The sequence below is a fragment of the Helianthus annuus genome, chromosome 4 (genome assembly GCF_002127325.2).
Source record: "Helianthus annuus cultivar XRQ/B chromosome 4, HanXRQr2.0-SUNRISE, whole genome shotgun sequence".
In the NCBI taxonomy this organism is placed as follows: Eukaryota; Viridiplantae; Streptophyta; class Magnoliopsida; order Asterales; family Asteraceae; genus Helianthus; species Helianthus annuus.
This window is the reverse complement of record NC_035436.2, coordinates 29,338,819-29,482,997: the sequence shown is the minus strand read 5'-3', so window position 1 is coordinate 29,482,997 and position 144,179 is coordinate 29,338,819. Positions and strand designations below refer to the sequence as shown.

General features: G+C 39.2%; 1 protein-coding gene, 1 long non-coding RNA gene and 1 other non-coding gene across 3 annotated transcripts; 2 read left to right on the top strand and 1 right to left on the bottom strand.

The window, feature by feature from the left end:
• Positions 1-48,556: 48,556 nt before the first annotated feature.
• LOC118491913 lies at positions 48,557-48,662 on the bottom strand. Its single transcript, XR_004892358.1, has one exon. It is a non-coding gene; the product is annotated as a small nucleolar RNA R71 (small nucleolar RNA).
• A 37,292-nt stretch (positions 48,663-85,954) lies between these two features.
• LOC110934479 lies at positions 85,955-120,686 on the top strand. The gene is made up of 3 exons (XR_002588376.2): positions 85,955-86,088; positions 119,953-120,010; positions 120,481-120,686. It is a non-coding gene; the product is annotated as an uncharacterized LOC110934479 (long non-coding RNA).
• A 2,389-nt stretch (positions 120,687-123,075) lies between these two features.
• On the top strand, positions 123,076-126,872 carry LOC110933112 (probable LRR receptor-like serine/threonine-protein kinase At3g47570). The gene is made up of 3 exons (XM_022176351.2): positions 123,076-125,448; positions 125,502-126,443; positions 126,517-126,872. Exons 1-3 carry the CDS (start codon positions 123,141-123,143, stop codon positions 126,870-126,872), a joined length of 3,606 nt encoding a protein of 1,201 aa, XP_022032043.1. The 5' UTR covers positions 123,076-123,140.
• The last annotated feature ends 17,307 nt before the right edge of the window (positions 126,873-144,179 follow it).

Below are 144,179 nucleotides of genomic sequence, written 5' to 3'. Positions count from 1 at the left end.
AAATCCATCACGGATCATCAAGAACTGACCATTTCGAATGAATCGCGGACTAAGTATCATCATCCGAAATCATCCGAAATGATTCGACTTACGCGTCTTGGATACATCCGAAATCATTCGAAATCATCCATTTCGGATAGCCCGAAATGATTCGAAATTAGTCATTTCGGAAGAATCCAAGACATGATTCATCCGAAATCATGAATGTTCATAAAATTTGGCAATTAATGTGAACTAAAATTTGGCTATTAAATAATTGGTTTTGTAATTACTTTGTTAATTAATCAGAATCAGATAATGTTTTACAAAACCAATATGGCTTAACTTGAATGAGTTTTAATGTATTATTTCTGGCCAAAGTTGACTTGATACATCTGCTTATTGTTCAAGTATTACTAAAGCTATGTTAAGTGTGCATCCTAAACATGAATGTCTTAATATCTGGCCAAAGCTGATTTAATTCCTTCATAGATGGCATACTCAACAAGTGCATAACTAAAGTGAGTGTCTCAATTTCTGGCCAAAGCTGATTTGTTACAACCACTTTGCACATATGCTTAAATGATTACACTTCTCGCCAAAGCTGATTTCTCTTCGTTTAAGTAGAATTTTTTAACTAAGTCTATTATTTAGATGTTAGTAATAGACAATATCACAACTTCATAATGTAAAATGGTCATTATTTATGCCTGCCTTAGTTTAATATGCCCTTAGATCACATTAGAATTTCTTTCTTAGAATCATAACTTGCTCATCTTATTTCCACTATCAGCACCAAATCAGGGGATTCCACCTTTGGCTGGTGATAACTTTGCTGCATGGAAGGATGCTCTCATGCTTACGCTTGGGCTGCTGGATTTTGATTATGCTCTAAGAGAGAATAAGCCAGCGGACCTTACCACTCAAAGTACTGCTGCTGAGCAGATAGTTCATGAAAAATGGACTAGGTGTAACCGCATGTCTCTCATGTTCATGAAGCAGTCCATCAGTAATGCAATCAGGGGAGCATTTCCTGATTCTGAAGATGCTAAAACCTACTTGGAACATGTGGAGGCGCAGTTTAAAGGGATGTCTAAAGCACACGCTAGTAACCTTATCCTCAAGCTGGTGACAACTAAGTATGATGGGAGGAACGACATTCGCGAGCACATCTTGATGATGAATGACATGGCCAATAAGCTGAAGGGGCTGGAAATGGAGATCAGTGATGGTTTCCTTGTTCATTTCATCATCGCTTCGCTTCCTTCATCCTTTGAAGCATTCAAGATCAATTACAACACTCAGAAGGACAAATGGACGATGAGTGAGCTGGTTGCTATGTGCGTACAGGAGGAAGAGTGTACGAGGATGGATCGCACTACTGATGTTGCTAACTTCACCACCTCCAACACTAAGAAGAGGAAGAACAATCATCAGAGGAAGGATGCTTCTAAAGTCCAAAGGCCCAATCCTAATACAAGTGCACCTTCCAGCTCTAAGAACTCCTTAGGCAGAATCTGCTGGAAGTTCTGTGAAAAGGCAGGACATATGCAGAAGGAATACCCTGACTTTACGGTGTGGCTGGCTAAGAAAGGTAACGATTATTTTATGATACTTGAGTTCTATAATTTAAGTGTTCCTGCTAATTCTTGGTGGTTTGATTCTGGTTCTATGGTTCATGTTACCAATTCAACTCAGGGATTCCTTTCAATCCGGAAGCGGGAAAGAAACCAAAGAACGCTTAAGGTTGGGGATGACTGAGAATTAGAAGTGAAGGCCATTGGAACATTACAATTAGTTATGAAAACTGGTTTATGTATTAAACTTTATGATACCTTATATGTTCCTGAGGTAACTCGGAACCTTGTATCAGGACCAAAGTTAGCCATGGACGGTTTTATTGTTTCCCATGGTCATTGCAAACTCCCTATCCTCTATGAAACTGTTCTTTATGGTACTGGTATTCTGGATGGTGGTCTCTATAGATTAGAACTAGATGATGGCTTTTCCAAATCTTTGTTGTCATATAACATTAATGAATCACTCACAAAGATGAAAGAGAAACGAGACTTAGAAACTTCATCCATGTTGTGGCATCAACGTTTAGGCCACATTTCAAAAGAACGATTAAATCGTCTTGTAAAGGATGAAGTCTTACCTCCTCTCGATTTCTCTAATTTAGGAACATATGCCAAATGTCTTAAAGGTAAAATGACATTAGCGAATAAGAAAGGTGCCACTAGGAGCCCTAATTTATTAGAACTCATTCACACTGACATTAGTGGTCCCTACCAAGTTGCTGCATAACAGGACATACTTCATTCATCATTTTCATTGATGATTATTCTCGTTGCATGTACTTGTATCTTATTAAGGAGAAATCTGAATCTCTAACAACTTTTAAAGATTATAAGGCTGAAGTTGAAAAGCAATTAGATCGTCAGATTAAAGTTGTGAGATCAGATAGAGGCGGTGAATATTATGGAAGACATACTGTTAGGATCTGAGGCTGTCATGATTGTGTTTGTTTGCATAAAATGAATAATTAGAATATATGAAATGATATAAGTGCAGCGGAAATGAGTAGCAAACTTTTTAAACACAATCAAAGGAGAATATAGTTTGATAAACTTTTTCATAGAGTCAAAAGATTATAAAAGCAAATGATTACAGTGCAAGCTTACAATCTAAACTCCCCCTCAGCCTGATACTCCAGAGTTGGTTGCACAAGATGAAATGATGAATTGAGGAGAAGAACTCACTCAAGACGATCAAGTATAACAGTACAGAGTACTGTCATATTTATAGGCAAACCAAACTACTGATGTACCTCAGCTGACGTCACCATGATAGTGACATCTAACGACCTACCAAACTATAAACACTGACCTATACAAACTACTGATGTCTAAACAACTGATTGATAATACAACACAAAACAAGTCTAACACTGTTCACGTTCCACTGTTGTAGCCTAAGCACTGATTACTTGAACATCAGTGCTTTCTTCAAAAGGTGATCAGTCTTTGAATGAGCAGTGCTTGAATCTTCAGCAGTACTTATGAGACAGCAGTAGATAGAGCTCAGTGTTTGTCTTCAGCAGTCTTTAGATGATCATCAGAGTTGTGTTCATCAGTTGTTGTAGTTGAGCAGTATTTAAGATCCATCAGCTGTTAGATTACCACTGTCAAGGGGAGAGTTTGGTGTAAACATCTGCTTATTGTGAATCCACTGTTGTGATCAGGTTTTGGCTTTATATTATCTGTTCCTCTGATAGGGTTCAATCCCAACAATCTCCCCCTGGAACAGATAATGCCAAAACCTGTCTTTATTCAGGATCTTTATTTTTCATCAGAAGTTCCTTTGCTTTTCTTTTAAATTCTTTTTCAAATTCTTTGGAACTTGAATCATCCTCATCCCTGCACAGTGAAAGCTCAAGGAGATCTTGTAGATCTTCAACACTTAGGCCTAGTGCTTGATTCCTTGATATATGCCTCACTTCTCCATTGGTTCTGATCAGAGTCAATACATGGGTTTTTTTTTATTAGAGAGCCACTTTAGTATTTTAAAACCAAATGGGTTTCTTGGGAGAGGTTTATTTACTGATGAACTTGGAGTGATTGGCCTAGAGAAGAAGTGAAAAGCAGTATCATGAGCTACAGACACTCGTATAAATGCTTGTTTAATAATCTCATTTGCTGCAGCTATGTCTGCTTCAACTTCTTTGTCAGACAGCTCACTGTTTGTGACACCTGCTGATGACTTTTGGCTCACTACTTTGACCCTTTTGGCAAGGTCTTGTAGTTTTGCTAATATTTCTTTATCTGAGGCTATTTTCTTCATAGCTTCTTCAATCTGATCAGCTTCTTTGTTCTTTTCTTCTCTAGCAGATAACATTTCTTTCTTTTCTTTTCTCAATTTTGTGACAAAAGCTTCTGCTGTGCTGATCTGTGTTTCAAAGATTTTGACTTGCTCCTGTAGCTTTTTGTAGTCAGACTTTTTAGGAGTGTTAGAGGCTTTCAACCTCTGCTTCTCAAGTCTTTCATAAGCTTCATCAATTTGCTGCTTCTACCATTTTGCTATGGCATCCGTAGTATCTACCTTTCCATCCACCAACTCCTGCTTCTTTCTTTTATGCTCGGATATAAGATCAGCTATTAATTTGCTGTATTTGTTCCAATTTGGAGCTGTCTTTTTCTTCCGTGGATCAAGTTTAATCTTTTCAATTCTGTTAGCTTCAAGCTTCAATGCAATGATTGGCCAGTCTTTGAATTCTGTTTCTTCAGCAGGATAGAACTTTTCTTTCATTATGTATGCAAGATATTCCTTTCTCAATTCCTTTCGTTGTTCTGCTTCAGGGAATAAACTTGACACCTATTTGTTTGACTTTGTTGAGTAGGAATTCCCTTCTTTCCAGAATGGCTTCATCACCTTGATCCTTGCATTCAACTTTGGCTCTTATCCTTGCTTGTCTTGCTTTTGTTTCAAGATACTCATTCATGTTTTCTGGAATTATGAAATCTATGAGAGAAGGAAATTTCCTTTTTGTAGGATCATCTACAGTGTAAAACTGTTTCATCTCATTTTTCACAGCTTCTAATTCCAATGGATACTTAGCCGCAACAGGATCATTGATGTGCGTGTAGTGTAATATATTTTTAATGTATAATTAAGCCCTTTTTACACCTTTAGCCAAGTTTTAAATTTATAAAACACGATATTTACTAACACTAAACACACATATGGGCAAGTGCACCCATCGTGGACGTAGTATAGTGTTGGTAAGATATCGAGGTCGTCCAAGGACACAAGAGCTTTTAGTACTGGTTTATCCTCAACGTCTAATCAAATCAAAAAGTTAGAAAAGGTTTTTTTTAAACTAAGAAAATAAAAGCTAACTAAATGCTGAAAAATAAAAATAAAATAAAAACAGATAGACAAGATGAATCACTTGGATCCGACTCGTGTATTAGTATAACCTTTGATTATTTTCGCACTTTTGCACTTGTTTAAGAGATTATCTTAGTTATTGTAGCAGGCCCCTCTTTTGAAGGCGACGTTACCCTCAACCCAGTAGTTTGAGTCAGCAAGGATACAATCCTAAAGGGTTGGATTATTGGAAGATAATGAATTAAGTTATTAATGCAAATTATGGTAGGCCCTGCTTTTGGCGGTGACGTTACCCTTGGCTAAGTAGTCTGAGTCAGCAGGGATACAGTCCTAAATAGCCGGGTTATAGTATTAATAGTAGTTAACTTATGAGGGGGTCAACGAGTTTGGATCCCCGCCATCCAATACCTATGGGCATTGAAGGAGATCCTACTAAATTTGACCCAGGTCCCTTGCAGGACCTCTAAACGCTGAACAAGGGCAAGACCCTTACCAAACCGTTCCCTTAACCCCCGACCAGGTAGCCAACATACCTCCATATAGACCGTGGAGATATGAATGGTGAAAAATCTTTTATTTTATATAGACAGTAAAATAATGCCAAGACACCACGGATAAACGATAAGGAAAGATCACCTTCAACATAAGCAACTAGTTATTAAAGTCATTAATACAAAACCAAATAAAAAGTGCAAAAGATGAAAAATAAAAACTATTATACTAAACACTTGTCTTCACCAAGTGATGTAAGAGACTTAGGCAAACATGGCCTTGATTGTCAAGAACTCTTACGATCAATCTTGGATCCCGAGACGACTCACACACTCTACGATGGACAATGGATGATGGTGGTGGATGATGGTGTTATGGTGGTGGTGGGTGGTGGATGAAGTGTGAGAGAGGTGGTGTGTCAAGGGATGAGTTGGAAAGAAACCAAGCACTCCTATTTATAGGCTGAACAGAAGGCTGGGCACGGCCCCGTGTCCGCTGAACACGCCCCCGTGCCTGTCTGACACTCTCTCTCTTCATTAATTGTAATTCAAAATTACAATTAATTCGCCTGCTGTACTTTCGCCACGCCCCCGTGCTCACTGGACACGGCCCCGTGGTGGGAAATAGAAGCTTCTATAGATTTGTCTTTTCTGCTGCTTCTTGGGCACGGCTCCATGCTCGCTGAGCACGGGGCGTGTTCAGTCTTCTGTTTTCTCTTCTCTGCTTGGGAGGATGCCGTTGAGGGGTCGGGCAATCTACTTTTGTTCCTTTTCTTGTATTTATGTTAGAATTAGTTGTCTTTTTGCTTCTTTTGTGAATTTGAGCTCATTTCATTCTGAAAATACAAAAGGAAGACAAAAACACTCTTTTTCCAACATTAGTACTTAAAAAACAAAAAAAATGAAAAATTTTGAAAAAAATTTGGGGTGTTTAGCGGTTCCAATAGAGTTTTGTGTAAGGCTTGTTGTTAGGACTTGCAAAATTTCGAGGTGTTAGCTTCCCCCCCACACTTAAATTACACATTGTCCTCAATGTGTCCCAAAAATAAATTTTTAGGTTGATTGGATGTGAAATGTGGTGTTAAAAAGCAAAGATTTATGTTACTGGCAGTCTGGACACGGCCCCGTGTTCAGGTGCCAGTAACGAAAATTGAAGAAATGAGACAGAAGCCTGGAAACGGGGGCGTGTCTGGTGAACACGACCCGTGTCCAGTTACCTGAACTGGACATTTTTCTGCAGGGCGTTCAGCATGGGGCCGTGTTGGTTGAGCACGGCCCGTGTTGAACCTTCTGTAATGGAGAAATTTGTGTCGGGTTGCCTTGTTCTTGTGCATAGGGCCATTTTTCTCGTTCCCTTTATCATCCTTTACCACCGTGAGTGTGTTTTATTTATTATAAACCATCAAACTTTTAAAACCCATCATTTCGTTGCAACCATAGAGAGACATTACATAAAACTAAACATGAAAACAAGGAAATATTAAACCATGGAGTTCTAGCCGTATACTTTATTTTAATTAGCAAAATTTCCAAGAAGCTACTAATGTGTGTAAAATGCAACATATAAATTACATCAAATAAGGCATCAAACTAACCCTTTTTAAGTACTAATGTTGGAAAAAGAGTGTTTTTGTCTTCCTTTTGTATTTTCAGGATGAAATGAGCTCAAATTCACAAAAGAAGCAAAAAAAGACAGCTAATTCTAACATAAATACAAGAAAAGGAACAAAAGTATACTACCCGAACTCTCAACGGCATCCTCCCAAGCAAAGAAGAGAAAACAGAAGCCTGAACACGCCCCATGCTCAGCCAGCACGGGACTGTGCCTAAGAAGCAGCAGAAAAGACAAACCTGTAGAAGCTTGTATTACCCAACACGGGGCCGTGTCAAGTGAGCACGGGGGCGTGGCGAAAGTACAACATGCGCATTAATTGTAATTGCGAATTACAATTAATGAAGAGAGAGAGTGTCAGACGGGCACGGGGGCGTGTCCAGCGGACACGGGGCCGTGCCCAGCCTTCTGTTCAGCCTATAAATAGGAGTGCTTGGTTTCATTCCAACTCATCCCTTGGCACACCACCTCTCTCACACTTCATCCACCACCCACCACCACCATAACACCATCATCCACCACCATCATCCATTGTCCATCGTAGAGTGTGTGAGTCGTCTCGGGATCCAAGATTGATCGTAAGAGTTCTTGACAATCAAGGCCATGTTTGCCTAAGTCTCTTACATCACTTGGTGAAGACAAGTGTTTAGTATAATACTTTTTATTTTTAATCTTTTGCACTTTTTATTTGGTTTTGTATTAATGACTTTAATAACTAGTTGCTTATGTTGAAGGTGATCTTTCCTTATCGTTTGTCCGTGGTGTCTTGGCATTATTTTACTGTCTATATAAAATAAAAGATTTTCACCATTCATATCTCCACGGTCTATATGGAGGTATGTTGGCTACCTGGTCGGGGGTTAAGGGAACGGTTTGGTAAGGGTCTTGCCCTTGTTCAGAGTTTAGAGGTCCTACAAGGGACCTGGGTCAAATTTAGTAGGATCTCCTTCAATGCCCATAGGTATTGGATGGCGGGGATCCAAACTCTTTGACCCCCTCATAAGTTAACTACTATTAATACTATAACCCGGCTATTTAGGACTGTATCCCTGCTGACTCAGACTACTTAGCCGAGGGTAACGTCACCGCCAAAAGCGGGGCCTACCACAATTTGCATTAATAACTTAATTCATTATCTTCCAATAATCCAACCCTTTAGGATTGTATCGTTGCTGACTCAAACTACTGGGTTGAGGGTAACGTCTCCTTCAAAAGAGGGGCCTACTACAATAACTAAGATAATCTCTTAAACAAGTGCAAAAGTGCGAAAATAATCAAAGGTTATACTAATACACGAGTCGGATCCAAGTGATTCATCTTGTCTATCTGTTTTTATTTTATTTTAATTTTTCCGCATTTAGTTAGCTTTTATTTTCTTAGTTTTAAAAAAAACCTTTTCTAACTTTTTGATTTGATTAGACGTTGAGGATAAACCGGTACTAAAAGCTCTTGTGTCCTTGGACGACCTCGGTATCTTACCAACACTATACTACGTCCACGATGGGTGCACTTGCCCATATGTGTGTTTAGTGTTAGTAAATATCGTGTTTTATAAATTTAAAACTTGGCTAAAAGTGTAAAAGGGCTTAAAAATATACATAAAAAATATAACACACTTCACGCACATCACTACTAATCTTGGTTAGATAAGGCTTTTAGAACTCCTTCTTCCGGGTGTGGCTTTCCTCACATGTCGGCGAGCCACTCCTCCACCTCCCTTGGAAGGAGAAAAGAGGGCTCATTGGCATTAGTTTGAGGAGTTTCGATTTCCGCTGGGATCTCTTGTTGGTGTTCCACAGGAGGTTCCGCTGGAAAGTCTTCCCACACGGTTGGGTTGTTAATCCCGAGTGCCAAGTTCCAATCCTGTTGTGGAAGGACTGGTTCCATCGGGGGTGCTACAAGAATATTTAACCTCTGGTGCAAGAGGTTAATTTCTTGGAAGCTGCTTTCGAGTCCCACCGTAAGATCGTTAATACGGTCAATTAGGACCTCCTCTACTGACGTCATTTCGTCGAGAGCCTCGCTCAATGCTATCACATAGTGCACAAGCGTAGCTTCAACGGAGGGCCTCCTACCTCTTCTGCTGTTTGATGAATGCACGGATGATGTTTCGTTGTTTTCGACATTCTACGAAAAATAAACTGAAAAGTAATTTATTTAACGAAACAGTATCTGGACACGGCCCCGTGCTCATTGAGCACGGCCCCGTGTTCACCTTTCTGCATAATTTTGAAGCAAGGAAACTTGAAATTTTAAGTTATTTTCTGAACTTATGGGGTCTTTTTAAACATTAATTACTTAAAACAATGTTACATAACATATTTTTACCAAGATTCCTTGAACAAAACTCATTGCTTCCTACCACAAAGTTTGAAGAATTCAAACTTTTAATGGTAGTTCTTTGAGAAAGATGGAGAAGAAGGAAATGGCTAGAAGAGGAAAGAACAAGATGGGTTGTTGGAACCTTCTTTTAGACTTACCTAGGATAGTTTGAGAGAAGATTCCTTCAAATCTCTGTCCCAAGTTGGTCCAAATGTGCAGAATTCTTGGCTGCATTTATAGAAAATGACAGCATCCTGGACACGGCCCCGTGTTCGTTGGACACGGCCCCGTGTGCAGGAGGAGTTCTGACATAGTTTGTCCGTATTCTGACGTACTGATCAGAAGGGAATCTTTTGGTGAACACGGGGGCGTGTTGGCTGGACACGACCCCGTGTCGAGGGACTATTTTATGAAGTTGTCAAGTTTTTTTAAGGAACTTACCCGTATCGGGCGGCTCTTGATTGGTTGGAACAACCCCAAAGTGCCTAAGATACCTTAATTGCCCTAGACTAAGGCGAGAACGCAAGAGGTTGTCGGTGAGGGTAATTCCTATTTTCATTCTAGGTGGACAAGTCCAACCCTTTCCCGGGCTCTCGTTAAAGAAGGTGTATGCCGAATCGCTTAGGTCTATGTATGCACCGAACGAAGTCGATGGAGAGTCCTTCACGGCACAATCGGCACAGGGACGACTATCGTCCAAGTCTTTTCTAGGTATGAAGGTATTTTCGGAAGCAACGAGGTTGTCGGAATGCGGTTCCAACATTTCTTCATGGTCATCATCTTGGGGTGGATCGATAAAATCCTTCCTAAGTTCTTTTGACCAATTTAGAATTAGCTCTTCTAGTTGAAATAACTCGTCAAGGAGCATTTCCCCTAGAATATCTGGCTGGGCGCATTCGAGGGAGAGATAGTGCTTATTTTTACTTTCGCCCCTCTTAAGGTTATAAGGAATTGGTGGGTCTATATAGTGGGGCCTATAATTTAGAAAGTAACATTTTAGTTCTTCATGTTCGCCTCCACATAATTGACACCACATACCATAAGAGTGCCGAAAGTAAAAAGAATTACCATCACTCATGTTTATGTCAGAAGTTACCAACCGTCGGGATCTAACGGTTCTGTTTTCAGTAAGAGAATCTTGGGCACAGGGGCGTGTTGAGTGAGCACGGCCCCGTGTTCAGCTTACTGTCTGACTTAAAACCGGATTGCCAGTTCCAATGATTGAGCACGGGGGCGTGTTCAGCGGGCACGGCCCGTGCTGAGCTCTGCAGAAGCTGAAAAACTAAGAAAATCCTAAAAAATTAAAAAGAAAAATAAAAATATGATTAAGCCGTTGATTCCTAACTTTCTTAAAATCCTCGTGTCCCTGGCAACGGCGCCAAAAACTTGATGTGCGTGTAGTGTAATATATTTTTAATGTATAATTAAGCCCTTTTTACACCTTTAGCCAAGTTTTAAATTTATAAAACATGATATTTACTAACACTAAACACACACATGGGCAAGTGCACCCATCGTGGACGTAGTATAGTGTTGGTAAGATACCGAGGTCGTCCAAGGACACAAGAGCTTTTAGTACCGGCTTATCCTCAACGTCTAATCAAATAAAAAAGTTAGAAAAGGTTATAAACTAAGAAAATAAAAACTAACTAAATGCTGAAAAATAAAAATAAAATAAAAACAGATAGACAAGATGAATCACTTGGATCCGACTCGTGTATTAGTATAACCTTTGATTATTTTCGCACTTTTGCACTTGTTTAAGAGATTATCTTAGTTATTGTAGCAGGCCCCTCTTTTGAAGGCAACGTTACCCTCAACCCAGTAGTTTGAGTCAGCAAGGATACAATCCTAAAGGGTTGGATTATTGGAAGATAATGAATTAAGTTATTAATGCAAATTATGGTAGGCCCCGCTTTTGGCGGTGACGTTACCCTTGGCTAAGTAGTCTGAGTCAGCAGGGATACAGTCCTAAATAACCGGGTTATAGTATTAATAGTAGTTAACTTATGAGGGGGTCAAAGAGTTTGGATCCCCGCCATCCAATACCTATGGGCATTGAAGGAGATCCTACTAAATTTGACCCAGGTCCCTTGCAGGACCTCTAAACGCTGAACAATGGCAAGACCCTTACCAAACCGTTCCCTTAACCCCCGACCAGGTAGCCAACATACCTCCATATAGACCGTGGAGATATGAATGGTGAAAATCTTTTATTTTATATAGACAGTAAAATAATGCCAAAACACCACGGACAAACGACAAGGAAAGATCACCTTCATCATAAGCAACTAGTTATTAAAGTCATTAATACAAAACAAAAAAAAAAGTGCAAAAGATTAAAAATAAAAAGTATTATACTAAACACTTGTCTTCACCAAGTGATGTAAGAGACTTAGGCAAACATGGCCTTGATTGTCAAGAACTCTTACTATCAATCTTGGATCCCGAGACGACTCACACGCTCTACGATGGATAATGGATGATGGTGGTGGATGATGGTGTTATGGTGGTGGTGGGTGGTGGATGAAGTGTGAGAGAGGTGGTTTGCCAAGGGATGAGTTGAAATGAAACCAAGCACTCCTATTTATAGGCTGAACAGAAGGCTAGGCACGGCCCCATGTCCGCTGGACACGCCCCCGTGCCCGTCTGACACTCTCTCTCTTCATTAATTGTAATTCGCAATTACAATTAATGCGCCTGCTGTACTTTTGCCACGCCCCCGTGCTCACTGGACACAGCCCCGTGGTGGGCAATAGAAGCTTCTGTAGATTTGTCTTTTCTGCTGCTTCTTAGGCACGACCCCGTGCTCGCTGAGCAAGGGGCGTGTTCAGTCGTCTGTTTTCTCTTCTCTGCTTGGGAGGATGCCGTTGAGGGGTCGGGCAATTTATTTGATGTAATTTATATGTTGTATTTTACACACATCAATCATACTTTTCATCAGTAGCCTGTGTTGTTTCTCTTTTTTTTTGAGAAGCATTGAAGGTTGTGCTGTTGGAATGATGAGATCAGTGGTGGATGTTTGACCAACAGTGGTTGAAACAACTGGTGTTTCATCCACTGTTATCATTACAACTGCTGATATGTCAGCAGATGTCTTCTGCTTTTAAGCAGGGGATGGAGAATGTGAAATAATATTTGATGGTGGTGATGGTGGTGGTGACTCATCATCAGGAATGAAAACGCTTCTCCTTTTTAATGTAGGATAGGCTGATGATGTTTTGGGTGGATCAGTGGTTTGAGATTGGATAGCAGTGGTTTGTGATTGTGATTGACTAACAGTGGTTGAAACAACTGGTGTTTCAATCACTGTTGTCATTATAGCAGATGTTGTAACATCTGCTGTCTTCTGCTTTATGGCAGGAGGCAGTGGTGGTATGATTGTAGATGATGATGGTGGTGGAACAGTGGTTGCAGTGGTGTGTGATAAAGTGGTGTGTGTTGGAGGTGTGTGTGTTGATGATATCGCAGCTGTTTGGCTACTGACAGTAATTTTTGTAACTACTGGTGTATCAGCTGTTTGAGTTGAAGTTTTTGAGGTTTTGGATTCCTCTGGTTCAATGTACAGCCCATCTTCGATACCTTTCTTTCTCAACTTGATTTTCTCCCCCTTTTTGGCATTATCTGCCAGGGGTATATCCATGAAGAAGATAGTAGATGGACCTTTTTCACTTTGAGCAGTCTTTTGTATGCTAGCCTTTATAGCCTTGATATCTGCTTGAGTGTCTTTGAACCTTGATTCCACCATGTTGGTCAGCATGGGTTGAAATATATTCCAAAGCATGGGTTGAAATATATTCCAAAGCTCATTTGCAGCAAATGCTTTTTAGCAGCCATTTGTTGCTGTTTTTCAAGCATGGGTTGAAATATATTCCAAAGCTCATTTGCAGCAAATGCTTGTGGAGCAGATGCTTGAGCAGGAGGAGCAGTTGATTCGGCTATTTGAGATTTTAACAGCTGCTGCACCATATCTTTTATCTCTGCAACTGAAGATTCCAGGTTTTCAACTCTGGCTGTCAATTCATTATATTTTGAATCATCACCTGAATTAACAGGATCATCTGAATCCCCACCAGCAGTGGTTGTATCAATGTGTGACTTAGGAACTGTGGCCCAAAAGTCATCCATTGATGCCCCTTGTTCTTGGTACTGGGGACTTCTTTCTTCAGCACTCGATAAACCTTTGATGTTACCAGTGGTTAAATTTAACTCACTGGTGGTTACCGATGTTGCCATGGAAGAAATTGCCTTCAAGGGAGTCTTAGTAATGTAACAACTGTCCAACTGAAGATCTGTTGATCCATCAGTTGTAGTTGCTGCTCCACTTGAACTACCACCGAGAGTTACTTGTAACTCAGGGGGTGTAACCTCCTCAGCTGTTGCTGGGGTAGCAGAGGTATGAGCATCAGACCCAGTCACTTGTGGAGGTATACTCTCAGTAATGGGTGATAGAGAGGAACTGGTTTGTGTCTGTGCCATATCAACTGCATGCAACAGGGGTATTATTGATTGTGGCAATATGATTGGTGAGGGTATGGGTGTTGAAAGAGACATGTCTTTGGGATCAGGACTGTGGAAGATGGATCCGAGTGGGTCCAGAGCTTCATATTGTGGTGTCCCTGTGCTTACAACCTGATCCTTTTGTGAGGATGCATGAGGAGTTTTAGGCTGGGGTTGAGATCTTTCTTCCAACTGCTGTGAGGATGTAGCAGCAGTGGTTACTTGTGACGTTTGTGTTGTCACTGGCATTAACTCTGGGATCTCATCTTCCAGAGTTGCCTTTGGTGTGGGTTTGGTGGGTTTTCTGGATATTTTATTTTTGGTCCTTTTAGTGGTGGCAGGTGTGGGTTTCAAAACAGTGGGTGTGCTGCTTTGATCACCTGGAGCAGTGGGCTCAACAGAGGTTGCCTGAGGATCAGTGGCAGTTTCTAAAACCTGCTCAGGCTTTTTTGTTTTTAATTTTATTGGTGCCATCATTCTTGAAAATGTTTCAATTGTTAAGCAATTTATTTTGAAAGAGACACCTTGTTTGGGCAAATCTGCTTCTTTCTCTACGAATTTTTGTTCAAAATAGTAGCTTAGAAATCTTGGAAAGAGCAGAAATGCCTTATTATCAACGTTCTTTACCAAATCATCAAATATTTCCTGAGAGTAATTATAGTTTTTATCGTTTAAAATTGCATACCCCAGGCATTGGATTTTTGTTGGTATCTCATTAAAAGACGTTGTTTTATTAGAAACACACATGAGTAGTGTGTGGAATAAAAATCTGGGTGCAGAAGGGAAGTAACCCTTTTGTAGGGTATCCCTGTTTGGTTGTTCTGCATAGCCCATGTTCATGAAATCCTTTTTCAACTCGTCTTTAGTAAATGAGGTTTTTCCTTTCAAATCATCGAGTTTAAAGATTTCAGAGATGGATTTTGGAGAGATTTGTACCTTCTTACCCTGTATCGAGGAGTTGATGGCGGCGATGATGTCTCCTTGTTTTTCAAGGGTGTCATTTTGTTCCTGGTCCATGGATAGGGTTTAATCCCAACACATACTGATATTATTTGTTCCTCTGATAGGGTTTAATCCCAATACATACTGATATGGGTCAAGCTCCTGGTCCATTTTATGAGTTTGGTAAGGGCCAAGGGATTGTGAACCAATACACCATGCCTGGTACACCTCAGCAGAACGGTGTCGCTGAAAGAAGAAACCGTACCCTTATGAACATGGTGCACAATATGCTAGCCAACACTAATTTACCATTATTCCTCTTGACTGAAGCGTTAAAAGCAGCTGTTCATATACTCAATAGAGTTCCTTCTAAGTCTGTCCCTAAAACTCCTTATGAACTTTGGACAGGAAGGAAACCGAGTCTTAAATATATGAAAGTATGGGGCTGCATTGCTGAAGCAAAACTTTACAATCCTTTCCTAAGGAAACTTGACCCTAAAACAATTACCTGTTTCATTATCGGGTATCCTGATAATTCTAAGGGTTATCGTTTCTATTGTCCTTCCCATGTCACCCGTATTGTTGAAACCAAGCGCGTCGCGTTCCTGTAGGATTTCAAGGTCAGTGGGAGCAGTACCAACCCTTACGAAGAATTGCAAGAAGTACAAGATGCGGGGGGGGGGGACTCGTCTCTTACCATTACTCCGATTACTCCTCTTGTACCCAATGCAACTACTGCACCTGAAGCTACTGCACTAACTCCAAATTCATCTCTACAATCAGAACCTATTATACCTCATGACGAAGGCACATCAAACGCTCAAAACCAAGACAACTCTGAACCCGATAACCCACTCAGGAGGTCATCTAGGCAAAGAAGGCCTACTAATTGGGATGATTATGTTACCTACCTGACTGAAATGGATCCCGGAAAGCTCAATGATCCTATCTCTTACAATGAAGCCATTAGCAGTGATAAGTCTTCTGAATGGAATAAAGCAATGATTGATGAGCTTGAATCCATGAAGAAAAATGACGTTTGGGATTTGGTAGAATTACCCAACGGTGTCAAACCAGTAGGATGTAAATGGGTGTTCAAAACAAAACTGGATCCGAATGGGAACGTTGAACATTACAAAGCGAGATTGGTTGCAAAGGGCTACACTCAGAAAGAGGGAATTGATTATCAAGAGACGTTTTCACCTGTCTCTCGTAAAGATTCATTAAGGATCGTCATGGCCCTAGTAGCTCATTTTGATTTAGAGTTACATCATATGGACGTTAAAACCGCTTTCCTTAACGAAGACTTGGAAGAAGATGTTTAGATGAAACAACCTGAAGGCTTTAAACCTGAAGGTCAGGAGCATCTAGTCTGTAAGTTGAAGAAATCGATTTACGGGTTAAAACAAGCATCACGTCAGTGGTACCTCAAGTTTGATGAAGTCATGAAGAAACAAGGTTTTATGAAGAATCAAGTGGATCAATGCACCTACCCCAAGATGAGTGGGAGCAACTTTACTATACTTGTCCTTTACGTAGATGATATTCTATTGGCAAGTAATAGTTTAGACATGTTGCATGAGTCGAAGCGGTTACTCTCGCATAACTTCGACATGAAGGATCTCGGAGATGCTTCTTACATCATTGGCATCGAAATCCACCGAGATAGACACAAAGGGATCTTAGGATTGTCCCAAAGGGCTTACATAGATCGTGTCCTTACACGTTACAACATGCAACAGTGCAAACCTTCTGTCGCTCCAGTAGTTAAAGGAGATGTTTTCGGTTCATTCCAGTGTCCGACAACAGAGGTTGAAAAGGAGTAATGAGCCAGATACCTTATGCGTCATTAGTCGGGAGCTTGATGTATGCTCAAGTCTGTACTCACCCAGATATCGCTTATATTGCTGGAATGCTAGGCCGTTATTTGACTAATCCTGGCCTAGATCACTGGAAAGCAGCTAAAAAGGTACTTCGATATCTACAAAGGACGAAAGACTATAAACTGACTTATAGAAGAAGTGATCATTTAGAAGTGGTGAGCTATTCTGATTCTGACTTTGCCAAATGCAAAGATGATAAGAAATCCACTTCGGGCTATATCTTTATGTTAGCAGGCGGCCCTATCTCATGGAAGAGTCATAAACAACAGTTGACCAAAACTTTCACAATGATGGCATAGTACATTGCTGATTATAACGCAACCTGTCATGGAATGTTTCTTAGAAATTTGATCATTGGACTCAAAATCGTTAATTCCATTTCTAGACCATTGAAGCTTTATTGTGATAATTCAGCTGTCGTTAGTTTCTCGAACAGTAACAGTTCGACTGGAGCTGGTTTATATCTCGATACAATATATATGTTCGTACGTGAACGAGTTGAGGAAAATAATCTTTGTATCGAGTATATTAGTACTAAAGATATGCTTGCGGATCCGATGACTAAAGGTCTCCCTCCTAAGGTTTACGAAGAACATGTTCAGAATATGGGATTTAGTAAAGACCTTATTTGAGCATATTATACTAGCTTATGTTTTATGTTAATGAAATTTCCTCAGTTTTATTTTGTATGTCTCTTAGAATATGTCCAACCGGTATAATGGTGTATAGACAAATAAAGATACAAATCAAACAAAGGGCTTATGCGTATTTTGATCATAACGATTAGGTTTTAAATTAAGGCTATAGTATGACTAATGGGGGTCCTGAGTCGCATAATGATTCAACGGCTGTATTTCTCTGCTATAGTACTTGTTTAAGGCTAAAATGAGTGTTAACTCCTAATCAGGCTTATCTAATACTCATGGTAAATGATTACTCGGCTAAGTGGGAGAATGTAAGATTAAATATATTATGGTTTAATATTTAATCATATAGCCATTATAATCATTTACATAATATAGATCAAAATATATAATAACCTATTAAATAATTATTTGGTAATTGTTGATGGACTATATTACCCTTATTAACTAATTAAGTTTCCTCCTGGGTGCTTATATAAGGAGAATTATATGGAGGTCATTAGGTTACACACTCAATAAGACAACCTAATCATAACATCATCATCATCGACCTCCCTCTCCCATAACCGATTCCCTTGTCGGTTTTCTTAGTCACCATCATCAGTCAGTACCCTAAGGAGGAACCAGATCACACTGACACATATGTCGAACACGATGGGATCATCTCTGACTGGATTCTCCACTGCACTGTCTGCTGTAACAGGTTTGTTTTAATGTTTTCCCTCATGTATAAACAGAACTGACCCAAAAGGACGACAATACATATGGATTGGTCTTTGCTTTATTTTCTTTTGAAGTTTAGAGATTTTAGTAAATTGGAACTTTGTCTCGTGGAAAAAAGATGGAATGTTTAGACAACTAGTTTTTTACTATCGTCGCGTTGCGGCGAACTTCTTTTGTTGTTTAGTCTGTGTTTACATTACGAGTGCGTTGCGTATGGAATCCGCTGACCGAAAAACACTAAAAAATAACTAAAAGAAAATCAACAAAAAAATTTGTATGGTAATAATGTTGTTTGTATGAAACCTGAGGTTAGAGATGAGCAAATGATATTGGGTACCGAATTTCCCGAACCGAAAGATCTTAAGTACCAATTCGGTACGACTTTTGGCGGTCCCGGTACCGGTTCGGTACTGTTTTTTACCTTCATATACCGGTACCGTAACTGGTATTTTCGGTACAGTGCCAATTCGGTATTTGTTGGCATCGAGCTCATCCCTACCCTTGAAACATAAAAAAAGAAATTAGTAAAAGTTGAAGAAAATCAACAAAAAAAGTTGCACGATACCGTTGTTACTAGGACACCCGTGATCATGGATGAGTAAATGATACCGGGTAGCAATACCGAATTTCCCGAACTAAAAGATTTTCAAAATCAATTTGATACCGACTTTTGATGTTTTATGTACTAGGATTGTGTTGGTTTTTATGTTCATGTATCGCTAACCGTACTGGTATTTTCGATACCAATACCGTTGACACAAGAAGATAATAAAAATTATTAAAAAAACTATATATATCAAAACACTGTTCAAAACTTTGAGAATTTAATTTAAATAAATATATAGGAGAATATGGTGATATAATGATTGTTTTTGCTGAATGTAATGTAGCAGGTGAATTTGGTATGATAAAGTTATGATTTTTTACTAAAGTAGAAGACTTTTAGATGAAAATTAAAGTAATAAAAAGTTAGAAGTTATTTTTTAGTGGGTTAGAAAGCAAAGGTCTGGTTAAAATCAATGGGAAAACTTCAAAATTGAGTGAAGTTCATTAATTTCTTTTAGAAAATTTTGTTAATTGGTTTTGATTTTCTAGAAATGTAAACATAATCAAATGCCTTGTATATCAAACGGTGATGGGGTTACAGTGATGGTTGTTGATGGTGGTGGTGGTTGTTCGTGGTTGAATGTTTCGGTTGTTAGTAGTGGTGGTAGGGAAAAGTATGGAGAAAGGGATAGAGGGGTTTTTATATGTATTTATATTAATATATTCTTGTTTTATTTATTTTAATATTTTTACATTAATGGGTAAAAAGACTAAACTACCCTTGTGTGATCTAATTTAACTGAAAAATAAATTGGGTTAGTGCTAAAGGACATAATGTGAAATATTTAAAAATATTAAGTACAAAATTTGTCAATTTTAAAGATAAAGGACACCGCCTGAAATTTAATATATAGATAAAGGACAAAACTTATAATTCAATCTTTTCTATATAGCATGTGTTTTCTCGACCTGATTCTTGGTCACATAACTAGGTGGCGGCATCACTTCCAGGAAGCCTATGTTGTAAGTATGTAACCATTCGGTTTTTTATTCTTGATTCTAAACAAATGCTTGTCGCATAAATAGTGGTGTAGGGTTATGATTTCAGCCTGACAAAACAACAAAAAGTGATTACGTTTGTTGAATGATGATAATTTATTTTATTGCACATGATCATCACTCCAGATCACGGATTTTGAGTTAGCGATTCAAACCTACTATCTTTCTTCATGTCACTTATCTTATTGTTCATCTCGTCTTCAAATCAATGTAGAAAAATGTAATAATGTCATATTTCACGAGTCACTTGTTATTTTCAAATCTCATATCCTTTTCTAAGTGTACTCAATACTTCTTGTGAAAGCTTTTCTTAACGCATACATGGCCACAACATAAAATAAACTCTTTATATTGATGAAAATAAAGTGATATAGTTTATTTTTTTAATATTAAAAAGGGTATATAATCCACACCTACCATGGTTAACCAAGTGAATTTAAGTAACATAGTTGATAGCAATGTTGTAGATGGCGTTAGGCGCTAGTCGTGCGGTGAGGTACCGCATAGAGATTAATTGGAATGAACTTTTAATGTATAAATTCAAATGAATGTAAGTAATACATCGTTGCCACCTTTTCGTTAAGCCAAATCGGTAAATAAAATCAAGGAATAATCTATCAAAGACGAGAGTGTGAAAATTATGTGTGTTTGCCTACGCCCTACAAATAGGCGAGGTGACACACAGGCATAGATTTTTTGTTTACCGGCTAATCTTACCCTCTAAGACTATCTCCAATAGGCCCTTGGGGACCAAGCCCTTAGAGGCCCTTCGATGCCCTTACCATTGGAACACATCCATCCTTTAAGGCCCTTAGGTGAGATGCCTTTGCACAAGGACATGTGTTTTGAGAATTTCCGTTACTTTTGACAAAATATCAGAAATTTATTCATCATTTAGTTTGTAAAGTTTAAAGTTTTAAATTCTCTTCTTAGAGCCTGTAATTATACCGTCATGGCTTTCGAGTCACCTTGATACTCAGTTTGAGACAAGCTCTATGTGCTTCATACTATTACAACTACAACCCTTGAAAACACTATCATGAACAATGTCTTAAATGATTGCACAATGCACATACTTATTTTCGTTCTCGCTTATACGAGGTTGGTCTCCCTCCGTATTATCGAAGCTCACTTCAGAAACTTCCCACAACTCTTGAGAATGCAACAAGGTTCGTATTATACTCCGTTTGCCACTTTGAAAGCAAACAGTGCCATCAGGGATTAAATCCATAAAGATTAAAGTTTAGGAACTAAATCAATCATTTGCCCCAACCACAAGTGCCAATGTGCCATCAGTGTAATGTACTTTAAGATACATAAAATTTAAAAGTAATCAGTTTATTATAACAAACTAGAATTACCACCCGTCGCAATGCAGCGGGAAATTCATTAGCTATAATGTTTCATACATAACCGCGAGCCTATGTAAAACATAGAAAATCATAACTAAGTCGATCTCTGAAAGGCAAATGTTTCTTACATGATCCGCGCGTTGCAATGGACCTATCAAACAGGGAAAGATAGACCCGCTACCACGAGCTATCAAACAGGAAAAAATAGACGAAGAAAAGCTAAACCCCACACGCACGTTGCGGCGTGTAACTCAGAAAATTTAAAACGAAACGTTAAACTAAAAATTTATGAAAGATGAAAAGTATAAGGAACCAAAGTTGAAAGTAAAAAAATGTTGGGGTTAAACTCCAAAAGATAAAAAGTTTTGGGTTGAAAGTAAAAAAAAATCAAACGGGTTAAATTGCAAAGATGAAAACTTTTGAATTGGAAGTAAAAAATCTAATTAATCAAAGGGGTTAAATTAACAAATATTATAAATTAAACTTAAATTGCCAGAGGTTAAAACCTAAGAGTTACAAAGGAAAAAAACCAATTTTCTTTTGAAAAACTCTCAAAGCTAAGGGTACAACAACCATAAGCACAAATATGTTGCATATTTATAGTTTGGGTTATTAGATTTTATCAACTATTGGCCGCTGGCACCCTCAATTATCAGTTTGACGCTCGCGACCCCCAACTTAACACCTATTGTGTTTTGTCACAAAGTCGTTAACTGATCACTAACTTTTGATCTCGTTACTATACTTTTGGGGTGTCCTAAGATCCCTAAAACCTTCCTAAGACTCCTATGACACCCCCAAAAGTATAGTAACATGATCAAAAGTTAGTGATCAGTTAACGACTTTGTGACAGAACACTCTAAGTGTTAAGTTGGGGGTGACAGATGTCAAAGTGATATTTAAGGGTGGCAGTGGCCAGTAGCCAATAGTTAGGGGTGATAAAATCTAATAACCCTTATAGTTTTTAATGTAACTAGAATTGATTCCCCGCGTTGTGGGGATTGTGTTTTTAACGTGATTTATGCATACTGATTTTTTTAATTGCGCACAAAACGTATTATATTTCCTGTAAACTAAATTGAATCTATACCAATACGTACATAGAAATAAGCATGACTCATTTTCGGGAAAAATATTACATTGAAACGTAAACCAACTTGAATTCATACCAATAGGTAAATAGAAATAAGCACGTAAAGCTTTAGGGGGTCAAAATGTCATTACGTCGAAACATAAACGAACTTAAATTTATACTAACACGTACATAAACGTCAGAACGTAGACTAACCGAAAACATCAATAAAAATAGGCACAAAAACTTATTATATTTGATACGACTCATGAGACGAAAGTAACTCGAGTTTATACAGTCTAATGAAAACATATTATATTTGATCAAACTCATTTCCAAACAAAATCTACATCAAAAGGTACACCAACTGAATGCGTCCAAAAAATAAGCACGAAAACGTATTACATTTGATGCGATTCAGTTTTGAAAAAATAACTAACATCGAAACGGAAATCAATTTGAATTTCTACCGACCAATACATAAATTTAAGCACGTAAAACTCGAGAGGGGTCACAATGACATTTTATAAAAAAAATAAAAAATAAGAAAAGATGGTTAAGTAGCTTAGTAACCATCCTTTTATTTAGATAATAATAAGACTATGCGTAGTGGAAGACACTCCACCTTTGGGTGTTTTGTGTCATATGGTAGTCCCGTTAGCAATGGAGCATTATGGGGCGTTTTTTCTAAAATGGGTGCAGTGGGGATGTAGGCATTATGTTAAAAGAGGTATAATAGGTTTTAAATAAAAAAACCATTAAAAATTGTTATTGGCCAAACAAAAAGGGATGCACAGTCATTGGCCAATTCAAAATGAACATGGCGTGGAAAAAACAACGCCAAAGCAATTTTTTTTTGAGAAAAACGCCCATGGGGGCGGTTTGGGGGCATGGATGGGCGTGGTTTTGGCATAAAACGCCCAGATATTTCCCCAATACGAGTGGTCTAAGTTGCTTTTAGGCGTTTTTAGCCTTTACCATATGGACGAAAAGCTAATGTGGTAATTATCGGCCACCTTTTTAATGTTTTTGGCCTTACCATTGTGGATGCTATAAGTATTTTCAAATGAAACTGGTGTTGTTCTTCGCATGTTGCGATGGTGTCACACCCATATTTCCGTTGGGCTCGGAAGGGTCTAGTCGTGTCGGCTGGATACCTGTTACAATCACAAGTTAATTTAATAATAATGTAGCGGAAGTTTTAGGAGTAAAAATAATCATTTATAACATTCAAAGTGTTTAATATTCAAATACAAGATTGTTCAAATTGTTCAAATAAAACCTACAGGTGGATCGAGATGAAAAGAAGCTTAGACATCATAGGCCTTAAGCTAGGAGTTGCAAATTCCATTGCTTTTATCATAGCCGACCCGGATTCCCAGCCTAACAGTCAAGGTTCGGTACCCGCAGTTTAGTCTTTTGAAAATACGACAGCTTTCGCTGCTTTCGCTGCTTTCGCTGCTTTCGCTGCTTTCGCTGCTTTCGCTGCTTTCGCTGCTTTCGCTGCTTTCGCTGCTTTCGCTGGTAAATACTAACTGACTCATTTTAAAAATCGTTTTTCGAAAATGATTTTAATACTTAGAGAAACCGCGTAGGCAACCATTTAATATTTCTTGTGATTTATCCTTGTCACCAGATTTACATATTTGTCAAATGATGGGAACCATATATCAAAGCCGGTCATTTTCAGTGCTATATTGTTTAAGGTACACACCAAAGTTGAATAAAACGTGTCTTACAGTCAGTATGCCTACCCTCGCACGTTATTCTGTATGGCGATATTAGTCTATGAGTCGGGACTCCTGGACACGGTACCAATAACCCCCAATCATGTCAGTTATTAAATAATATGGATTAACCCGAGTTCTTACATTTATGGGTTATCATAGGCGACCCATTTATGTAATACCGCTCCAAGTGGCATATTTGCCATACCCCAAGTTTAAAAACAAAATAAGTTAAGAGTATTTACCTTTTAGGTAGCTTCCAACCATTACCAGTTTTCAAATATAGTAAAAGCCGTATAGACTAAGAACTAAACTCAAGTCCAATTATCTGGGGGGTTCTATAGTCTGGAATTAACAGATTTAGCTATCTGTTAAAATATATACGGGTCATAGGTTAGTTCCTTTGACACGACCCGTTACGTAAGAATAAGATTAATCGCTAGATTAAGCGTAAACTGATTTGAATGTGGTGTATACCTATCCGAGTATAAGGACTCATTGGATAATGATATTTTAGACCAACATTCTTGTTTCGTGGTCTTATAAAAGATTAATGGTGCTTAAGAGAGACCCCATTCGCACATGATCTAATCTTTCATTCCATAGATATACCATACCTTTGAGATATGTATTTCCCCCAAGAGTTATAAAACCGAAGACATTTAAGAGAAAAAGGGACATGAAATCACAGAGTCTTTGTGCCTCGCACAATTGAGAATGGGCCTAGCCCATTTGAGTCTATAAGCAGGACCAAGCCGTCCCCTTATATGTATGCAGGACAACCTAGTCCCGTTGTAACTAGTACAATCCCGTCACTAGTCATGAAACTCATGCATGTTTTGAATACACACGTGTGTTTTGTAAAACCAATATATTTAGCATAAACCTTTCAATAACCATTTGAGTTAGTTGGAATTCGTTTGCAACATGGGTTAGAAATATGAATTTTCATTCATCGAAATATTGTGTACTTTTGCAAAACTTGCATTTCTTTCCACCCCCGAAAACATTTATAAAAATGTAAAACTATAAAAAGTGGGAGTTATGAACTAGCTTAACATGATTCCATATTGTCGTTCTAAGAATGTGAACTCGCTAGCAAGCAACTGTAGCATTCCTATTAAGGAATAACTTATAAGTTTCTAAATATGACGTAGCTAAACTACGCGTCAACGAGCTCTACCGAATCGTTAACCATATGATTCTATGAAAGCGTTATTATCTTTATTTGAAATACCCATCTATGGTTGTTTGATTCTATTTTTTTTATCGGGATAAATACTAAGTCTCGGAAACGACTTAGTTTTCGCGTGATTTAGAATAATATATATATATATAGTAGGGTTCGCACGGAAAGTGTGTTTTTCCTAGAAAGTCTAGGAAGCGATCTGGTCCATCCGATTGGTGTGTTTAAGGGTTGAGATTAAATCAATGACAATCTTGTAATATTTGAGTTTAATTAATTGATTGTTTTAAATGAGTAGGGGCAATTTTGTCAATGGCCGTGTTTTAAATCAATTAGATAACCGCTCAGTTCCGAAATTCAAGCGATTTTCTCTCTCTCTCTCTCCAAACCCATCTTGGAAACCCCAATCCCTACCAAAAATTACTACAATCATGGAAGAATATAACTTTAGGAACGATGGAGAGCACCGGATCAAATTAAAACACTTCTCCAAGCTCCACCATCTCCGAGTTCATCATCACCATTCAAATATTGTTCTTATCATCTCCGTTTCCTTGACGATGTGTTTTAACAACAAGCAAATTAATACAGTTGTGTTTTAGCAGCAAGCAGATTCATACAGTTGTGGTTTAGCATCCAGAATCATAAAGATGTGTTTTAACAGCAACCAGATTCATACAGTTGTGTTTTAGCATTCAGATTCATACAGATGTGTTTTAACAAATCAAACTACGTCAAAAGGATATCTGTTATTATGTCTCAAATATAGAGAAAACAAAGCCCTATATATAGAGTTGCTAATTACAATTAGATACCCTCTACAATAATAAGTTTGTCTAATATAATAAGAACATAGTCTAACATTCCCCCGCAAGTTAGGGCGGGGAACGACCTGCAACTTGGATCGTAGAAACTCAAGTATTTGTGATTACAAGGGCTTCATAAAGATATCAGCGATTTGGTCATCAGTTGAGATGAATTTGATATCTAGTTCTCCTTGAGTAACTTGTTCGCGAACAAAATGATAATCAACTTCAACGTGCTTCGTACGTGCATGAAAAACCGGATTGGCAGAAAGGTAGGTTGCACCAAGATTGTCACACCGGAGTGTGGGTGCCTTGCTATCCAAACCGAGTTCACGAAGGAGAGACTTTAACCAAATCAGTTCTGCAACAGTATCAGCTATTGCCTTGTATTCGGATTCTGTTGAAGATCGAGAGACAGTTCGTTGTTTTTTTGCAGACCAAGAGATGAGATTGGATCCCAAGTAGATACCATATCCCCCCGTGGATCGACGATCGATCGGGCAACCAGCCCAGTCAGAATCTGAAAAAGCAGTAAGAGTAGAAGTCCAATTAGCGTTAGAGAAAGCTTGCAGCTGATAACCCGTGTTGTGATGAAACAATAAACCATAGTTGACCGTGCCTTTTAGATAACGTAAAATTCGTTTCACAGCAGCCCAAGGATTCTCTCTAGGAGCATGCATAAACTGACAAACTTTGTTAACGGCAAAGGCTATATTGGGACGAGACAAAGTGGCATATTGAAGAGCCCCGACAGTCTGTCTGTATCGGGAAGGATCATCAAGCAGAGGACTATCATCAGGTAACAACACTTGAGAAGTAGCCATAGGAGAGGAAACGGGTTTACAATCTGCAAGACCAGCACGCTGAAGAATGTCAAGCACATATGTCCGTTGAGAAAGAACCAGATCCGAACGGTGATGAATAACCTCAATTCCTAAAAAATAATGTAGCTGACCCATATCCGTCAGAGCAAAGAGAGAGTTAAGACGCTCAACAATGCTGGTGATAGCGCCCTGATTATTGCGAGTGATTATAATGTCATCAACATACACAAGCAGATAAACAAGCGTGCCCGATGAGTTGAGAATAAACAGCGATGGGTCAGTTTTGGACCCATAAAAGCCCAGTTGACGAAGAGCAGTAGATAGCTTAGTAAACCATGCACGGGGGGCTTGTTTGAGCCCATACAAAGATTTGTTCAATAAACACACATAATCAGGCCTGGTAGGGTCAACAAAACCAGGGGGTTGGCGCTTGTAAACTGTTTCCTTAAGATCACCATGTAAGAAAGCGGTTTGAATATCCAGTTGTCTCAAAGACCATTTGTTTGTGACTGCCAAAGATAAGACAGTTCTAATAGTAGCGGGTTTGATAACTGGGCTGAAGGTCTCGTTATAATCAACACCATGCTGTTGATGAAAGCCCTTTGCAACAAGACGGGCCTTGTACCTGCTAAGATTGCCATCCTGATCTGTTTTTAACCTGTAAACCCACTTACAATCAACAACGTTAGTATTGGGTACAGGAGGCACTAGTGTCCACGTCCCATTTTCTCACGGACCTCGGTCCCGGTTTAACCCGGTTCAAGAGCCGCGAGACAGGAAACCTGCGGTATCTAATTTAGGCAACAACGGAAGTCTTTAAATACATGATCTTTTAATACTGAAAATGCCCGTTTAATATATTACATAAGGTTTAGGGATAAAATCCCATAATTTACAATAAAGTGATTTCACCGGGAAATCTTTATTTCTCAAAACATGTTTCTTTATTTATTCACATTGAGCCACTTCTCTGAGCTTGTAGTGCTTCACAGTACTTTTCTTGGATCACAACAGATCACCTGAAACATGTTTGAAAAAAGGTTTTGTCAGCGGGGAAATACTGAGTGAATCATTCATTTTACTGAAAACAATATGGTTGTTATAATTTACAGTATTAAGCACAATTACAATGTTTCCGATATCAAGCCAACTACCCACGGTACTTTACCACTCGACCCATTGGCCCACCTGTCCAATGGTGTCTGTGATTATGGTCATATCACCCATTGGCTGCCCCAATAGTGACGATTATCAAGTAATGTATACAAAACCCCACATACCGGCTGTAACTTGGTGATTTACAAAGACTTAATCCCTGTAATTATAACCTTGAAAAATAATTTCGAGTTTTGTAAAATAATTGATAAAAAGAGAATGACTCACATTGCAGATTTAACGAGCAAGATATAAGCCTACTGATTAGCTTTGATTAACCTAATTTAACACAATGCACACACAAACGGGTTAGTAACTAATACAGCAGTTACGACAATTCACGAGATTAAACCCTCACAACGACTAGCATGGTGCAATACTTAATAATTCAACGGATTCACGATGAATAACAGAGCGTAGTCCGAATTCGAACAACACTCAAATATTCAAGTCGAAATCACGACGAATAATCAAAGTATAAGCTCAATTTGAGCAGCACTCAAACAATCGTTGGATAGTTACAATCGATCGGACGTTGAATCATAATAGCGATCGAGTTATTACCCTGATTGCGGCAGCACTTCGTGAATTAGTGTGTGTTGTGGACTGATTTTGCTATAATTCGACGTACAGAACGCTAATTTACGTCGTTTAAACTTCTAAATTCAAGTCCCGATGTCTGCTATTTATATTGATTTTTGGACACGCTTACGGACCGTAAGCCACTTCCCTTACGGTCCGTAAGGGAAGCAGTCTAGTTATAGGGTAGCCAGGTCTGGGACTAGCTATTCTGAGTTGACAGTTTAGAATTTTCGAATTTTGACAGCGAGAATTGTTGATAATCGTCATTAGGGTTTAACCCCCCTGGGTTTTAGGGGTCCTGATCCTGATTCCGATTGTTCTGGAAATTTTAGGGTTTATGCAGAATTACTTGGGTGTCTTAATTAAGGTTTCCTAAATCGACAATTATCATCCTAAGTATTAATTTTAGTGAGAGTTTTTACATCCTCCCCACCATAAGAAAAATCTCGTCCTCGAGATTTACTGGAATAGATGAGGATATTTGCGCTTCATTTCTGATTCTAGTTCCCAGGTGTATTCTGGTCCTCTTTTTGAATTCCATTTGACTTTGACCAGCACTAGTCGTTTGTGCTTGAGAAACTTGACTTTTCTATCTTCGATCTGTAGTGGTTTTTCTACGAATTTCAGTTTTTCGTTTACCTCTACATCTTGAAGAGGTACTACCAGTATTCTTCTGATAAACATTTGTTGAGATTGGATACATGAAATATGTGACAACTCGAGTTTCCAAGATTCTATTTTCGCATTTATTGCACGTTTATTCATTGTTTAATTGTTTGCTTGCACAATTAGTTTGCTGTGAAACTGTAACGTTTTGATTCGGTTAAGTATATGGTATATTGAGCATGGTTATGTGTTAATTATGAAAGATTTGTCAAATGTATGAATTTGGTGGTGAAACTGTGAAATATTTTGAGATGGTGTACTATTGTAAATTATGATACTTAGGGATGCATAGAGTAATTAGTGAAACTCTAATCATTCTTAACCCTAATCACTCACTAATCACCACACACAACCAAAAACGCGTACTTGCATATTCTCTGATCTTCTCTGGCAATCATCATCATCATCATTGGCACAAGATCTTAATCACTCTTGATTTCCCCTCTTTATCTAGAATCAACCCAAGGTAATTGTTTATTGATTATTTGATTGCTATCAATTCTTGATTCTTGTAATTCTTGAAAACCCTAGTTTTTCATATGTTGGTTCGGTGCTTATGATCAATTCTGATTTATTGTGTAATGGTTATGATTGTATGCTTAATCGATTTTCTGATACCAATATGCTTGATGTGATGAAGATGTTAATTGTTGAATTGATTTCTGTTATGCAATGTGTGAATTAGGGTTTCCTGATCGTGCAAGCAAAGAGCGTAACTGTTACATTATTCATTTTATGTTTTTGTGCGTGTTAAGGGTTTTGAGTCCGGACCTTAGATGTGATGTAATGTCCGAGTTTTGATCATACCGTAGTAGTCCGAAGAATATAAAGGTGATGTTCCGAATTGTTATAATGAAAACACTTAGTCCGAACTTTCTGTATAAATAATGATGTCCGATTTTTATTAACAACATGCATTGTCCGAGCTTTATGTGAAAGACTTAAGGTCCGACTTTTACATGTTGTTATGTGGTCCGACCTTTATTAGTAATCACATTGTCCGACCTTTAATGATATAATGCAAGTCCGAGTTTCTTTAAAAGGATAAATATCCGACTTCTAACATGTGATAAGGTCCGAGTTTAGGAAGTGAGTAATGTCCGACTTTTTGGCAAAGATAAGGCCTTGGTCCGAGTTTCATGGCTAGGGGGATTGGTCCGACTTTTGTTCAGTGCATGGGGGTGTCCGAATTTTAAGGGGGGGAGTCCCCTGTCCGACTTTTGTGAGAGGGAAACCCCTGTCCAACCTTTTAATGATGCAAAGGGGGTCCGAAGTTTATTAAGTGGGTTGTGTTGTTCAAGTTTATTGATTCTGTACGTTTGAATAAGTAAATAACGGTTCTGGGTTATGGCAAACACCAATAATAAAGCTTTCTATATGCTTATGTATATAATTGCATGCAGCTATTCATTACTGCATATAACTGTATGATTCTATATGTGATTGTATGATACTGAATGCAACTGTATGATCCTGCATGTGTGAGCATCCTATGTGATATTATCATGTACACAATAAACACACAAAACATAGTTGCTTGAATATCAAAGACTTACAAACCCTAATTGGATGCAAACACTTACGTCAAATCATGTGCAATGTACCTAGGTCGTGTGTAACGGACTTAAACACTAATTAACCCTAGAAGCAATACATACCGAGCAAATCAAGGTGAGTTCACACTCTTACTAAGGCATGGGATTCCCAGGGCACGGAGATTGGGATTGAAAGAAATGAGACTGAATAGATTCGTACTTACATTGTTACTAGACTACCTACCATCGTCCTCGGTTGTTATACATACGTAAAACCTACGTATACTTATGCTACTCACTGTCCTCAGGTTGCGAAGGACACTCACGTAAAACCTACGTGAACTTATACTCACTACTGCCTCGGTTGTGTCAGGCACTTACGTAAAACCTACGTAAACCCCCGCGTACCCCTATCCTCGGTTGTGAAGGATACTTACGTAAAACCTACGTAAACTGTACGTATTACTGTTCTCGGGATATGTAGAACACTTATGGTTACGAATAGTCTAGTGGTTATACAACATGGGAAGCCCCCACCAATGGAACGTACTATCGGCCCAGTAGAGCCACGTATTACAAACGAACTTACTATTACGCATTTACTTTCTGTGAACTCGCTCAACTAGTTGTTGATCCTCTATTACATGCCTTGTAGGTCGTTAGATACATGGAGCTTGCACAGGGAGGAGCTGGTCGTTGTGGGCTTGGATCGTGATTGTTTCGTTAAACACTTATGACATTTCATACTTATTTATGTTGGGTTTTATTTATACGCTTCCGCTAAACAGTGATAACATACTTATGTTTTGGAACACCTTTCATATTGGTGGTTGAATGGCATTTACTTTTATAGATTAATTACATGTTTAATATGAATGGTGCCTTGATCCTGGTAAGTCATGCTCCCAAGCGGTGATACTCCACAGGTTGATTTTGGGGGTGTGACAGATTGGTATCAGAGCCATTGGTTATAGAGAACTTGGTTTTAATATGGGAAAACGTTTCTATTAAAACAAGACTATAACCAGAATAGTGCTCTCAACGATCCACAATGACGCTTCGCTCCACGTGCAAGACTCAACATTCTAGGTAATAAGGTTTATGTTTATTGCCTACTTGCTAGAATTGCATAGAATTTTGCTCGTAGTATGCTTAGATTACATTGCTCACTACTTGTTATTGCTTGAGAACACTTGTGTGCTTACACTCTTCTGTCATCGCACTATTCGCGAACCTTTCTCACTTATGTTGCCTTTGATGTGAAGATCAATGGCTGGACATATTAATTTGACACAAGCCCAGTTGACGGCTCTGATCAAAAGGGAATACTGCACTCGGGAAGACATTCATAAGTTGGAAGATGAGCTTTACCATTTGAAAATGACTGGGTCAGAAATAGAAGCTTATACCAAAAGGTCAAATGAGCTGGCCGTGCTGTGTCCAACTATGGTAGACCCTCCAGTTAAGTGCATCGAGTTGTATCTCAAAGGGTTAGCGCCAGAAATTCAGAGCCATGTAACATCGGCAAATCTTGACAACATCCAGGCTATTCAACGCCTCGCGCATCGCCTCACTGATCAGGTAGTGGATCAGAACAGGTTGCCTAAACGTATCAGCGCTACTGCTACCGTTACCACTTCTGCTACACTTGCTACTCCCAGTGACAACAAGAGAAAATGGGATGGGGATTCTAGCAAGGGATCAGCTTCAGTTCAGTCACAGGTTCAGCAGCGAAAGACTGACAGTTATCAGAGTCCCAGTCAGCACTCTTCAGGTAGCCACAGGCAGGGCGGATATCGAGGGAACCTCCCAAAGTGCAACAACTGCAACGGACACCACAGTGGCCAGTGTAACAAGGGTCGCTGTCAAAGATGCCTCAAGATGGGTCATGAGGCCAAGGATTGTAGAAGCCCTCGGCCTGCGAATAAGAATCAGCAGCAGCCACCAGCAGAGCAGAATCAGCAGCAGGGCAACAAGGGATGTTTTCATTGTGGTGCAGAAGGTCACTTCAAAAGGCACTACCCTCAGCTAAACAGGAACCAGAACAACAACAACAATAACAACAATCAGGGGAATGGCAACAACAACAACAACGGTGGGAACAACAACGGAAACGAAGCAAGGGGTCGTGCATTTGTGTTGGGGCAGGGTGATGCCAGAAATGATCCCAACGTAGTCATGGGTAAGTTTCTTCTTGTCGACTTTTATGTTACTGTATTGTTTGATTCGGGTGCGGATACAAGTTATGTGTCATTGAAAGTTAGCCAATTGTTAAAACGTGCACCAACTCCCCTAAACACCAAACATGTCATAGAGTTAGCTAATGGTAAAAGTATATAGGCCACACAAATAGTTCAGGGTTGTAATCTTATCCTCACTGGTCAAGCTTTCTCCATCGACCTCATCCCTATAGTTCTGGGTAGTTTCGACATCGTCATCGGCATGGATTGGTTATCCAAGCAGCAGGCAGAGATCCTATGCAAGGAGAAGATCATTCGTATTCCTCGTTCGGGTAAAGAACCTCTCGAAGTTCAAGGCGACAAGAGTGGTGCTGTGGTTGGCATCATCTCTTTCATGAAGGCTCAGAAATGTTTGCGAAAGGGTCACACTGCTATTCTGGCACTAGTTACTGATGCAACTTCGAAAGAGAAAAGAATAGAGGATATTCCAGTTGTACGCGAATTTCCTCAAGTGTTTCCTGAAGATTTACCTGGTCTACCGCCTCATCGCCAGGCCGAGTTTCAAGTCGAGCTAGCTCCAGGAGCAGCACCTATAGCTCGCGCACCGTATCGTTTAGCTCCAACTGAACTGGAAGAACTGTCTAAGCAACTACAAGAGCTCTTGGATAAGGGCTTCATTCGTCCAAGCTCTTCGCCTTGGGGAGATCCAGTATTATTTGTGAAGAAGAAAGATGGCACTTTCAGAATGTGCATAGACTACCGCGAACTGAATAAGGTCACAGTGAAGAACCGCTATCCTCTTCCTCGTATTGACGACTTATTCGACCAGTTGCAAGGGTCGAGCTACTACTCCAAGATTGATCTGAGGTCAGGCTATCATCAGCTGAGAGTCCGCGAGGAGGACGTCTCCAAGACAGCATTCAGAACTCGCTATGGCCACTACGAGTTTCTGGTTATGCCATTCGGGCTAATGAACGCGCCTGCAGTTTTCATGGATCTTATGAACAGGGTGTGCAAACCTTATCTAGACAAGTTCGTCATTGTTTTCATTGACGACATTCTGATCTACTCCAAGAGTCAGGAGGAACACGAGCAGCACTTACGCCTTATCTTGGAACTTCTTCGAAAGGAACAACTGTACGCCAAGTTTTCAAAATGCGACTTCTGGCTTCGTGAAGAGGGATGGGATTCATGTTGATCCATCCAAGGTAAATTCGATCAGGAACTGGCCTGCACCGCGTACACCAACGGAAATACGCTAATTCTTGGGTTTGGTGGGGTATTACAGACGGTTTATTAAAGACTTCTCCAAGATCGCACATCCGCTTACAATGTTGACACAGAAAGGTGTTACCTATCGTTGGGGTAATACACAAGAAACGGCTTTTCAGTACCTGAAGGATAGACTATGCAGCGCACCTATTCTCTCATTGCTAGAGGACACGGATGATTTTGTGGTCTATTGTGACGCATCTATACAGGGGCTTGGTTGTGTATTGATGCAGCATGATAATGTTATTGCCTGCGCTTCGCGACAACTCAAAGTTCATGAACGGAATTACACGACGCACGATTTAGAGCTGGGAGTTGTTGTTTTCGCGCTCAAGATATGGCGACACTACCTGTACGGTACCAAGTGCACTATTTACATCGATCACAGGAGTCTCGAGCATATCTTCAAGCAGAAGGAGTTGAACATGCGTCAACGACGATGGGTCGAGTTACTTAATGATTACGAATGCGCCATCAAGTACCATCCAGGCAAAGCCAATGTTGTGGCTGACGCTCTCAGTCGAAAAGACACCTTACCTAGGCGTGTACGAGCTTTGCAGCTCACTATTCAGTCTGATCTTCCTGCACAGATACGAGATGCTCAGGTGGAAGCATTAAAACCAGAAAACGTCAAGGCTGAAGCCTTGCGCGGCTCAAGGTAACGATTAGAACAGAAGGAAGACGGTGTTTACTATGTAACGGGGCGTATTTGGGTCCCACTCTATGGCGGTCTACGCGAACTTGTGATGGATTAAGCGCACAAGTCTCGCTACTCAGTACATCCAGGGTCGGATAAAATGTACCACAATATCAGAACAACGTATTGGTGGCCAAACATGAAAGCTCTTATCGCAACTTACGTCGGTAAGTGTTTGACTTGTGCGAGAGTCAAAGTTGAATACCAGAAACCTTCAGGCCTACTTCAGCAACCAAAGATACCGCAATGGAAATGGGAAGAAATTTCCATGGATATTGTTACAGGCCTACCTAGATCCCAGCGTGGGAAGGACACTATTTGGGTGATCGTGGATCGACTCACCAAGTCTGCTCATTTCTTGGTAATCAAAGAAACAGACAAGTACTCCACCTTAGCAGACCTATACGTAAAGGAAGTAGTCTCAAGGCACGGGGTGCCCACCTCTATCATTTTGGATCGCGATGCACGATTCACATCAGAACTGTGGCAAGCAATGCACAAAGCTTTTGGCTCTCGATTAGACATGAGCACAGCTTATCACCCTCAGACGGATGGGCAGTCTGAGCGCACGATTCAAACTCTAGAAGACATGCTTCGGGCATGTGTCATTGTTTTCGGCAATAGCTGGGAAAAGCATCTTCCTCTGGTGGAGTTCTCATACAACAACAGTTATCACACCAGCATACAAGACGCTCCATTCGAGGCATTGTACGGGCGTAAATGCCGGTCACCTCTTTGTTGGGCAGAGGTGGGGGATAGTCAGATCACGGGTCCAGAACTTATAGTGGACACCACGGAAAAGATTGCACAAATAAGACAATGCATGGCGGCAGTACGCGACCGTCAGAAAAGCTACGCGGATAAGCGTAGGAAGCCATTGGAATTTCAGGTCGGGGACCGGGTTTTACTTAAAGTCTCACCCTGGAAGGGTGTGGTTCGTTTTGGCAAATGGGGCAAACTCAATCCGTGGTATGTCGGACCGTTCGAAATCATTGAAAAGATAGGCAAAGTAGCCTACAAACTGAACTTACCAGCTGAACTCGGTGCAGTTCACAACGTATTCCACGTGTCGAATCTAAAGAAGTGTCTGTCAGATGAGACCCTCATAGTTCCTTTTAAGGAACTCACTATCGACGAGCGGTTGCAGTTCGTCGAGGAACCAGTTGAAATCACGGACCGGGATGTTAAGGTCCTCAAGAACACTAGAATACCTCTGGTGCGAGTTCGTTAGAACTCCCGTCGTGGCCCAGAGTATACCTGGGAACGAGAAGATCAAATGAAACTCAAGTATCCCCAGTTATTCGAAAACCGTGCAACCACTACTGAGGCTGAAGCTACTACTGCAGAATTTCGGGACGAAATTCCAAATCAACGGGGGGATGATGTGACACCCCAGGTGAACCAGTAAACGATACAACTTACCTAGCTTCCTTAGTAACCGCATGCTAAATTTCGGGACGAAATTTCTTTCAAGTTGGGGATAATGTGACAACTCGAGTTTCCAAGATTCTATTTTCGCATTTATTGCACGTTTATTGATTGTTTAATTGTTTGCTTGCACAATTAGTTTGCTGTGAAACTGTAACGTTTTGATTCAGTTAAGTATATGGTATATTGAGCATGGTTATGTGTTAATTATGAAACATTTGTCAAATGTATGAATTTGGTGGTGAAACTATGAAATATTTTGAGATGGTGTACTATTGTAAATTATGATACTTAGGGATGCATAGAGTAATTAGTGAAACTCTAATCATTCTTAACCCTAATCACTCACTAATCACCACACACAACCAAAAACGTGTACTTGCATATTCTCTGATCTTCTCTGGCAATCATCATCATCATCATTGGCACAAGATCTTAATCACTCTTGATTTCCCCTCTTTATCTAGAATCAACCCAAGGTAATTGTTTATTGATTATTTGATTGTTATCAATTCTTGATTCTTGTAATTCTTGAAAACCCTAGTTCTTCATATGTTGGTTCGGTGCTTATGATCAATTCTGATTTATTGTGTAATGGTTATGATTGTATGCTTAATCGATTGTCTGATGCCAATATGCTTGATGTGATGAAGATGTTAATTGTTGAATTGATTTCTGCTATGCAATGTGTGAATTAGGGTTTCCTGATCGTGCAAGCAAAGAGCGTAGCTGCTACATTATTCATTTTATGTTTCTGTGCGTGTTAAGGGTTTTGAGTCCGAACCTTAGATGTGATGTAATGTCCGAGTTTTGATCATACCCTAGTAGTCCGAAGATTATAAAGGTGATGTTCCGAATTGTTATAATGAAAACACTTAGTCCGAACTTTCTGTATAAATAATGATGTCCGATTTTTATTAACAACATGCATTGTCCGAGCTTTATGTGAAAGACTTAAGGTCCGACTTTTACTTGTTGTTATGTGGTCCGACCTTTATTAGTAATCACATTTTCCGACCTTTAATGATATAATGCAAGTCCGAGTTTCTTTAAAAGGATAAATGTCCGACTTCTAACATGTGATAAGGTCCGAGTTTAGGAAGTGAGTAATGTCCGACTTTTTGGCAAAGATAAGGCCTTGGTCCGAGTTTCATGGCTAGGGGGATTGGTCCGACTTTTGTTCAGTGCATGGGGGTGTCCGAATTTTAAGGGGGGGGAGTCCCCTGTCCGACTTTTGTGAGGGGGAAACCCCTGTCCGACCTTTTAATGATGCAAAGGGGGTCCGAAGTTTATTAAGTGGGTTGTGTTGTTCAAGTTTATTGATTCTGTACGTTTGAATAAGTAAATAAGGGTTCTGGGTTATGGCAAACACTAGTAATAAAGCTTTCTATATGCTTCTGTATATAATTGCATGCAACTGTTCATTACTGCATATAACTGTATGATTCTATATGTGATTGTATGATACTGAATGCAACTGTATGATCCTGCATGTGTGAGCATCCTCTGTAATATTATCATGTACACAATAAACACACAAAACACAGTTGCTTGAATATCAAAGACTTACAAACCCTAATTGGATGCAAACACTTACGTCAAATCATGTGCAATGTACCTAGGTCGTGTATAACGAACTTAAACACTAATTAACCCTAGAAGCAATAACATACCGAGAAAATCAAGGTGAGTTCACACTCTTACTAAGGCATGGGATTCCCAGGGCACGGGGATTGGGATTGAAAGAAATGAGGCTGAATAGATTCGTACTTACATTGTTACTAGACTACCTACCATCGTCCTCAGTTGTGCAGGATACATACGTAAAACCTACGTATACTTATGCTACTCACTGTCCTCAGGTTGCGAAGGACACTCACGTAAAACCTACGTGAACTTATACTCACTACTGCCTCGGTTGTGTCAGGCACTTACGTAAAACCTACGTAAACCCCCGCGTACCCCTATCCTCGGTTGTGAAGGATACTTACGTAAAACCTACGTAAACTGTACGTATTACTGTTCTCGGGATATGTAGAACACTTATGGTTACGAATAGTCTAGTGGTTATACAACATGGGAATCCCCCACCAATGGAACGTACTATCGGCCCAGTAGAGAACGAACTTACTATTACGCATTTACTTTATGGTGAACTCGCTCAACTAGTTGTTGATCCTCTGTTACATGCCTTGCAGGTCGTTAGACACTTATGACATTTCATACTTATTTATGTTGGGTTTTATTTATACGCTTCCGCTAAACAGTGATAACATACTTATGTTTTGGAACACCTTTCATATTGGTGGTTGAATGTCATTTACTTTTATATATTAATTACATGTTCAATATGATTGGTGGCTTGATCCTGGTCAGTCACGCTCCCAAGCGGTGATACTCCGCAGGTGGATTTTGGGGGTGTGACAAAATACATCATGTACTCCAGCTAGTTCTTCTGGTAGTTGTAAACGATAAGAAACTGGTCCTATTCGTTGGATTACTGGGAATGGTCCTTCGTATCTTGGACTCAACTTTCCTTTCTTACCGAATCGTACTACTCCTTTCCAAGGAGAAACTTTCAAGAGTACTTTATCTCCGACTTGAAATTCCAACGGCTTGAGGCAATTGTCTGCATAGCTCTTCTGACGATCTCGAGCCGTTTTCAATCTGTCCTTGATCTGAGTTATCTTGTCAGTAGTTTCTTGTACAATCTCAGGACCTGATAATTGACTTTCTCCTATCTCTGCCCAACAAACTGGGGTTCGGCACTTGCGTCCATATAGTGATTCGAATGGAGCAGTTTCAATGCTTGAATGATAACTATTGTTATAGGAGAATTCAATTTAAGGTAGGTGGCTATCCCAGTTTCCGCCAAAATCTATTACACGTGCTCTGAGCATGTCTTCCAAAGTTTGTATCGTCCTTTCACTTTGCCCGTCTGTCTGTGGATGATATGCAGTACTTAAATTTAATCGGGTTCCCATTGCTTTCTGGAAACTAGTCCAGAAATGGGAAGTGAAACGACTATCTCTATCCGATACAATGGAGAGTGGAACTCCATGTAAGGATACCACTTCGTCTACATACAACTGGGCTAACCTTTCCATGCTAAAGGTTTCTTTCATTGGTAGGAAATGAGCTGATTTGGTTAATCGATCCACAATTACCCAAATCGCATCATTACCTTTTCTGGTTTTGGGTAACTTAGTAACAAAATCCATTGTTATGAGTTCCCATTTCCATACAGGCATTTCCAATTGTAATAGTCCGGAAGGTTTCTGATGTTCGGCTTTAACTTGTGAACAGGTTAGACATTTAGACACGTATTTGGCTATATCCTTTTTCATTCCTATCCACCAGAAATTGTTTCTTAAATCTTGGTACATCTTATTATTTCCTGGGTGCATAGTATATCTAGATTTATGAGATTCTTCTAAAATCTTATTTCTTAATTCTCCCTACTTAGGCACCCAAATTCGTTTCTTGTGGAATCTCCAAATTCCATCATTTCCTTGTTCTAGTTCTTTTATATAACCTTTCATTCCTTCAGCATCATCCTTGATTGCTGTTTCCTGTACCTTCTTCAATTGCTCCATTAAATCTACTTGTAGATTTAATCTAAGAGCATGGACTCGCTTTTGCTTCTCATGATACTTACGACTTAAGGCATCTGCGACTACGTTCGCCTTTCCTTCGTGATATTGAATATCACAGTCGTAATCGCTCAGGATTTCCATCCACCTCCTTTGCCTCATATTTAACTCTTTTTGCCCAAATATGTACCATAAACTTTTATGGTCTGTATAAACAGTAAACTTACTTCCATACAGATAATGTCTCCAGATCTTAAGGGCAACAATTATGGCTCCTAATTCTAAGTTATGAGTCGTATAATTCTCTTCGTGCTTTTTCAATTGCCTAGAGGCATACGCAATTACCTTTTTGCGTTGCATTAACACACATCTAAATCCTAATTTTGAAGCATCACAATATACTTCAAAATCTTCTGTTCCTTCAGGTAAGGCTAAGATTGGAGCATTCGTCAATCGGTGTTTTAAAATCTTAAAATTTTCTTCTTGTCTAGGTCCCCACTCAAACTTAGCGGCTTTACAGGTTAACTTAGTTAAAGGTATAGGTAACTTAGAGAAATCCTTGATAAATCGTCTGTAGTATCCAGCTAAGCCTAGAAAACTTCTAATTTCCATAGCTGTTTGTGGGACCTTCCATTTAGTAATTGCTTCTATCTTAGCAGGATCTACATGAATTCCTTCATGATTTACCACATGTCCTAAGAATTGCACTTCTTGCAGCCAAAATTCACACTTTGAGAATTTAGCATAAAGTTTTTCTTTTCTTAACAAAGTTAAGAGTACATGTAGGTGCTCACAATGTTCCTTTTGACTTTTGGAGTAAATAAGTATATCGTCGATGAAAACGATCACAAATTTATCCAAGTATGGTTTACAGATTCGATTCATCATGTCCATGAATGCTGCGGGTGCATTTGTTAATCCGAAGGGCATGACTGTAAACTCATAATGACCATACCTAGTTCTGAAAGCAGTTTTAGGTATGTCTTCTTCTTGTACTTTCAATTGGTGATATCCGGATCTTAAATCCATCTTAGAAAAATACCTAGCTCCTTGAAGTTGATCAAAAAGATCGTCAATTCTAGGTAACGGGTATCGGTTCTTAATTGTAATCTTATTCAATTCTCTATAATCAATACACATTCTCATTGATCCATCTTTCTTTTTCACAAACAACACTGGTGCTCTCCAAGGGGATGAACTAGGTTGTATGAATCCTTTACTTAGTAATTCATCTAATTGCTTTTTCAATTCTAGCATTTCGGTGGGTGCTAATTGGTAAGGTGCTTTAGCTATTGGTGTAGTACCCGGAATTAAATGAATTCTGAACTCTACTTCTCTATCGGGTGGTAATCCAGGTAGTTCTTCTGGAAAAACATCTGGGTATTCTGAGACTATAGGGATGTCCTGAAGTTCCTTATTTTTAGTGTTGATGATTACAGAAATCATATACACCATTTCTTGTTTTCTCGAATAACTAGCCAATTTCATTACTGAGATGAATTTCAGTGGCTTTCGAGGTCTATCTCCTGTGATTAAAATCACCTCTCCTGTGGGGGTACGTATTTCTACAGAATTCTTATCACATAGGATTCGAGCATGGTTGGTTGCTAACCAATCCATTCCTAATACCACATCGAATCCGGCTAAGTTCATAGGTAACAGGTTTGCAGAGAATTTATGGCCTAAAAGTTCTATCTTTCCTTCTTGCAAAACTTTATCTATGTTAACAGAATTTCCTTCTGCTGTTTCAACTGTTAAGATCTGCCTAAGGGTGGTTAAAGGTAATTTAAGAGCTTGGCAGAATGAAGTATTAATAAAACTTTGGTTGCACCAGAGTCAAATAATACTTTTGCAAATACGTCATGAACTAGGAACGTACCAGCTATTACATCTGGGAAGAGTTCGGCTTCTTGAGTGGTCAACTGGAATGCTCGTGCATTCTTCTTAGTAGCTCCCTCAGCTGGCTTTCCTTTGTTGTCTGCGGTTTTAACCAGTTTGGGACATTCTGTTTTGTAATGTCCTGTTTCTCCACAATGAAAGCAGACTATGGTTTTCTTTTTACAGTTTTCTTCACTATGGCCTACAGATTTGCAAAAATTACAAGTTACATCGCATCTTCCAAAATGTTTCCTTCTGCAATTCCTGCAGAATGGCGGGGTTGAAGATTGTCTATTCCTTTTCTTCTGAAACGGGTATTATTACCCATACGAACTCCTTGGGAAATTTTCTGAACCAAGTCCTTCTTTCTATTTTCATCTCTAGTGCGTACTAGTTCATCAGTTAAGGTATTAGCTAATTCCACCGCATCATCAATAGTACGAGGTCTCGCAGCTTTAACGATGTTACGGATTTCACTAATTAATCCCCAAATGTAACGGGAAATAAGTACCGGTTCTGGCGAAGCCAGTGTTGGTACCACTCTAGCGTATTCAAAGAATGTCGAAGTATAACTGCGACAATCTACACCCGTCATTCGATGATTTAGGAACTTATTTGCCATTTGATCTTTTTCGTATTCGGGACAGAATTTTCTTTCTACAAGACTCTTAAATTCTTCCCAGCTCATGGCATAGGCTATTCTCCTTCCTTTTGCCTGTAATACTGCGTTCCACCATTCTAGTGCCCCTTCTTTGAACAGATTTGAAGCATACATGACCTGATCTTCTTCGGCACATTTGCTTGTTGCAATTACTGCTTCGGTTTTCTCTAACCAACGCAGTGTTGCAGTTGCCCCTTCGTTACCTGCAAATTCAGTGGGTTTGCAAGCAAGAAATTCTTTGTAAGTTCAACCAGGCGTTGCAGCTTTCATTTTCTTAGGAAGTGGGGCTTGTCATGGATCATTATCATGATTGTCATGATTGCTTCCTCCATTTACACTATGGCTAAAATTGTCTTCCTGAGTACGTTTACTAGGAATGATTTGTTGCGATTCAACAGGTTTCCTAATAGCAGCCATGATTGTTGGAATAGCATTGGCTATCCCTTGAGTAATGATATTTTCAATATCTTGTCTAGTCATATACTGGTATTCCTGATTTTGCTCAGATTGATTCTCTTCATTAACTGGCTCATTATTAGCGTCTTCCATCTGCTGATTTTTTATAGATATAAATTTATTAGTGTCCAATAATTGATACTTTAACAAAACATTTGCACGTAATCACATAATTTTATCACGACATATCTATAGTCAAAATTGTCGATTTCTCGACTTCTATTTTGTATTGTAGATTATATATGCCTCCATACACACTGTATCTTACAAGGTTTTATTGCCCATTTTACAGAGTTCCATTTTACTACTAATGCTATTATACAACAAACTTCCCCGACTCCACTATTCCATTGGTTAACTGACAGTTCTAGTAACGATGCTCCCTTTTATAGTACTTCAAGGAAAGTTGTTCCCCCATTTCCCTGATCCTATTCCCTGTTCATATCAGCTCTTCTCCGAACTGTCGAAGTTCGGCTAAGTTTTCATTGCTCATTGGAGGATTGGGGATTGGTTCTGGATCAAATTGTGGAAGGAAGGTATAAGGACTATTGACTATGTTTTGAAATTGCCAATCATTTGTCCACCACTCTTCTATTTCGACTAAAGGTCGAGTGTGAATTAGAGGGTCCGGAATAGTTGGTTCTAAGTTTAAGGGAAATTGGACTGTGGCTGGGTAAGGGTACAGATTATTATGGATAGGGCTTATGACATCACAATTTGCCAGTAGACGGTCTATCTCGTCTTGAAATGTGATTCCTTCAGGTTGTTTCAAGCTCTCTCCGGTCTCTATTCCCTTTTGCCTAATGTCTATCTCTGGCTGTTTAGAACTCTCTCCAGTCTCTATTTCTTTTCCTTTGTTCACAGGATTTTCTATTTTAGGGAGTCTCCTAGTTATTGGTTTTCTCATGCGCACTTTCCTCCATCCTACATATCTTCTTCTCTTTTTAGGTTTTGCTTTTTCCAGCGGTGGAGCTTGGAATTCCAGGGGTTCCTCTATGTCAGCAATATAACCAGTAAAGTCGTGGGAGACTTCAATTGGTACTGGGTAGAGGTTGAGATTCTGGAACGCTTCCGATATCTCATTCATGTTGTATAGCATATATGCAAAATGCACAAAAATGCTAAGTTAAAACTTTGGAACAAAGTTTTATAAATAAACACTGGAGTTTTATTGCATATTGATTTATACAAGAGATAATAGGAAAGAAACACACTAGGATTTATTTATTTACTGGATAGTGAGTTTCTACTAGACCCGACTTTATTGGAAATTTAGAGGTTCGCATTTTCTGCTATGGTAGCTAGCATATAAAGATTTGCCTATTTTTCGTCTAGTTTATCTTCCCAAGGTGGACTATTGCCTAATTCCTGGATTTCCGGATTAAACCTCACTTTCTTGACTTGGGGTTTCCGACTTTTCCTAATAATCGAATTTCTTTTCTCTGGGGTAAGAGGATTTTCATATTGTGCTTTTCGGGCAAAAATTCCTTCTTCTAGGGTTGCTGGGTATTTGGAGGAAGAGGTTCCTTTTTCCTGGGGTGCAGTATCTAATTTGTGGTAGATAGCAGAAAGCTTTTGTTTACCTATACTGTATCTAATAAATAACCAGTTAATAAAACATATAATCACAGAATGACAATTACTAGAATTAAGTATTTTGTTAAATACTTAATTTATAGGCTTAAGTCAGTGGCTCGATTAGTGGCTCTGATACCACCTTTTCCCTGTCACGGCCCTCGGTCCCGGTTTAACCCGGTTCAAGAGCCGTGAGACAGGAAACCTGCGGTATCTAATTTAGGCGACACTGGAAGTCTTTAAATACAGGATCTTTTAATACTGAAAATGCCCGTTTAATATATTACATAAGGTTTACGGATAAAATCCCATAATTTACAATAAAGTGATTTCACCGGGAAATATTTATTTCTCAAAACATGTTTCTTTATTTATTCACATTGAGCCACTTCTCTGAGCTTGTAGTGCTTCACAGCACTTTTCTTGGATCACAACAGATCACCTGAAACATGTTTGAAAAAGGTTTTGTCAGCGGGGAAATACTGAGTGAATCATTCATTTTACTGAAACAATATGGTTGTTATAATTTACAGTATTAAGAACAATTACAATGTTTCTGATATCAAACAGACTACCCACGGTACTTTACCACTCGACCCATTGGCCCACCTGTCCAATGGTGTCTGTGATTATGGTCATATCACCCATTGGCTGCCCCAATAGTGACGATTATCAAGTAATGTATACAAAACCCCACATACCAGCTGTAACTTGGTGATTTACAAAGACTTAATCCCTGTAATTATAACCTTGAAAAATAATTTGGAGTTTTGTAAAATAATTGATAAAAAGAGAATGACTCACATTGCAGATTTAACGAGCAAGATATAAGCCTACTGATTAGCTTTGATTAACCTAATTTAACACAATGCACACACAAACGGGTTAGTAACTAATACAGCAGTTACGACAATTCACGAGATTAAACCCTCACAACGACTAGCATGGTGCAATACTTAATAATTCAACGGATTCACGACGAATAACAGAGCTTAGTCCGAATTCGAACAGCACTCAAATATTCAAGTCGAAATCACGACGAATAATCAAAGTATAAGCTCAATTTGAGCAGCACTCAAACAATCGTTGGATAGTTACAATCGATCGGACGTTGAATCGTAATAGCGATCGAGTTATTACCCTGATTGCGGCAGCACTTCGTGAATTAGTGTGTGTTGTGGACTGATTTTGCTATAATTCGACGTACAGAACGATAATTTACGTCGTTTAAACTTCTAAATTCAATTCCCGATGTCTGCTATTTATACTGATTTCTGGACACGCTTACGGACGGTAAGCCACTTCCCTTACGTTCCATAAGGGAAGCAGTCTAGTTATAGGGTAGCCAGGTCTGGGACTAGCTATGCTGAGTTGACAGTTTAGAATTTTCGAATTTTGATAGCGAGAATTGTTGATAATCGTCATTAGGGTTTAACCCCCCCCCCGGGTTTTAGAGGTCCTGATCCTGATTCTGATTGTTCTAGAAATTTTAGGGTTTATGCAGAATTACTTGGGTGTCTTAATTAAGGTTTCCTAAATCGACAATTATCATCCTAAGTATTAATTTTAGTGAGAGTTGTTACACATTTCTATGTAGCGCAGCCAATTCGTCGGCCATAGCATGGCGCCATTCTAAAGACTTGTTAGCAACGGTAAAGGATGTGGGTGTAGTAGGTATAGCAGGGTGGGTGGTGGCAGTGTAAGCAGCGGGATCATAACGGGCAGGTTGTTTGGGATTAGGACGAAGATTAGGAGGACGAGTCCTGGGTGCCGGAGGTGGGATGGTGGGGTGACGGGTGGTCCTTTGGACAACCCTTAAGCATGTTAAAAGATGAAATAATCCTCCACTTAATCGTGTAATTATCTTGAATTAGATAACTACCGTTGCTTATGTTTCAGGTGCATTTCGGGGGCTAAGAGATGGATTAAATGCAGCTTTGGAGGCTTTGGTGATGAACGGGTCAAGAGTGGAACAAGAGACGAAAGAAAGAAGAACATTCAGGTCATCACCGTAAATTACGGTCCCACCGTAATTTACGGTGGACCTGAAAATCAAATGGTTCCCACCGTAGCACAGACTATTTCCACCGTAGCACTTTTATGTTCACCGTAAATTACGGTGATGCCGTAATTTACGGTGGAGTCTGCGAGAAAAACTTGTAACTGCCACTTTTAAGTTAGTTTTTGGGTGTCTTTTCAATATCTCTCATCATTGGACGGTTTTGGATCATCATTGGGGCGATTTTTGGCTGCTTGCTTGGTTGGTGAACAATTCTTATCATCCGGTTTGTATTTTCAATTTGTATGAACATTGGTTTGATTATGATGATGATTCACCGAGCCATGTCCGGCTAAACTCTTCGGTGATCATCTTAGGTGAATGTTTCTTGAACTTTTGTGTGTTTTAATTCTGAATTTCTAGAATGATAACTTGCGTTGCTTGAATATCATGGTGTATGTTTGATTGTTTGTAACTTGTTAATCGATATTGCAATTTCTAGTCTTAATCGTACGTTCTTGGTGTTGTTGGCAATCGAGATATCACGAGAAGGGTTAGGGTTGGTTATTGATTAATTGGTCATCGGGAAACAACCTCGCGTTTATATAATCCGAGTACTTTGTCCCCTTTTATCACTTCAATCATCTATATACGAGTTATGTCTATGTAACTCTTTCTAGTTGGAATTACACACAATTGTTTAAAGAAACTGAAACCTAAGGTGATCATTGTTCTCTCCTAATTTGTTGTACAACCAACTTTGATTTGAATTAGTTTTTAATTTAGTTTCCTAAATCAACAATCCAAACTTTTGAATTTTAATTTCTGCAATTTAGTCTATTATTAGTTTAAGTATAAAGCTATACAATCAACACATCTTCCACATACTCCCTGAGTTCGATACCCTACTACCACTATCTATAGTTGTTTGGGGATCAAATTTGCGTGACCCACGACATCACGTCAAATTTTGGCGCCGTTGCCGGGGAGTAGTGCGCAACGTGTGTTAGTTTAATAGTTTTGTTTGTTAGTTTCGGGTTTACGTTGGTTGTGTTTAGTGTGCAGGTACTTCAGGTGTATGCATACTAGAGGCTCTCACAGGTCATCACCGCTATCGTTTGATCCGGAAATTGAAAGAACGCTAAGACAAAACCGAGTTTTAGTGCGAGAAAACAAAATCATTGGTTCACCCACTTCACCCATCACACCGAGAAACATCATGGCTGATTCTCAAATTCCACCTACAACGGGTCAATCATCCTCAACCTTTATACCTACTTCCACCCAACCATCACCAAACACCACATTACCTAATACCACCGCTGAATTCACACCATCCAATGTCACCCAACCAATTACCACTCAAACTGAGCCTACCATTACCTATAATCCATCCACCACAATCCCACCATTATCTCACTTCTTTCCCCCAACTACGGGTCAATCAACATCCACTTTCACAATTGCACCAAATTCAACTATTGTGCATACTACCTCATCCTTCAGACCACAACAATCGGGTTTTCAGTATTCGACCATTCCATTTGGGCAAACTTTAGGAATTCAAGGGGATGGTTATGATGAGGGATTTGAAGATTTTGAGGGGTATGAAGATGATGGGTACGGTTATGGAGATTATGGTGATCAAGGGGAGTTTGGGTATGTTCAAAGTCAATCTTAAGGGATGGCAAGTGTTGGTGGAATGCCACAACAACAACTTATACCACAACACATTCGGCCAAGACCACAAGGGCCACCAATACAAAAACCTATTCCATTGCAACAAGTCCGGCCACAACATGTACAACAACAATTTCAAAGACCACCTCAGCGCCCACCGATGCGACAACAACAGTTTCAACAACCAAACGCACCACAAGGGCAAGTACCAAGGCCAAATGGTCCTATTGTTCCAAGAGGTAGGTATGGTGTACCAAGGAGACACCTTAGAGAAAATATGAGGGGCATTGAAGCACATTTTCGGCCGGTAATCACGCAAAACCCTTCACCGGTAGTCATTCCTCATAATGATCAAGGGCGAACATTCGAAGTAAGAACCAACTCTTTGCAAAGTTTACCAAAGTACAAGGGGTTGGCAAATGAGGAGCCGTATTTTCATTTAGAGGCTTATGACTCAATTTGCAACACTCTTGGGAGTCAAGGATTTTCAGCTGACGATATCAAATTGGTTTTGTTCCAATTTTCTTTGGAAGAGAAGGCTAAAAAATGGTTCTACACGTTACCTTCGGCATCCATATATACATGGGGGGAGATGCAACAGACCTTCTTGGATGAGTTTTACACCGCCCAAAAGACCAACGATGCAAGGAAGGGATTGAGAAGCTTTCAACAACAACATGGTGAGATGTTTCATGAGGCGTTTGAGCGCTTCAATATGATGATTAAAAATTGCCCTCACCATGGGATTGAATTGTGGGAGTTGATGAATGCCTTTCATGAGGGGTTGAGTGCCGAAGACGCACGTGATTTGATGTCTATCACCGGTGGGACTTTTGGAACAAACTATGAGAATGAAGATTGGGAGTTCTTGGAAAGCATGGCAACTACATCAAAGAGGAAAGCTCAAGCCTCAAGAAGAGCCCGACCGACCACCAACCGACCACAAGTGCACGCCATAGATGATGGTAATATTCAAACTACTAACCAAATTTATGATGTTTGTGCTTTGTGTAACGAGATAGGTCATGCGGCTGAAAATTGCCAAGGGATGTTGGAAGGGCAATACGAGGAGGTCCATGCGGTTCAAGGTCAAGGTCAAGGAGGAGGTGGTAGGAACTACAACAACATGAATTCTAATACCTACCACCCCGGATTGAGGAATCACCCGAACTTTAGATATGGGAACCCTTCAAATCAAGCAAACCCAAATTTTCAAGGTAGCCAAGGTAATTTTGGTTCCCGCCCATCTTACAATAATCAAGGTGGATACCGAGGCGGAAACAACCAAGGTTATTAAAAACAATACCAAACGGGTCAAGAACAAGGGGGGTCTTCAGGTGGAAACGAGGTGATGGAGATGCTTAAGAGCATGCAATTGGAGATGAAAAAACGGAACCAACTTGATGAAGTGCGAATGCAAAAAGATGAGGTTCGTGATAAAAGCATCCAATCACTAACAACCCAAATGGGTCAATTAGCAACCGAGGTGGCGGAATTGAAGAAAGGTAAGGGTCAACTTCCAAGCGACACTAAGGTAAATCCTTCACATGGTTCGTCACGAGGTAACGTTAATATTAATCATGTTAGTGTTTTAAGAAGTGGGAAAGAATTTAAGGCCAATTTGTCACCCGAATTGGTTGAGGGGGTGGTTGAGGATATCACGGGAATTGAAAGTGATGATGAACTTTCACTGGTTAAACCAAAAGAAACAATTATTAAAAAACCGGGTTTGGGTGAAAGTGAAAAGAATGAAAAAGTTGAGGGTGAACCGAGTCAAGTTCCATTTCCATCGGCCCTACTTGATCCGGGAAAGAAAAATTTTATTGTGTCGAGAGGTCCTCAAAAAGAGGAGATGTGGGATATGTTCAAACAAGTAAAAATAAATCTCCCACTCCTCGATGCAATAAAACAAGTCCCCGCTTATGCAAAATTCTTAAAAGAATTATGTACACAAAAAAGGCAAAACAAGAAGAAAGTGCCTAAGCGGGTGGATTTAACCGGGCAAGTGAGTGCGGTGTTGAATGGGGAGCTTCCTCCTAAGCTCCAAGATCCGGGCACGCCATTGATTAATGTACAAGTTGGTAATTTTCAAATGGCTAAGGCATTGCTAGATCTTGGAGCCGGAGTTAGCATTTTACCGGGGGGCTTATACGACCAATATGACTTTGGTCCATTAGAAAGGGTGGAGACGACGGTTGTTTTGGCCGATTTGTCTCATAAGTTTCCTCGGGGTATGGTTCAAAATGTTATTGTAAAAATTGATGAGTTTTATTACCCGGTGGACTTCTTAGTTTTGGATTACTCATCGGCGGACCCTAAACAACAACAAAATATAATTTTGGGCCGGCCATTTTTAAGCACCGCACATGCTATTATTGATTGTAGATTTGGTACAGTTGATATGGCGTTTGGAAATCGAAAAATGCGTTTGAATGTTTTTACTAACAATTCTAATGCTAACGGTGTTGATGAGTGTTTCATGGCAGACATAGTAGATGGATGCAACCCGCATGAGTATGAGGAGGATGGTTTGGATATTTGCCTGTGTGACTTTTCAGAACAGGTACATGCTTATGCACTACGGGTTGAAGAGGAAGCACAAGATGCTATGGCAATGAAAGAAGGTAGACCACCATGGACCCACCAATTCGAGGGTCTACCGGTGGAGATCGATTCGGGTACAAAACCATCACTAGAGGAACCACCAAAGTTGGAGCTCAAGGACTTGCCTAGCCATTTGAAGTATGTATTTTTAGGGGATAATGACACTTTACCGGTCATTATTGCCTCTAATTTGGAGTTGGCACAAGAGCAAGCATTAATGGAGGTTTTAAAAGCGAACAAGGGTGCTATTGGATGGACGATTGCCGACCTCAAAGGAATTAGTCCATCCATTGTCATGCATAAAATTATCACGACCGAAGATGCCAAAACGACACGAGAAGCTCAAAGGCGGTTGAACCCGAACCTAAGGGAGGTAGTTAAAAAGGAGGTAATCAAATGGTTGGATGCGGGAATCATCTATCCGATTTCGGATAGCGCTTGGGTAAGTCCCACCCAAGTTGTGCCTAAGAAGGCCGGCATTCAAGTAGTCAAGGATGAAAGTGGTGAACAAATTGCCACCCGACCGGTTACCGGGTGGCGGGTGTGTATTGACTACCGAAAATTGAATGCCGCCACTTCTAAGGACCATTTTCCGCTACCTTTCATTGACCAAATTATTGAAAAATTGTCGGGTCAAAAATATTATTGCTTCTTAGATGGGTATTCGGGTTATAATCAAATTGCCATACACCCGGATGACCAACACGAGACCACCTTCACATGTCCATATGGCACTTTTGCGTTTAGGCGAATTCCATTTGGCTTGTGTAATGCTCCGGCAACGTTCCAACGATGTATGACGAGTATTTTCTCGGACATGGTTGGAGAGTCGCTCGAAGTATTTATGGATGATTTCTCCATTTTTGGCACTACTTTTGATAATTGTCTCAACGAATTGCAAAAGGTTTTGAAAAGGTGCGTTGAGAAAAATTTAGTGCTAAGTTGGGAGAAAAGTCATTTCATGGTGCAAGAGGGCATTGTGTTGGGGCATGTGATTTCGGAAAGGGGGATGGAGGTGGATAAGGCAAAGATACGGGTAATATCATCTTTGCCACCTCCTAAAAACGTTAAGGGTGTAAGGTCATTCTTGGGACACACGGGTTTTTATCGACGTTTCATTAAGGGTTTTAGTGTTATCACCAAACCCTTATGCAATTTGTTATTAAAAGATGTCCCGTTTGATTTTACTAACGAGTGTATGCGAGCTTTCACTGTTTTGAAGGAACACTTGGTCAAGGCGCCTATCTTGCAACCACCCGATTGGTCAAAGCCGTTCGAGATAATGTGTGATGCAAGCGACACCACTATTGGTGCAGTTTTGGGTCAACGGGTTGACAAGAAACCGGTGGTTATTTACTATGCAAGCAAAACTTTATCCGAAGCGCAACTTAACTACACCACAACCGAGAAGGAATTACTAGCGGTGGTGTATGCTTTGGATAAGTTTCGCTCGTATATTTGGGGAAGCAAGGTAGTGGTTTATTCGGATCATAGTGCGGTTCGGTACTTGATGGAGAAAAAGGATGCGAAGCCGCGTTTGATTCGGTGGGTATTATTATTACAAGAGTTCGATCTAGAGATCCGAGAGAAGAAGGGAAGTGAGAATGTAGTAGCGGATCATTTGTCTCGGATTCCGGTGGAAGGGACCGATGATGCAAGTGAGATTAATGAAAGTTTTCCCGATGAGCAACTGTTAGCCGTGTCCACTTTCGTTGCGCCATGGTATGCGCATTATGTCAACTATTTAGCCACGGGTGCCATTCCAACTCATTGGACCAAAAAGCGTCGACAACAATTTACGGTGGAATTTTTGAAAAATTCTTGATATACTTTTGGTTCACTAACATCTACAACCATGGTAACAAGCAAGTGTGGGGAGGATTTTGAAGAGAGGGTTTAATTTGGTGTTTGCTTTTGTTGCTTGTTTCATGTATGTAGGAAATGGCTAGGACGAAGGAACAAGCGGGATCAAGTTCATCTTCATCAAATGGCAAGGGCAAACAAAAGGAGCAACCACCAAGAAAGAGGCAATATATGGGTAGGGTTAGTGAAAGCGAAAGTGAAGGCGAAGAAGAAGAGATAGAGTTAGACCCGAGTGATAAGCCGGTGTGGAACTCGGGGTGTTTGGATGATCAACCCGAGATTTGGCAGCCAACACTTTACAATGATTGCATGAATAAGTTGAAAAACAAGGCAGCCGCGTTTATTTGTGAGAAAGAAGTTGATGAGCCCCAATTTGGCCAGTTCGGGGTGTTTGCTAAGTTTCGCGCTTTAGGTTGGGAAGGGGCGCTTAAATGCTTCGACAAAGACAAGAGTAACCTGTTTATGACAGAGATTCAAGAGTGGATGGCAACCTTAAAATGTCACAACTTTAATAAGCCATCACAGATGAAGTGCATCGGGAAGGTACATGGGGTACCGGTGGAGATGTCATTCGACACGTTGAAGAGGCTGGGGAAGTATGACAGTCTCCCGGCTAAGGAGTACATGTTTCCCACACTTGATGACTTATTGCTTAAACCAGAAAAGCATGTGAGATGGAACGACATGTTGGCAGCATTGTTTTTGCCCGGTAGATACAGTGGTGTTCTATACCGGAAGAACTTGAAGATAGAAGCTAAATTGCTGCATACAATCTGCCTTCTCAATGTTATTCCAAGAAGAGGAGACAAAGAACAGGTGAGGTACCCGGAGATACCCGTTCTTTATTCGTTGATGCATGGGTCCCCACGCTTCCCGATACGTTACCTTATCATGCACCACTTATGGATCTGCCGGAACAAATATGGAAGAGACATCGTCCCGTATTGTCGCATAATTACGGGATTGATGAAACAACAGAAAGCGTTAACATCCGAAGACCGAGGTTTGACGAAAAGGCACCAGCCTTTTACATTGGATAGGTTGGGGAATGTTTGGACGTATACTCAGTCGGAACGTTATCATAAGTTGAAATCGGAAGGTCAACGGTGGAGGGCATTAAAATTGGGTGCAAGAGAGTTGTTACCGGGAGAGCCGGATGAGCCGAAAAGTGATGAAGAACTGGTTCCGAGTGGGGACGAGGATTATGCGGACGAGCCGCATGGTGGTGCAAATGTTTGTCTAGGGGGTTTTGGTGGAGGTCATGGTGGTATGTTCTACGACTATGCGCAACAACCTTATGAGCTGGGGTGGGCTTATAGTGGTTCAATGCAAGAGGTGATCGAAAGTCAACGTCCTCCGGCGTCTATTTTTGACACATGGTCGGGGTCGGAGAGGTCGTTGTTTGATCAAAGCACGCGGAATAGCGCAAGTATGGAGCGGGCGCTAAAACATAGTTTCGATCGACAAGAGGCGTGGAACCGTACCTTCGCATACTCTCGAGAGGTGGATATTAATAATAGATATCATGATGATCAAGCGAGGCGGATGCATGCGGATTGGCATGCCGGAAGGCCGGTTGTTGAGGATCCACAACATGTGGACTATGCTTCATTGCCGCCTTATGATGGTAGCATTTCATATCCGACTCCACCACTCCACCATTCTCAATGGCTTGACCCAAGGCAACAGGAGGGAGCGCAACAACAAGCAGGGAGTAGCAGCGGCGCATTCGGATTTGGAGAGTGGAATGATATGATGTCATCCATCTTTGGACCTCCAGGACCGCGCTACTATTAATCAGGTGGTATTCTCTCTTGTGTATAGTTTGTACATATTTTTGGTTTTATGTTGGTTATGGTTGGGAGGAGGGGTGGTGTTTGATTATGTGGTTGATTGTTGGGTTGGTGTTTGTTGGTGGTGTCATGTTTAAAAAAGAAGAAAAACATAAAAAAAAATATAAAATGAAAAAATACAAAAAGAAATTTGGGGTTTGAGAAAAAAAAAAGCTTTTGTTGATGTTGATTGGGTTAGTGATCAAAGCCTCCCAAAGCCATACATTGGGGTCAATGTATCCCAAGTGTGGGGATGGGGGGAAATTTTGGAGTTTTTGAAAAATTTTGAGCCAAGCGAAATGATGTGAAATTTTGAATGCCCTAATTTAGCCCCAAGTTGATGCACCGGCAACCCTTGATACCTTTTTCGTTCTTGGTGAGAGTTGTAGCCACACTTGTACATAAATAATTGTCTTTGATGAGAGTGGCTACGGGTGGGGGTGCATTAGAACTTGTGCTTGAATGCGATTTGAATCCTTAGTTAAACATGAATGTAGAAAGGATAAGGGCATTAGGTAGCCTCGTCGTTGGTGTGTGCGAGTGTGGGACTTGGGGGGTTGGACCTCATAAGTATATATATGAGCATGGTAGTGAGAGGGGTGGGGGTTTGGACATTTAGTTGCCCATTTTTTGCCTTTAAAGCTTATCATTTGTTTCCCCTAGCTACTTACTTAAAATTTACCCAAATTTGACCCGGTCTTATAGTATTAGTGATAGTATTAGTAGTTTTGCTAGTTTGAAGTAGATATGGTTAATGCGTTATTGTATGGGTGTTTGATTGAAAAAAAAAAAAAAAAAAAAACAAAAGCAATGAAAAAAAAAAAGAAAAAAGAAGAAAAAGAAAAAAAAAGGGGGCTTAATTGTCTTGTATATAGTAGTTTGTTTGTTTGTTAGTTTGTTTTTGTTTGTAATAAAAAGACCGGGTTGAATTTTAGCTACTTCATATATATTCCATTCCCTACCTATACACCTAGCCGCGTCACAACCTTGAAGTCCCTTTGATTTGCATTCATGTTTGACCCATTTAAGGAGAATGATCGATTTAGGTACAAGCTTATGATTGTGCAACCACCCGTTTGCCTAGTGTGTGTCTAGCTTATCTTTGCTAGTTTTCACTTGTAGCCGAGAGGAGAGAATTTGAGAGAGGTGCATTGCTTGGGTGTTAAAAAGGGGTTGGTAAAGAGATTGCATGCTTTGCTTGGTTTAATTTGATCACTTGTTTTGAAATCATTTTGATGAGTTGCTTGGGACAAGCAACAGTTAAGTGTGGGGATGTGACGGGTGGTCCTTTGGACAACCCTTAAGCATGTTAAAAGATGAAATAATCCTCCACTTAATCGTGTAATTATCTTGAATTAGATAACTACCGTTGCTTATGTTTCAGGTGCATTTCGGGGGCTAAGAGATGGATTAAATGCAGCTTTGGAGGCTTTGGTGATGAACGGGTCAAGAGTGGAACAAGAGACGAAAGAAAGAAGAACATTCAGGTCATCACCGTAAATTACGGTCCCACCGTAATTTACGGTGGACCTGAAAATCAAATGGTTCCCACCGTAGCACAGACTATTTCCACCGTAGCACTTTTATGTTCACCGTAAATTACGGTGATGCCGTAATTTACGGTGGAGTCTGCGAGAAAAACTTGTAACTGCCACTTTTAAGTTAGTTTCGGGGTGTCTTTTCAATATCTCTCATCATTGGACGGTTTTGGATCATCATTGGGGCGATTTTTGGCTGCTTGCTTGGTTGGTGAACAATTCTTATCATCCGGTTTGTATTTTCGATTTGTATGAACGTTGGTTTGATTATGATGATGATTCACCGAGCCATGTCCGGCTAAACTCTTCGGTGATCATCTTAGGTGAATGTTTCTTGAACTTTTGTGTGTTTTAATTCTGAATTTCTAGAATGATAACTTGCGTTGCTTGAATATCATGGTGTATGTTTGATTGCTTGTAACTTGTTAATCGATATTGCAATTTCTAGTCTTAATCGTACGTTCTTGGTGCTGTTGGCAATCGAGATATCACGGGAAGGGTTAGGGTTGGTTATTGATTAATTGGTCATCGGGAAACAACCTCGCGTTTATATAATCCGAGTACTTTGTCCCCTTTTATCACTTCAATCATCTATATACGAGTTATGTCTATGTAACTCTTTCTAGTTGGAATTACACACAATTGTTTAAAGAAACTGAAACCTAAGGTGATCATTGTTCTCTCCTAATTTGTTTTACAACCAACTTTGATTTGAATTAGTTTTTAATTTAGTTTCCTAAATCAACAATCCAAACTTTTGAATTTTAATTTCTGCAATTTAGTCTATTATTAGTTTAAGTACAAAGCTATACAATCAACACATCTTCCACATACTCCCTGAGTTCGATACCCTACTACCACTATCTATAGTTGTTTGGGGATTAAATTTGCGTGACCCACGACATCACGTCATGGGGTTTGGTGATGGTGGATCGGATGGCGATGATGTAGATGGTTGGGTTGGTTGAGGAGGTTGGGGTGTCGTTTGAGTAGGCTCGGATGGGATGGTGGGGTTTGTTGATGGTGGATCGGATGGCGGTGGTGTAGATGGTTGGGTTGGTTGAGGGGGTTGGGGTGGTGGTTGAGTAGGCTCGGTTGTGAAACCGGGTGGAGGTTGAGGGAAAATAGATACATACGGGGAGTCGGAAGGTAGTGGGGTTGGGGTTGGTGTAGGTTTATGGTATGGAAAAACACGCTCGTTGAAACGAAATGGCGAGCAATGTATGTTCTTTCGGTGGATAGGTCAAAGCAGCGGTAACCATGGTGAACAGGGCTATATCCAAGGAAGACACACGGGGTAGATCGAAAATCAATCTTGTGTCGATTGTAAGGACGAAGATAGGGAAAACATTTACATCCAAAGACACGAAGGAACAAGTAATCAGGTTTGCGTTTAAATATGTGTTCAAAGGGAGATTTGTTGGAGGAGACATGAGAAGGTAAATGATTAATTAAGTAAACAGTTGTTTCAAATGCAAAGTGCCAGAAGCGTTGAGGAAGATTGGACTGGGCCAAGAGGGTAAGACCAGTTTCCACAACATGACGATGACGACGCTCCACGAAGCCGTTTTGTTCGCTTGTGTGTGGGCATGAGCGTCGATGAATGATTCCAAGATTTTGGCAAAAAGAAGTAAGCGGGCGAAATTCTCCCCCCCAATCGGATTGAATGGACTTCAACTTTGTGTTAAATTGGCGTTCAGCCATCTTGATGAAATTTGTTAGCACTGTGTAAACATCAAACTTATGAACTAAAGGATAAAACCACATGTACCGCGTATGATGATCAACACATAACAAAAAAAAAAACGATAACCGTCATAAGAAGGCGTAGGGGAAGGACCCCAAACATCGCAATAAACATGATCCAAAACATTTTTACTACGAAACGTAGAGTCTGACAATGATAATTTAGAAGATTTGCCTAATTGACATAAAGAACATAAATTGTTGGAAAACTTGTCCGAAACAGGTAAAGAACAATTTGAAATAATAGAATGAAAAACTTGAGCATGTGGATGTCCCAGTCGTTGATGCCAAGTGTTGGAAGACGCTTTGACAGCAGTGAATGCAACTTTGGGTAAGGTCTTGAGTTGAGGAAGACGGATGGAGTACAATCCCTGTTCACTGGGGCCCGTTATGAGGGTAGTGCGTGTAGACTCGTCCTTCACAACAAAATAAGAGGAGTGAAATTCAAAATAAACATCATTATCTTGACAAAATTTTTGGACGGATAAAAGGTTTTGTTTAAGTTTAGGAACATGGAGGATATTTGATAATTTAAAGGTTTTGTGAGGGGAGGCAAAAGAGGTGGATCCAATGTGAAAGATAGGTAAAGAGTCACCGTTACCAACAAGTAAAGAATCCTTACCGAAGTGGGCCTCCGAGTTGTCCATGCTAGATAGATCTGGAGTGGCATGACTATTGGCACCAGTGTCGGGTTTCCATGAACTGGATCGAGATGTAGCATCTGAGTAACTTGCATAATTGGCCTGAGTTGTGGCACGAGGTTGATTAGGACATTGGGAGGGTAGATGACCTATCCCATAACGGTTGCAATGACCATATACTGTGTTTTGAGTGGAGGCCCAAGCAAATTGACGGCTGCTTGTAGAGTCCCGATTGCGAGAATTTGAAGCTGCCCGAGAATTGCCACGAGATGAACCACGCGCACCACGATTACCTCGGCTGTTGTTGGATGACCGAGGGGCAAACTAAGCCTGTGGTTGGGGAGAGGCTGCAGGACTAAGTTGATAACCCAACTGAGATGCCATTAAATGAAGATTATTAAGCTGCTGTTGAATCGAGTCCACATTGGGCTGTTGATAACCCAACTGTGATAAGGGTGGTACAACAACCATAAAAGGTTGTTGGCCTGGTGCAGACGTGGCTAAAAGAGCATGTGGAACCTGCGGGTTCGAGGCCAAGAGTCTTGTCATCATGTAATCATGATCACTCAACAGTCCGTGAAGCTCGTTAAAGTTAACCGGAGGAGAACGAGCAAGAAGGTTAGCTTTAAGGCCATTGTATTCCTCTCGAAGTCCTGCGAGAGTGAGCATAACAAGGTCTTTATCTTTCATTGGTTCACCTATATTAGCCAGGGAGGTTGCATACTCCTGTGCTCGGCTGAGATAGTCAACGGGTTTTTCATCACCCTTCATGGTGATCCGAAGTAACTGATTTTTAAGGGTGAATTCATGGGAAGATTTGACAGGGGCATATGCCCGTTCTAAGGATAGCCAAACTTCACGTGACGTTTTTCCCTGGATGTGCTGAAACGAATCCTCAGAAATAGTAGAAATAAGAAGCATACGAATATGGGCATCATTAGAAACCCATGGCAGATAACTTGGGTTGTCGGTTGTGGCAGATTCGTTGGTGACTTTCTGTTCTGGACAGGGAATAGTGCCATCTACATAGCCAAATAAGTTGTGAGAAGTGAGGAAAGACTCAATCATTGATCTCCAGTAACCATAATTTGTAGGTTTTAGGGTAAAAGCAAATTTATGAGAGTTGTGGGTAGTCTTTTCTTGATTGGTGAAGGTGAGAATGGCTGCCATGAGTAATCAGAGAGGGTTGATTGCCTGGAGTTGATTTGGCGGTAGTAGGGTTTTTGGCCGCAGGTTTGATTTGGCGGCAGTAGGGTTTTTTTTGGCCGCAGGTTTGATTTGCTCTGATACCAAATCAAACTACGTGAAAAGGATATCTGTTATTGGTCTCAAATATAGAGAAAACAAAGCCCTATATATAGAGTTGCTAATTACAATTAGATACCCTCTACAATAATAAGTTTGTCTAATATAATAAGAACATAGTCTAACATAACAGCAAACAGATTCATACAATTGTGTTTTAACAGCAAGCAGATTCATACAGATGTGTTTTAACAGCAAGCAGATTCATACTGTTGTGTTTTAGCATTTAGATTCATACAGATGTGTTTTAACAACAAACAACTTCATACAGTTGTGTTTTAACAGCAAGCAGATTCATACAGATGTGTTTTAACAGCAAGCAGATTCGTACTGTTGTGTTTTAGCATTCAGATTCATACAGTTGTGTTTTATCATCCAGATTCATACAGATGTGTTTTAACAGCAAGCAGATTCATACAGTTGTGTTTTAGCATTCAGATTCATACAGTTGTGTTTTAACAGCAAACAGATTCATCCAGTTGTGTTTTAACAGTAAGCAGATTCATACACTTGTGTTTTAGCATTCAGATTCATACAGTTGTGTTTTAACAGCAATCAGATTCATACAGTTGTGTTTTAGCATTCAGATTCATACAGTTGTGTTTTAACAGCAATCAGATTCATACCCAGTGTTTTACCATCTTTATATTATGGGATCTATAAAAAAAAATTGACTTTAGCCCTGTAAACTGTTAAAACACTACACCAAGAACATGCTGATAAATTCCAGTAATCTTCTGAACAATGGAATATGCGATGTAATGTGACATGGAATTTTAGTTAATGAACACATTGACTTCCAGATTTAAATTCGAAAATAATAAAAATTCCGAAAATCATGGAATTTTAGTTAATGAAGATACATTCCAAAAATAAAATTAAAATGTGAAATTAAATGATAGCCCTTCTTCTTAAAATCCCTTAATGACACATGTCCAATTCTTATTCCTTCCTAGACTTTCTAGGAAAAACAGACTTTCCACCCAACTCCTACTATTGAACTGTGAGAACAGTGAGAACGATTTTCAGCCATAGGATCTTTGTGATTTGTGGCTAAGATGATGCGGTGGCATTTTTGTAAATAATGGGAACCTTATAACTACCAGGAGGGGTAAAATTCGAAGATCCAAACAATGGTGCACATGCTAATCACATGCCATTTTCCCCCATCATATTTAAACGTCAATAACGTTTTTATACTTGATTATTTTTCTAAAAAAATAACACCATAAAACTCAGCTTTTTTTATCTTTCCAACGAGTATACTATTGATATAATTTTCGAAAAAAAAATGAAATGGTTTTTATGGCGTTTTTCTAAACTGGGTGTTTTATAGTGTTTTAGACTAATTATTTTTATGGCGTTTTTCTGAACTATGTGTTTTTATGGTGTTTTAAATAGGTTTTTTCATGGCGTTTTTCTGAACCGAGTGTTTTATGGCGTTTTAAACTGAGTTTTTCATGGCGTTTCTCTAAACTGAGTGTTTTATGATGTTTTCACTGGGTATTTTCATGGTGTTTTTTCTGAATTTGGTGTTTTTATGGTGTTTTATTTGAACACCCAGTTCACGTGTGTGAGTTTTTTTAACAATATTACCCCTTAGTGTAAATTTAGCATCAATGCCACATGTCAACTCCAAAATCGTTGTCACACTTTTCACCATTCTCTCAAAATCCTGGCCCTATATATATATATATACATATATATATATATATACATATATATATATATATACATATACATATATATATATATATACATATACATATACATATATATATATATATATATACATATATATATATTTACGAAGTCGTGTTAGTTGTCATGAATAAAGATACGTATACGTAACGAGTATTTAGATGAAAGCAGTACGTTGTAAACTCATATAATGTAGTTATGCATTTTTCCGAATAGTCGTCATATACGTCGACAGATAATAATACGACTCGTCATAGTGTTTCATAAGACGTAGACATATATATATATATATATATATATATATATATATATATATATATATATATATATATATATATATATATATATATATATATATATATATATATATATAGGGTCAGGATTTAAAAAAAAAAGGTGAAAAGTGTGAGCACGGTGAAAACGGTTATGGATCGTCAGATTAAAACAATCTATGGACTTGATGACGCGGTGGCTTTTCGTAAATAACATCACTTTTATTACTCTGGCGCGCTTCATTAAGGGTAAAAAAGTCTTTTGACTTCCCTACACAAAACGCCATTTAATGAAATAAAACGCCATTAAAATTACTGGCTTTTGACTTCCCTACACAATGTGAGTCATTCTCTTTTTATCAAATTGCTTTGCAAAACCCTAAATGTTTTCCAGTTATATTTTGCAGTGATTAAATCTTTTCTAATCTTTAATTACTGGCAGTATGTAGGGGTTTTGTGCACATTACTACTAACGATTTATCACTGTTAGGTGGGCGAGCCAAATTAGTGATATGTCCACAGTCCCAGATCCGACCGAGTGACAGCTGAACTAGTTAATTATATGACAGGGGCAAGTATAAAAACCCTTAATGCTGTAAATTTATAACAATGTGTCTTTCGTGCAAATTGAATGACTCGCCAGTATTTCCCCGTTGACAAAACCTTTTTAAAACATGTTTCAGGTGATCTTCTGTGATCAAGGAAAAAGTGCTATGTAGCATTACAAGCTTGAGGAAGTGGCTCAATAAAATAAATAAACTTGTTTTGTAAAACCAGAGATTTCCTCGTGAAATTTCCTTTATTGTAAATTACGGGGTTCGTCCTAAATTGTGAAATAAAATAATTGGCCATTATTAGTTTAAAAGTTCCTGTCAATTATTTCCGCTGCCAAATTAAATAATCAAATACCACCTTTTTCTGTCACGGCCCCTGGCCCGGGTCAAATACCACGGGTTTCTGTCGCGCGGCTCCTGGACCGGGTTACACCGGGCCAGGGGCCGTGACAGAAAAAGGTGGTATCAGAGCCACTAATTTAAGCAAATTAAGTATTTAGAAATACTTAATTTTCATGGTTGCCATTCTGTGATTTTGTGAAAACTTAACATTTACAATAAATAAAATCTTAATTTAAATTTGTGTGTGTTTCTTCATGTGTGCTAACAGCATGAATGAACTATCGGAGGCACTACGAAACTTTACTATCCATAGCACCGATATGGATACTACCGGCACTTTCACTGGCTACCAGGCTGATACTGAAGAGCCAATGGTGTTCCAGGCCCAACCGCAGGAGAAACCAAAGACGAAAAAGAGAAGAAGACTGGTAGGCTGGAGGCGTATGCGTAGGAAGAAACCAGTGGTGCAGAAAGTTATAAAGACTGAGGATCCGAAGGATAAGGGGAAAGGAAAAGAGATTGGGGAAGTTTCAGGCAAGCATAGGAAATGCCATTATGAGAGGAGTTGGATCGTAAACTGGCACTTAACGACCTCATCGGACATGCCGATGAAAACCTATTCAATTATCCCATTGAATCACAACTTCTAGTTAATCTAGAGCATGCTATCCCAGATTCCATTGTCAACCCCCGACCTCTACAAGGAGAGCTAGAAGAATGGTGGACCACTGACTGGCAATTTCAGAATCTCATAAATAACCCTAACACTTTTTTCCCACAGTTTGACCCTGAACCTGCACCAAACCCACCTATGAGCACTGAGAACTTGGCTGAACTCCGCCACTATGGCGAGGAGCTGGTGGATGCAGGAAATCGAATCCGAGACGTGGGGGAACAAATCTCATTGATATACGACGAGAGGGAGTGTCGTTTCTGAAACGCCAGTTTGTTGTGGTTGCATGATGGTGTGTTTATGTGTTTAATAATAAAAAAAATAATAATAAATAATAAAAATATAATCATGTAAAATAACTTAAAATAAAACTTTGGTAAGATAACTGGTGTGTACGGATGCATACTAAAAATATATAAAATATGAAAGTCGCAAAGTCGACAATTTTGGCTATACGTGTTTATGTGTGTGATTGCTTTATTAGGTTTAGTTGTTAATTATTTGGTTTAATTATTAATTATTTGGTACCAATAAATTATAATTATATTGCTAATTATTATTCAGATGGAAAACACGGAAAGACCAACCACTCAATGAGGTTAATCAATTTGAACAAAATAATGAGGATCACTTCCTAAATCGGCAAGATATAGAAAATATAGTTGCGCAGGGTATAACCAATGATATCCCGGCAATCGTCGCTGCTGTTAAAAGCCCTGTTGAGCCATCACAAGCTCACCCCAGTAAACGCACGTGCGACGATAATTTCAGTAATAGTGGTAACGGAGGTGGCAATAACGACAACTTAATTCAGGCCCCAATACTCATGAAAATGAAAGTTACAACACCTGGTTGCACCTATAAGGAATTTCTTGCCTGTAAACCTGTCGAATTTGCAGGCAATGAAGGGGCAACTACTGCACTGCATTGGTTAGAGAAAACCGAAGCAGTAATTAAAATAAGTAAATGTGCCGAGGATGAAAAAGTCATGTATGCTTCTCACCTTTTCAAGGAAGAAGCATTAGAATGGTGGAATACTGGGAAGAATTTAAGTGATTGGTGGAAAGGAAATTTTGTCTCGAGTATGAAAAAGAGCAAATGACAAATAAATTGCTGAGCCATCGGATGGTAGATGTGGACTGTAGAGGGTATACATTGAAATTCTTCGAATATGCCTGCATTGTACCAACTCTGGCTTCACCGGAACTAGTACTTATTTCTCGCTATATTTGGGGGTTAATTAGTGACATTCGGGATATCATCAAATCTGCAAGGCCCCGTACAATTGACGATACAGTGGAATTAGCCAACACTCTGACCGACGGGCTGGTGCGTACGCGAGAAGAAAATAGGAAAAAGGAGTTACCTCAAAAGATTACCCAAGGGTTTCGCGTGAGTAACAATAGCAACTTCAAGAAAAAAAGGGACTGGATCTTCTTCCACCCCGCCATTTTACGCAAATTGCAAAAAGAAACATTTTGGAAAATACAGGGAAAGTTGTAATTTCTGCAAAATTCCAGGCCATCAGGAGGAAGAATGAAAGAAGAAATTAAAGGTCTGCTACAACTGTGGGGAAGCTGGGCATTTCAAACCAGAATGCCCTAAATTGGTCAAACCAGCAGACAACAAAGCCAAACCTGCAGAAGGAACTACTAAAAAGAATGCAAGAGCATTCCAGGTGACTACCCAAGAAGCGGAACTAATCCCTGATGTAATAGCTGGTACGTTCCTAGTTCACAACGTTTATGCAAAAGTATTATTTAACTCTGGTGCAAACCAAAGTTTTATAAATACTTCATTCCGCCAAGCTCTTAACCTACCCTTAACCAACCTTAGGCAGATTTTTACGGTAGAAACCGTAGATGGTAATTCTGTTCACATAGATAAGGTCTTGCAAGAAGAAAAGATAGAACTTTTAGGCCATAAATTTTCTACAACCCTGTTTCCTATGAATTTAGCCAGATTCGATATTGTGTTAGGAATGGGTTGGTTAGTAGCCAACCATGCTCAAATTCTCTGTGATAAAAATTCCACAGAACTTCATACACCCACAGGAGAAATAGTGGTGATTACATGAGATAAGCCACGTAAGCCACTTAAATTCATTTCAGTAATGAAAATGGTCAGTTATTCAAGAAAACAAGGAATAGTGTATATGATTTCGGTAATCATTAACACTAAAGGTAAGGAACTTAAGGAAATTCTAGTAGTATCAGAATACCCAGATGTATTCCCAGAAGAACTATATGGATTACCACCCAACAGGGAGGTAGAATTTAGAATTCATCTAATTCCTGGAACTACATCGATAGCCAAGGCACCTTATCGGTTAGCACCCACCGAAATGTTAGAACTGAAAAAGCAGTTAGATGAATTGTTAAGCAAAGGGTTTATACAACCTAGTTCGTCCCCTTGGGGAGCACCGGTGCTGTTTGTAAACAAGAAAGATGGTTCAAAGCGAATGTGTATCGATTATAAGGAATTGAATAAGGTTACAATTAAGAATCGTTACCCATTACCTAGGATTGATGACCTTTTTGATCAACTTCAGGGAGCTAGGTATTTTTCTAAGATAGAATTACGCTCTGGATATCATCAGTTGAAAGTACTAGAGGAAGACATACCTAGAACCACTTTTAGAACATGTATGGTCATTATGAGTTTACAGTCATGCCCTTTGGGTTAACAAATGCTCCTGCAGCATTTAAATATATGATGAATAGAATCTGTAAACCGTACTTGGATAAATTTGTGATTGTCTTCATCGACGATGTACTTATTTATTCCAAAAGTCAGAATGCGCATTGTGAGCATTTACGAACACTCTTAACCCTGCTAAGGAAAGAAAAGCTTTACGCCAAATTCTCAAAGTGTGAATTTTGGTTTCAGGAGGTGCTATTTTTAGGACATATGGTGAATCACGAAGGTATTCACGTAGATCCCTCCAAAATAGAAGCAATCACCAAATGGAAGGTTCCGCAGTCAGCCACAGAAGTTAGAAGTTTTCAAGGATTAGATGGGTACTATAGATGGTTCATTAAAGATTTTTCTAAGATAGCTGTGCCATTAACTAAGCTACCCTGTAAAGCAGTGAAGTTTGAATGAGGACCTAGGAAAGAAGAGGCTTTTAAGGTTTTAAAGCAAAAGTTAACAAACGCCCCAATTCTAGCATTACCCGAAGGAACAGGGAATTTTGAAGCTTACTGTGATGCTTCTAAGTTAGGATTAGGATGTGTGCTAATGCAACGTAAAAAGGTAATTGCGTATGCCTCAAGACCATTGAAAAAGCACGAGGAACATTATACAACCCACGATTTAGAGTTAGGAGCTATAGTTTTTGCCCTTAAGATTTGGAGGCACTATCTGTATGGAAGTAAGTTTACAATTTATACAGATCATAAGAGTTTAAGATATATATATTTGGGCAAAAAGAATTAAACAAGAGACAACGGAGATGGATGGAAATTCTAAGTGATTACGACTGTGATATTCAATATCACGAAGGAAAAGCAAATGTAGTCGCAGATGCCCTAAGCCGTAAATATCATGAAAAGAAAAAGCGAGTTCGTGCTCTTAGATTAAATCTACAATTATATTTTAATGGAACAACTGAAGAATGTTCAAGCCATAGCAATCAAGGATGATGCTGAAGGAATGAAGGGAAAGATAAAGGAATTAGAGCAAGGAACCGATGGAATTTGGAGATTACATAAGAAAAGGATTTGGGTACCTAAGCAAGGAAATTTAAGAGATAAGATTCTAGAGGAAGCCCATAAATCTAGATATACCATGCACCCTGGAAACAACAAGATGTACCAAGATTTAAGGAATAATTTCTGGTGGATAGGAATGAAAAAGGATATAGCTAGATATGTATCTAAGTGTCTAACTTGTTCACAAGTTAAGGCAGAGCAACAGAAACCTTCAGGGTTACTCCAACAATTAGAAATGCCTGTTTGGAAATGGGAACTAATAACCATGGACTTTGTTACTAAGTTACCCAAAACCAGAAAAAGGTAATGATGCGATTTGGGTAATTGTGGATCGATTAACCAAATCAGATCATTTTCTACCCATAAAAGAAACCTTTAGCATGGAAAGATTAGCCAAGTTATACGTAGACGAAGTAGTATCCTTACATGGAGTCCCACTCTCTATTGTATCAGATAGAGATAGTCGTTTTACTTCGCATTTTTGAACAAGTTTCCAAGAAGCCATGGGAACTAGGCTGAACTTAAGCACTGCTTACGATCCCCAAACAAACGGACAAAGTGAAAGGACGATCCAAACCCTGGAAGACATGCTCAGGGCATGTGTAATAGATTTCGGTGGAAATTGGGATAACCACCTACCCTTAATTGAATTCTCCTATAACAATAGTTATCATGCAAGTATCGAAGCGACCCCATTCGAAGCACTGTATGGATGAAAGTGTAGAACTCCAGTTTGTTGGGTAGAAACAGGAGAAAGTCAATTATCAGGTCCCGAAATTGTGTAAGAAATCACTGACAAGATCACTCAAATTAAGGAAAGATTGAAAACGGCTCAAGATCGCCAGAAAAGTTATGCAGACAATCGACGCAAGCCACTGGAATTTCAAGTTGGAGACAAGGTACTCCTAAAAGTTTCTCCTTGGTAAGGGGTAGTCTTCTTTGGTAAGAAAGGAAAGCTAAGTCCAAGGTACGTAGGACCATTCCCAGTAATTCAGCGGATAGGACCAGTTGCTTATCGCCTACAACTACTAGAAGAGTTAGCCGGAGTACATGACGTATTTCATGTATCTAACCTTAAGAAATGTCTATCTGACGAATCCCTGGTAGTACCTCTTCAAGATACAGAGGTGAATGAAAAGCTAAAATTTGTTGAGAAACCACTTCAAATAGAAGACATGAAGGTCAAGTTTCTCAAGCACAAAAGATTGGTACTTGTCAAAGTCAAGTGGGATTCGAAAAGAGGACCCGAGTATACATGGGAGCTAGAATTGGAAATGAAGCGAAAGTATCCTCACTTATTTCAGTAAATCTCAAGGAAGAGATTCTAAATAAGGTGGGGAGGATGTAAGGACCTGCAAAAATGTCCCAAAACGACTCGTAAGTGAAAACCAGGACCCCTAAAACCCTAATGTGCATGCAAAATCAAGAAAACAAGAAAATTGGTTTCCACGCGGGCCGCGTAAGCCATAAGGTAAGGCTACGCGGCCGCGACAACTTAAAGTTCACCGGATAAGTGAACAGGCCACGTGTCGCACAAGTGGCGGGCCTATACGTGACACGGTAGCCCTAGTTGTAGACTAGGTGGCCCTCGCGGGCCGCGTAAGTTCTTTTAAGGGTTTACGCGGGCTGCGTAAAACCCAAAAAGTTGCTATAAATTGCTAGGGTATGAGTAGTTCATTTGTGTTCGAAAATTTTGTTCAAAAACTTTATTAGCTCAAAATCGTAATTCTAAGTAGGGAAACGCTGCTACGATTACAGGGTATTAACTCGATCACTGCTACGATACAATATCCGATTGATCGAAACCAATCCGATGGATGTTTAAGTGCTGCCGAATTCGGGCTATACTTTGTCATTTGTCGTGGGGGTTTTGATTTCGTATGCATTGTTATTTAAATTAGGTTACAAGATTAAATCAGTAGGCAAGGTTCTGTCCGATTAAACCTGCAATGTGAGTCATTCTCTTTTTATCAAATTACTTATCAAAACCCTAAATGTATTCAAGTTATATTTTGTAGTGATTAAGTCTTTGCTAATCTTTAGTTACTGGCAGTATGTGGGGGTTTTGTGCACATTACTACTAACGATTTATCACTGTTAGGTTGGCGAGCCTAATTAGTGATATGTCCACAGTCATAGATTCGGTCGAGTGACAGCTGAACCAGTTAATTATAAATTATATGATAGGGGCAAATATAGAAACCCTTAATGCTATAAATTTATAACAATGTGTCTTTCGTGCAAATTGAATGACTCGCCAGTATTTCCCCGCTGACAAAACCTTTTTAAAACATGTTTCAGGTGATCTGCTATGATCATGGAAAAAGTGCTATGTAGCATTACAAGCTTGAGGAAGTGGTTCAATAAAATAAATAAATTTGTTTTATAAAACCATGGATTTCCTCGTGAAATTTCCTTTATTGTAAATTACGGGGTTCGTCCCAAATTGTGAAATAAAATAATTGGGCATTTTTAGTTTAAAAGATCCTGTCAATTATTTCCGCTGCCAAATTAAATAATCAAATACCACGGGTTTCTGTCCAGCGGCTCCTGGACCGGGTCACACCGGGCCGGGGGCCGTGACAATCACCATCTTTTAACTTCGATTGTAAATGAGATGGTAAAGGAGAATTTTGAATATCCAGGTCTGATAAATCAAACTCGGCTAGTAAATCTTTGGCAAACTTTCTTTGTGACAAGATAATCCCATTCGAGTGAGCATGAACCTCTATGCCAAGAAAACAATTCAAAGACCCCAAATCTTTTATTTGAAAATCATCATGCAAAAAAGCTTTAAGAGCAGTTCTCTCCTCAGGATTATTCTCCTTTACGAAGATATTGTCCACATAGAATGCTACATGAACCGTAGATGATCCCATTGACTTGGTAAATAAAGAATGATCATTGGCAGATAGCATATAACCTTTTGATTTTAAGACAGTTGAAAGTTTGCCATACCATTGCCTTGATGTTTGTTTTAAGCCATAGAGTGATTTTTGAGGTTTAAGAACATGATTAGATGGTAAAGTCATACCAGGAGGAGGAGACATATAAATGTCTTCATCTAAATCACCATGGAGAAACGCATTGTTCACATCAAGCTGAAACATTGGCCATTTCAGTTTTGTTGCAATAGCAATGAGAGATCTAATAGTAGTCATCTTAACTACTGGAGAGAAAGTTTCACTATAATCAATGCCATGTTTTTTAGTGTCCCCCCTGACAACCAAACGGGCCTTGCATCTTTCAACGGACCCGTAGCATGATACTTGATTTTATAAACCCACTTACACTTAATGGGTTTCTTTCCAGGAGGAAGATCAACTATAGACCAAGTGTTATTGTTTTGAAGAGAAGTAAACTCTTTGTCCATTGCTTCCTGCCAAGATGGAAATTGTGCAACCTGTTTATATGAAGTAGGCTCGTGCAAAATATCAAGATGATGAGCAATAAGCTGACTGGATTTAGAAAGACCAACAGAATCGGCAGAAGCAGTCGGCAAACATTCATTAGTGATGGTATGATAGCAATGAACATGTGAATCATAAGTATGAACATGACTACATACATAATCATGTAAATATGATGGAGGATTAGAAGATCTTGTGGACCTTCTAACAGGAGGAGGAGGATTAGAAGCCAGATTAGGAGAAGGAGAATCTGATGGAAGAGAATCAGAAATTGAAGAAGATGATGTAGGTCCCTCTCGGAGGATGAGGTTCAACCTTAACCTTGTTATGTTAACACACTAGCAAGTGCGGAATCCAAGCTAGAGTGCAACCGAGTTGAGACAATCACAAACATAAGACACACAAGGTTCACCGATTAACACCACTTGTATTTATGCGTATGAAAGGTTCCGGTTACAAGCACAATGTTTACAAATCAGTTTTGCAAACTCTCTAAGTGTGTGTGTGTTCTTGACAAAATGCACTCTCTATCTCTCGAGTCTATCTTTCTGTGTGCATCTCTATATCAAATGAACACACTGCATGGGTATTTATACCCAAACACAGCAAGTCTGGTCGAAGGATCAGAATTACTGATCGAAGGTTCATCTTTCGATCAGACTGTTATCGAAGGATTCACAGGGACCTCGAAGGATGATCTATCGAGGTCTATCAATCATCCATCGAAGGTTTATCTTTCGAGTTCATCGAAGGATCTAAACTATCCTTCGATGAGCAATCCTTCGACTCAGACATCTTACAATCATATACTAACTTTTTGGCCAAGTCAAACCAGGAGGATGGTTGACTTGGTCAAACTTACAGGACTATCAAGGACATCGTTTTACATATTGACCGAATACAGACAAAGTACAGACACAAGTGCACCAACAAACTCCCCCTTGGCTGTAGCTTTGTCTCGATCTTGATCACCTTTGATCTTCAAGTCTTCAAGACTCTAATGTCCTTTCAAGTCTTCAATGTCGGAGGATCTTCAAAGTCTTCACGTCTTGAAAGCAGAGAGTGTATCAACAAACTACCCGTATCATGTAGGAAGTGTGTAGACAAACTCCCCCTTAACATAAGCTCCCCCTTGAGTTATGCTCGTGAATGACTTGATCTTCATGAATTGAGATCCTTGTGGTGTTGATGATGGCCAGCGGCAACTCGATCATTTTCATCACTTGAGCTCCTTCACGTCGTGTCTTCATTCCGAAGCTTTGTCATCGACCATGTTCTCCTTGCCTTTAGAATCTGCACATGCAAGAAATCTAAACACGTAATGAGAACAACTGCTTGGAATATAGTTAGTATAAACAATGACACACGTATGACCATGTTTCAATCAAACACCGTCCGACAGTTTGAAAGTTTAATAAAATTATCAATTTTAGTTTTCAACTTTCAAAACTTGCAAATTTCGACCGTTTATGAAGATTTAGTCAATTCAGGTTTCGTTCAGGTTTCAGGCAACGAAGACTCGAGTTCCAACATCGTACGATCGAAAATAAAGTAGAAATAAAATCTTTTTGGAATTTTTGAATTTTTTTAAATGTAAAGACTGAAAGCAGTAAATAAATATATACAGACATTCTTTTTGCGAGTTTCGAGGGTAAGAGAATCATATCAGTGTACGGTCATGCCAAAACGCTCTTGTTGTTCAATTAGTTAACATTAAGATAAGCATCCTATAACAATTATCGGTATTGTTGTCCACATAAGCTCAACTTATCAGATGTAATCATGTTTAGGAGATACATTAAGGTATGATTTATACTTACCGACCGGTGATCATCCACATCACGACACATTCCCGTATCAAGGTATGCACGAGGGTTCATCTTACCGGTGAGTATACCGATTATCATCTGTTTGACCGTATATGATGTGAGATTCTCACTTATTTTGATTTGAAAACAAGCCCTATGTGATAGAATCACTTATTGATGAGGAACTTGATTTTCATATGCATGAGGGCACAGGAGCAAGTCCGTGAACAGGTCAGTACTTCCGTACAGCAGAGAGACGAACTTGATTCCCGGATAAATGTGATATTTTATCACTTATTTGTTTGGACATGTGATTGTTCATCACTTATTGAGGTCGTATGCAATATGTACACGTATGTATAGTATCATGGAAGATCTAGACTTGCGTCCCCGTTATTTTTCGGTAAAAGATACAACCATGATACCCAGATGATAAGCAGCATAAAGACCGAATATCTCAGAACCTCGGCAATCTATCAAACGAAATTTCGGTACTAAGACCATATGCCAATGAATGGTTCCCACCTGGTCTTCAGTCGGTTTAGATTTATATCACCCTGCACACTTTAAAATGATTGTGAGCCTACCGATACATCTTATATAGAGCTGCTTATCGTTTTTCATTTAAGGTTTAAAGAGGCTTGGATAGACCACTGTTGTACTATCACTTTCTCTTTTGCTCGCCAGGAAACTCATTTTTGATTTTCTATTGTTTTTGTGTTTTTGAAATTTTTCGATGTTTTTGGATTTTCAGAATTTTGGATTTTTGGATTTACTCCCCCTAAAATCAATAAACTAAGACAAATTTAAAACACAAAGGTATTTACAAAAATGATTTTCCGATGTTGATATTACTCTGGCTTGACCTTAATGCCGTTTACCAATAATAAAAAGTCAAATCTTGATTTGTTAAATGCTTTGGTAAAAAGGTCGGCACGTTGGTCATCGGTGTGGACCTTAACAACATCAATTAGCCTTTTCTCAAAGCAATCACGTATGAAGTGATATTTGATTTCGATGTGTTTGGTCTTTGAATGCTGCACAGGATTTCTAGTGATCTGTAATGCAACAGAATTATCAACGTAAATAGGAGTAGTTTGGAATTCAAAACCATAGTCCCGCAATTGTTGTTGGATCCACAGAACTTGGGAGCAACAACTTGAGGCAGCAATGTATTCAGCTTCACATGTTGATGTAGCGACACACGTCTGCTTCTTGCACTGCCATGTGACTAGGCGATTTCCTAAAACTGACATCCAGCCGATGTGGATTTGCCGTCGATTTTGCATCCGCCAAAATCAGAATCACTGAATGCGACCAAGTCAAAGTTATTATCCCTAGGGTACCATAGACCGGTGTCTGGGTAACCCTTCAAATAACGAAAAATCCTTTTTACAGCTGCAAGATGTGAGTCCTTCGGATTGACTTGATATCTGGCAAGCAGGCACGTTGGGTACATTATGTCTGGTCTTGATGCTGTGAGGTACATAAGAGATCCGATCATAGCGCGATAATATGAGGGGCTAACAGCTTCTCCCTTCAAATCTGGAGTAATTCCGTGATTTATCGCCAATGGGGTACCAATGGGCGTTCCATCAGACATCTGGAACCGGCTCAAGATGTCACCAACATATTTAGTCTAACGGATGAATATCCCAGACTCCGTTTGTTGCACTTGTAGGCCCAAGAAGAAGGTCATTTCCCCCATAGCACTCATCTCGAATTTATCCTGCATAATGCGCTCGAAATTCCTACACAAGACATCATTAGTAGAACCAAAAATAATATCATCAACATATACCTGTACCAGAAGAAGATCTCCATCTTGTTCTTTGATGAAGAGAGTACAATCGATAAGACCTCTTTGAAAACCGTTCTCCAGTAGATAGTTAGATAAGGTTGCATACCAAGCTCGCGGTGCTTGATGAAGACCATAGAGAGCTTTGTTGAGCAACCAAACCCGATCGGGATGGATAGGATCTTCAAAACCTGGAGGCTGTTCGACGTACACCTCTTCTTCAACCACACCATGTAAGAATGCACTTTTCACGTCCATTTGATAAACCTTGAATCCTTTGAAAGATGCATAGGCTAGAAAGATTCGAATTGCTTCAAGACGTGCAACTGGTGCATAGACTTCGTTGTAGTCGATCCCTTCTATCTGTCGAAAACCTTGAACGACTAAACGTGCTTTGTTTCGAATAACCACTCCACGGTCGTCCTTCTTGCATTTGAAAACCCATCGAGTGCCAATTTTCTTGTAGTTCTCGGGTTTTTCAACAAGCTTCCAAACACCAAGCTTTTGAAATTGCTGCAATTCTTCCTGCATGGCTTCAACCCAAGCACTGTCTTTCAACGCTTCTTTCCACGATTTTGGTTCTTCTTGTGATACGTAACACGCGAAGGACCAATCATTTTGTTGCCCAGATTCTCTTATAGCTGAATACAAACCAGCATTCTGGTTGTTTCTCAGCTGATTACGCGTCTGCACACCGCGATGGACATCTCCTATTATGTTCTGCTGGGGATGGGTATCATGAATCCTCATTTCAGGATTATCTGGCACACGAGCATTGATACCCAAATTGTTAAAATTAAGATCAACAACCAACTCCACACCTGGGATGTGTGTAGAGGTGGATGCATTCCCTTCAGCAGTGTCCTCATTCTACACATGAGGTGTATCAACAGAAGCACCTTGAACAGGAGCAACTGGAGCTGAAGATCCTTCTGCTGCATCATGATATTCATCATCTTCTGAAGACTCATTGTAATCAGCAGCATCTTCATATACCTCATTTTGAACTGTATTGTTAACCGATGAAGAACTTTGTGGATTAACAAGAACAGGTCTAACCAATGGCGAGACAGTAGCGTTGTCACTTTCAAACAACATTAAAGCCGCTGCTGACTCTTCATCAAAGGTTGGCAGATTGAAAGAGTCAAATAGTCCATCATAATCGAACATCCACGGATCACCCGGAGCCCTAACAGGACTCGTGTACCTTTGAACCCTTACCTCACTCCATAGCTCAATCTTTTTGGTATTCAGATTCCAAACACGAAAATTCGGAGTAGCATATCCAAGGAAGAAACCCTCGATAGCTTTAGCTCCAAACTTTCCATCCGGCTCAATCATAGTACATGGAGCACCAAACGGTTCTAGGTAAGAAAGATCCGGTTTCCTTTTCTGAAGGAGTTCGAAGCAAGTTTTGCCATGTCTCTTTACTGTAAGAACTCTGTTCAATGTGTAGCACGCAGTCGACACAGCCTCCCCCCAGAATTGAATAGGGAGTTCCGACTCTACTAACATTGTTCTTGCAATTTCAATTATCGTTCGATTCTTCCTCTCCGCGACACCATTTTGTTGTGGAGTATAACGAGAACTGTACTCATGAAGAATGCCTTTAGAAGTACAAAACTCATCCATAAATTGATTCTTGAATTCGGTTCCATTGTCGCTTCAGATCCTCTTCACTTTCAAAGAATAGAGATTCTCCAACATTGTAAGAAGATCCTTGAGGATGCCAGGAGTTTCACTCTTGTGTGCCATGAAGGATACCCAAGAAAATCTAGAGTAGTCATCAGTAACTACTAGACAATAGGCATCACGGAACATTGTCTTGTGCTTCATAGGTCCAAAAAGGTCCATATGAAGACGTTCGAGCAGCATGCTGACCGTGTTGATTTTCTTTAAAGGATGGGATTTCTTCGTTTGCTTCCCCTTCTGACACGATACACAGATATCTTGTAAATGAAAACTTCTCACGGGAACACCATTCACAAGATTATTCTTCACCAGATGGTTCATTTTCCTCAAGTGAATGTGTCCCATTCTTCTGTGCCAAGATATAGACTCCTTTTCTGTGGCTTTTGAGAAAAAGCAAGTGACTTGTGCAGATGTAGTAATCGCCTGGCTCATGTCGAGAATGTAAAGGTCATTAACTCTCGGAGCCGATAAGAGAATCCATTCTTGTGGAATTTTGAATCCGGGTTTTAGCACATAACAGCCGGCATCGTCAAAATGCACGGTGAACCTTTTATCGCAAATTTGCGACACGCTCAGAAGATTATGATCAATTTGCTTAACATAATTGATCTTATCGAAGCATACAATACCATTGGAGATACTTCCCTCTCCAGTGATATATCCGCCTTTGTCTCCCGCAAATGCGACATAGCCTCCTCTAATATTTCTCACGTCGTACAGAAGCCGTAAGTCGCCAGTCATGTGCCTGGATGCTCCACTATCAACAATCCAATGACTATTAATAGTTCCTCCTGGAACACCCTGCACATGTCGTTCAAAGATCAGTTGAGAATGGGGACCCAAGCCGTAGTGGTCTTGGGTCGTCCCTGAGCATCACGAAACGTGATCTCGATCTGTTGATGATTCTCAAACACATTAACTCCCCCTAAACTATCACCCGTTTTAGGTCTCCAAGTTTCTTTTTGCCTACCAGATTGAGTATTGTAAATTGTTTTTGAAGACTCTGGCTTTTACGGCTGTGACACACTTGGTTCCCTTTTACCTGTTTTATCTTCAGGTTTTAAAGCTTTTTCAACAGTTTTTACATTCTTACGTCGTAGTTTCAATTCTTGTTCTTTAATAGTTCGTTTATCACGTTTTGGTGAAACTGACTGACGTTGAGGGTGAACCTTTTCAGGTGGAGTTTTCTCAACAAATTTTTCTTTTGGAGCATTTGGGCAATTTTTAATGATATGCCCAAATTCCCCACATTTAAAGCATGTTCTCCTTTCAACAAATTTGGGAGAACTTGATTGACCATGGGATGTCGAGCTTGTGGAACCAGAGGTACTAGCCTTTTCATCACACCCATTTGTATGTTGAGTGTAATTGTTATCATTGTTACGTTTTAAGATTGTTACTTGTTTTACAAAATCAGTGTTCGATTTGTTCTCAAAAGTTTCAATCTTATCAGTACCCTTGGATGACACGAACTTGACATCTTTTGCTTTATTTTGAACTCGAGCTCCTTTTGTTTCAGATTTCATTTGAGAGACATGAAGGCTTTTGAGCTCGTTTGATTGGTTGTCTAATCTTAGAAGCACTGGGTTGTTGTTGAGTGGTTGGTGATTTTTGATTACCAAACTGTTTTCTTATCTCATCCTTAGGAATTGGATCACACTGTGTTACTACAATTCCCGGAAGAGTTTTTCCCAAAAATTTGTTTGTATTATCTTCAAAAACTTTATCAATCAAGGACTGATTAACATTTTCAATTGGGAAATCATGATCTGAGTAAATTTTATCACCACCAACCAATGTGTAAAACACATTGCTGCTTTTAACAGTAGACACAGACTTCTTTTCAACCTTAACAGGATCTATCACTTGTTTCTCGACTGATGAAACAGCAGGAGTATCAGGATCACACAGGATGTGATTCTCAAGGGGAATGACTACTCCTTTCATCTTGCCAAGTGATTTATCCTGATCAATTACATCCAATTCAGATTCATCATCCGATGACTCATAGTCCTCGATAATTGGAGGACCTTGCTTCATGGATGTTGAAACTTCTTGCTGCTTTGCGAATGTGTTTGAAGAATTGTCCGGTTTGAACCCTAGGCCAGTAGAAAATTCCTCAAAGTTCAGAGGCACACTGGGTTCATACCGTGGCATATCTTCCTCATCGGGCATCTTGGTATAGTTATGCCTCAAAGGGGGCGGGCATTTCTTTTATCCTATGCCCTTTTGATCTCCCTTCAGTTGTTGAACATCGATGATGTGATCAAGCACAAATCGGGAGTTAGAATAACTTTCCAATTTCCGTTTGATCGCATCATGCTCACATTTGGCAATGGCTAGCTGCTTCTTGGTTTCCTCAACAAGATTTATGTATTCATTTATACTTATCTGTTTATGGTAAACCACTTTGTTAACCTCGGACACACTTTTCTTTAATGTTTCTATTACAGATTTAAATTCTTTTTCATTCCGAGTTAAAGCCATGTTCGCCTCTTTGCATTTCGACAGTTCAATAACCAAATTCTGATTATGACTATGAAGCTTTTCTGATTCAAGCTTCATATCAGCACATGATTTACAAACACTAGGAGCAGGAGGCTCAGAATTTACCTGACTCGAAGAGGCTGAGACGTTTGCCATAAAGGCAGTTTGAAAAGAAAAAGCTCCATCTTCAGAAAAGAACTTCTCCATTTCCTTTGATGCAGTAGCAGCCCTCCTAATCAGAATTGATTTCTGACATTTAAGCTCATCAGCTTCATTCAGTAGATCTTGAATATCAACACCTCCTACCTCCTTGACATCAGGTTCAGATTGATTATCCCCAGAAACAGAGCCTTCTTCATCAGAACTACCAGAGTAACCGGAGCTGTCATCACTCTCAGAAAATTCTTCCTTATGAACATGCTTGATGTGATTGATAATCTTTGCATAACAAGCTATTCCACCACCCTGATCACCTTCTCTAAATTGCACAGACCAGTCACATCCTTCATCAGCTTGAACTGTCAAAGCCCGATTGGGATTTGATGGTCCAGACTGATTCTGATTGTTGTTGACTGCCACAATCCTCCTGTCTTGGTTATCTTGTTGGGCATTCACATTCGAAGTCCTCGTCTGGTCTCTAAAAGGGTTATGATTGCCTTGTTTTGTTGGTCGAGTGCACTCACATTTGAAGTGCCCTTTCTTGCCACAATTAAAGCATGTGACAGCATTAATATCAAACCCATACTTCGTGTCTTTCTTTCCTTCCAACGAAGTTTTACCAGTACGAGCCATGAAGTCTTTGGCCCTTCTAACTGCACTAGCAAAAGCCCACTTAATATCCATCAACTCCATTTCATCCTTGTCAATCTGTTGGTAATCTTCATGGGTCATGTTGATGTTTCCAATATGACCCGCAACTAACCCGCAGTAAGCACTGACCATAGTATTGATAAGTTCTACATGCTCCTTTGCTACTTCAATACTAACTTGGGAAAGGTTTGAAGTGTCAACACGAACAGTGTTAGGGTTTGAGGGTTGAGGATTGTTTGAGAAATGAGCTTGTTGTGGTGGTTGAACTTGTGGCTGTGATGGAACTGGGATGTAAGATCTTGGATCAAATTGGGGTTGTGCCGGGTTAACCTGAGGTGTTGGAACATATGATCTTGGATCAAAAACAGGAGCTGCAGTTGTTTGAGGAAACGGAAAGGAACTTGTGTTGGACACAAATGCAGTTTGCAGTTTAGGTTGCTGAGCTGCAGCGGATCTTGCCAAAGCATCGAAGCCTGGAAAGTACATTTCTGTATTCTGAGGAGCAGGAGCTCGCTTTGCTTTCCTGATTTCTTCATCATTTTTATGTTCTAGCTTCTGAATGAACTCATAGATGTTAACCGTGTCTAGAGTTCCAGTATGCTTCAACAACTCAATAAAAGAACTCCACTTTGGAGGTAAGGCGTCAGCAAACTTATTCACCATGTCTTGTTGAGTAGAGACAACCCCATAAGCACACATTTCACTAATCAGATGATAGAAACGTGTTGTCATATCATTTAGAGTTTTGTTTTCCAAAAACTGAAACGATTCAAACTCTTTCTTCAACAAATCATGACGAGACTTTCGAGTAGCTGCATTGCCTCCTCCTCTAGCAACTAAGGCATCCCACAATGTTTTCGTGTTCTTGCAGTAGGAGAACTGATGATAGATATCTTTGTTGAGTGCTTGTGTAAGTGTAGCAAAAGCCTTAACCTTCTGAAGTGGACGCTGCAACTTCAAGATTATCATTGAATGCATTGATAAAACACGTCCAAAGATCGGTGCTTTGCCCTTGAACATACGTGTGAAAGCGGCTTTTCCATGATGGAAAGTCGTTCATATGGTTCAACTTTGGTGGACGATTGTTGCTGCCCGTTTCGCTCTCACTAATCAGAAGATTTTGAATGCTTTGACTTTGATTGGATACCAATGCCCATTGACTTGGACTGATTGATGGCAATGGAAACATACTTTTCACCCAAGCTGCAGCAGAGGTTAGTTCTTGACTAGATTGTGAGTCAATACTCCAGTCCCAAGGACTTGTACAACTCATTTTGATGAGATACTAATAAAAGACCTTCACAAACACAAACTTGTTAAATTCAAACAGACAATAATCGAAAGATACAATTTGTTCGAAGGATCAACACTTGTTCGAAGGATCAACAGTGTTCGAAAGATCACTGTTGAATTTCGAACAATGACTTCCAAAGATTTCGAAAGATTCACAATTGAAAGATCCTTATCTTTCGAATATATATCCTTCGAAAAGATTCCTTGGCTCGAAAGATAGATCACAGACTTCGAAAGATTGTTCGAAGGATGGTTATCTGTCGAACCTCCTTTGATCGAAAGATAATCTTTCGACTTCGAAGGATATCTTTCGAATGGAACTGACACAACTGACACTGAGAAAACAGGTTGGTGAAAAAGGTGATGGGTTGGTGGTCAACTTTCGGCAAAAGGGTATGGTCAGACCTTACCTTTTCACCAAACAGGATTTGACTAATAAAATATTCCCAAAATGGAAAATCTTATCCAGAACCCGGTCACCGGAGATAAGCCGGAATTTTGGCCGGAAATTACCAAGTTTCTTAAAAACAAGTTTTAAGTTACCCAACCCAATCTTGAACACACCCGGTTAGTTTAGAACACGTTTTTATGTTTAAAAATGCAAGAAAACCACCAAAAACGGGTGCTAAACCAAGTGTCCAAACACACCAAAGAACTTGTAGAAAACTCGGTTTTTAACAAGGGAAAGAGCCTTGGCTCTGATACCACTTGTAGGTCCCTCTCGGAGGATGAGGTTCAACCTTAACCTTGTTATGTTAACAAACTAGCAAGTGCGGAATCCAAGCTAGAGTGCAACCGAGTTGAGACAATCACAAACACAAGACACACAAGGTTCACCGATTAACACCACTTGTATTAATGCGTATGAAAGGTTCCAGTTACAAGCACAATGTTTACAAATCAGTTTTGCAAACTCTCTAAGTGTGTGTGTGTTCTTGACAGAATGCACTCTCTATCTCTCGAGTCTATCTTTCTGTGTGCATCTCTATATCAAATGAACACACTGCATGGGTATTTATACCCAAACACAGGAAGTCTGGTCGAAGGATCAGAATTACTGATCGAAGGTTCATCTTTCAATTAGACTGTTATCGAAGGATTCACAGGGACCTCGAAGGATGATCTATCGAGGTCTATCAATCATCCATCGAAGGTTTATCTTGCGAGTTCATCGAAGGATCTAAACTATCCTTCGATGAGCAATCCTTCGACTCAGACATCTCATATACTAACTGTTTGGCCAAGTCAAACTAGGAGGATGGTTGACTTGGTCAAACTTACAGGACTATCAAGGACATCGTTTTACATATTGACCGAATACAGACAAAGTACAGACACAAGTGCACCAACAGATGAATCATCAAAGAAAGAGTTGAAATGTTCAATTGAAAGAGGAGGAAAGACTGAAGCATTGTTAAGGATTGTGCAAAGAAGGAAACAAGTGTTCAAAAAATACCACATCTCTTGAAACAAATGTAGTATCAGTGTCTAGGTTATACAACTTGTAACCTTTCTTTGCAATGGGATAGCCGATGAATAAACAAGGTGTAGCTCGAGGTTGAAACTTGTCTCTTCCTTGTTTAAAGGTTGAAGCATAACACAAACATCCAAAAGCTTTAAGATGTGAGTATGAAGCAGGCTTTTGTGTTAGAACTTCAAAAGGAGTTTTGTTATCGAGTAAAGGTGTAGGATAAAGATTGATTAAATGAGTAGCCGTTAAAACACAATCTCCACATAATATTAAAGGAAGATTAGATTGAAACAATAAAGCCCTTGAGGTTTCCAAAAGGTGTTTATGTTTTCTCTCAACCACCCCGTTCTACTGGTCAACATGAGGGCAAATGGTTTGATGAAGAATGCCTTTAGATCTGAGATAAGTAGCACGTTCTATACTACTGCCCAATTCAAATGCATTATCTGATCTTATGCATTTTACTTTGATAGTAAATTGTCTTTTAACCATTTCAATAAAAGCTTGCAAAACAACAAAAGCATTGCCTTTAGTTGCGAGTAAATGGGTCCAAGTGGTTCGACTAAAATCATCCACGATTGTCAAAAAGTATTTACAGCCGTTATAAGTGGTTGTTTTATATGGTCCCCAAACATCAACATGCAATAAATCAAAAATAGCCTTAGTGGAACGTGTTCTAGTGGGAAAAGGCAAGCAATGTTGCCTAGCTTCAGGACAGATTGAACAATGATCAAGAACATGCAAATTTTTATTAGAAATGACATATAATTGTTTCATTTTATAGGTTGGGAAATGTCCAAGCCTATGATGCCATATAGTACTTGAAACAGTAGAATTACAAGTAGAAGTGGTAAACAAAGAAGTGTTGAAACAATGAAAAGGAGTGTTTGCTTTGAGAATGTAGAGCCCATCTAGGTGATCACCAAGACCCAGGGGCCTCTTCATTGATGAGGCCTACAACAAACAACTTTTATTAGAAAAGTAAACAATGCCTTGATTATCATGACACAATTTAGAAACAGAAAGCAGATTATGCTTGAATTCAGGAACAAAAAGAACATTATGAACAATCAGATCAGAATGAAGTATAACAGTTCCAACCTGATGAACTGTTATAACATGTGATAATCGGCAAAATTCCGGTAATTCCGTACAACCTGAACAACTATTTAAATTTTTATTTTCGCGTATACGACTTGATTTTAATTAATTAAAGTCTTGAGAGTCTAGGAATTACAAAAATCATAGTAAATTATGATAATAAATCCGTTGCGATTGGAAACAATATCCTAGACTAACAATAGGAACGCGATTAAACAATACTTGTCAGTACTAGTCGTGGTACAGTCTGACACGATAAAAACAAGACATACGGATATGTCTACACAAATATTCTATAAAAAGCTTTGTCCAAAAATAATATGTGCCTTATTATTTACAAAATTGCAATTAAAAACCAAATTGTCCAAGTCCGCAGAAAAATACAGCAATCATGCGGAAGTGTACAGCATTCCGCAGAACAAAACAGTAACTGTCCGAAAACCCAAAAATAAATATTATTTGACATAAATAATATAATGGGTATTAAAAACGACACAAAATCCGCAATCGAATCTTATTGCGTTAAGTTGTACGGCTAGTTCAGTAAACTGCCAGTCAGTAAAGCCGGTACCGGAACCGTGCCAAAAATAATAAAATTTTTAGTCTAAAAAGTTGGATTAATTATTTGGATAATAAAACATGTGCAAAAATAACTTTTGTTATGTATTTATCTAAACAAAACACGGTGTCAGTATTTAAGCCGGTACAGGACCCGAACCGACTTTTTCACCCGAATTACAAACTAAAAATTTTGGTGAACTAATTTTACCTAGTGTCACACTACATTCAAATATTAGAGCTTAAAACCTTGTAGATATTTTTATAAAAAAATGTCAAAGTTCTAAAAATGCTTAAAGATTATAAATTAAACAAGATTTTAATAAAAAAATAAAGCAAAAATTCTTCCCTTTTGGCTGATTTTCGTTGATGTGGGACCCCCACCTAAGCCCACTCATCTCAAAAGTGGTGTGTTGGAACAAGGAGGTTATTATTAGTGTATCCAAGAAAATCTTTTCTTAGAGCATTCCCTTCCAGTCCATCATATGTAGTGTGTGAGGTTTTTAAAATGTAAAGAGTATAAAAAGTGATTGTGAGGGGAGGAGAGAGAAAATATTACTGTTCATCTGTATATTTGGGGGGACACTGTTCACCCACTATAATTTTTTAATATATATTAAAAGTGGTTGTGAGTGAAAGAGAGAGAAAAATATAATATATATTGAAAAGGAGAGAGAAAAAATATTTGTTTTTAGTGGAAATATACTGATATAGGAGTTGTTTTTAGTGAAATGTATGTATATTTTTAGTGGATTGGATGTGAATGCTCTTACACTCTACCTTTACATTCATTTTTCCCAAACCCATCAAACATTACAACTTCCTATACTCTCTCTCTCTAAAATCGTTTGAACCAAGCACACCACCATCTTCACATTTTCAAAATTCAAACACTAGAGATTATTGCAAGTATGGAGGTCCATGGATGAATCAAACTACTAGGGTGTTTAGAAAAGCTAGTTGGAGCTCTTTTGGTGGAACTTAAAGCCTAAAATCATCAAGATTTCTTATCATCATCTTTGTTTCCTTGCAAAATTTGTAAGAACATCGTACTAGCTTCACCTTTATTTTTGATTTCTTTTACAAGTTCATCATAAACCCACTTGAAAAATAACAAGAAACAACTAAAAATCATTATTTTTAAACATGATTTTTCTATGATTAAGAGATGAACTTGGAGAAATCTAGGCTAATAAACTTGAATCTTGGTTATTCTTACTCAAAAATATGATCTACATACATGCATGTAGGATCAACCAAGATTAATCAACAAAGTGATGAACATGAGTTTTTGATGAACATGCATACTAGTAAAATGTGAAAAACCGTTTAAAAACAAGAAAATAAATTTTTGGAAAATTTATTGAATAAAGTTTCCATTTCTGGAAAGAATCAAAAGCAAGAAATATGTTAGTAGTAAACATTTTGAATACCTGTTTATGCTTCAAATGACTTTGTAAGACATCTAAAACAAGAGTTTTTCATAAAATCTCTTTCTACAATTTTTTGGCAAAAATAAGGAATAAAGTTTCCTTTTTGGGAAAGATAAGAACAATATCATGTTCATGCTACTTTTGTTGACAAATTTTGATAGATATTGATACTTGATGATGTTTTGTATTGAAATAATTTGAAAACAAGTTTTGTATAAACTTGGGGAAAATCCATATTTCAAACAAAACTATGGCAAAATTTTTATAAATTTTGTGATGTGTTAAAAGTTGTTAAACAAAGAAGTTTGTTACTAAAACAATTATTTGGAGTCTTTAAACATGGTTAAACAAATTTTGGACAAAGTCATAAATCCATGTTTTATAAAAAGATTTCTAAATAAAAATGACAAGTATATATTTTTGGATAAAATGTGTACTTACAAAAGTATTCATCAAGTATCATAAGTTTATATATTTTGATGTGTACATCATATGTTAGTTCTACTAGGAACAAACGCAAAATTGTTACACATCCATAAAAATTACAAAATATATATATAAACTTGAAAACGAAATAAAATGTCCATCCTTGGACACGAAAACACAAATGGACAAATTCGGACACTATTGGACTATATGGACTTTTGGACAAACAAAAATGGCACAAACAAAGCAAATGGTAAAACGTGACGGACAACACAAACGGGATAAATGATACGAATAAATAAAACCGACAAGTAGTAAATGACTAGAATAAAATACGAACCGTTACACAAGTTTATGCACTAAAATGTTCAACTATGGCATAAGTAACAATTTTTATAAAAATTAGATTTTTATAAAAATACAAGTATTACTATTATTATTATTTTTTTTTATTTTATTTACTAGCCCAAAAATTATGTAGTTTAAAAAGTGGTCCATAAATTAAAATTGGGCTAATGCCCATTTCTCATAAACAAAATTTGGGCTAGGCCCACTTTTACAAAACAATGGACTAAAATGTATTTTTAGTCAAAATTGGGCTAAAGCCCACTTTACAAAATACTTGGGCTAAAAACCCAATATTTACAAATTATTATGGACTAGATATATTTTAGAAAACAATTTGAGCTAGGCCCATTCTTACACAAGTTATTTGGGCTAAGTCCACAACTATAAACTAAATTGGGCTAGGCCTACCTTTATAAAATGTTTTGGGCTAAGGCCCACTCCTATAAATTAATTTGGGCTTGACCCATATCTTTAAACAAAGTTATTTGGGCTAGGCCCATAAGCACCAAATACCCAAAATGGACTTAAATTCTAAAACATAAATTAAGCCCATTCAAACACAAATAAAATAAAATAAATGTGTATATACAAGGAAGTTATATATATATGAAAACACAAAAACAAAATACAAGATAGAATATTTGTACCATACACAAAAACAAACCTAAGTGTCTAACTAAATTAGAACACTTGTAGGTCGAGAAACGAACCGCGAACAAGGAATCGAATAGAGATTTGCACGGAACGCAAATCTGTGAGTTCATGTTTTCCCCTTTTACTTTGAATGTTTATAGTTTTAAACTTTCGGGGATGTATACATGTTACAAATAGTATGATAATACAATGAAACTATTTTGATCACATGCGGATAGGTGTTAAAATAAAGGGGCCATTAATGAATAAACAAGTACCGAGAAACAAACGGATAGATCTATTTGGGTTTTGGCAAGCCCCACTCTTAACGACAACGATAACCACGATCGTCAAGAGTGCCTTTGTGTCCAAACTAGTGTCGTTGACACACACGATAAATTGTCAAGGTTTGGTTGCCTCCTATTCGGCATACATATTAGTGTCCTTGCAACACACTAATGATCATACAATTTTTTTTTATCATACTATACAAAAACGAATTTTATTACTTCAAATGTTTTGGAGACTCATTTGATGCGAAAACAAAATAACATGAATTCACTCAACTTTTGTTGATGTTTTCAAAATTAACATGTATTACAGGAGATTAGTGGACGGCTATGGAAAAATATGTTCAAATGGTTATCAAGAACGCAAGCTTTTGTGATGTCATCCGTTTTTAGTGTTATGTTTTGAACTTTGAATAATGTAGTTAAAGTTGTTGTTGTTTCAAGTTTCAAACAAGACGTATGTAATGTAAATTATGGTTTTGAATCAAATGTATGGATGAACATCTTTTATGTTTCAAATATGTTGTTTACTCGATTGATTGTAACGATTGCCGCTCTCGTCACACCTCGCCATACGCTTCCGCATAAACCGAAAATCGGGGTGTGACAGACCTGGTATCAGAGCATCAATTGTAGTGAACTAAGATTCTTTTTGAGTCTAGTCTACAATTTCAAAACGAAGTTCTTTACAACAAGCGTTCTATATTATATTTTTACAAAGCGTCCACTAATACAAAACGATAATGCAAGGATACTATGTGATAGTATTAAATGATAGTTCGAAACGATGATACCAAAAGACTAGTTTATTTGGTACAAGTCTATGGGGTTTAGACACGATAACAATAAGTCGAACTGGAAACGATATACGATATAAACAATGATGAAAACAAAAGTACAATTGTCCAAAAATCGATTATTTATAAGTTGTTCACATGTGTATGTTGTACGGATTATTTTGCCACGACCATGATATCTTAGTATTCAAATTCTATTATTATTCTGGACTCTCATAACAAGCGTATTGACCTCGCATCTGTTGATGAGCTGATGGTAGGGCGTAGTCCCTAAGTGAAACCCTGAGGTCGACATTCCATAAAAGATGGTTGTTTTCCCTCAGATACGGAAAATGCCTGACCTCGAAGATGACAATTAGGTGGAGGTGGTAGCCTTGGATGAATACTCTATTAGTAGGAACGAGGTCCCTATGGTTCATATAAATCATGATTGGTGACATTCTTGTCAAGACAAGGAAGATGAAACACTCATCTTGAAGGTAACCATTCAACCATTATTGTTATGAATCCTCTTAGTTCTATTTCTTAACTTCGTGCCATTCCGCGAGCAATGGCTACAAGTATTAACGCGTGGACCATCATGAAGGTCCATTCTATGTTAAAGGTAATTAGACAATCATGTCCCCCTCTCCGACTGTGTCACACCCTGGCTTTGCGGAAGCGTGGTTAATTTGGTGTGACTTCTTAATACCATAGCTTAATCATAACAAGCTATATGAATTAAAAATATGCAAGATCATCCATTAAAATAAAAATACCAAAACATTGTCTTAACGGGTTAACACCCAACAACCATAATTTGTCTAAACATTACAAATATAAACTTAACATAAACATGATCCAAGGACTGTGACTTGTCCAGGAATGTGACACCCCAGGAAAACTAGTGAACGATTGAACTTACTTAGCTTCCTCAGTGAGTGCAAACCAAATTTCGGGACGAAATTTCTAATTAGTCGGGGATAATGTGACAACCCGGACTTCCATGGTTAACGTTGGTTAGCATTTCGTGACTTCTTATTCCTTAACTTGTATAACTACGTTTCATGTCACGTATTTAAACCGTGTGTGTGTGCTATGTTAATCATAAATTAATTATTAGAGGTTGTATTTATTGCATGATGTAAGGTTGTACATGCTAGGCGATGAGCTTGCATATTTAGTCACACACCCCTTTACACAACCGCACACTTGTGAGCCTTCGTTTTACACATGGACTATGGCCTGAACCCCCACCGTATGATTTATTTCGCAGCCCAAATAAAGCCCGAAGACCTGGCCCGAAACATTATATGTCTCGCACACCCTCTTTACCTCATAAGATGACTGAATGTGAAAAATAAGAAAAACCCTAGTTCTCTCCTTCTCTCTCTCCCTCGAACGACGACGGCAACCCTTTAGCGAAGTCCCCTCTCCCCATTGATCCTCTTGTATTCGGTAAGTATGAGTATTATTATGCAGTTGACCGCTCGACGTTCATGATTGTGTGCTCATATGTGATTTGTGTACAATAATTATAAATTAATGGAGGGTTGATCATTGGAATGTGTTACTGATTATTAAGGATGACATGATATTATTATAAATAGGTTAATGCATTTGCAGTAGCTTTAGGGGTCCATGTAGTTCAATGATGTCATTTGAAAGTCAAGGGTACTATCAATGTGGTCCAATGATATCTTGAGGTGTTCTGCATGTCGGCCATCATGTTTGACTTGATGTAGGCCTTTGTATTAATTGTTTTGTGTGAATAAGCAATAATTCTTTAACTTGTAGAAATCGGTAGTAGTGGGCGGCTCTTGTAATTTTTCCGATTGGTGGGATAGGGCGGCTCAAAGGGGGTATTGGTCACCTTATTGGCCCAATGCTAGGGAACCGATTTATAAAAATGGTGGCTTAGTAATGTACAGGCTACAAGCACAAGTCTATAACTTGCATGTGGGGATCTGATGTGTAAATAATGAATTCATTCTTTTGTGTCTAAGAAAGTTCCATGTTGATTGGTGGGTATGGACGGTCCATGAAGACCATTGGATGAGGGATCGGCCCAATGGCACTTTAGTGTCTACCGACATTATTATTAAAAACCTTAATATTGCCGAGTTTAATACTTACTGAGGTCCGAGTTTCATATAACTACAATCAGGTCCGAGCTTTAACCCCCCCCATACCCCTAGTCCGAATTTTCTAACCCTCTTCTTAATGGTCCGAGTTTCTTGGGTTGTGTTATGGCCCGAGTTTGCTAAGGAGGGGCTGCTCGACCTTTTATTTGAGCTTAGGTCCGAGGTTGTAAAGGACAACCTCCCTTGTCCGAATTTTTGTGATTGGCCATATCTTGTCCGATATTTAATGTAAGCATGTCTAGCATTTATTCATTTAGCAAACACAGTGCATGACAGTTTTATAAGTTGTTGACTGTAATATCGCATGCATGAGTATGTAATTTGTAAACAGGTAAGCTGTTGTTAAGTTGCTAAGTTGTAAACCCTAACTGTTTGTTTAATCGGACAATTGACTAGTATTGTTAAGTGCTTATGTTAACAGTGCTAAGTAGTACCCATGGTTAGGGTTTTGTTCTGCGGAAACATGTTTATATTGTTAAGCATGCTGATCTCGTTAAACATGACGACCTTGTTAACTGTGTTACTGAATAACCATGTTCGTATTAACCAAGAACTCTATCGTATGTGATACATGATGTTGACTGTGATATGCTTTATGATATAGATTACCTGTGTATTAATACGAACATGAACTGATTTATTACACGTGCACACAATAGGACTTGACTGATTACTTGTGAGTGCATAACGTAGCATACCGAGCAAAACCAAGGTGAGTTCACACAGCCAAGGCATGGGTTCCCAGGGTGGGAATGGGTTGGATGATTATTTGTGCATGCTTAAATGATACTTGTCGAACTGCCTTCGCACACACCCTGGTTGGTAAAGACTATGGTCGCGAACGAACTACTCAACTGCCTTCGCACACACCCTGGTCGGTAAAGACTATGGTCGCGAACTGATCAATTGCCTTCGCACACACCCTGGTCGGTAAAGACTACGGTCGCGAACTAACGAACCTAATCTTCGCACACATGCCTGTGAGGCCGCGATGGAACTGATACGATATGAAACTTAATTGAACAAACGCACTATTACCCAAACTAAACTATTAACTGTGAACTCGCTCAACTAGTTTGTTGATTATCTGCTGCATGCCTTGCAGGACCTTAGGTACATATTGGAGCTTGCACAAGGAGGGGGCAGGTCGTTGTGGGAATTGGATCGCGAACGTTAATTGAACTCATAACTACATTTGAGAGTTTTATTACTATGCTTCCGCTACTTAAACAATGTTTGGTTTTGAAACATCAGTCATATCTTTATGAATTGTATTAGCTACTTTTGATTATTAAATACTATGTTTGATGTGATTGATGGCTTGATCCTGGTCATGTCACGCCTCCAAGCGGTAGTACTCCGCGTGTGGGATTTTGGGGGTGTGACAGATTGGTATCAGAGCCATTGGTTATAGAGAACTTGGTTTTAATATGGGAAAACGTTTTTATTAAAACCAGACTATAACCAGAACAGTGCTCTCAACGATCCACAGCGACGCTTCGCTCCACGTGCAAGACTCGACATCCTAGGTAATAAGGTTTATGTTTATTGCCTACATGCTAGAATTTGCATAGAACTTTGCTCGTAGTATGCTTACATTACTTTGCTCACTACTTGTCATTGCATGAGAATACATACGTGCTTACACTCTTCTGTCATCGCACTATTCGTGAACCATTCTTACTTATGCTACCTTTACTGTTCGATCATGTCTGGACGTGTTGACATGACTCAAGCCCAGTTGACGGCTCTCATTAACGAACAAGTTGCTGCGGCACTTGCAGCCGCACAAGCAGGAGGTATAACCTGCTATCCCAGACCTATTCTAGGATGTTAGATCCTACTCTCGTGACCCAACTTTCGCGCTTAACCTTGATCTATCTTTCTCGCGCAACGGGTCAGAACGCACACATTCCAGAACATCATGGACTGTCGTCCAAGCACATTCAGTGGCACATTCAAGAACTTCATGTGTGAACGCCCTGAGGCTCGCAGGGTCAAGTACGCCACTGGTACTTTGGTAGGAATCGCGCTAACCAGGTGGAACGCGCAAGTACAGATACTAGTTGGAAGTGGAGCCTTACCATTTGAAAATGACGGGGTCAGAAGTTGATGCATATACGAAACGGTCGGACGAACTGGCCATCTTGTGTCCAACCATGGTGGACCCTCCAAACAAGCGTATCGAATTGTACCTCAAGGGTCTAGCCTCAGAAGTTCAGAGCCATGCTACATCGGCTAACCTCGATAATGCCCCAGACATTCACGGATCAGGCAGTGGAACAGAACAGGCTGCCTAGTTGTATCAGCACTATTACTACCGCTATCACTTCTGCTACTCCCGCTACTCCTAATGACAACAAGCGGGAAAGGGATGGGTATTTCAGCAAGAGTTCAACTACCGTTCGGTCTCAAGCACAGCAGCAGCGAAAGAAAAGAAGTTGGAAGATCATCCAGTTGTATGCGACTTTACTCAGGTGTTTCCTAAAGATTTACCTGGTCTACCGCCGCATCATCAGGACGAATTTCAAATCGAGCTCGCTCCAGGAGCAGCACCCATAGCTCGAGCACCGTATCGCTTAACTCCACCAGAATCGGAAGAACTATCGACGCAGCTACCAGGAATCTTGGATAAGGGATTTATCCGACCTAGCTCTTCGCCTTGGGGAGCTCCAGTGTTATTTGTGAAGAAGAAAGACGGTACGTTCAGAATGTGCATCGACTACCGTGAACTCAACAAGGTGACGGTGAAGAACCGTTATCCTCTTCCGCGTATAGATGACTTATTCGACCAGCTGCAAGGGTCGTGTTACTATTCCAAGATTGATTTAAGGTCAGGTTATCATCAGCTGAGAGTCCGGGATGAGGACGTCTCCAAAACCGCTTTCAGAACTCGTTACGGTCACTACGAGTTTCTTGTCATGCCATTCGGGCTTACGAACGCGCCTGCAGTCTTCATGGATCTTATGAACAGGGTGTGTAAACCCTATCTAGACAAGTTCGTCATTGCCTTCATCGACGCCATTCTGATCTACTCCAAGAGTCAGGAGGAACACGAGCAGCACTTACGTCTTATCTTGGAACTTCTTCGAAAGGAACAATTGTACGCCAAGTTTTCAAAATGCGACTTCTGGCTTCATGAAGTCCACTTCTTAGGCCATGTGGTGAACAGGGATGGGATTCATGTTGATCCATCCAAGGTAGATTCGATCAGGAACTGGCCTGCACCGCGCACACCGACAGAAATACGCCAAATATTGGGTTTGGCGGGGTACTACAGGCGATTTATTAAAGACTTCTCCAAGATCGCGCAGCCACTTACTATGCTAACACAGAAAGGTGTCGTTTACAGATGGGGTAATACGCAAGAGACCGCTTTTCAGTACTTAAAGGATAGGCTTTGCAGCGCACCAATTCTCTCATTGCCAGAGGGCACGGATGACTTCGTGGTTTATTGTGACGCATCGATACAGGGGCTTGGTTGCGTATTGATGCAGCGGGATAAAGTTATTGCATACGCCTCTCGGCAACTCAAGGTTCATGAACGGAATTATACGACGCACGATTTGGAGCTGGGAGCTGTTGTTTTCGCGCTTAAGATATGGCGACACTACCTGTACGGTACCAGGTGCACGATTTACACCGATCACAGGAGTCTCGAGCATATCCTTAAGCAGGAGGATTTGAACACGCGCCAACGGAGATGGGTTGAACTACTGAACGACTACGAATGCGCCATCAAGTATCATCCAAGCAAGGCCAATGTTGTGGCTGATGCCCTCAGTCGAAAGGACACTTTACCTCGGCGCGTGCGAGCGCTACAGCTTGCGATTCAGTCTAGCCTTCCTGCACAGATACGAGCTGCTCAGACAGAAGCACTGAAGCCCGAAAACGTCAAGGCTGAAGCCTTACGCGGATCACGGCAACGATTAGAACAAAGGGAAGACGACGCCTACTATGTGACAGGACGTATTTGGGTCCCACTATATGACGGCTTACGGGAACTTGTGTTGAATGAAGCTCATAAGTCTCGCTACACGGTACATCCAGGTTCGGATAAAATGTACCACGATATCAGAACTACATATTGGTGGCCTAGCATGAAGGCCCACGTTACAACCTACGTCGACAAATGTTTGACTTGTGCGAGAGTCAAGACAGAGCACCAGAAACCAGCTGGTCTACTTCAGCAGCCTAAGATACCACAATGGAAATGGGAGCAATTTCCATGGATTTTGTTACTGGCCTTCCTAGATCCCAGCGTGGGAATGACACTATCTGGGCGATCGTTGATCGACTCACAAAGTCTGCTCACTTCTTGGCTATCAAAGAAACGGATAAGCTTCTACCCTAGCAGACATCTTCATGAAAGAAGTTGTTTCAAGGCACGGAGTGCCCATCTCTATCATTTCAGACCGCGATGCACGGTTTACGTCAGAGCTATGGCAAGCGATGCACAAATCCTTTGGCTCACGATTAGACATGAGCACAGCATATCATCCTCAGACGGATGGGCAGTCTGAGCGCACTATCCAAACTCTAGAAGACATGCTTCGAGCGTGTGTTATTGATTTCGGCAACGGCTGGGAAAAGCACCTCCCATTAGTGGAGTTTTCTTACAATAACAGCTATCATACCAGCATTCAAGCCGCTCCATTCGAGGCATTGTAAGGACGTAAATGCCGGTCACCTCTCTGTTGGGCAGAGGTGGGAGATAGTCAAATTACGGGTCCAGAGATTGTAGTGGACGCCACAGAAAAGATTGCGCAGATACGACAACGCATGGCGGCAGCACGCGACCGTCAGAAAGCCTACGCGGATAAGCGTAAGAGACCATTGGAATTTCAGGTCGGGGACCGGGTTTTATTAAAAGTCTCACCCTGGAAGGGTGTGGTTCGTTTAGGTAAACGAGGCAAACTCAATCCACGATATGTTGGACCGTTCGAAATCACTGAAAGAATAGGCCCAGTAGCCTACAGACTGAACCTACCAGCTGAACTCGGTGCAGTTCACAACGTATTTCACGTGTCGAATCTGAAGAAGTGCCTGTCAAATTAGACCTTCATCACTCCTTTTAAGGAACTCACTATCGACGAGCGGTTGCAGTTCGTCGAGGAACCAGTTGAAATCACGAACCGGGATGTTAAGGTCCTCAAACACAAGAGAATCCCTCTTGTCCGAGTTCGTTGGAACTCCAAACGTGGCCCAGAGTACACCTGGGAACGCGAAGACCAGATGATAGAAAAGTACCCCTAGTTATTCGGAACCAATGCAACCACTACTGAGGCTGAAGCTACTACTGCGGAATTTCGGGACGAAATTCCAGATCAACGGGGGGAGGATGTGACACCCCAGGAAAACTAGTGAACGATTGAACTTACTTAGCTTCCTCAGTGAGTGCAAACCAAATTTCGGGACGAAATTTCTAATTAGTCGGGGATAATGTGACAACCCGGACTTCCATGGTTAACGTTGGTTAGCATTTCGTGACTTCTTATTCCTTAACTTGTATAACTACGTTTCATGTCACGTATTTAAACCGTGTGTGTGTGCTATGTTAATCATAAATTAATTATTAGAGGTTGTATTTATTGCATGATGTAAGGTTGTACATGCTAGGCGATGAGCTTGCATATTTAGTCACACACCCCTTTACACAACCGCACACTTGTGAGCCTTCGTTTTACACATGGACTATGGCCTGAACCCCCACCGTATGATTTATTTCGCAGCCCAAATAAAGCCCGAAGACCTGGCCCGAAACATTATATGTCTCGCACACCCTCTTTACCTCATAAGATGACTGAATGTGAAAAATAAGAAAAACCCTAGTTCTCTCCTTCTCTCTCTCCCTCGAACGACGACGGCAACCCTTTAGCGAAGTCCCCTCTCCCCATTGATCCTCTTGTATTCGGTAAGTATGAGTATTATTATGCAGTTGACCGCTCGACGTTCATGATTGTGTGCTCATATGTGATTTGTGTACAATAATTATAAATTAATGGAGGGTTGATCATTGGAATGTGTTACTGATTATTAAGGATGACATGATATTATTATAAATAGGTTAATGCATTTGCAGTAGCTTTAGGGGTCCATGTAGTTCAATGATGTCATTTGAAAGTCAAGGGTACTATCAATGTGGTCCAATGATATCTTGAGGTGTTCTGCATGTCGGCCATCATGTTTGACTTGATGTAGGCCTTTGTATTAATTGTTTTGTGTGAATAAGCAATAATTCTTTAACTTGTAGAAATCGGTAGTAGTGGGCGGCTCTTGTAATTTTTCCGATTGGTGGGATAGGGCGGCTCAAAGGGGGTATTGGTCACCTTATTGGCCCAATGCTAGGGAACCGATTTATAAAAATGGTGGCTTAGTAATGTACAGGCTACAAGCACAAGTCTATAACTTGCATGTGGGGATCTGATGTGTAAATAATGAATTCATTCTTTTGTGTCTAAGAAAGTTCCATGTTGATTGGTGGGTATGGACGGTCCATGAAGACCATTGGATGAGGGATCGGCCCAATGGCACTTTAGTGTCTACCGACATTATTATTAAAAACCTTAATATTGCCGAGTTTAATACTTACTGAGGTCCGAGTTTCATATAACTACAATCAGGTCCGAGCTTTAACCCCCCCCATACCCCTAGTCCGAATTTTCTAACCCTCTTCTTAATGGTCCGAGTTTCTTGGGTTGTGTTATGGCCCGAGTTTGCTAAGGAGGGGCTGCTCGACCTTTTATTTGAGCTTAGGTCCGAGGTTGTAAAGGACAACCTCCCTTGTCCGAATTTTTGTGATTGGCCATATCTTGTCCGATATTTAATGTAAGCATGTCTAGCATTTATTCATTTAGCAAACACAGTGCATGACAGTTTTATAAGTTGTTGACTGTAATATCGCATGCATGAGTATGTAATTTGTAAACAGGTAAGCTGTTGTTAAGTTGCTAAGTTGTAAACCCTAACTGTTTGTTTAATCGGACAATTGACTAGTATTGTTAAGTGCTTATGTTAACAGTGCTAAGTAGTACCCATGGTTAGGGTTTTGTTCTGCGGAAACATGTTTATATTGTTAAGCATGCTGATCTCGTTAAACATGACGACCTTGTTAACTGTGTTACTGAATAACCATGTTCGTATTAACCAAGAACTCTATCGTATGTGATACATGATGTTGACTGTGATATGCTTTATGATATAGATTACCTGTGTATTAATACGAACATGAACTGATTTATTACACGTGCACACAATAGGACTTGACTGATTACTTGTGAGTGCATAACGTAGCATACCGAGCAAAACCAAGGTGAGTTCACACAGCCAAGGCATGGGTTCCCAGGGTGGGAATGGGTTGGATGATTATTTGTGCATGCTTAAATGATACTTGTCGAACTGCCTTCGCACACACCCTGGTTGGTAAAGACTATGGTCGCGAACGAACTACTCAACTGCCTTCGCACACACCCTGGTCGGTAAAGACTATGGTCGCGAACTGATCAATTGCCTTCGCACACACCCTGGTCGGTAAAGACTACGGTCGCGAACTAACGAACCTAATCTTCGCACACATGCCTGTGAGGCCGCGATGGAACTGATACGATATGAAACTTAATTGAACAAACGCACTATTACCCAAACTAAACTATTAACTGTGAACTCGCTCAACTAGTTTGTTGATTATCTGCTGCATGCCTTGCAGGACCTTAGGTACATATTGGAGCTTGCACAAGGAGGGGGCAGGTCGTTGTGGGAATTGGATCGCGAACGTTAATTGAACTCATAACTACATTTGAGAGTTTTATTACTATGCTTCCGCTACTTAAACAATGTTTGGTTTTGAAACATCAGTCATATCTTTATGAATTGTATTAGCTACTTTTGATTATTAAATACTATGTTTGATGTGATTGATGGCTTGATCCTGGTCATGTCACGCCTCCAAGCGGTAGTACTCCGCGTGTGGGATTTTGGGGGTGTGACAAGGAAAGAGTCACAAGCCTCGAACCCTGGATGACCTCGGGCCTAATGCAGCGGAAAACAAGCCATACCGCGCCAGATCGTTAATTTACTGAAATACATGTAAGTTGAAAAATCAACAATAATGTTGAGTGAGTTCATGCGATAGTGAGTAAACAAACCGTTATCTTTATCAAAAACCTGGTATGTAGCAAATAAGGAAAAAGAGATCACCAATGGTTTGCAAGGCCATTGATATGTGTGAAGTGCAAGTAGGGATGACTCAAACCTAGCGGATTTATGCGTCGGGCACTAAGTCACCCCGAGGTCCGTTATGCTGGACCTGGGGCTGGGCTCGCTACACCCAGATAGATCTACCGCTCCTGTCCCTCGGTCCTACTACGAGGATTAATGGCCTCAAGTTGTGCCTACCCACTCACATGATCTAAGTAGTAAACCTCCTTACGCTAACCATACCATGTATAAACATATTCATAATCATAGTAACATGTATTTCACCCCCGCAGTTTATAAAACTGAAAACAGTTAAGAGAAAAGGGGGACATGAACTCACAGTGAGTGCGTCACAATACCAAGTAATCCAAATATCCAACTGCTGCGCAACGACCTACATGTGCTAATTCTATTAGACGGATGGCCGTGCTTCAGCTTTATAGTTTAATTTTGGGAAACGGTTAGACAACCGTTCCGTGTATATACTTGGTAATTTACTTTCCTTCCCAAGGATGGGGGAATTAATACATGCGTGTTTACAATATTAAGTCTCACTTAATATATTTTATTTCTCATTCCAAAATATAATTATTTTTCTCAAAAATAATATATTTTCTTTTTACATAATACTTTCCAAAATAATACGTTGACAATATTCGCATTCGTGAATATTTCCGTATAAGGCGTAAGTTACGTTTTGGCGATTAAGTGGTAATAGTAATTACCGTTGTAACTTATATGTTTGTCGTGTAGGCGTTGGTATTATTTTGGGTTCGACAAAGTTTGTAAATATTATTTTTACTCTAAAAATAATATTTATATATTTTCACAAAATAATCATAAACAGTGTTGTGAAAAAATATATTTATCGAATAAATATTTATCACGTTTATTTTTGTGAAAATCCCACCTCCGAATATTTGTGATAAAGTCATGGCGAAATATATTTTGTAAACATTTCAAAAATAACTCTAACACTTGTAAATAATTCTAAGTGTTAGATTTTAGAAAAATTTCGCCAGAGTTTCCCCTGTAACTGGAGGTGGCCACGCCTTCAAGCGTATCATTTTCTTTTACAAAATCATTTCAACACTTCTTTTAAATCAACCAATCAATTTCCAACACATTAAACAAGTTTCAACACTTCAAACTTGTAGACTAGTATGTAGAATCACATTATCACATGAACTTGTAATTTTTCTAAAACTATTGTGTAGATCTCGTTATCTTTAGTGGATCTATGTATAAAATAGTTTAGTCCTGTAAAAACCCCGTTTTTAGAAAAAATCATCCTTTACAACTTCCCGACAACTTTTATAAAAATTGTTATTTTGTCGGATCTTTCGTTTCACAAGTGTTTACACACTTGTAGTTTGTAAAAATCATATTCATTAACATGTTATCCAACTTATATAAAACATGATTTTCTCGACACTTGGTTCTACGAATGTACCACTTGTACATACGTAGATCGGCTCGTTTTAAATACTATTTTTCATGTCAAAACACTTTTACACAAGTTCATGTTTCCCGTGTGGTGGAGTTTCACCTTTTAACCCTTGTACAAAAGAAACAAGTGTATGTCAAGATTCGGGATCTTAACAAAGTCGGGTTAAACGATGATAAGAGCCACCACATCGTAGATCGGGTCTCAATAACCAACATATTCGAATACTACGACTTTTACACGCGTTATATGCTTTTAACCAACAATATTCGAGTTTTAGTAGACTTTATAGATTCAAAAGATGGGTTTCCGACTTTTAACCGTTAAAAATCCTTTTAACCACTTTTGATACGATCAAGAACAAGTTTTAAATGTTATACCTCTAGCTCGGGGCTAGGGAAGATCTTTGGCGAAAATGGCGTGGATAAAAGCAAATGAACGTGGTCCTCCAACTTCCGCTTGTTTCAAGCTTCCTCGTACGTGATCCGAATGCCTTGTATGAGTGTGGAATGGCTAGATCAAAAACCGAAATGGATGGATGGCTTGTGGGTGCTCTCGGCCGAGAAGAGAGGGAGCAAGAGAGAGAGCAAGGTGTTGGTTGGAAAGTGTGAGAAGTCTTGTGTGTGGTGGAGGGTTTTTATAGAGAATTCAAGTGCTATCGTCCATCGGTTTATGTCGTCTAGATATCCACGTAATCTATTATAATAATCAAAAGGTGTACCCTTAGTTACAAAGGGACCAAACCGGCCCAAAGGGGGGTGGGGTCACCCGGTTGGATCTTGATCGTTCAGTTAGAGTTTAATTTGGTTAAGTCGGTTACTTTTAGAGTTTAACCCCGTTAGTTGTTTGATGCGTTATAATGCGGGTGTTAGGGTAATCAGGGACCCTAACTGGCTCAGAAAAATACCAATAATATTTCTGGCAATATTTTTATGTTCCGGGTATAGTCCGGTTGTTTGGTTGGATAGTAATCCGTTAAAGTGCTTAAGTAATCCTTTAAGCGTCGTAATTAATATTTTTAGCGACACAATTTGTTCTGCAAAGTGTCAGGAATATTTCCCCATGTTTTGGCACTTTATTAATTAACTAGAAGCTAGTGTGTTGATAAAAGTGCTGTGTTTTGTGCTTAGAGTACGTTTTAGGCACATCCAATCTCTGTATCATATTCCTAGAGATGCAATTATACAACCCTTGTATCCCTACACACTCTATGGGTGTAGTAGAATACTTCTGGCTCATTCAGGCCTTTAGAGGCAGTGTTTGCCTGATGCTGGCTATATCAGCATGTTCCATAGGTTATCCGTTCAAATGCTACTGTGCTTTTGTGCATCATGTTTGTCACTAAAGTTCAGTAAATAAGTAATGTAGTGACGGAAAAATCAAAGTATGATGCAGATATGTACAAGTATCAATAATCAAGTAGCAGTTTATCATAAATCTCAGTTAAGCACAGTAATTAGGCAACAATTAATAGTTAATTAAGTCGTACGGATACCTGGTTTAGTGAGGGTTGTCACATTCTCCCCCCGTTAAATAAATTTCGTCCCGAAATTTTAAATTCTACTTGTAGAAGCAGGGTTCTCAGGAAATAAGTGGGGGTATTTCTCCTTCATTCGGTCTTTACGCTCCCAGGTGAACTCAGGACCATGTCTAGCATTCCAACGAACTTTGACGAGCTTGACACTGCTCCGGCGGGTCTTGTTTACTTTCCAATCCGTGACCTCGACAGGTTCTTCAACGAAGTGGAGTGTGTCATCAATATGAATTTCCTCGGTAGGAATGGCAACGTTAACTTGAGTTGGACTCCTCTTCAGATTGGATACATGAAATGTATCGTGAACATTATTCAGTTCTACAGGTGGATCCAACTTGTATGCTACGGTCCCAATTCTTTCCAAAACCTTGAAAGGACCAATGTAGCGTGGATTCAACTTCCCACGTTTCCCAAAGCGTGCCACACCCTTCCAGGGTGATACCTTCAATAAAACCATATCCCCAACCTCAAACTCCTGAGGTTTCCTTTTCAGATCTGCGTAGGTCTTCTGACGGTCACGAGCCGCACTAATGCGATCTCGGATTTGCGCGATCTTATCTGTAGTTTCCTGAACTACATCGAGACCTACCAATTGTCTATCACCTGCGTCAGACCAACAGAGCGGCGACCTACATTTGCGCCCATATAACGCTTCGAATGGCGCGACACCAATACTGGTGTGGTAGTTGTTGTTGTATGAAAATTCAACCAGAGGTAAATGCTTATCCCAGCTACCGCCTAAATCCATCACACATGCTCTCAGCATGTCCTCCAACGTCTGAATCGTCCGCTCACTTTGGCCGTCGGTCTGCGGGTGAAAAGCTGTGCTCATATTCAGCTTTGAGCCAAAAGCTTCCTGGAAGGATTGCCATATCCTCGATACGAACATCCCGTCTCTATCAGAAATAATCGAGAGAGGTACTCCATGGCGTGTAACAATCTCTCTCATGTAGATTTCAGCCAATTTGCTTGTATTATCCTTCTCGCGGATAGGTAAGAAGTGTGCTGACTTCGTTAAGCGATCCACTATCACCCAGATAGTGTCATGGCCTTTTGGCGTTCTTGGCAACTTCGTAATAAAATCCATGGAGATTTCTTCCCACTTCCACTGGGGAATTTTTGGTTGCTGCAGAAGTCCCGAAGGCTTCTGGTATTCCGCCTTAACCTTGGCGCAAGTTAAACATTTGCTCACGTAAATAGCAACATCGCCCTTCATCCTAGGCCACCAGTAATAATCTTTAAGATCCTGGTACATCTTATCCGCTCCAGGGTGGATAGAGTACCGCGACTTGTGAGCTTCATCAAAGATAACTTCTCTTAAACCACCAAACAGAGGAACCCAAATCCTTTTCTCAAAACACAACGTTCCTTCCCTGTTTGGCACCAAAATCTTCTCCATCCCACGGAGATATTCTTCCTCAAGGTTTCCCTCCTTGAGAGCTTCCTGCTGTGCTGCACGAACGCGCGAGGAAAGGTCGGTTTGAATTATCATTTCCATAGCCCTAACCCTTATGGGCTTGATTCTCTCTTTACGACTTAGGGCATCAGCGACCACATTCGCCTTCCCTGGATGATACTTGATCTCATGTTCAACTCCTTCTGGTTGAATATATGCTGGAGGCTCTTGTGATCTGTGAAAATTGTGCACTTTGTACCATAAAGGTAGTGTCTCCAGATCTTCAAAGCGAAAACCACTGCGCCTAGCTCCAAATCATGAGTGGTATAGTTCTTTTCATGCACCTTCAGCTGGCGTGATGCATAGGCGATAACCTTTTGGCGTTGCATCAACACACAACCCAATCCTTGACGCGATGCGTCGCAGTATACCACAAAATCGTCGGTACCTTCCGGGAGAGCTAAGATTGGCGCGTTGCAAAGCTTATCCTTCAATGTCTGAAAGGCTTCATCCTGTTTGATTCCCCAATCAAACTTCTTATCCTTTTGCGTGAGGAGCGTTAACGGTTGAGCGATCTTAGAAAAGTTCTCGATGAACCTTCGATAATAGCCAGCCAAACCCAAGAATTGCCGAATCTCGGTTGGCGTCTTTGGCGTTTCCCAATCTTTGATCGCCTCGATCTTGGTTGGATCCACGTGGATTCCATCTCCATTCACCACGTGCCCAAGGAATTGCACCTCACGTAGCCAAAACTCACACTTAGAGAACTTGGCGTACAATTGTTCCTTCTTTAGTAGCTCCAGAATGGCTCTAAGGTGCTGCTCGTGCTCAGCCTTCGTCTTTGAATAAATCAAAATATCATCGATGAATACGATCACGAACTTATCCAAGTATGGCTTACAAACTCGGTTCATCAAATCCATGAACACTGCAGGTGCGTTTGTCAAACCAAACGGCATAACGAGAAACTCGTAGTGTCCATATCGAGTTCTGAAGGCTGTTTTCGGGATACTCTCCTCCTGTATCCGTAGCTGATGGTATCCAGATCGAAGATCGATCTTTGAGTAGAAACTTGAACCTTGAAGTTGGTCGAATAGATCATCAATCCTTGGCAAAGGATACCTATTCTTGATCGTCAGCTTGTTCAACTCTCTGTAATCAATACACATGCGGAAACTACCGTCCTTCTTCTTCACAAACAAAACTGGAGCTCCCCAAGGCGAGAAGCTTGGTCGGATAAAACCCTTGTCTAACAACTCTTGAAGTTGTGTCGACAGTTCCTGCATCTCAGACGGAGCAAGTCTGTAGGGTGCCTTAGCCACAGGCGCAGCGCCCGGAACTAAGTCGATGCGAAACTCCACTTGCCTTTGAGGTGGCAAGCCAGGCAAGTCTTCTGGAAAGACTTCTGGGTATTCCCTCACGACAGGGATGTCTTCGATCTTCGGCTCAGCAGCCTTCTTATCCACAATGTGTGCTAGAAAAGCAACACATCCTTTCTTCAAACACTTTCTCGCTTTCAGGCAGCTAATCATCCTCAACGGCGTCTCACGCTTCTCCCCATGAACAACAATGGTCTCACCATCATTGGTCGGGATACGAATAATCTTCTCGTGACAAACTACCTCTGCCTTGTTACTCGATAACCAATCCATCCCTACTACCACGTCGAAGCTTCCCAACTGGACGGGTAGTAGATCTAGAGCGAACTCACGCTCTCCCAATTCGATTACACAACCTCGAATCACCTCGTTAGCTTCCACTAACTTCCCATTCGCTAATTCGATCGAGTATGGAATATCTAACTTACTAGCGGCTAAACCAAGCATATTCTTAAATTCTAGTGATACGAAGCTATAATCGGCACCAGTATCAAACAAAACGGATGCATAGCGTTGGTTTACAGGGAACGTACCAGTGACAACGTTGGGATCCTGGCGCGCTTCCCTGGCTTCCATGTTAAACACTCTTCCGTGTGCCTGGTTTAACTCTGGGCAATTCTTCTTGTAATGCCCCTGATCTCCACAGTTGAAACATCCAGGCCTCTGTCCGTTTCCACCATTGTTTCCAGCTTGATGGTTTCCCTGGTTCCGATTCATGGTGCCTGCTTGGTTAGCATTATTGGCACGGTTTCCATCACCTCCCTGATTTCCTTGTGGGCGGTTCCCATTACCACCACGGTTGTTCCTATTCCCATTTCCTCCTTGGCCTCCCCGGCCAGCATTAGCCCAGCAGAAATCCTTCGTATGACCAGTCTTCCCACATGATTCACAAACTCTCAGGCTGCAACGACCAGAGTGATGTTTTTGGCATGAGTTGCACTTGGGGTGTGCACCCATGTATCCCTTCCCTTTCTTTCTACCACCAGCTGAATCTTGAGCTGGCGCATTCGATTCTCCCTTTTTAACCACCATCCCGGTGCTTTGCTTGAAACTCGAAAACTTTCGCTTATTACCACCAGATGACTCCACATGAGTCTCCTTCTTCTTGGGCTCAACCTCATCAAACTTGTTCCACCGAATCGCCTCTTCGGTGAGAGCCACACTCAGATCAATGGCTTCTGTGATTGTTGCTGGTTTGGAAGAGGTCACCATGGTGATTATTTGAGGAGCCAATCCCCAAATGAAGCGTTCAATTCTCTTGAACTCCGGTGTAACCATGTAGGGTACCACATGCGACAAATCGTGGAATCTCTGAACATACTCAGCTATCTTGGAACCTTCCATCTTCAGGTGCCAGAATTCGGTCTCTAACCTCTGAATTTCCGCGCGAGAACAGTACTTCTTGCGCATAAACTTCTTGCGCATAAGCTCTTTCAACTCTGTCCAGGTCAGTGCGTAAGCTGCGGCTTCGCCAAGGGTCTGGACCTGTAGATTCCACCAGGATAGGGCTCCCTCCACAAATAGCCCTGAGATGTAGGTGACTTGCTGATCCAATGCGCACTTGCTCATGCGAAGTACGGACTCGGTCTTCTCTGCCCAGCGGACGAAAGCAACAGCACCACCTGTGCCGTCAAAGTTTATGGGCTTACAGTCCAAGAATTGTTTGTAGGTGCACCCTGCACATACATTACATCATAGGAACGGCATTAGCATCTGCTAAAGGAATCCGTTTAGGCCATGGTATGTCTTAATGACTTAGGGTTACCATGAGGAGGATTTTGGTTGCCGTTAATGTTCGAGCTACTTCCGCTTGGTCCTCCTTGCGAGGCAGCATATTGAGCAATGGCGGCAGCAATAACTTGCTGTAGTTCGTCCTGAGTAGTAGGCATCGGCTGAGGTTGTCGTCTTGGTGCCATCTTCTAAAGATGCGTACGTCGATTAGGCCATAATAAACATACGTATATAGTAATAGTAATAGCATATAACATCTCATGTTATCAATATATCACACTCAACATCCCATGTCCCAACATCCCATGTCACAAATATCATATACACAACATCCCATGTCCCAACATCCCATGTTGCAAATATCATACATACAACATCCCATGTCACAAAACATAAATAAGCAATCAAGTGAATCAGATATGGTGAGAATACGGCGATTGTTATATATATCGAGACCATAATGTGGTAAGGGTATCAGTACGTCACTGTATCATACAATCACAAATCAAATAGGGGCTACATCACCCTTGTCAAAAACAATATCACATCAGTGTCACATACATCCAGTACATCAACAAATATCAACAAAAATCAGTATCGTCAGATGGTCTCCAAAAGGCTGTGCAGTCACAATCGCGGTCGTCTCACCATCGTCTACCACTATGGCACCGATGAGCTCTAAGCGGATGGGGGTGGAGGAGGGGGAAAGTGAGCGTAAAGCAAGCGGCGTAAATGAAGCCAGTCCTCCTCCATCGCTGCTGAGTGCGAATAACAGATGCAATCTGCTGCTCCATAGTCGAAAGTCGGGCAGCAAAGTCCGGGGGTAATGATCGAAAAGGCTGAAAAGATGAGGATGTCTGACCATGGTATGGACCTAGTGATAGCTGAGCTCTCTCGAGCTCCTGGAGTCGCTGTGTATGGGAATCATGCTGATGGACAAAGGACATCAAGACGTCCTCTATGGTATGTCCCATATGGAATGGATGATATGGATCAGTGGGTGGTATCGGAGAGGAAGATGACCAAAGCAGTGGCGTGCTGGTGGGATCGAACGGTGCTACATGAACAGAAGATGGAACAGGTGTCATCTGAGGTACGAAAGGCATAGGCATCGGTATGTGACCAAAAGGGTGGGCTGAAGAGCCCTCTCCAGGCCCTGCTGGAGGTACAAACGGTGGGATCTGAAATGAAAAATCAGTATGATGTGCATCAGCGTGATGTGGTGGAAGCGGTGGAACATCCTCGTCAGCCGGTATCCAACCGTGCTGAGCCTCCTCGTCAGGTGGATCCATATGCTCTGCAAACAGAGCGTGCTCCGGCTCAATGGGTACAGGATCAAAAGGAGCAATGACAGGATCAACATGATCAACATGATGGTCAACAGGGACGTCAGCAATCAAAGGTGGGTCAACAAAAGGATCAACAGCATGATCAGCAACTAACAAAGGGACATCATCAATAGGAAGATCGCCAACTGGCGGGTCAGCCAAAACGGGCTCAACAGGTACGTCGGCATGTACCAAGTCATGCTCATGCACAGGATCGAAAGCAGCTGCCTGCTCTGGGGCTACGGCAGGCTCCGGGTCATCAAAAGCCATGTCAAAATCAAACTCTGGATCAAAGGGATCGATAGGATCGACGGGATCAACAGGATCGACAGGGTCCTCTATATGCTGGTCCATAGGAATATACTCAATATCGCGGTCAGGATCAAATCCTGGAGGAAAAACGGGATCGGAATCCTCAATATCGTCGTGCTCGAACACAAAGCTCGGAATGGGGGCGGCAGAAGATGCCTGATCGGGGTCCGAGTCATGAACAAAATGCTGCGTGCTCACCACGTGAGACGGAGCAGATGCCACAGACTCAAAAGAGTCTGGGACTGGTGAGTGGACGGGCGAGTCTCCAGCTGGGGCATCAGCAATCATCAAGAGACCGCCAGCGGGTAAAGGGGCTGCATCAGGAACCTCGTCCTCAAAAGGCTCGTCCTCGTAGAGGTCAATGTCGCCGTCAGCCTCGGCGTCTGGTAATAGCTCGTGTGCTGGGTAAGAAGCAAGAGGAATCGGAGCTGGAATCACAACAAGGGGAAGATACTCAGCAGGATCGCCATCAATAGGCTCATAGGCACCCTCGGGTAAAGCGAAGGGCAAGGAGTCAGCAGTATGCTCATCAGCGCCGTCGGGTAGAGCGAACGGCTGGAAGTCAACATCATCCGTACTCGTGTAGTCTGAGGTATGCACCTCATGCTCCGATGACACAATGTCATCCGACACTATGGGTAGAGGTCCAGTGGTATCTGAGTCTCCGGTGCCTGATGTATCCATGTGTCTGTAACACAATCACAAGTATGCACAAATAATCAGTAAATCAGGTAATCACATAAGTTACCAAATAATAATCACATAATCCTCCTAGTCCCACTAGCCTCCCAGCCTCCCAGACTGTCCTTCCTAGTCCCACTAGCCAACTTTCCCAGCCTCCCAGACTGACTCCCTAGTCCCACTATCAAGCTTTCCCAGCCTCCCAGACTGACTCCCTAGTCCCACTAGCAAACTCTCCCAGCCTCCCAGACTGACTCCCTAGTCCCACTAGCAAATTCTCCCAGCCTCCCAGACTGACTCCCTAGTCCCACTAGCAAATTCTCCCAGCCTCCCAGACTGACTCCCTAGTCCCACTAGACAACTACCTCGATCCATTAGATCGAGCCTCGGCCTCCCAGACTGAGCCTCAGTCTCCCAGACCGAACCTCAGCCTCCCAGACTGAGCCTAAAATTAAATAAAATATGCTCAACATTTGTTTATAAAAACGTTTTGAATCTGGACTTAAGTGGTATGCAGAAAAAAAATGTTTTCGTGAGAGCCCTAGTGATCATAGTCTAGACTCGAGAAGGAATCCTAGTTCGCTATGATCAGAGCTCTGATACCAAGCTGTCACACCCTGGCTTTGCGGAAGCGTGGTTAATTTGGTGTGACTTCTTAATACCATAGCTTAATCATAACAAGCTATATGAATTAAAAATATGCAAGATCACCCATTAAAATAAAAATACCAAAACATTGTCTTAACGGGTTAACACCCAACAACCATAATTTGTCTAAACATTACAAATATAAACTTAACATAAACATGATCCAAGGACTGTGACTTGTCCAGGAAAGAGTCACAAGCCTCGAACCCTGGATGACCTCGGGCCTAATGCAGCGGAAAACAAGCCATACCGCGCCAGATCGTTAATTTCCTGAAATACATGTAAGTTGAAAAATCAACAATAATGTTGAGCGAGTTCATGCGATAGTGAGTAAACAAACCGTTATCTTTATCAAAAACCTGGTATGTAGCAAATAAGGAAAAAGAGATCACCAATGGTTTGCAAGGCCATTGATATGTGTGAAGTGCAAGTAGGGATGACTCAAACCTAGCGGATTTATGCGTCGGGCACTAAGTCACCCCGAGGTCCGTTATGCTGGACCTGGGGCTGGGCTCGCTACACCCAGATAGATCTACCGCTCCTGTCCCTCGGTCCTACTACGAGGATTAATGGCCTCAAGTTGTGCCTACCCACTCACATGATCTAAGTAGTAAACCTCCTTACGCTAACCATACCATGTATAAACATATTCATAATCATAGTAACATGTATTTCACCCCCGCAGTTTATAAAACTGAAAACAGTTAAGAGAAAAGGGGGACATGAACTCACAGTGAGTGCGTCACAATACCAAGTAATCCAAATATCCAACTGCTGCGCAACGACCTACATGTGCTAATTCTATTAGACGGATGGCCGTGCTTCAGCTTTATAGTTTAATTTTGGGAAACGGTTAGACAACCGTTCCGTGTATATACTTGGTAATTTACTTTCCTTCCCAAGGATGGGGGAATTAATACATGCGTGTTTACAATATTAAGTCTCACTTAATATATTTTATTTCTCATTCCAAAATATAATTATTTTTCTCAAAAATAATATATTTTCTTTTTACATAATACTTTCCAAAATAATACGTTGACAATATTCGCATTCGTGAATATTTCCGTATAAGGCGTAAGTTACGTTTTGGCGATTAAGTGGTAATAGTAATTACCGTTGTAACTTATATGTTTGTCGTGTAGGCGTTGGTATTATTTTGGGTTCGACAAAGTTTGTAAATATTATTTTTACTCTAAAAATAATATTTATATATTTTCACAAAATAATCATAAACAGTGTTGTGAGAAAATATATTTATCGAATAAATATTTATCACGTTTATTTTTGTGAAAATCCCACCTCCGAATATTTGTGATAAAGTCATGGCGAAATATATTTTGTAAACATTTCAAAAATAACTCTAACACTTGTAAATAATTCTAAGTGTTAGATTTTAGAAAAATTTCGCCAGAGTTTCCCCTGTAACTGGAGGTGGCCACGCCTTCAAGCGTATCATTTTCTTTTACAAAATCATTTCAACACTTCTTTTAAATCAACCAATCAATTTCCAACACATTAAACAAGTTTCAACACTTCAAACTTGTAGACTAGTATGTAGAATCACATTATCACATGAACTTGTAATTTTTCTAAAACTATTGTGTAGATCTCGTTATCTTTAGTGGATCTATGTATAAAATAGTTTAGTCCTGTAAAAACCCCGTTTTTAGAACAAATCATCCTTTACAACTTCCCGACAACTTTTATAAAAATTGTTATTTTGTCGGATCTTTCGTTTCACAAGTGTTTACACACTTGTAGTTTGTAAAAATCATATTCATTAACATGTTATCCAACTTATATAAAACATGATTTTCTCGACACTTGGTTCTACGAATGTACCACTTGTACATACGTAGATCGGCTCGTTTTAAATACTATTTTTCATGTCAAAACACTTTTACACAAGTTCATGTTTCCCGTGTGGTGGAGTTTCACCTTTTAACCCTTGTACAAAAGAAACAAGTGTATGTCAAGATTCGGGATCTTAACAAAGTCGGGTTAAACGATGATAAGAGCCACCACATCGTAGATCGGGTCTCAATAACCAACATATTCGAATACTACGACTTTTACACGCGTTATATGCTTTTAACCAACGATATTCGAGTTTTAGTAGACTTTATAGATTCAAAAGATGGGTTTCCGACTTTTAACCGTTAAAAATCCTTTTAACCACTTTAGATACGATCAAGAACAAGTTTTAAATGTTATACCTCTAGCTCGGGGCTAGGGAAGATCTTTGGCGAAAATGGCGTGGATAAAAGCAAATGAACGTGGTCCTCCAACTTCCGCTTGTTTCAAGCTTCCTCGTACGTGATCCGAATGCCTTGTATGAGTGTGGAATGGCTAGATCAAAAACCGAAATGGATGGATGGCTTGTGGGTGCTCTCGGCCGAGAAGAGAGGGAGCAAGAGAGAGAGCAAGGTGTTGGTTGGAAAGTGTGAGAAGTCTTGTGTGTGGTGGAGGGTTTTTATAGAGAATTCAAGTGCTATCGTCCATCGGTTTATGTCGTCTAGATATCCACGTAATCTATTATAATAATCAAAAGGTGTACCCTTAGTTACAAAGGGACCAAACCGGCCCAAAGGGGGGTGGGGTCACCCGGTTGGATCTTGATCGTTCAGTTAGAGTTTAATTTGGTTAAGTCGGTTACTTTTAGAGTTTAACCCCGTTAGTTGTTTGATGCGTTATAATGCGGGTGTTAGGGTAATCAGGGACCCTAACTGGTTCAGAAAAATACCAATAATATTTCTGGCAATATTTTTATGTTCCGGGTATAGTCCGGTTGTTTGGTTGGATAGTAATCCGTTAAAGTGCTTAAGTAATCCTTTAAGCGTCGTAATTAATATTTTTAGCGACACAATTTGTTCTGCAAAGTGTCAGGAATATTTCCCCATGTTTTGGCACTTTATTAATTAACTAGAAGCTAGTGTGTTGATAAAAGTGCTGTGTTTTGTGCTTAGAGTACGTTTTAGGCACATCCAATCTCTGTATCTTATTCCTAGAGACGCAATTATACAACCCTTGTATCCCTACACACTCTATGGGTGTAGTAGAATACTTCTGGCTCATTCAGGCCTTTAGAGGCAGTGTTTGCCTGATGCTGGCTATATCAGCATGTTCCATAGGTTATCCGTTCAAATGCTACTGTGCTTTTGTGCATCATGTTTGTCACTAAAGTTCAGTAAATAAGTAATGTAGTGACAGAAAAATCAAAGTATGATGCAGATATGTACAAGTATCAATAATCAAGTAGCAGTTTATCATAAATCTCAGTTAAGCACAGTAATTAGGCAACAATTAATAGTTAATTAAGTCATACGGATACCTGGTTTAGTGAGGGTTGTCACAGACTGATCGTCTGTTTTGAACGAGGGAACGCTAGGGTGACCATACAAGGCAATTTATTATTACGGGGGCCCATGTAATAATAACTTGCAGTGGATGGGAATCCTGGTGGGCCCTGCGGGTCAGACTAATGATCACTACCTATTCAAAATTCTTGAATTGTTACTTAAGAATTCAATTTTTCCATTTCTTAGAACGCTAACTAAGGTGATTACTATGATTCCCCACAACACATTAAAAACTACACGTATTGATTTCGTGCCTAGCATCCGATCTATATCACAAGTCAGTTGAGACAAGTCACCTAAGCAAACAGATTAGGAAAACCATCCAGGAAGGATTTCCCTCAAACATTCTAAAACTCCAACATTTGGGTTAATCTCACGGTGCCTATAACACCTTATCATATTTATTGGAGTTATTGCGATAAAATCCATTATTTGACATTCGTTTTGTCTCAAAGGGTAATATGGCACGAGCCATGGCACAAGTCTCTAGCCATATTCCATTCGACATCTATAGAAATCATAACAACTTTGTTGGAATTCGTTGAGCTCAAACAATACCAATGTATTCGTCACATGAGTTAATGCGACGAAGGACTTTCCTTACTTTGGACGACCAAGGTCCATAGAGTATGGAATACATACTGTAAGGATAGAGGTAACTGCTTGGTTTTCCCCTCCTAAACAGATGGTTGTTCTGCTAAGGCATATGGACAACACATACATCCTCTCACCCACGACTCTCCACCTTACTATTCCGATGCACATTCTCAACCTCCACTACCGGACATGAGCCCATCTAATCCTTATCTTCCATGCCATTTTCCACTTACTATTATAAACTCTGAGTTTTATCTTCCAAGATTCATCTTAGTTTTCCCTTTCGATGAGTCCATGATCTTAAGACTCAGATTTATGCTACTCGACCTCCCCCGGAATGGCCCATTACTATCATTTTTCCCCTATCAGTACCTCCACACTCTACATTCCACAAAGCGCCTCTATCATTTGAGGAACACATTCATACCCTTGAGAACCACTCGACTGCCACCATTAGGCACATTTTTGGTCTTGAGGAGGAGGTTACGTGCCTTCACGGTCTAATTTCTAAGTCTTCACTTACATATCCCACACCACGATAGTTATGTTCAATTACTAACTTTTGGGAAGTATACCTGATTTTGTGAAAGACTAAAGACTGTTGAAGATTTGGAGACTTAATATCAATCAGGAACAATGTGAAGAAAAGACTTCACCTTATTTTATATATTACTATATGTCTTGTATCGACCGAAGTGATGTAACTCCGAGATTATTTTTGTTTTCTTCACAAAAATAATTGTAAAAAGGTGACATGGCATATATAAGTTGGTATTTTCTTATTGACACACTGTTGTAATTTATTTTACATCCTGCAAGGATGTGATGAATATGGTGCGAAAGATTTGCATAAGTATCATTATGATCTATCTTGACCTTATGATCATAGTACGTGACGATATGTTTTTATTTTCGTTCATGTCTAATCTCTTCGATATATATTTTATATATATATGAAGATCATGGCACCAGAATGAAGTAACACTTTTTAAGCCCAAACGGAACCCTTACCTATGACACGAGCTGAGCTTGATGCTCTACTGAACCAGTGAGTTGCGGAAGCAATCGTACAACATGAAGCAAACCATACTGCAAACAATGGCGGAACTAGAGGAACCATATTGAGAATTGCTCAGGCTATAACTCTTGCCTTAAGTCTTACGAGGATGTAGTAAGGATGGGAAAACTGAATAAAGGTGCGGTGAAAAAGGAGACGCATGTGGAGTCTAATTCGAGTAACAATAAGAGAAAGTATTCATATTTCAAGAAAGATTCTATGTCGAACAACAAACATAAGAAAACCCCTACAGGTAAGAAAAACCAAGGTATTCATTGTCACAACGAAAACGAGTGGTAAGAAATATAATGGAAATGCACCTAAGTGTAAACAGTGTGGTTATCACCACTATGGTGGATGCCAAGCCACCAAGTGTGATAAATGCGGGAAAATGGGTCACCGCACAGAAAAATGTTGGGGTAACAACAAGGTAGTTAAGAAAGAAGGAGGCAACAGAAACGATAATGAACGAGGACAAAACCAAGGCTGTTTCAATTGCTGTGATATGGGACACTTCAAGAAAGACTGTCCAAAAGAAATCAAAGGCCACGGACGAGCCTTTGTGGTTAGAGCCAAAGAAGCGCGACAGGATCCCAACGTAATCACTGGTACGTTTCCTGTCAACGATCATTTCACTTCTATTTTATTTGATACCGGTGCAGATTTTAGTTTTATATCTTTAGAATTTAAAGATATGCTTGGACTAAATTCAACTAAACTAGATGTTCCATTCACTATCGAATTAGCGAATGGAAAGGTGATTGAATCCAATAACATTATTAAAGGATGCTCCTTAGAGTTAGGAGGACGAAAATTCAAAATTGACCTAATGCCCATTCAACTAGGTAGTTTTGATATTGTAGTTGGAATGGATTGGTTATCTACCAACCAAGCTGAAGTCGTATGTTACGACAAGATCATTCGAATTCCCCTTTCTAATAACGAAACACTTCTTGTTCACGGTGAGAAAAATGAAATGCCGTTACGAATCATTTCCTGTATGAAAACCCGAAAGTGCCTACGAAAAGGATGTATAGCATTTTTAGCGCACATTGTTGACAAGAAGGCCAATGAGCTAAAAATTGAGGAAATCCCTGTTGTGAAGGAATTCCCTGAAGTCTTACCAGAAGACTTGCCGGGAATACCTCCACAACGACAAGTAGAATTTCGAATAGACTTAGTTCCAGGTGCCGCACCTGTGGCAAAGTCTCCATACCGATTAGCTCCTTCGGAAATGCAAGAATTATCCACACAACTTCAAGAGTTGTTCGATAAGGGTTTCATCAGACCAAGCCACTCACCTTGGGGAGCTCCAGTGCTGTTCGTGAAGAAGAAGGATGGAAGTTTTAGGATGTGCATAGACTATCGGGAGTTGAATAAACTCACAATCAAGAATCGGTATCCATTACCGAGGATTGACGATCTATTCGATCAACTTCAAGGATCGAGCTATTATTCGAAGATCGATTTGAGATTAGGATACCATCAACTCAGAGTTCAAGAAGAAAGTATTCCAAAAACGGCATTCTGAACTCGCTACGGACATTACGAGTTCCTTGTTATGCCTTTTGGCTTAACAAATGCACCAGGGGTGTTCATGGACTTAATGAACCGCGTGTGCAAGCCTTACCTTGACAAATTCGTGATAGTGTTTATCGATGATATATTGATATATTCACGAAACAAGAGTGAACACGAGTACCATCTTAAAATTATTCTTGAGTTGTTGAAAAAGGAAAAATTGTATGTGAAATTTTCCAAATGCGAATTTTGGCTTCGCGAAGTTCAATTTCTCGGACACGTAGTTAATGAGAAAGGCATACATGTTGATCCATCAAAAAATGAGGCCAAAAAGAATTGGAGTACAAAGACACCGACTGAAATACGTCAATTACTAGGATTGGCCGGTTATTATCGAAGGTTCATTGAGAACTTTTCAAAGATTGCACAATCCCTCACTTCTCTCACTCAAAAGGATAAGAAATTTGAATGGGGAGAGAAACAAGAAGCAGCTTTTCAACTACTTAAAGACAAACTCTGTAATGCTCCAATTCTGTCACCCCCACATGGTACAAATGATTTCGTAGTCTATTGTGACGCCTCACGGCAAGGGTTAGGATGCATGTTGATGCAAAGGGAGAAAGTTATTGCATATGCATCACGCTAATTAAAGATTCACGAAAGGAACTATACCACACATGACCTAGAGTTAGGTGCAGTGGTATTTGCACTAAAAATTTGGCGTCATTATCTTTATGGTACTAAATGCACGATATTCACGGATCACAAGAGTCTTCAACATATATTTAACTAGAAAGAGTTAAATATTCGCCAAAGACGATGGTCGAATTGTTGAATGACTACGATTGTGAGATCAAATATCATCCGGGCAAAGCGAACGTTGTCGCGGATGCTCTAAGTCGAAAAGAACGAGTTAAACCTTTGCGTGTGCGATCTTTAAGGCTAACAATTCATAACGACCTTACCTCTCGAATTCTTGATGCTCAGCAAGAAGCATTAAAACCAGAAAATATCAAAGCAGAAATGCTTAGAGGTATGGAAGAACAATTAGAGTCGAAAGAGAACGGAGCCTTATATTTTATGAATAGAATATGGATTCCTCATTTTGGTGGTCTTCGAGGCCTAATACTTGACGAGGCTCATAAATCCAAGTATTCGATACATCCTGGAACAGATAAGATGTATCACGATCTCAAGGAATTTTATTGGTGGCCTAATATCAAAGGTGATATTGCGACATATGTTGGAAAATGTCTAACATGTGCTAAAGTTAAGGCCGAGTACCAAAAACCTTCTGGATTGCTACAACAACCCAAAATCCCTAATTGGAAATGGCAACATATTTCTATGGATTTCGTGACTAAATTACCCAGGACTTCTCGTGGTCACGACATGATTTGGGTAATCGTCGACCGATTAACCAAGTCAGCTCACTTCTTGCCTATCCGTGAGAAAGATAGTACTGAGAAGTTAGCTAAAATCTATCTCAGAGAAATTGTAGCAAGACATGGTGTACCTTTGTCGATAATCTCTGACCGAGACGGTCGTTTTATATCAAGGATTTGGCAGTCTTTTCAAAAGGCCTTTGGATCCTAATTAAATTTGAGCACGGCCTTTCATCCCCAAACAGACGGCCAAGGTGAACGCACAATTCAAACTCTAGAAGACATGTTGCGTGCTTGTGTGATGGACTTAGGTGGAAATTGGGATACTCACTTGCCTCTAGTGGAGTTCTCATACAATAACAGTTATCACACGAGTATTAAAGCCGCACCATTCGAAGCATTATATAGCCGTAAGTGTCGATCTCCGCTATGCTGGGCAGAATTAGGCGACAAACAAATGTTAGGTCCTGAGTTAGTTCAAGAAACTACCGATAAAATATTCAAGATTCGAGACCATATCAAGGCGGCTCGAGACAGACAGAAAAGCTACGCGGATAGACGTCGCAAACCGTTGTCTTTTGAAGTTGGAGACAAGGTGTTGTTAAAAGTCTCGCCATGGAAAGGCGTAGCTAGATTCGGTAAGCAAGGGAAGCTTAGCCCGAGATACATAGGACCTTATGAGATCTTGGAAAAGATTGAAAATGTCGCCTACAAGTTAAAGCTGCCTGAATCACTCGGTAACGTTCATGACACTTTTCATGTGTCGAATTTAAAAAAAAGTGTCTTTCGGATGAATCACTTATTATTCCCCTGTACGAAATCCATGTAGACGACAAACTCCATTTCATCGAAGAACCTGTTGAGGTTCTGGTTTCAAAGATTTACAAAACGAGGAGAAGTCGTATCAAACTATTCAAAGTCCGATGGAACTCGAAACGAGGACTCGAGTTCACATGGGAACGAGAAGACAAATTCAAAAAGAAGTACCCTCATTTGTTTAAGAAAGTCCCAACGAAGAGTAACGCAACCTAAAATTTCGGGACGAAATTTTCTTTAACAGGGGGAGAATGTGATAATCGGCAAAATTCCGGTAATTCCGTACAACCTGAACAACTATTTAAATTTTTATTTTCGCGTATACGACTTGATTTTAATTAATTAAAGTCTTGAGAGTCTAGGAATTACAAAAATCATAGTAAATTATGATAATAAATCCGTTGCGATTGGAAACAATATCCTAGACTAACAATAGGAACGCGATTAAACAATACTTGTCAGTACTAGTCGCGGTACAGTCTGACACGATAAAAACAAGACATACGGATATGTCTACACAAATATTCTATAAAAAGCTTTGTCCAAAAATAATATGTGCCTTATTATTTACAAAATTGCAATTAAAAACCAAATTGTCCAAGTCCGCAGAAAAATACAGCAATCATGCGGAAGTGTACAGCATTCCGCAGAACAAAACAGTAACTGTCCGAAAACCCAAAAATAAATATTATTTGACATAAATAATATAATGGGTATTAAAAACGACACAAAATCCGCAATCGAATCTTATTGCGTTAAGTTGTACGGCTAGTTCAGTAAACTGCCAGTCAGTAAAGCCGGTACCGGAACCGTGCCAAAAATAATAAAATTTTTAGTCTAAAAAGTTGGATTAGTTATTTGGATAATAAAACATGTGCAAAAATAACTTTTGTTATGTATTTATCTAAACAAAACACGGTGTCAGTATTTAAGCCGGTACAGGACCCGAACCGACTTTTTCACCCGAATTACAAACTAAAAATTTTGGTGAACTAATTTTACCTAGTGTCACACTACATTCAAATATTAGAGCTTAAAACCTTGTAGATATTTTTATAAAAAATGTCAAAGTTCTAAAAATGCTTAAAGATTATAAATTAAACAAGATTTTAATAAAAAAATAAAGCAAAAATTCTTCCCTTTTGGCTGATTTTTGTTGATGTGGGACCCCCACCTAAGCCCACTCATCTCAAAAGTGGTGTGTTGGAACAAGGAGGTTATTATTAGTGTATCCAAGAAAATCTTTTCTTACACTCTACCTTTACATTCATTTTTCCCAAACCCATCAAACATTACAACTTCCTATACTCTCTCTCTCTAAAATCGTTTGAACCAAGCACACCACCATCTTCACATTTTCAAAATTCAAACACTAGAGATTATTGCAAGTATGGAGGTCCATGGATGAATCAAACTACTAGGGTGTTTAGAAAAGCTAGTTGGAGCTCTTTTGGTGGAACTTAAAGCCTAAAATCATCAAGATTTCTTATCATCATCTTTGTTTCCTTGCAAAATTTGTAAGAACATCGTACTAGCTTCACTTTTATTTTTGATTTCTTTTACAAGTTCATCATAAACTCACTTGAAAAATAACAATAAACAACTAAAAATCATTATTTTTAAACATGATTTTTCTATGATTAAGAGATGAACTTGGAGAAATCTAGGCTAATAAACTTGAATCTTTGTTATTCTTACTCAAAAATATGATCTACATACATGCATGTAGGATCAACCAAGATTCATCAACAAAGTGATCAACATGAGTTTTTGATGAACATGCATACTAGTAAAATGTGAAAAACCGTTTAAAAACAAGAAAATAAATTTTTGGAAAATTTATTGAATAAAGTTTCCATTTCTGGAAAGAATCAAAAGCAAGAAATATGTTAGTAGTAAACATTTTGAATACGTGTTTATGCTTCAAATGACTTTGTAAGACATCTAAAACAAGAGTTTTTCATAAAATCTCTTTCTACAATTTTTTGGCAAAAATAAGGAATAAAGTTTCCTTTTTGGGAAAGATAAGAACAATATCATGTTCATGCTACTTTTGTTGACAAATTTTGATTGATATTGATACTTGATGATGTTTTGTATTGAAATAATTTGAAAACAAGTTTTGTATAAACTTGGGGAAAATCCATATTTCAAACAAAACTATGGCAAAATTTTTATAAATTTTGTGATGTGTTAAAAGTTGTTAAACAAAGAAGTTTGTTACTAAAACAATTATTTGGAGTCTTTAAACATGGTTAAACAAATTTTGGAGAAAGTCATAAATCCATGTTTTATAAAAAGATTTCTAAATAAAAATGACAAGTATATATTTTTGGATAAAATGTGTACTTACAAAAGTATTCATCAAGTATCATAAGTTTATATATTTTGATGTGTACATCATATGTTAGTTCTAGTAGGAACAAATGCAAAATTGTTACACATCCATAAAAATTACAAAATATATATATAAACTTGAAAACGAAATAAAATGTCCATCCTTGGACACGAAAACACAAATGGACAAATTCGGACACTATTGGACTATATGGACTTTTGGACAAACAAAAATGGCACAAACAAAGCAAATGGTAAAACATGACGGACAACACAAACGGGATAAATGATACGAATAAATAAAACCGACAAGTAGTAAATGACTAGAATAAAATACGAACCGTCACACAAGTTTATGCACTAAAATGTTCAACTATGGCATAAGTAACAATTTTTATAAAAAATTAGATTTTTATAAAAATACAAGTATTACTATTATTATTATTTTTTTTTATTTTATTTACTAGCCCAAAAATTATGTAGTTTAAAAAGTGGTCCATAAATTAAAATTGGGCTAATGCCCATTTCTCATAAACAAAATTTGGGCTAGGCCCACTTTTACAAAACAATGGACTAAAATGTATTTTTAGTCAAAATTGGGCTAAAGCCCACTTTACAAAATACTTGGGCTAAAAACCCAATATTTACAAATTATTATGGACTAGATATATTTTAGAAAACAATTTGAGCTAGGCCCATTCTTACCCAAGTTATTTGGGCTAAGTCCACAACTATAAACTAAATTGGGCTAGGCCTACATTTATAAAATGTTTTGGGCTAAGGCCCACTCCTATAAATTAATTTGGGCTTGACCCATATCTTTAAACAAAGTTATTTGGGCTAGGCCCATAAGCACCAAATACCCAAAATGGACTTAAATTCTAAAACATAAATTAAGCCCATTCAAACACAAATAAAATAAAATAAATGTGTATATACAAGGAAGTTATATATATATATGAAAACACAAAAACAAAATACAAGATAGAATATTTGTACCATACACAAAAACAAACCTAAGTGTCTAACTAAATTAGAACACTTGTAGGTCGAGAAACGAACCGCGAACAAGGAATCGAATAGAGATTTGCACGGAACGCAAATCTGTGAGTTCATGTTTTCCGAATGTTTATAGTTTTAAACTTTCGGGGATGTATACATGTTACAAATAGTATGATAATACAATGAAACTATTTTGATCACATGCGGATAGGTGTTAAAATAAAGGGGCCATTAATGAATAAACAAGTACCGAGGAACAAACGGATAGATCTATTTGGGTTTTGGCAAGCCCCACTCTTAACGACAACGATAACCACGATCGTCAAGAGTGCCTTTGTGTCCAAACTAGTGTCGTTGACACACACGATAAATTGTCAAGGTTTGGTTGCCTCCTATTCGGCATACATATTAGTGTCCTTGCAACACACTAATGATCATACAATTTTTTTTATCATACTATACAAAAACGAATTTTATTACTTCAAATGTTTTGGAGACTCATTTGATGCGGAAACAAAATAACATGAATTCACTCAACTTTTGTTGATGTTTTCAAAATTAACATGTATTACAGGAGATTAGTGGACGGCTATGGAAAAATATGTTCAAATGGTTATCAAGAACGCAAGCTTTTGTGATGTCATCCGTTTTTAGTGTTATGTTTTGAACTTTGAATAATGTAGTTAAAGTTGTTGTTGTTTCAAGTTTCAAACAAGACGTATGTAATGTAAATTATGGTTTTGAATCAAATGTATGGATGAACATCTTTTATGTTTCAAATATGTTGTTTACTCGATTGATTGTAACGATTGCCGCTCTCGTCACACCTCGCCATACGCTTCCGCCTAAACCGAAAATCGGGGTGTGACATAACATGGCCATTAGGAAGACCAATCAAAAACGGAGTTGAAATGTAGTGAAGATTGGAAAATAGATTTGGATCATTACACATGTGATAACGTGATAACTGGCTCTAGTGTCAATGATCCATTTTGTGTGAACATTAGTGGAATTACAGGCCATAATACCTGCAAAATTAGTAGCATGAATCGAAGAAGTAGGCTGTGATTGAGTTTCTTTTGCAAAATTGTGATGCTGCAACAATTTTATCAACTCATTGTATTGTGTAACTGAGATAAATGATGAACCATTTGAAGATTCAGGAGAAGTGCTATTAACAAAAGGATTTGTTGACTGTTGAAAAGGCAAGTCAGATTCAAGTTCCACATTGTTAGCAGTTCCACGTTTTGACTTTGTGAACTTAAGGTCTTTGGGAAAATCAATGATTCTGTAACATTTACTGACATGATGTCCAGATTTCTTGCAATGAGAACAAACTTGCACCTTCTTATTATTAGAATTCCCATAAGAAAGCTGAGTATTAACATTCACAGATGCAGATTCAGAAGGAAAAGGAGATAAAGAATGAATCTCCCTTTGTTTCTCATCTTGAACAACAAGAGCATAAGCTTGATTGATAGTAGGTAACGGTTTCATCATAAGAATATTACCTCTGACCGTATCATGACAGGGGTTTAAACCCATCAAGAACTGCCTAAAAAGCTGATCTTCATCTCTCTTAGCCAGAAGATTAGCAGTACCACAGGTGCATATTGGAATGGTGTTAATTGACATTAACTCATCCCAAACAGTCTTGAGTCTCGTAAAATAAGAAGCAAAATCAGAATTACCTTGAACAAGATCAGTTAAACTCTTTTGCAATTGATAATACTTGGCACCATTGTCTTGACCATATCGATCGTTGAGTTCAAGCCATAATTGTCGAGCAGACGCAACATAAAGAACACTTCCACTGATTTCTCAAGATAATGTGTTTAAGATCCAAGAAATCACCATGTCATTGCAATGATTCCAGAGAGAAAGTTGAGAAGAATGAATAGGAGAAGCAAATTCACCATTGACAAACAGCAATTTGTTCTTCGCAGATAGGGCAATCGTCATGGCATGTTTCCACGCACCAAATCCCGAGCCATCAAACGGTTTGGAAACAAGAAGCATCCCAGGATGATTAGAAGGATGTAAGAACAAAGGATTGGAAGAATCAATCGCACTAGAAGACGGAATCGATTCAGGCATGATGAAAAACAGAGCAAAAAGAACAAAAATGAACGAAGAAACTGAAGAAATCACCAAGAAATTGATCGCTGAAACGAAAAAAAAAAAAAACAGAATCGAACCAGGAGGATACCATGTAAATTGAGAGAATGAAAAGCTTGAATTGAATTATCCCCAAAATGATACAAGCCCTAATTATATACAGACAAACACTAAATGACTAACCGTTCTCTAACTTCCTAACTAACAATAAACAGAATAATTAGAGGGTAAAATAGTAATTTGACTTTATTAAGTCAACAATTACCCAATGGCTATTTAACGGCTTTGTGATCGTTATAGTACATTGATGTTGATTTCTTGGACTTTTTTCATCGAAAACGTTAGCATACATATGTATTAAAGGTGTTGGTTAAATCAAAACACACAAAAAGCGCAAAAATAATAAACGCTCCCAAAGCGCTATGGAATAGCAGGCATTCGTCCGTCAATAGGGTTGAACCCGGTTTGATAACCTAACCCGATCCCAACCCAACCCGAATGGGTTTCATAGGGTTCGGTTCTCTTGCCTCATAACCCGGTTAGAACCCAACCGGGCTTGAGTGCCAACCCGGTTTGAATAGTTTCATCCTAACCCCAACCCGGTTTGAAACCAGTTCGGATTGAAACCCTAACCCGATTTGTGCACCTCTAGTCTGCATTGTTTATTTTGATAATAAGTTGACAAACTATCCTTTTGTCTTAATTTTCCAATTTTAAATCCATCAAACGAACGTGAATGAGCAACTATACTTTTGTCGTTAATTTTCCAATTTTAAATTCAGCTAACGAACGTGAATATATATGAGATCTAGCCAAACGAGTAATTGAAACTTTTTTTTTCAACTAAATTAAAAGATAAGATCACTAATGCATCCTGAACAAATGAGTGGTAGTGTTTACTTATAACATATTGAGCGTTATTCTGCTACTTTCTGACATTATCCTAATATTCTTTCCTAGAAAATATCTGCATGTAGAATGAATGTAAGCCAACCAATCACGACTTTATCTTGGATTATATTTCTAACTTCCACCAGCTAGCAATCTTAAATTCCTTGTATTGTGGCTACAAAAGGCCAACGATTATCCTTTGTGATCATAAGTTCTTTTACAAAAATGAACTCAAAGTACCCAATGGTTAACTTATCATCCTTCTCTTCTATTCATTTCCTCTTTTATTCTCTTGTTATATCTCTCTCTTCCACCGTCATATGTGGTGGAATTGAGACAGATCATGAGGCTTTGCTGAAGATCAAGTCATTGATCACTCGAGATCCATATGGAGCTCTAACCTCATGGAACGATTCTCTTCATTTATGTGACTGGAGTCATGTTTATTGTGGGAAGCGGTATAGAAGAGTGACTTATATAGACTTGTCATCGCAAGGTCTAGAAGGCTCATTGTCTCCTCATGTGGGGAACCTGAGCTTCCTACGCTTGCTTTTTCTTTATAACAACAGCTTTCATGGAGCCATCCCTCAAGAACTTGGTCGTCTTTCTAGGCTACGTCAACTGTATTTGTACCTAAACAAATTCAACGAGGTCATTCCAACTAACATATCTGGTTGTTTTAACCTTGAAGTGATTGCTCTTTCCAATAACGAGCTAGTTGGAAGCATACCCAAGGAGATCAGTTCCCTCAGCAAACTTACTTTTCTTTCACTTTGTAATAATACGTTTACTGGTGGAATCCCAACCATCTTGGGAAATATAACATCAATGGAATCGTTTTCTGTTAGTGGAAATCCCTTGGGTGGGAGCATCCCAAACATCTTAAGCCAGTGGAGGAATTTAAGAGAGTTTTACGCTACAGGTTGTAACTTACACGGAACCATCCCTCATGAAGTCGGTCATCTCTCCAGGTTGATGGTCCTCAGTCTTGCAACTAACAAGTTCTGTGGGGTAATTCCATCTAACATATCCGGTTGTTCAAACCTTGAAGAGCTTTATCTTTCCGATAACGAGCTAGTTGGAAGCATACCCAAGATGATCAGTACCCTCTCCAAACTTACTGTTCTTTCACTTTTTAATAATAAGATTACAGGTGGAATCCCAACCATCTTGGGAAATATTACATCATTGGAATTGTTTTCTGTTGCTGGAAATCCCTTGGGTGGGACCATTCCAGACATCTTAAGCCAGTGGAAGAATTTAAGAGAGTTTTACCGTAACGGTTGTAACTTACACGGAACCATCCCCCATGAAATAGGTCATCTCTCCAGGTTGACGGTCCTCAATCTTGCAACTAACGAGCTAGTTGGAAGCATACCCAAGGAGTTCAGTTCCCTCACCAAACTTACATTTCTTTCACTTGATAACAATAAGTTTACTGGTGGAATCCCGCCATACTTAGGGAATATGACATCATTGGAAGTGTTCGCTTTAATAGAAAATCCGTTGGGTGGGACCATTCCAGACACCTTAGGCCTTATGAAAGGTTTAAAAGAAATTTACTTAGGTAGTTGTAGTTTAAAAGGAACCATCCCTAATTCTCTTTATAACCTTTCACTCCTAGCTGATATTAGCTTGGTTGATAATCAGTTGACAGGTGGTCTTTATTCAGCCGTAGGTGCAACGCTTCCTAATCTTGTTTGGTTTCAATTATGGGGTAACCAACTAAGTGGACCTCTTCCGGCATCCATTTCAAATTGTACGAGCTTAAAACTTCTAGAACTCCAACAGAACATGTTTAGTGGACGCTTGACAATCGAGTTTTCAAAACTAACGAATATACATTTTATAAACATTGGTGGAAACCCCTTTGGAAGCAAAGAAGCAGATGAAACGAAGTTTATTGATTCTTTGAAAAACTGCACGAGATTAAAGAGGTTGGCTTTTGGTAATTGCAGGTTTCAAGGAGTTCTTCCTAGATCAATTGGTAATCTTTCTAATCAACTCCAGGAGTTAGTATTTAGTAATAATGAGTTAAATGGAAACCTCCCTAGTTCAATTGGTAATCTTGTTGGCTTGAATAAGTTGTCATTAGGAGGAAACCAATTCACGGGAAACATCCCTTCAACCATTGGTAACCTTCAAAACTTAGAAGGTCTTTATTTAGATGAAAACCACTTTTCAGGGCAGATTCCGGATTCCATGGGGAACTTATCATTGTTGATAACACTTTATTTATCTTCAAACATGTTAGAAGGGGTTATTCCATCAAGTCTAGGAAATTGTCATCATCTATTAGAGTTGTACCTTAATGACAATAAACTTAATGGGAAAATGCCTATACGACTGCTTCAACTTTCAAGTCTCTCCATAACATTGGATCTTTCTCAAAATAACCTGTTTGGTTCACTTCCAATTGAGGTTGGAAACCTCAACATGTTGACTACTTTGAATTTATCTGATAATAACTTTTCTGGTAACATTCCTAGTAGCCTTGGTGGTTGTAGTAGTTTATTACGGTTATCCCTCAAAGGCAATTTATTTCAAGGTATAATACCATTATCATTAAATTAAATTCCTTGAAAGGATTGGTGGAACTCGATATTTCTCATAACAACTTTTCGGGGCATATTCCTAGATTTTTCGAAAAGTTTAAGTTAGAATATTTGAACCTGTCATATAATGATTTTGAGGGTGAAGTTCCAATGGTAGGAGTGTTCGCTAATGAAAGTGCATTCTCTGTTTTGGGGAATAGAAGGCTTTGTGGTGGCATTATTGAACTTGGGTTACCCAAATGCAAGGAGACAAGTAAATTTACAAAGAAGCTTCATCTCTATTTAATAGTCACATTGATCGCATCCGCACTTTTCACCGCAACATGTTTAACATATGCTTGGTGTAAGAAGAAAAGAAAGAGTCATCTTTCACAATCGTCAACAAGCAAACGATACCTAAAAGTTTCATATAGTCAACTTCTAAAGGCTACCAATGGGTTCTCCGAATCCAATTTGATTGGAACTGGTGGTTATAGTTCTGTTTATAAGGGAATCCTTTTTGAAGATAATGACACATTTGTTGCAATCAAAGTTCTACATCTTCAAAATCGTGGAGCTCAAAAAAGCTTTACGAGGGAATGTGAAGCATGGCGGAACCTTCGACATAGGAATTTGTTGAAGTTTATAACTTCATGTTCAAGTATTGACTTTCAAGGAAATCCATTCAAAGCTTTGGTATACGAGTTCATGCCCAATGGGAGTTTGCATGATTGGTTGCATTCAAGTGGAAATACATCAAGGCTAAACCTTCTTCAAATGATAAAAATTCTTATGGATGTAGCATATGCACTTGATTATATTCATAATCACTGTCTACCAACCATTATTCATGGTGACCTGAAGCCTAGTAACATTCTACTCGATAATGATATGGTGGCTCATGTTGGAGATTTCGGTTTGGCTCGATTTCTTGGAACTTCATACCAAAACAACTCAACTGGGATTCGCGGTACAGTGGGTTATATTGCTCCAGGTAAAATAAGCTTTCATATTTACTTACTGACATTATTACCTTTTTTTATAATGTAATTGCTTGTAACTTGCAGAGTATGGTCTCGAGAGTGAGATGACAAGTAATGGGGATATCTACAGTCTTGGAATAATAGTTCTAGAGGCAATGACCGGGAAACACCCAACTGATGACATCTTTAATGAAGACCTTTGCCTTCATAAATTTGCTTCAATGGCCTTGCTAGACAATGTAATTGATATCATTGATGTTAACATTCTAAACCTGTATCAAGAGTACAATGAAGAAAATGCCATGAAAATAGAGGAATGTTTGACTCTAACAATTAAGATTGGAGTCGCATGCTCTGTGGATTCCCCAACACAAAGGATGGATATCAAAAAGGTTATGCGTGATTTGCAACAGATTCTCGATACACTTAAAAATATTTGAGGTACGTTGTTCATTATTCAGGTGTAGGAGATGGTGTATGTTAGTGCACCTACGTCTGCTGACTACGTCTTCCATCGAGTCTTGAAGCTGAACAGATCAGAAATGGCACGGAATCCTAGATATAGTGATTTGTATAGGATTGTTTATGTTTACATGATCTAGGACCGCTTTTGTGTCATATCTAGTCTAGGACCGCTTTTATGTACACGTCTAGGACCACTCTTATGTCATGATCATGGACCCCTTTTGTGTCGTGATCTTGGACCTCTTTTACGGCAAGTTGGTGAACCACTCATACGGACATGCCGTATAAGCGGTTCCAGAACTATATAAATAGGTCATAAGAGTGGTTCCAAACATATAGTTCAAGACACATAGTTAGAGGTGAATTGTTCCGGTAAGCCACGAAGTGCTGCCGAAGTGCTGTAAAACATTGTAATCGAGTTCAATAGCAATACAACAGCAAGATTAAAGTGAATTCAGCGTCAAGTGCACCGAATTATTAGTTTCCGCCTCTTAACGGATACAAACTTCTCTGAACGACTCAAACAGGTCGGTATTCGATCCTACAAGTGGTATCAGAGCTCAGGAGGAGGAGTTCTATTGAAATTTGCTGGATTTAGTCACATTTTCTTCTTCTACACCTTCTTTCTTACGTCAGACCAAGATTTCACGGTCCGTTTTGGCTGATTTTTGGATATGTGGTGCGCGTATACATGATCTAAAACCCTACCAAGTTTCAGCTTGAAACTCCAAGCCGTTTAGGAGTAATCGCAGATTTTCGGTTCGGTTTTTCGTCAAAAAGGTGTGGGTCGCTTATTCGAACAGATGTGAACCGCTCAAAATTAGTTGTGTGAATCGCTTTTTCGAACAAGTTGAACCGCTCATAGGTCAACTTTTGAATCGCTTTTTAGTCATTTGTGGTCCGCTCAAAAGGATTGGGGGCCGCTCATTAGTCTTTTCCCTGGATCGCTTTTAAGACAAGTGTGGGTCGCTTTTAGTCATCGTCTTCACGTGAGGTTCTGATCTAAGTGACTCATTTGAGGTCCAATCCAAGCCCACCACAAACATTGATCTAAGTGTGATTGCCGCCCATTTTCACAGTGATTCAAGGGATTTCTACAAGGGGCTAATTCCAAGAATTTGAAAATTGTTGTGAATTTGTGGAAAATTTGAACAATGGATATTGAATTTTATAACGCTTTTGCTACCCCAACCTCGATTACTCAAAGTGCTTTGATAGAAAATGAAACCGGAACGTCTCAGAAGCCACCGAAACTCATGGATATTGATGATTACAACGTGTGGTCAGAACGATTCGGAAATTGGGTTGAAGCTTATCATCTTGATGCATGGGAACACACCGAGGAACCATATGTTAAACCAGTTAAAAATGGTGTGCAACTAACACTTCGAGAGATGAGTACAGATGAGAAAAAGAAGTATCGAGATGAGAAATTAATGGTCAGTCTACTTCAGCAAGCGATAAAAGAAGATATCTTGATTTTGCTTCAACACGATGGAACTGCATATTCGATTTGGACAGAATTGGAAGCCAAGTTTACAGGAAGTGACGATATGTTAAAGAACAAAATGTCTCTCATGAAAAAGGAATTTGATTTGTTCCGGGGATTGAAAAATGAAACCACCAAACAAATTATTGATCGATACTGTAATTTGGTGAGAAATATGACAAAGTTAGGTGTTAAGAAAGATACTGATGAATTAATTGAAAAACTTGCAGATGCACTTCCATATGAAATCTGGGGAACATTCTTGATGATGCTGAAGTCTAACAAAGTGGAATACAAAAAGATGAAACTCGGGGACTTCATAAAGCATTTGGAAGCTCAAGAGATGGAGCAGAGAAAGATCGCTAGGATGAAGAACTACGATGGAGAGCAGGATATCAGTCTGTACTACAAGCATGGTGCTACTGATTCAACAAAGTTTTCTCCTAAGATTGAAACTGCTTACAGTGTCAAAGATTCTACTGAGAAGACAACACCCCAGGGATCAAGCAGCAGCACAAGATTTTCAACTTTTGATCCTAACATCTCTGTAACAAAGAGTGGTAGAAAACTTCAGTGTAATATAGTGTTGAGCCTTGAAAATGATCAAGACTACACTGAAGATATTGCTAAGAATCAAATGTCTTTGTTAGGGATGATTTTAGAATCTTATAGTTGTTTTGTTGCAGGAAAGATCAGAAATCCAATGCTTACGAAAGAGAATTACGATCAAATTGATGCTGAAGAAATGGAATTGATGGATATAAAATGGTGTATGGCGAGTGTGATGAGACGTGCTGAAAAGTTCAAACAAATTACCGGCCGTGATGACTTTCGAGATGCAAACGTTTCAACTTTAGGTTTTGATAAATCTAAAGTTACATGTTTTCGTTGCAGGGAGAAGGGGCATTTCAAGAGGGAATGCAAAAACCGTGAAGCTACCGGTGCCCAGAATCCTTTCAGAAACAATGATTATCACAAGAAGGCCATTTATCATCAAATCACACAACCAGCACAGCAGCATCAGGCACAAACAGCTCATGGGAGAGATGTCGTTGATAAAAAGGCATGTGTTGTTAGTCAGGGAAAATATGATAATTTTACCTGGGAAAGGTATCTTCCGAAAGAAAGCAAAGTGTGTGTAGCTGAACAAAATGACGAGAAGTTGGCTGAAGAATTTATTTGGGATGATTTCTGTACAGATCAAGACTTTATGGCCAAAAATACTTCTCATGCTTTCTTTGCTAATGCTTATGATCTAAAATGTGCAGAAAGATGCAGAAAAGTCATGGAAGCTGCTGAAGAGAGACGAAGAAAGATTCAAGAGGAGGCTGAAGAGGAAGAGAGATTGAAGGAAGAAGCGAAAGCTGAAAAATTAAGAAGATCTCATTTTTTAAATTCAGGCAGAACAGTGAAAGAAGTTCCTGAATTTGAGATTAAAGTGGATGCTGAACCGGTCATGGTCCAAGAAAAGTGCATGAATTGTGATTCGCTGATTAAACAGAACAATGAGTTGTTGCACAACATTCACAAGTTGAAAGAATCATATGACACAATGAACACAGAGATCAACAAATACACAGATTCTGGTGGTGAACAAGCTGAAGCTATGAATACTTTGAAGATAGCATATCTGAGACAGCTTGATACAGCGAACTATAACATAAAGAAATGTGCAGATCTCGAGCTTGAGTTGGCAACACAAAAGATAGAAACTGAGAAAGTTAAGAAATTACTAGACAGTTACTCATGTTCTACTTTTGTTGTTGACAGGATTTATCCAGTGGTGAAAGATTTGAAGACTTTTGAAGAAGTGAAGATATTTGAAGAAGAAAAATCGGTGACAAAAGATGAAGAAAAATTGAAGACTTCTGGTAAGAAACCGAGTGTATCTTACAACAGATGTCCGCCCCCAGTCGAAAATGGATATTCACCTCGAAATCCAAATTCAGAAAGAGTCAATCAAGCGATCAATTTGAAATGGGAGTCTGGGTCGTCGGATAACTTACCAGAAAGTATTGATGTCACATATACGTCATCAGACACTGATCAGGAGTCAAAGTTGATAAAAAGTATGGTCGATCAGGTGTTAGACACAGATGACAATGAGGAATCAAAACCGAAGTCTAAACCCGAGTCAAAGTCTGGGTCCAGTGCGTCAAAGCAAACAGTCAAAAAGGACAAACGGGTTTATGCTAAAGAATTTTTACTTTCGAAATCTAATTTGAATGATGAATCAGTCAAAGTGGCATATACTTTGAAAGGTTCTGACAAATTATATTCAGATGAAAGTTTTCCAATAAGAAGTGTCAGAATTGAAATGATTCAAAAGGTTTTCAAAATCACAGAAATTAATATTTCTGAAATAAAAGATTTTTATCTTAATGGAAAACCTAAACAATACACTTCAAGAGATCAACAAAGAATCAACAAGAAAATGGGTTACAATTGTAGTTATAGTTTCCAAAAGAAACCAAACCATGATCGTAATTACAAAAAGAAAGGTCTTGGTTTTGCTCCACAGAAAAACTATAAAAATGAAAAAGTTTATAAACCAAAAACAATGTTTGTTGCAGGAAAAACAACAGAAGCTGAAAAGGAAAAATCATTCAGAAATCAGACAAATCAAGAATTCCTTGCCAAGAAGCAAGAAGAACCAAAGAAGACCGAAGTTCTGAAGAAGGTTGAAAAGAGATCTTGTTTTCAGTGTAAAGCTGTGGGTCATGTTGCGAAAGATTGTCCAAAGACATTTCGACCAAAACAAGAAGTCTCAAGAAAAATGAAAGAAAAAGTTGTTGAGAAGACTGAACTGTCAACCCGGAAGTTCACAGGCTTTGAGAATTCAACTTATGAGAAAGGAGAATGTTCAATGAGTGCTTCCAAAAGAATAGACAATTCTACAAATCAGAAATGGGTTGTAAAAGGTTCAGGTAACAAGTCTGGTGATGAATCTGATTCCATAAAATCAGAGGAGCCACGTGTTGAGAAAAAGAAAGTTTCCAAAGTGGACGATGTGAATTTTCCGCCACTAAGTGCTAAAAATTACAAATCTAAAATCGGAAAAGTTGATATTTCAAATCAGTTTTATTCTGACAAGAAGAAAATTGATGTTGAAAAAACTTTCAACGGAAATGTAAAACGCATCTTTGGAAAAATGGTCAGTGGTAAGGCCCAAAGCATTCAGGATTTTTATGCTTCCAAAGGATGGGTTTACAGGTCGGTTGAGAGAAACAATGAAAATGATGAGGTTACACCCAAGGAAGGTCAGGCTTGGGTGGATATATTTTTTCAAGAATGAAAACCTGACTTGCCGGAGATCCCAAGATGGTATTGCGGATCATGAATCGGCATCTTTCTAAATCTGTTTGTGAAGTTGCAGGACTTGCCGGAACTCCCAGGTTTGTAAGCGTGGAGTAGGAATCGGCACCTTGAGAATTCAACCAAAAGATGGTAATTGGTTGAAAAACAGGTTTGAAGTGCTTGAATTGCTAAACTTACAATTGGTTAAATAGTTGTGATTGGTGTAGATCTTACAAGTGGTTAAATCAGGGTCATTAAAGTGGACTTGATTTAATTATCATTCAAGATTTTGGTAAACAAAGTGATGATTTGAACCCCTTTTTACAAAAGATAAAAACAACTAAACTTATTTTCCGGAAAAACCATTCTCATTAAAACAAACTTAAGTGTTTTGAAATCATTATGGGAAAATAGTTTGTTGTGAGGGGGAGTTCTGATTGTTTAAGCCAAACGGATGGAGAATTGAAGTGTTTAATATCAGTTGTCATGTTCTGTATAGTTTGTTTTCAATTTTCTTTAGATGTATTTGAATTTTAGGGGGAGTAAGAATTTTTAGAAAATCCAAAAACATCAGAAAATTTGAAAAAGCCAAAAACATGATATAATTGAAAAATGAGTTTTTGTTGCGATAAAAGAGGAAATGATAGTACATCAGTGGACTATCACAGCATGCTAAAGAATTGGAAAGTCAAAATGTGATAAACAATCTTACTGTGGATGTGTCAGTAGATTTTCGCACATTTAGTAAATTGAAACGAGATATAAATCTAAATCAAACTTACTTAATTCGTGGGTAACTATTCTTGGATATATGGGTAACCCCCGAAATCTTGTTTGAAAGGTCCCGTATTATGAGATACTAGGTCTTTATGCTCAGTGATATCTGGGGTATTATTCCGGGACTTCTGCTGTATGGAAATACTGACCTAGTCCCCGAATAATACTTTCTGCAAAAAGCTTTGAAATATAAGCGCCGCCCTCAGCAAACTGATTAAACAATAAAATTGGTAATCTTTGCTGTTGTAACAAAAGATCCTCTAAAGGGGACCCACCAAAAGTCGAAGCCGTCATCTCTCTGCGTATACGGAAGTATCGACCTGAGCTCTCACGGCCCTCGCACATTACCCCTTTACAGATATCATCTGTGGTATACTCACCTGTAAGACTGAATATTTGGGATCTGGATGCGGGAGTATATTCAAGTGGAGTGATACACAATTAAGTTTAAGTCTTTAAAACATTAATATCGTATCTCGAATCGATTGAAATTTGTGTTGAAAATTTAAGTGGACAAACATACTGACAATCTAGGTAAATTGTTTAAAACTTATCATGTAATCAAGCTTAACGGTGTTAGTGATATGTTTCAAAACTGATATGATCCTCTTGCACAAACTCACAAAAATATTGTTTGTAAATATTTCATTTCTGCAGTTATCTTTCATTCAGAAAATCCAAAAAGATTTTTAGTGTGTTTTAGCATAAATTTTGAAAAATCAAAAAGATTTTCGACAACTGGTGTTGAGATGCTGATTTTCAAAATTCAAAGTGCTAAACTTGAAGAACTGGTTTGGGAAGTGTTTGTGTGTAGATGATGAAATTGTTTTGATAAGAACCAGAAATGTTCTTGAATGCAAAATCATTATTGTTGATTGGTTCTATATAGTTTCTAAAATTGTTGAAAAGTTTTAATCTTTATAGAAACTTATGGTTGGGTAGAGATTGTGCAGGTATTAAAGTGCCAGGTTACGATCTTAAACCAGTGAAAGATTGACTTCCAGACTACGATCCCAGCTATGTGAGAGGGGGAGTCTGAAGACACTGAGTCAACATTCAAAAGAGTAGAAGTTGTTGATGATGTAGATAGAGAAAGAGGATTCTTGGAACGACAAATTTTTTTCAGAGGCAGATTGTCGACTGATGAAGATTGTAGATTGCAGACTGGAATGAAGACATTGATGAAGACTCCGTCAACATCCGAGGGGGAGTTTGTTAGTGCACCTACGTCTGCTGACTACGTCTTCCATCGAGTCTTGAAGCTGAACAGATCAGAAATGGCACGGAATCCTAGATATAGTGATTTGTATAGGATTGTTTATGTTTACATGATCTAGGACCGCTTTTGTGTCATATCTAGTCTAGGACCGCTTTTATGTACACGTCTAGGACCACTCTTATGTCATGATCATGGACCCCTTTTGTGTCGTGATCTTGGACCTCTTTTACGGCAAGTTGGTGAACCACTCATACGGACATGCCGTATAAGCGGTTACAGAACTATATAAATAGGTCATAAGAGTGGTTCCAAACATATAGTTCAAGACACATAGTTAGAGGTGAATTGTTCCGGTAAGCCACGAAGTGCTGCCGAAGTGCTGTAAAACATTGTAATCGAGTTCAATAGCAATACAACAGCAAGATTAAAGTGAATTCAGCGTCAAGTGCACCGAATTATTAGTTTCCGCCTCTTAATTCGGATACAAACTTCTCTGAACGACTCAAACAGGTCGGTATTCGATCCTACAGTGTATCATGCATGTCATCTCGGGTTGTCGAGCCAAGCCAGGTTAGGCTTGAGCTGAAACTTAAACTAGTCAACTTAGCTCGACTCGTTTCAAACGAACTGAAAAGTGGAGCTCAAGCTCGGCTAGTAAAAAGTTTGAGCCAACTCGAGCCCAATCAGCTTTAATTTTCTTTTATTTCCATAATAGTTTGAATATTTACAAGGATTGATAACATAATAAAAAATTAACAATATGTATTATTTTTTGTTTTTTTTTTCTAATATTTTAAACACAGAAACATATATTAAAAGCATTATATGTATCATTTTTGTTTTTTTTACATGTTACATAAATAAATTAAATTTAAAATGTTAACACTTTACCCAGCTCCCTCATATTTTAAATTTTAATACATATAGAATTTAATCAACATATACAAAATATAATAATTCGAGCTGACTCACGGGCTCACAAGCCAAGCCCTAGCTCAAGTTCGGCTCGTTTACAAATCGAGCCGAGTCGACTCGTTTACAACCGAGACTTCTTCTGTTGTATATAACAATATATGTGTACATGGCTACCGTAATATTGGTCATAATGTCAAAGTCGAGAACCAAACACAAGAATTTAAATAAAGAGTTAAATGCTTGGTTGGTCTTTGTGGTTTTCAAAAAATGCAGACTTAGTCCTAGTGGTTTATTAATTACACGCGTGGTCCCAAAACTTGTCAAAAATGAACTCGGTTGGTCCCTAGCCCTAACATCAGTTAAATTTCTCAGTTAAGTCCATGTTAAATGACCAAAATACGCTTGCTTATTAACTTTCTTGTTAAGTCCATGTCAAGCTGTCATCCCTCATCATCTCCAACTCCATTGTTATTCCTCCAAGATCTCTCTCTCATCAATCCACACGATCAACCCCAAACCCTAAAAAACTAATGTCCATCACCGGAATCTCAACACCCACCTCCCGTTGGCCCACTCCGGTGGCCAACCATGACCGACATTGTCAAACAGATCCTGGCAAAACCGATCCAGTTAGCCTAGCCGACCAAGTCATAAAATCCGCCTACTGCATCAACAAACAAGACTGCTTCGAACTCAAATCCAAAATTGATCAGATGCTGCTGCGTCACTCGTGTTGCTCGCACGTGACAACGATCGATGCAGGAAGTTGATAATTAAAGAGGGTGGGGTGAATCTGTTGCTGAATTTGGCGAAAGAGGGGAAGCTGGAGGGGCAGGAGAATGCCGCGTTGGCGATCGGGTTGCTCGGGAGGGAACCGGAGAGTGTGGAGCATATGATTAACGCGGGTGTGTGTTCAGTTTTTTGTTAAGATATTGAAAGAGGTCCAATGAAGGTGCAAGTGGCTGTGGTGTGGGCTGTGACAGGAAAAACGGGAGGGAAGAGGGAGGAGGATTATGTATGTGTGGCAGAGGTTTCATATATATACTATTTTTTTAATTTTTTAATTCTTAATTTTAGGTTTTTAGTTGTTCAAGGGTAATATAGTCATTTCACACAAAGTTAACAGAGAAATTTAATTGATGTTAGGGCTAGGGACCAACCGAGTTCATTTTTGACAAGTTTTGGGACCACGCGTGTAATTAATAAACCACTAGGACCAAGTCTGGAATTTTTGAAAACCACAGGGACCAACCAAGCATTTAACTCTTAAATAAAGTTTGTTATCATGTGTACATAATGTTAAAACTATTTCAAACTTTATATGATCTTTCTAGTATAGTATATTGCGATGTGCATGGCTTAGTTCAGTTTTGGGCCATAGCCACAACATAGACCGCTTTACGTAAAATGAAAGTGCAGCTAAAGATGGACTTACCGGAGCTTGTCCGGATGTTCGTCGAAACCCTAGATGAAGTCTTTGGCTTTCGGTGTGATGCCGTTATGGTTTCTTAATATATGATAACATTAAGCTGGGAAAAAATATTAAACCTCAAATTCCTAAACGAAGTGCATACCATAGGAAGTATAAGCTCAAATGTGTATAACATATTATAGATTCAAAAACATTGACAGCACTCCACCCAAACGATTTGAAAAAATAATAAATAATATAGATAAAAGTGTGATTGGGTGGAAGAGAGTAGGGTCCACCATTAACCCTCGCTCCCTCCTCTTCCTTTATGTAGTGACTCCTCCCCGGGTGTTTGAGTTTGCCGCACCAAATGTGGGGTTGGCGGTGGTCTTACTGCATGTTGAACGGTCATCGCCCGCCTTCCCCGCATTCCACTACGTACACCCTTATGGTTTATCTTGTTAGACCAGCTTTCAGTTGTTGTGAATCTTGGTAGATTAGGGTCATTGTGGGTCCTATATAGTCAATGACATCATACATATACATGAGTAACCCGTTATCACACGTTTAGACAAGTAATACCGAATATGTCCTTCTATGCCCCCCTTGGCCAACCATTATTGTTGATTGCCTATATTGGTAAAGGATGGTCAACATTGGTTAATGAGGGTAAATGATTGTTAGTTAGGATTAAAATTTACTAAGCATTACCAATTAGCTCAATGTTAGTAAACAAGAATCTAATAGGAACAATCTTGGCCAATGATAGTCAACATGGTTAACATGGTAAATGATGGTCATTTAGAAGGGTTAGTGATGATCAATGTGGGTTACTAATGGCTAATAATGATTGATACTGGTTAATGAGGGTAAATAATACTTAAAAGGTTAATTAGGTACAATGTTGGTAAACGAGATTCTAGTAGGATCAATGTCAAGCTTGGCTTGGTAGTCCACGGGGTTTAGGGGATGTTTGGGATTGCTTGTTTTAGACAACTTATAACTTATTGACTTTTTGAAAAGTTAAATGATGTTTGGGTTTAGGAGTGTATGTGAGTGGAATAGCTAATAAGTCTCTCCAAAAAGTCATTAGGAGTTTGAAACAGCTAAGCCAAACAACCCCTTAATGATGGTCAGTTACGGTGATTACGAGTCAATGATAGTTAGTGGGGGTTAGTAGTTATCAATGACGATCGATATGGGTGTGCATGACCGTTCCTCTTCCTTAATTGTCTAGTTTTTGTCGTAGTTAGTTGGAGGAGCATGGGCCTGCCTATGGTCATGCACGACCATGCTTGGCCTGCAGATTGCAGATTTATCTCATTTATTGTCGTTTTTCACTTTTTTTTGCTAGGGGAAATCTAAAAACCTACAATTGTAAACAGTGAACTTAGAAAGTGTTTTCTCATGATAATGCCTCAAAAGTAACAAAAATTGGGGGGTGATTGTGCATGTAAAATATGTATAAATTATGGCACATCAAGCACCTTTAACTTATATCCTAATAATAACATATAACGCTTTTGACTTAAAAACGTAATATTAATCATTGAGAACCAACGATCAACATTGGTATTTTTATTCGGTACTTATAATTATCATCAACCTATAATATAAGTATACTTATATCATTTAGTATCCATTGACTTATATTTAACTGGACGTAAAACAATTGATCAAAGCATGGGACTAAACCTTAACTTCTAAGTATCCCCAATTCTTATTCTTACGTAACAATACATTGAAACAACATGACTTCATTAATGACATGACATTGATTATTCAAACCCACTAGACATGATATGATTAGACATTTGACATGATTTCCAAACTAATTTCCAGAACTAACAAGTCTTCACTAGACTTCCTCCCGAAACTAGTTTAAGACTATAGTTATATACTTGAGTTAACTTGTAGTTCTTGTTTGAGACATGTGACATATCTTACTTCGGGCAATCATCCTAACAACCAATATCAGGTGAGTTTCGTGGCCCCTCTTTCTACTTATTTTTCCATGGGGAAAAGTACGTTATCTTACTACTCATGATAACTAATTTACTCTTTAGTCGATACGCATTTTACAATACACTTATAACCTCAATGTGAATTGTGTGAGTTTCCCAAATCTGTTAAGTCCCCACTGATTTTTACGCAATCAATTTAACTCATGTTATGAGCCGATGGACATGTATTGAGTAGATCTATTTTGGTTGACACCCCTACTCATGTCATCGTATTAATAGCTAGAGTACTTTGGACGTCACGAACCGACATTTGAGCGAATATCCCCCACTTTTATCTTGCTCCATTGATGTCAATTGTGACATTAATGTAAGGACGTAGTCTGCTAGGTTTGATTATGGGCTCATGACAATTGCATCACCCTTGTGTACTTATTTAACATTGTTGTCTAAACATATCTTGATTATTACAACACACTATTTATTTTAAACATGCGAGCTCACCTACTATTTTTAGTTGATATTTTTTTTTGCGTACTTTTCAGGTAACAATAACTATTTTTAGCAAGACTGATCTCTAGAAAGTGACTTGAATAGAAACTTATTTGGATTGAACGTTTACTTATCTGTAAGACACTTGTTTTATTTGGGATTATGGTTGGTTTGTTTTGGTTTGAAGACATGTATTGCTTACCCTTTGGTGTCAACGTATGTCGCAACATATTTTATTGAGATGCATTTTAGTATTTTCTTTTGTATTGATGTGCCATGATATGTGATTTTTCAAAGTTTTTAAATTAGGATGAAAAAAATTTGTGAGCCCTTTGATTTTTTTTAAGGGTAAAACCACTCACTTAGGGGGAGGGATTTATTCCACTTTACTCATGTTTTTTTTGCCACATTAACGTCACATAAACTTTTTCCCTACTTTTCTCTGTTGTCCCCGAATGAATAAAATGATGCCGTCCTAAGTTTCCTCGTAATTCCCCAAAACTAAATTATTTTAAACTAATTTAAATTTTAAAAATATTAATATATTAACCGATCAGGATACATGAACCTGTTCAAATCACATTTTTCACACCCCGGCTTTTCCCCGCGTCCCCCCCCCCAACCAAAACACATCTGTAAAAAAAAAAATCATAAAAATCACCATTGCAGAGCTGGTTTTTAAAAAAAATTAAAAATTTTAAAACCTAAAAAAAATTCACAAATACATATGTAAGAAAAGAGAGAACTCATCCTTACAAAAGGTTTTTCCAAAAATATTTTACCAAAAATCCTAAAAATTAACTTTCCAATACATATATATAGGAGAAGGATCCGTTAGGAACGACCCTTTATTGCGAGAACCGCGAGAACCAGTGTGAACACAAACACTAATACCTAAAAAAATCTAAAAACACCCAATTTTTTTTTACTATTTTTTTATAAAAATCGCTATATTTTGTTTACAATAAAAAAATAAAAAAAATAAAAAAAAAATTCGAGTCACAGTTATCCATGCACATGTGCATTTGTATCATTTCTTTGACAAATTCCGTAATTCATTACATATATTAGACAATTGCACTTTCATTTACACTACCACGTGTAATACACTACTTTTTACGTTAACAATATTAGAAATGCACATGTGCATCTATATGTATCAACATGAAATAAGGTGTTTTGGTACACTACTTTCTCTTTCATCATCATTCCATCCATAATACACAAACATGCACATGTGCATTTTTGTCATTTCTTTGACAAATTTCGAAATTCATTACAACTATTAAACAATTGCACTTTCATTTACACTACCATGTGTAATACAATACTTTTTACATTACCAATATTAGAAATGCACATGTGCATCTATATGTATCAACATGAAATAAGGTGTTTTGGTACACTACTTTAAATACACTTTCTCTTTCATCTATCATAACATCCATAATACACTACCACTACCTCCTACCATCCATAATACAATACCATTACCTCCTACCATCCATAATACAATGCCATTACCAATATTTTCACTTTATTTTATTTTATTTTTTTTGAACGGCAAATTAGGATCACTGATGGACCACTGGAGTATCATCGTGCCACCAGCAGAACCACCCGATCATATCCATCTCCACTAGGCAATAATGCCTATACACCAATTCAGGAGGAAACCCAATAAATCTGGGAAAACCCCCTTTGTGGGAAAACCCCCTTTGTGGGAATCGAACTCATGACCTAATGGTCATAAGCCTTATCCCACCACCAAGATACCACTAGGCTATAATGCCATGTATGTAAACACCATTTATACCATCCAATCAACATATTATATCATAAATTGACAACTATAACCAAACCATCAACCACTAAATATAACATGTATATGGAACTACTTCTCCATTCAAAATCATAAACTTTTTGTACCAAAACACGTTATATAATGGTTACACCTAATGATGTACATGTGCATTTTGAATATTGGTAATGTAAAATGTAGTGTATTACGAATGGTATTGTAAATTAAAGTGCAATTGTCTATTCCTGATAACGTATTACCGAATTTGTCGAAGTAATGATACATCTGCACATGTGCATGGATAACTGTTACTTGGAAAAAAAAGTTTTTTTTTTTTTTTTTTTTTTTTTTTTTTTTTTTTTACGGTAAAAAAATATAGCGATTTTTTTAAGAAAAATATTAAAAAAAAGAAATTTTTTGAGTGCTTTTTTGATTTTTTTAGAATTTATTTTGTGTTCACATTGGTTCTCGCGGTTCTCGCAATAAGGGTGGTTCTCGCATGAACCTTACCCTATATATATATATATATACAGAGAGAGAGAGAGAGATCCGCTAAAATGAAAACCATCCCCAGTTGCGAGAACCGTGAGAACCACTCTCTACCACTCCGGCGCCCCCTTCATTTCTCCGGCGACCCCCAACCTTCACCGTCATCAGACGGGGATATAAAACCATCGCGGCGGAGAGAGAAAGGCGGTGCGGTGGTGTTTCTGTATACCAGATCGAGGAGAGAGAAGGGCGGGGTGGTGGGTTTTTCTTTATAGGGTTTTTCTGGGGGGGGGGGGTTTCTTTCGGTGGTGGGGGTGGCTCGATGGTGTTGGCGGTGCTGGGGTTGGAGCCGGTGGCTGTGTGAGCGGCGATGGCTGAACCTTGGACGACGCCGCCGCACAGGGGGGTGGGTGTGGCATAAACCCTCGTCGGTTGTTTTACGCTATAAACACCAAACTATTATGTGACATAAGAACGATTTATTGAACGAGACAGATCTAAGAAAGACCAGTAAAACGTCATTCATACAAAACACCAAACATAATGATGAAACGCGTTACAGCTTTAACAGAGTACGGAAACGACGAAAACTTTATTACTAACATTTATTATAAAAAATTCCCGCTTAAACTACGCGCCAAAAACATCTTATATAAACAACGTCAAGGCCCTTCCATTGATCACACCAAAAACAAACGTCATATTTTACTAAATACCATTCAATTTAAAACGCCAAAATATTCAAAAACCACAGATGGCAAACTTCGTTTATTGGAGATTTAGTTTGGTTCTCAATTCATAATCGTCTTTGATACCAGAAGAAGAATGTTTTTAAGAACATTTAACGCCATACTGAACTTGGACGAAAAAGTTCAGAGGGTGATCCCTGCCCTTGGAATTTGTTGATGCTCTTGTGTCTGTACTTTGTCTGTATTCGGTCTATATGTAAAACGATGTCCTTGTCAGTCCTGTAAGTTGACCAAGTCAACCGTCCTCCTGGTTTGACTTGGCCAACAGTTAGAAATGTTTGTGAATGTTCTGTGTCGAAGGATAGCACATCGAAGGATAATGTAGATCCTTCGATGGCCTCGAAAGATATGTTACGAAGGATAATGTTGGACTTCGAAGGATATGAAATCCTTCGAAGTATATGTAAATCCTTCGAACACATTGTCATCGATAGATGATCCTTCGATCATCTATCGGATCCTTCGGACAGGACATGTTGAGCTGGGTATATATATACCCATGCAGTGTGTTGTTTTGGTTAGAGACTTGAGAGACTTGTTAGATAGATGCACACATAGAGAGAGTTTGAGAGCATTCTATCAAAACACACACACACACACTTTGAGAGTTTGCAAGTTAGATTTGTAAACATTGTGCTTGTAACCGGAACCTTCATTCGTATTAATACAGTGGTGTTAATCGGTGAATCCTTGTGTGTTTGTGTTTATACTTGTCTCATCCCGGTTTGCTTGCTAGCTTGGATTCCGCACTCGCTAGTGGGTTAGTATAACAAGGTTTAAGGTTCGTCATCCTCGAAGAGGGACCTACAAGTGGTATCAGAGCCGTGGCTCTTTTCCTTGTTAAAACCGGGTTTGTGCAAGACTTTGGTTGTGTTTGGACAAAAACTTTCTTGGTTTAGCACCCGTTTTTAGTGTGTTTCTTGAAACTTTCTCCCCCTAAAATTCAAAAATAAAGTGAAGTAAAAATATTTTTTGATTTTTGGTTTTTATATAAATATTTACAAGAAACACACTAAAAACGGGTGCTAAACCAAGAAAGTTTTTGTCCAAACACAACCAAAGTCTTGCACAAACCAAGAAACTCAACAGTGATCCTTCGACTGAAGACCAGGTAGGAACCATTCATTGGCATATGGTCTTAGTACCGAAATTTCGTTTGATAGATTGCCGAGGTTCTGAGATATTCGGTCTTTATGCTGCTTATCATCTGGGTATCATGGTTGCTTCTATAAATAGACTAAGTCTAAGATCTTCCATGATACTATACATACGTGTACATATTTCATACTGCATTCGACCTCAATAAGTGATAAACAATCACATGTCCATCAAAATAAGTGATAAAATATCACAATTATCCGGGAGTCAAGTTCGTCTCTCTGCTGTACGGAAGTACTGACCTGTTCACGGACTTGCTCCTGTGCCCTCATGCATTGAAACTCAAGTTCCTCATAAATAAGTGATTCTATCACATAGGGCTTGTTTTCAAATTCAAATAAGTGACTTGTTCACATTGTAAATATATACGGCTTGAATAAGTGATAAACAAGCCCTCATGCATTGAAACTCAAGTTCCTCATAAATAAGTGATTCTTGGTTTAGCACCCGTTTTTCCTTGTTAAAACCGGGTTTGTGCAAGACTTTGGTTGTGTTTGGACAAGTTTTTGTCCCACCTGATCAAATCCAGAAACTCAACAGTGATCCTTCGAACACTGTTGATCCTTCGAACAAGTGTCATCTTTCGAGCATCTTTCGAGTCTTATCTGTTTAGACTTAACAGTTTGTGATTTTCAGGTCCTTCGATCCTAGATCCTTCGACAGTTTGTTATCCTTCAAATTTTTAACATAGTTTGTGAAAATCAATTTTTTTTAAAATTAATTTTCACCTAATATATTAAATATAAAATGGGAACAAACGGTCAATGGGATCCATCTGCGTGGACTACAACAACTTTGACTCCACAGTCATCATCTACACAATCATCAACCACGCAATCTGCGCCAGAGTTCAACAAAACTGCATGGATGCAGGCTATTGCCCCAACTCAAGCTGCAATGATAACTGCAAATCAATGGGCATTGGTCACAAATCAAAGCAGCAGCATTCAAGCAATGATGCAGAACGATAGTGAAACTGGTACAAGCACGAAACCGCCAAAGCTTAATCACATTAATGATTGGGGATGGTGGAAAGAAAGGCTGAGAACTTATGTTCAGGGGCAAGGTCAAGATCTATGGATGTGTTTCTTCACTCCATTTGAAAATGAGTTGGAAGTTGCAGGATCAAATCCAGAAACTTACAGCACAATGTCTGACGAAGATAAGAAGAAGTTTGAATTGGAAAAGAAAGCATTTATGATTCTCACGCAGGCTCTTCACAGAGATATATACCACCAGTTCGTCATCTGATCCTTCGAGGAAGCAATGGCCCTCGAAAGATCAGATGGTCAAGAAAGTCAATGAAAGTCAACTGTTTAGGTCGAAAGATACTTTGGTCAACGAAGGATTTGACCAGTTGATCCTTCGAGTTGACCAGACCCTTTGAAAGATGATTTAGATCGAAGGATAGCTTTCGAAGAATTCCAAAATATCTGGTATCCTTCGATCCAGATCCTTCAAATATCTGGATCCTTCGAGCCACATATGGATCTTTCGAGATAAAGATCATCCTTCGAGACAACT

Bases quoted from the DNA above. Each gene is read 5' to 3' on its own strand.
- LOC110933112 (XM_022176351.2), top strand. From the start codon at position 123,141: ATGAACTCAAAGTACCCAATGGTTAACTTATCATCCTTCTCTTCTATT. The intron at 125,449-125,501 runs GCAATTTATTTC...ATTCCTTGAAAG, and splicing joins ATTACGGTTATCCCTCAAAG to GATTGGTGGAACTCGATATT. The intron at 126,444-126,516 runs GTAAAATAAGCT...TGTAACTTGCAG, and splicing joins AGTGGGTTATATTGCTCCAG to AGTATGGTCTCGAGAGTGAG.